Source organism: Saccopteryx bilineata, chromosome 3 (assembly GCF_036850765.1).
Source record: "Saccopteryx bilineata isolate mSacBil1 chromosome 3, mSacBil1_pri_phased_curated, whole genome shotgun sequence".
In the NCBI taxonomy this organism is placed as follows: domain Eukaryota; kingdom Metazoa; phylum Chordata; class Mammalia; order Chiroptera; family Emballonuridae; genus Saccopteryx; species Saccopteryx bilineata.
The window spans coordinates 216,978,857-217,123,035 of record NC_089492.1 but is presented as its reverse complement, the minus strand read 5'-3'; the positions used below and the strand labels follow the sequence as shown (position 1 = coordinate 217,123,035).

Here is a 144,179-nt window from a genome sequence, read left to right as displayed (position 1 = left end):
AATGAGTCTTAAAAGAGAAGAGCTAGCTCTGAAGCTTGCATCATGCTTCATATAGAGGGACAAAAAAATTCCTCTAACATATTTCTGTATAAGTTGTTCCACGGCCTAATTGGGCATGAGAGCAGGACAGGATTTATGGCTCAGAGTTCTCCTTGGCCGCAGGTGTGGAGTGGGGTTGGGTGTTAACAAGCTGATTTTTGTCTGGAACCCAGTTTCATTCAGCATCTCATGTCTAGCAGTTGGAGCGATGTCACACATTCTTGGGCAGCAGAATGTGCACGTCTCCTTGCCACAAAGATTAGCCACAGCCTGTGATGCTGGGACTTTGCTGGAAGGAATACGACAGAAGCTCCACTGCTGTGTTATTATCTGGGATCTATTATGTTTTTACATTTTTCAAAAATCTTTAAGCTAGATCTTTGACATTTAACTGCATATAAAGACATGTGCCACCTGATGAGAAGCTTTGATGTGCATTTTGAGGATTAAATAATCTAGATAGAAGGCAATGTGTTTCCAGCCAAGAAGAAAACTATGGAGAAAATTTTGCCTCCTGCAGCTAAACTCTGTTGGCAGTCAATACCTTTTAGCTTACCCTCTATATTTTATTTCATACATATTTACAGACTATTTTTCCTCATACTGCTAATTCTTTTGAGACCAAATTAAGAACAAAGATAGCAGGAACAGGCTTCATCAAATAAAAATGTAAATATGTTGCATCTCATTTGTGCTTTAAGAAATTTTACTTAAATATTTTTTTTGTGAAGTGGAATAGTCTGGCTATATCATTATGATCAGCAACAAGTCAATGTAAGCCATGGAGGGGCACTACGTTATACATTCTGGAAATATGGCCTACTTTAGAATAAGGTTTTTCTGTAACTTTCAAAAATAAAATGATAGTGATGTGGATACACAGAGTCGATGACAATTGTCATGACTTGTCTTTATTTTATGCTATATCAAATGAAGAACTATTGGCTTAGACTACTGGTATTTTACAAAGTAGTGTTGACATACTATTTTTAAGTAAATGACATACCTATTTATGTAATTTATTATACATTGGTTTTGAAGCATAGTAAGAGGAAGCTCCAGATAGTCACAGAGTAATTAGACTTTGCTTAATTTTATTTTTTCTGATTTGGTCAAAAAGTATTACATTATATCCACAGCAGTAGCCAAAGCAAAGATTCATGCTAGCTGCATCAAACATGCTAGCAATGAAATAATATACAGTAAGAAAGAAACCTTTTTGTAAGACTTTCAAAGAAAACAATTATAAAGCATAGTCAGAAATTAGCTTGCATTTCTTTAGGTGTTGAAAAAACATCACTTATACTTTTCCTAATAACTCTTATTTGTCTTTCTTTTAAAAGAATCATTTAATAAATTTCAAAATGGGGCTCTTTTTCCTGGTTATGGGCTGAAATTTTATATTTAAACTAAATGTATTTATTAGAATAGCATTTAGAGCAGGTCAGTATAATATGTCCACTGCCAGGGTTATAAACCTAATCCTCTCCCATCACCCCCACAGCTTATGTATTTATTTTTTTTGCCAAAGTTATTCTTAATAAAGGGTGGAGGAGGGGAGTAGTGAAAAACACAAGCTCTCTTCTGTCACTGGGTGTTTTACATTTTCTTTTTGTACAAACATTTGCCTAAAATACTAACTGTTCAACTCATTCATGTTTTGTCCTTAATGACTTTAGCATGAAGGGGATAGCTAGTCAACCTTCAAGAATTAAAGAGAAAGCCTAAAATACATTGATTGACTGCTATATTCAAAACCTGAATGATTCCATGGCATCTATGGCTATTGGAGGGCGTATAGTTCACACACAATGAACTCTTGCTATAAAGCAAGGAAGAAAGACTGTTGTATTGAGAAGAAAAGAAAAAGAGAGTAAAGATTGACCTCTAAGAGAAAGTGTTCCTTACTAAATACTTTCTTTTTGTGTGTGCCAGAATGACTGTCCTCTATAGCTATGCAGATGAAATCTGCTCTTGCTAATCGACAGAAAAACTTTAAATATCTCATCTCAAAGTACAAGAATAATGAAATGAGTACTTCTCATCTACAACATTATAATCAAAAGAGTTTGAAAATATTTTCCATAATAACTATGAAAGTGATTTATACAAATAAATGTCTCAAAATCTCAAAGGTTTCACCAAAGTAATTAAAGGTGTAACTTTTACATTTATTTTGCAATTCATGTCTCTGGAGGCTAATTTAGGGTACTTTTTACACAACAATATTAATTTATTTCTTTGTGTTACATCTTACATGATTTAAAGTTAACATCTACAGTGTCCTTGCTTTCAAATGTAGATTTTGCCTTTCTAACTTCTGCTAGATAGAAGAGGGTGTATAAAATGCCTTCACACTCCAACACACACTATTTTCACAGATCCATTCATTACTACGCACTCACAATTGCAACCCACAAAGACACTAACTTTTCAGTGCTATAAAGGCATCATCTATAGGTTTGCAGGGTGGCCCAGATTTGGAATAAATATCCCCTTCAGAAACCTTAAAATTCTTGAGATTATTATCTTAAATCCAAGTACACTGAATATTATTTACTTGTTTGAAATCAGTAGATAGGATTACTCACACGTCGGGCTTTTTGAATATTGAATTAAATCATATTCTAGCTATGTTAACTGGATATAAACTCAACATTAAGATATTACAAAAGGAAAACAGTGGTCAAAATAAACACAACATTCTTCTGTGTGCTAGATAACTCATTTCAGCCAACACTCTTACCGATTGCTTCCTGAGTTGCGTAGAAGTGTTCCATTCTTGCTGGACTTTTGTTGCCTTCTGGAAGCCTCCCTCTTGGCCCCCAGATTCCAAGTAACCTACTTAGCATATCCCTTTGCATGTAAAAAGGGACGTACACTGTAACCTGAGGCCAGGCCCACCTTAATTAACATTTCAAATCAGAGACTCTAAGCAGATATTTTGCAGAAGTATAAAAAGGAAAAGAAACTGGCAGGGTAGGATAAAGCCAAGCCTATGGAGGCCTAATTTACTGAGCATTATTAAACAAAGATATCCTAAAGAGACAGCAAAGAGAGAAATGGTTTCTACATAGAATAATGAGAATTAAGAAACTAAGCTCAAGTCTTTAAAATGGGAATAACTGTACCTGATTTTATTCTCCTAAATAGGTTAGATCACAGTGAGAAACTACACAAGCAACTTAGTGGGAGTGACTTATGGTGTTTTGGATACATACTCACCTCTCCTTCCCCTTAAAATCTTATCTTAATCCTTTAAGTTCTTAAGAAATTTGCCTACAGATTTTTTTTTTTTTTTTCACTACAGACAAACAAGATACTTGGAATTATTGAGTGGATTGAATCAGTGTAGACATGCTAATTGGACCAATCAGGTCCCCAAGTTTGTTTGTTTGCTTGTTTAACTTTATCCATTTTATTCTGCAATTTTATTTGTCTGGGGGTATTCTAGGATCCATTAAGCTATGTTAGTCCTTTGATGATCATTGACAAACTAAATAGGATGGAAATAGTAAGTATAATTAATTAATACAGCTTGTTATTGTGCAACCAAAACCAATCAAATGTACATTATTATTATTTTTTATTGGTGTAACATATGTTTTGGAGGCAGGTGGAATATCAATTATACATAAATAAGTATATAAAGTACTTGTCTCCGCAGAATTGGCCTACTTAATGTTTTAATCCCAGTATGGTGTGCCTACAGTCATAAACCCAGTCACCACCCAAGAGAATAGCCATGGAAATAGGTTTTAATTATTCAGTTCCTATAAAAAATTTAGGTGCCCCAAAGTATCTCCCATTCCATATTCTTATAATCATGATTCTAACAATCTATATAGGTTTTTACCCAGTGCCAAAATTATGAACATACAGTACAGTGTCTTCAGTAGTGGTTGACTTCAAAGAGAGAAGTGATACCTTTTCTGTTCACACAATTACAATGACAACACTGATGACTCATTTACCACCCTTGTTATTCTGCTGGGCTCTAATAACTCTAGAGAATCCTTGTGACAGTTGGGGCAGTTGAATGTTCCTCAGCTCAACTTCTGGAGAAATACAAACAGACAGATTTCTGTCGAAAGCAAAAGTGTGTATTTTTTCACCCTTGTGCGTGCAAGCAGTATCTTTGTATATCTAAGGACAAGATACATATTAGAACTAGAAATTCTTTTTCCCAGATTTCCAAGGTGAAAGAAGAGCAGACTCCAGGCGTGATGCATACGTGGAACACACACTTTTTTCTCGTCTAGAATCTACAGCAAACACCATCGGTGGTTCACAATCTTTTCTGCATGAGTAAGACATAGCCTCAAAATTCCATATGCCAGTCAGTATTTTCCAAATTCCAGACAGACCCATAATCTTCTCATATCTGTTTCTCCCAGTACTAAGTAAAAGTTATTTACTGAGTATTTTTCTTTTTTTGTATTTTTCCAAAGAGAGAAGAGGGGCTGGGGGAGGCAAATAGACTCCCGTATGCGCCTGACCAGGATCCATCCAGAATGCCCACCAGGTGGCGATGTTGGCCCCTCTGAGAATTTGCTCCACTGCAATCAGAGCTCAGGGCCTGAGGTGGAGGCCATGGAGCCGTCCTCAGCACTTGGGCCAACTTTGTTCCAATAAGCCTTGTCTGCCAGAGGAGAAGAAAGAGATAGAGAGGAAGGAGAGGGGGAAGGGTGGAGAAGTAGATGGGCACTTCCCCTGTGTGCCCTGGCTGGGAATAGAACCTGAGACTTCCACACATTGGGCACATGCTCTACCACTGAGCCAACTGGCCCGGGCTAAGTATTTTTTTTTCAATAGATAATGTTTTACTTAATTGTATTCTAGAAAAAATATATATTGTTCTATAATATAAAACCATTGGTTTGATATGCTAGTTAGGTTTTTCTACTATATATCAAATAAATAGTTATTAAAATATAAAATGTCAATTTATATTCTATCTAATAAATACCAAAAGTAAAATGGGAAATATTGCTCTACATAGTGATCAATTAATGGAGACAGGCATGAGAAAACTCATTTAGTTTTTTTATTCTAGAAAACATATCCATGGGGGAGGGGGGTACCTCTCACACTTAAATTTAAATCAATAAATTAATTAAATAAATATTTATTGTGTATCTCAAGATCTGAAGGAGAAACAAGCAGGAAAGGTGTCAGATCCCAGAAAGAGCTGAGATAAGCTCTAGCCATTATTGGAGGGAAGCAATGGACTAAAGGTAACCCAGCAGAGGGAATTAAGCCTCAAAACTCCATCCTCACTTTTGTTGTGATAGTATGTCAGGGTCTTCCGGTGGCAGGAGCTGACTGAAAGCCGTGACAAGAAAGCCCATTGATATAGTCCTTATGGATCAGTCTCCAGGATATAGGGCAGGTGTTGGGCAAATAAGTTTGTAAAATGTGATTTTTACACTCACTTTGTTAAAAATGGCCACTGCTCACGTGACAATGCTGCCACATGATACTGACAATTACCTTTCTGCTTGGGAAGGGGCTTGGTTATGCTAATGTGTGCTGGAGGAGGAATTGTCAAGCGGAAAAGTTTTAAAAAAGGAGGAGTTAGGAGGCCATTTTGTCAGAGGCCACATTTTTGAAGAAGAGAAAGCAAATAAGATGGCAGAGTGCTGAAGGAGAAGCCAGTTTGTGCAGAGAGAGGGAGATGGGGAACAGAGGTGACTAAGCTAATGGGGCCTTTGATTCTAGGAAAACTGGGAGAAACTCAGTGGCTTTGGGAGCCCTGAATGGAAAGGGAAGTGTTTTCCCCACTGTGTGCATTTATTCACCCTCCTGGTGCAAGGCTAGAATAAAGGCATGGCCCACCAGTTTTTGGCTCTGCAATTTCACTACCATCTAACCGAACCTGATGCTAACCTGCATGTGCTTGGCCGCTGTGATGGCAGCATTTACTGAGCTTACAGCAAGGTTTTAGGGTTCTGAGGGAATCCTAAAGGCAAATGGTAGATATCTAGCATGATTTAGCATTATTCTGGGAGCTAGAAATAGAATCTGGAATATGACATAGAGCCTATAGTTTTGTTGTTAGAGAGAGGCATAAACAAGCACCGTGCATTGAGTATGTACATTGTGCATGAAAATAAGCAACTAATCAGCCTGAGAAACTTAGGAAATCTTTCCAGGAGGTGAAATTCAAAAGAAATCATCCTCAAGACATAGGTGTTACACAGTTCAAGGGGAGAAGTAGGCATGAGATATTTTCCAAAAGAATAAAGATCACATTATGTACAGAAACTGTACAGTATTTAGTACCACTGGGAAGACTATGAAGTAAGGAGAGAGGCAGAGGTTATAAAGAAAGCTGGAGAGGAAATCAGGGAATATATAGAAGTTTAAATCTCATTCTTAGATGTATTTAACTATGAGGGTAGCGGAAAACCACTGGAATAAGATAGTGAAATTATGATATTTATGTTTTACAATATTGTCCTAGTTAAATAGAGGCATAAATGGCATCAAGAACAATTAAAAGCCCCGTGTTTTAATAAAATAAGTGGCAATAGAGTGCAGAAATGAAATTGTTCCAGTGGAGTGGATTTCCTGAGGTATTGAAGAGCTGCTAACAACAGGTTTAGATGATTTATGAAGAATGAGTAAGAATGACTCCTCACCCCTGCTAGCCCGAACCTCATCAAATCAATTAAACTTGGGAACAGATAAAAATATTCATTAAAAAAGTTAATTACATGTGGTTTCTACATATGGAATTCTTTTTCCAATTTCCTTTTCATGAGAAAATTATGGGTGTTGTCTGAGGTAGGTGGCAGGGAGAACTTATTTGAAAGTATAATAAAAAGTCAGTCTTAAATTTTTATTAAAATACTTAAAATTATTAAGAGGGGTAAACGTACCTGGAAAAGTCAAAATATTCTTATACAATACTTATATATTAATTGGTTGGATCATTCAAAAAATAATTGGTAATAATTATTGCCATGGGGCTGAATATAGAACATTTCAAGTTTATCAGAATTCTATTTTAAATAAATCACTAAATAACAAAGCAAATTAATGATTATTTTCATGTTTGGTAGTAAAAAAAAAACCAGAGGAAAATATAAGCTATACCATTTATAAATGTCTTTCCCATTCTTTTCTGCTGAATAAGACAACCTTATGAGATGTGCTTATTCTTCAAGGGGAAATGTTTCTATCTTTTAGAAGTAAACAATTTACTCTAAATATGAAGGAAGGACAAAACACTGAAACAACACTAAAAGTGATATAAAATGTACCAAAGAGTAAAGAAATTAAGATTACTTCTTTAGTATTGCTGTATATTAGTATAATACATTAAAGCAATGTTAACTTCACTTTACAAACGAGGAAGCTGATAGTCTGAGAGATTAAACAACTTGTTCAAAATTAGTTGATAATTAAATCAGCAGAACTGAGACTTTTTTATGTTTTTTTTTTTAAAGACTTTATTCCATTTTTAGAGAGGAGAGAGAGAGAAAGAAAGGGGAGGAGCAGGAAACATCAACTCCCATATGTGCCTTGTCTAGGCAAGCCCAGTTTCAAACTGGCGACCTCAGTGCAGAACTGAGACTTGAATCCAGGAAATCAGAACTTTGTAGGGCTCATTTAGAATATCATATTACTTTTCACCCTCAAGAGTATCTGAAAATAGTGTTACTAAATTTGTTTATTAACATAATTGTTTATTAATTAGGAAGTAGTTGTCAATAATGCAGGTCATGTTTAAAATTCTTCTTAAGAATTTTTAAACCTCGCCCTGGCCGGTTGGCTCAGCGGTAGAGCGTCGGCCTAGCGTGCGGAGGACCCAGGTTCGATTCCCGGCCAGGGCACACAGGAGAAGCGCCCATTTGCTTCTCCACCCCTCCGCCGCACTTTCCTCTCTGTCTCTCTCTTCCCCTCCCGCAGCCAAGGCTCCATTGGAGCAAAGATGGCCCGGGCGCTGGGGATGGCTCTGTGGCCTCTGCCTCAGGCGCTAGAGTGGCTCTGGTCGCCAACATGGCGACACCCAGGATGGGCAGAGCGTCGCCCCCTGGTGGGCAGAGCGTCGCCTCATGGTGGGCGTGCCGGGTGGATCCCGGTCGGGCGCATGCGGGAGTCTGTCTGACTGTCTCTCCCTGTTTCCAGCTTCAGAAAAATGAAAAAAAAAAAAAAAAACAAACAAACAAACAAAAAAGAATTTTTAAACCTCAAGATTCCAAGCATCTCAGTTATGTGCTATATGTTGTTTGTTATAAGAGTGAGAGAGCTTGTGTATTACATTTTTAAAGTGGCAGTTACAGCTCAGGAGTTTATAGCAATTGCCTTATAAGCCAAAGCATAAAACCAGCAATTTTGGAAACCAACAATGTGACTGTGTGGAAATCATTTTAGCTATTAAAAACATGTTATTTAGCTCTTTGTCAAATTTTTAAGGGCAGTGTATTAGTCAGGATTCACCATAGAAACAAAACAAAACTAATATATATACTGTTCACAAAAATTAGGGGATATTTTATAGCTTCATATTCATTTTGAAATATCCCCTAAATTTTATGATCAGTATATATGCAGGATTTGGAAGTACTGATAGCAAATAAACAGGATTTTAAAGAAAAATATACTAGGAAGAAAGAAACTATTTCTACTGCTTAAAAAGCTAGTGAAGCCCTAGCTTGTTGCCTCAGTGGATAGAGTGTCAGCCCAGCGTGCAGATGTCCTGGGTTTGATTCTGGTTCAGGGCATGCATGAGAAGTGATCATTTGCTTCTCCACCTTCACCCCTCTCCCTTTTCTTATTCTTCCCCTCTCATAGCCTATGACTCAGTTGATTTGAATATCAGCTCCAGAGAGGGGTTGCAGGTGGGAGTCTGTCTCTATCTCCCCTCCTCTCATTTAAACAAACAAACAAACAAATAAATAAATAAATACAAAAACAAATAAAATAAAAATTTAAAAGCTAGTGAAAAGCCCTGGGCAGGTAGCTCTCAGTTGGTTAGAGCATAGTTCCTACACACCAAGGTTGTGGGTTATATCCCTGATTAGGGCACATACAGGAGTAAACCAATGAATGCATAAATAAGTAAAACAACAAATTGATGTTTTTCCCTTCTTCTCTCAAAATCAATCAACTAAGAGATTTTTTTTTCCTTAAAAAAGCTAGTGAAAATCACACCTAATATTTAATTCAGCTATCTGATTAAAATGTTTTATTGAGCACCTACTAAATATTAGGTACTACATACTTATGCCCAGATAAGGAAATTAAAAGCTAAGTACCAGGCCCTGGCCGGTTTGCTCAGTGGTAGAGCATCGGCCTGACGTCCAGGGGTCCTGGGTTCAATTCCCGGCCAGGGCACACAGGAGAAGCGCCCATCTGCTTCTCCACCCCCATCCCCTCTCCTTCCTCTCTGTCTCTCTCTTCCCCTCCCGCAGCCAAGGCTCCATTGGAGCAAAGATGGCCCTGGCGCTGGGGATGGCTCCTTGGCCTCTGCCCGGGGCGCTAGAGTGGCTCTGGTCGCAATAGAGCGACGCCCCGGAGGGTCAGAGCATCGCCTCCTGGTAGGCAGAGCGGCGCCCCTGGTGGGCATGCCGGGTGGATCCCAGTCAGGCGCATGCGGGAGTCTGTCTGACTGTCTCTCCCCGTTTCCAGCTTTAGAAATGTATAAAATGGCAATAAAATAAAAAAAATAAAAAAAAGCTAAGTACCATGACCTAATATAGAAAGTATATTTCTGAGTCAGACCAGTACTTAATGTATAACATTTATTATTGCTAGTCTCATAATTCTTTTGATTGTGAAGGGACTCATTCTAATTAAACTCAGATCGTGGTCTATGAACAGAATCCACATATGAGTTGCACAGTGTAGGACATCTGCACCTCTACCAAGTGATCTTGAGAATCACCTACAAAGAGAATAATATTCATTCCTCCAATTTCTACCTTTCTCTAATTTTCTATGCATATGATAAATGCTTTTAAAAATCTGGCCAGGCTGTTAAATTGGGGGGGGGGGGGATTACAAAAATAATGTGCCAAGAATCAGAGTAAATAACTTTGAGTCACAACTAGGATACCTCAGTATGATACAAAAATGCAAAATATATGAGCGCTTATAATAAGAGAATGTCTTAATGAGAATTTATAAGGTGGGGGCCCTAAGGGCCTGAATATGGACCTCATTCTATCTGACCAGCATTTCTATAAAGAAAGCCTCATTTCATTAGACTATATATAAATTCTACAATATATAAAGTGATTAGGATCAAAATGAAAAGTTCATAACACTATTACCAATAAGGGAAAAAATTGTGTGTGTATATGTTTGTGCTCAGACCAAATAATTACTACAGTGCCATCTACCAGGTCTAGAGCAGGGCTGGAGGTCCTGGGAAATCCAAGCTGCATTTTCGCTCAGGATGTACAACCAGGAATTAATAAATCTCTCTCTCTCTCTCTTCATTTTTTTCTTTGTCCCTCTGAAAAGCCATGTGAGTTCCTACTATTAATGAATATAATCATGGTTGAGAACCAAAGGGAGGTAAACTGACAGTCCAGAAGGGACTGGGACTCAGCAGTGACATGAGGAGCTGGGAGAGCCGGAAGCCCGGAAGGAGATGGGGGTGTGCACCGTCCACATAGACTCTGCTAGCAAGCAGCCTTGCCCGACAGTTCTGGCAACATGAACACGAGCATCTACTTTTTATATTGCAATTATTATTGAAATAAAATTTACAAATAGAAATAAATCTACATCATTACTAGAAACAGCTACATATGTCTGGTTAAATTGATGTTGACCAAGCATAGAAGCCTAGCTGAAGATTTGAGGAATTTTTGCAAGATACAGTACATATGGGAAAATATTTCTGTGACACAATAATAAGAAATATTTGATCTTTGTCCCAGTCTCCTGACACTGAAATTCTAAAACCCTTGGAACTTCCTGAGTGATAGGTGCGAAATGAGTATCTTTTATTATTCATATTAAACTTTTTTAAAACATACTTGAGAGTATGTTAATTTGTGGCACTTCTTGGCCCCCTAGATAGTTTCACAACGGGGGGCTGGTTGACAGAAGCACCAACAATGTGATGAAAGGCTTGGAATTTTCAGCTATCTCTCCTAAACTCTGGGAGGAGGAGGGACTGGAGGTTCAGTTAATCATCAGTGACCAATGATTTAGTCAATTATGTGTATGTCATGGAACCTCTAGCAAATCATAAATGAGGGAGTTTGGAGAGTGTATGGGTTGGTAAACACACCCATGGCCAGTAAGGTGGCACAGCCACTCCTGCATTCGAGACCTTTCTAGACCTTGTTTCATATACTCTTTATCTGATTGTTAATGTGTATGCTTTATAATGAACTGGTAATAATAAGTAAGGTGTTGTCTAGGGCTCAATGAACCTTTGCTGTAAATTATCAAATATGATAGGGGTCTTGGGAACTCCTGATTAGTATCAAGTTGGACAGAAATGTGGGGGACCTGGGAAAGCCATAATTTGCGACTAGTGTCTGAAATTCAAGAGAAAGTCTTATGAATGAATTCTTATCCTCTGTAGTCTGTGCTAATGGGGTAGTTAATATCAGAATTGAATTAAACTGTAGGACACACCAAGTTGGTACCCACAGAGAATTGCTCAACCAAACATTTTTTGTCAGAAATGTTGTAATCAGAGAAATGGTAGAAAAAAATTATTTAATAAATTATGTTATATTATAAAAAATTGTTTAAAGGCCAGTCAGTCATCTAGAATGTAATAAATTTAAACCCTATATTATATTACATTATAAATTGAATTATTGTTCATAAATTCTTGAAAATATAAAATAATATTATTCTGAAAAATAATCTAGGAGATTACATATAATAATCCAGGTTTGGGGGTGTCCTGCTTCCTAAAACTGAAAATGTAGAAGCTGTAAATGAAAGAAAGGCATATTTGACTATAAAAGACTATTTTTCAAATCTTTGCATGGCAAGTGATACCAAAAATAAAAAATCAATAGGCAAAAACATACATTTAAAAAGATCATAACACAGACTAAAATAAGAGGATTGTATCTGTAATATACAAAGATGTTTACAAATTCACTAGATAGGAATAAAAATTCCTTTAATAAGTAAGCTGATGATGTCAAGAGATAATTCAGATGAGCAAATCAAAATGATCAGTAAACATATAAAGCTGCCCAAACACAGTAGTCCAAAAAAAGCAGTAAGTATTAACAAAATAGCATCATTTTACACCTAACAGAAAAAAAAAATTAAATCAGCCAACAAAGTATTATCGGTGGGTATGTGGAAAATATCTTATCATAGCCTTTAAAACAATCAAGCAACCTTTATTTGTGCATGTACTTTCTGACACAGTATCTCACTCCTAGGAATCTGTTCCTTTGAAAAAAAATTACATAAGCTTTTATGTACCTAGATATCGAGAGCATTGTGCGTCATGGAGAAAAAACATAAATACAATTGTATTTGATCTAATTATAAAGACACAGTTGAGAAATATTCTGCATTCTAGTACAACTGATCTAAACTTTTTAAAAAATTCAATGTTCTGAAAGACAAAATTAAATAGAGAAATATTCAAAATTCAAGGGGAACATAGATGTATGACAACTGAATATAAGTCAGGATACTTGATTGGATCCTAGATGTAAAACAAAGCTAAAAAGGATATAAATGGGAAAATGGAGGGCATTTGCATAAGACTTCTTTTAGATAACTGTAGTAATGCTAAATATCCTAGGTATGATCAAGGTTTTGTGGTTACATTGGAGGTCATCCTTATTCTCAGATACATACTGAAATATTTAGGTCTAAAGTATAATAATGATAACAACTCTCAAATGGTTCAGTTGAATGTTAAAAATCGGTTAATATAGGAGGTACATGGGTGTTTATTCTATTATTCTCACAACTGTTCTATGAGTTTAATATTGTCCAAAATGAAAAGAAAAAATAAAGAATTGAAACATTTATTAAGAAATTACCACCAAACAAAACAAAATCTCTTCAACAAAACAAAATGAAACCTTGAGTTGGTGTTACCCAAGTCTAAAACTGCAGTAGAAGGACACAGAGAGGTTTCTAACCCTTGGGAACCTGCAGGATTTCCCCCTGAGATCATGAAAAATGTGGAGCCATTATTCAAGAGAGAAGAGAGTGATGGTGGACACAACTCTTAGCCCTGCTTTCTGCTTCGCCTGTGAATCCTATCTGCACAAACAGTGAGATTCCTTTTTATATTCTCTATATTCTGGTAAAAAGTGAAATATACACTCTAGACTCACACAGTGTCTACTTCTAACTGCCTCTGTTTGGGTGAATTAAAATCTGACCTTGAGCCAATCAAGCCTCTCCTGGTGATATTTAAGACTAATCATAGTGACTATGCCAACCAGTGAGGAAAAAGAAAAGAAAGCAACAGCAAACAGTAAATCTTACTAGTGCTTACCCGTATTGCTATGAAAATCTTTTCAAAATAATCAAGTTAACACTCAATTTAATGACTTTGTACCCTTTGGAAAATGAGGTAATTCATTTGGAAATTCACTAGACATTCTTTGAGGAAATGGGTACTAGATATGTATATATTGATTGACACCTGGTACATCTGAGATACTGCATACCAAATTTTAGCCTGCAGAAAATTTTTACCAAGAAGTTATAAACCTCTGAAAATAGAGGTTAATAGGAAATGCTGAAACATCCTTAATGACAAGGTTGCTACGGCAACAATATAAGCTTACCACTAGCATCAAATATCTGCTGCATTTAAGGCTCCTTGTCTCTTTTGATAAGTTTTTCCTGAGTAAAATAAAAGCATCAATTGACTTGCTCGGGAAGACCCTTCTCCCTGTGTCACAGAATTGGTGACTTCTGTGTAATTAGGTGAGCTAATCAGATGAGAAGAATAAGATAGAAAAAAAACAGAGTATGCCCAAAGCACCATTTTCCAATGTAACTGGGTCACTGTAACCCAGGGCATTAGGAGTAACACTTTTAAGAAGCAAGACGAAGGCTGGGGAAAAAAATAAAACAGCTGAATTAGCATGCAAAAAGTAATCATGCATAGTCATTTTTTTTTCTTGGAAAGGGCTGAAACAATAGGCCAGACAAATTTTTATGAGATTTAAAAAAATTCATTTTTAGTCATTCTAAAACACTGGTTCACAGAGTGCGGTCCACAGTGCTCCTCTAGGTGGTCAGCAGCCTCGTCCCTTGTGTGACTGATATTTCTCATGTGAATATGTGGCCCTTCTGTGTCTAGCAACTATTAATAATGTACTTACTTTATGTAATCAAAAACAGGCATTACTTTATTGGCACCCCATCCAAAGCTCATCATTCTTCTTGTTAATTCCAGAGGGGGTTCTGGGCAATACAAACAGAATGGGCATGGACTACCCAGTCTAAAGTGTTTTTTCTTTATATTCATACCTGGTTGGAATGGGTCATTTTAGAATAATATGAACACATGGCCATGGGATTTTAACACTTTGTCTACATTTATTCATCTCAAAAGTGTTAGAAAAAGTGAAGAAATTCTCATTTTATAAGTGATGAAAATGTAAAAGTAAATATCAAATTGTTCTCTTCAGGCCCAGAATAATGGATTTGAAACACACAGCCTGAAGTCTTGAGGTTTCCTCTCCAAGGGCAGACATACTGCACTGAGTCCAATTCTTAGGCCTATCTCCCTGACTTTTAGGGACTTCTAAGCTAACACAAGTTATGAAATGATAAGCTCGAGGACAGAGTGAGGGGGGAGGGGCTCCACTGTCCTGCCACGGAACGAGCATGGGAGGCCACGACCATCAGCAGATGCCTAGGTAGAGATTGGGCGTTCATATGAAAGTAGCTTTAAGTGAAGCTTATGATCAGCTTCATGAACAAGGTTGGTAAACACAGAGAGAAGGATTATTTTTCCTGACCACTAGTAGGGTTCATGCTGGGCATACTAGACCATGTGATTAAAATTCATCTAGATTTTTGGTGGCAGACACTGCAGTAGTTCACCAGAATCTACTCTTTCATCTTTTATAATGATAATATACCTTCCAGCTTCCCTTACAGCTAACTAGGTTCCAGCACTTGCACTTGAGTGGAAATGATACATGCATTTCTAGGTCTGAGCCTAACTAAGAACACTGGTGCTTATTCCTCCTCTGACTAGCTGAGCATGAGTCAGCTTGAACCGTGAAGGTAAGGACGATATTCCAGGGGATGGTAGAGCAACAGCATGGAAGAAATCAGAGTCTCTGAATGAACACGTGGTTCAGAACTTTACCTGTAACCTGCCTACTTACCTGAGGTCTATTATGAGAAAGAGCATTACCCACTATTTTCCATAAGCAATGTTATTTTTTGGTCTTTTTTTTACAGCAGCTTAGTCCTACTTTAATATTCTTTCCAGGGGTAGAATTTCTACCATACAATAGCACTGACGCTTGCTTATTTCTATTTTTAGTGGCCATTTTAGCCACTGAATTTCAGCCTCTATAACTACAAAATGATGTCTCCAAAATCAAGTGTATATTTTTTAATGAATGTCTAGAATGATGGAATTGTGAGCATGTGTGAATGACATTAAATGGTTGGTATTTCTTACATCTTGGAGGCCAAGCATAGTCCAATGTGAGTTTGATCAATTAGGGAAATTGGCAGGAAAACCTAGAGGAAAGTAAAATAGGGCAAGGGCAACATGTGACAGTCAGGAGCCAGGAACAAAATGCAGAGATGAAAGGTAGGGTGTGTCTAGATAGGCACCAAGACAACAGAAAGTCTGCAGTAATTGCAAACCTATGAATGAATACCAGTCTGCACAATAGTGCTGTTATTTAAAAGGCTAACATATTAACAGGAGTATGACTCACCAGTCCAGGAAGCAATGTTTCCTCTGTACAGACAGTGGTAAAGACCTTATTAAAGGATGTGTCTAGTTTTGTTCTTCACACTTTAAGAGGAATGTAACAAAACTGGAGAAAGTCCACCAAAGAGTAACAAAAATGATAAAGAGCTGAGAAAATAGAATCTGAGAGGAAAGGTTAATAACTAGGGCTGTTTGGGCTAAAGGAACAAGAAGGCTAAAGGGTGACTTAATATCTGTTTAAGTATCTGCCAGGTTCTTCTAATGAACTTGCTGACTAGCAAGGTCCACACGGAACTAATGAGAGAGTAAGGGGGACATTTATACTGGAGCCTTAGATCTATATTAGATACAAAGAAACATTTAGTGGGGAGAAAAATAGTTGTACACAGAGGCAGTCTATGAAGAAATTTGGTGTAAACACTTTTTCTTTAAGATGTCTAAGATTGCACTACAGTGGAATTTACTTGATATTAGAGGCAGGAAGGTGACAAGGCTAAGCCAGCTATGGAGATAGGTCCTTTTTGCCTTCCAGAGGGATAAATGAAGAAAGGCTTACTGGGTGTCTTTTATAAAGCTGCTGCCACGGGGGGGAAAATGTTTATATCCATTAAACTCACTTCCATTTTCAACCCCAGTTTTATGTATGGGATTTGGGTGAAAAAAGAAACAGTGGAAGGTAATTTTAAAATATGATCCACAGACCTTTGGGGTATAGCCGAGACATTTTTAGAAGTCTGCAAGGTCAAAACAGTTTTTACAAAATACTAAGATGTTATTTGTCATTTCTACCGTAATAATTTTTGCACCGGTAATGTGAAAGCAATGGGGGGAGGGAAGCCATCAGTTCTCTGGCAAGAATTAAGGCAGCGGTATCAAACTATAATAGTAGGCATTGTATTCTTCACTGACAGGTACTCAATGTAAAGAAAAAAATAAAAGAAAGTTTTCAAAAATGCCAATTTTACTAAAAAATATTGATGTTAATGGTAAGAATTATTAATTTCATTAAGCCTTACCCTCTACTGTGCCTCCTTTTAATACTGTGTTTATTCTGACAAAATGGAAGTTAGCAAAGGGAAATTCTGCTGCACACTGAAGCCTGTTGGTTGCCTCCGAGGAAAGCACTGGCCGCACTGAATTGGGAGCTAAACCTGCTGCGCGTTCTCTGTGAACATCATTTTTACTTAGAACAATTGGCAGACAAACTTAGTTATTCATGCTCAGGTATTTGGCAGACCTTTTATCAAAAATTAATCAAACAAACTTGTCACTTCAAGGAAAATATACAGTATTTGTTGGCAGTGATAAAAATCTGAGTTGTCAAATCAAGAAGAAATTTAGAATTCTAATTTCAAAAATGAGAATTTGGGAACAACTTTAAATTTGGATAGCTTCCCAAGACTTAAACATTTTGCTCATGAGATGGGTGAGGGTATTCATAAGTGTGATTTTTATTGAATAAGGAAATGTGTCAACATTTAGAAACTCTACATTACTCTATGAATAAATATTTTACAAATTTCTAACGTAAAATGTTACAAAATTATGCCTGGGTAAAAGATCCATTCGAAATGCAAATTAATCCAATAATTTTAATAGAATAGTGTATGAATAGTTACAATATGGTTTCAGATTCCACTTTGCAACTAACCTTAAGAAACTAAACATTTGTCAAACTGTGGCATAATATCAAAGAAGAATATCCATAGGTGTTTATTAAATTATCCCTTGTTTTCAAACTATGTATTTGCTTGAAGCCAAGTTTTCTTTACATACTTCTAAAGAATATATTGCAGAAGATTGAATATAAAAGTGAAGATTCTTCAGCTACTCCCTTATCTTTCTGGTATTGGCACCAACTATTTACATGGCCCCTGGCGAAGTAAATATCTGACAGATAGAAAGGTAGTCATCTTACCAGGTGTGCATAAATAAAGAATGGCATGAAAGGAGAATACTAATTCATTTATCAAATACTCTATTTAGCCAGATCAAGTGGTGGCACAGTGGATGGAGCATTGATTTGAGACACTTAGGACCCAGGTTCAAAACCCTGAAGTTACCTACTGGCTTAAGCATAAGATTAGACATGACCTCATGGTCATTGGCTTGAGCCCAAAGTTTGCTGGCTTGAGCCCCAGGTCTCTGGCTTGAGCAATGGGTCATTGGCTCAGGTGGAGTACCCTGGTCAAGGTCAAAGCACCTATGAGAAGCAATCTGTGAACAACGAAAGTAATGCAACTATGAACTGAGGTTTCTCATCTTTCTCCCTTCCTATCTCTCCCCACCCTTTGTGTGGTTAAGACAAAAAGTACTTTGTTTACCTATGGTATCCAATTGGCTGTAGCCACTTTCCTTTTCTATCATGAGAGTCCCAGGAATATCACATTCCTGAGAACAAAATAGCATATCATGGAGTTTGTGAGGTTGTATAGCATTCTCAGTATGATTCACATGCCATCCACAGGCAAATTTAACAAAGCGAACCACTTTACAAATAGAGAGGGTGAAATTCTCCAGTTATCACAGATCTTGTAGGTAATATTAGGTGCTGGATAATAACTTGATGTATCTTTGTTTTAAACTTTCTGTGGATTCTGCATATTTTCTCCTCTTGCAGCTGTAGAAGTTGATTGAGTTAATATAAGTCTGGTTATCTGGACAAAGGTGAATGTAAAACATTTGAGAGACTGATTTTGGACTTCAAGCTTTACATAGAGAATATCTGATTTTAAGGGTGTTTGGTGAAAATGTCTTCCCAATTACTTTCCAACATCTGATAATAATGGATGTGATAGAACAGGTTTCCAAGGAAACAGACTCTGAAATGGAGAGTTGCATGCAGATGCTTTATTTATCGGGGAACAAAAGGGATTAGGTGAAGGAGAAAAGAATGGGCAGGGGGAGAAATTTCAAGAGTGGCCTCAGGCAATTCCATGGGAATGTCTGGCGTTGGGATGGCTCTTCAGAATTGCCTTGAATTAAGGAAAGAGGGCCAGGCCTCTGAACCTGGAGTCTATCAATAGGTTCAGGAAAGAGGTTGTAATCATTTGTAAGGACAGAAATGAACTCAGCCATGAGGGGCCAGTGGCTAACAATGTTCCTGCTATCAGATCCTGAAGGATCTGGGTGACACATGACAGCATCCATTATAATGGACATTCTCTACTCTGACATTTTGTATTTTCTTATAGGTTAAGTGGGCTAACACTGCAAACCTGGACTTACATTTTCTTAAAAGTTTTTCTATCTAATGTAATATCAGTTATTGTCTATACTAGCAACATGGAGGGAAATGAATATCATAAGATACATGGAAACAAGAGAGAATTTAGAAAAAGTCTGGACCCTGGCTGGTTGGCTCAGTAGTCAAGTGTTGGTCCCACATGTAACAGTTCCAGGTTCCATTCCTGGTCAGGGCACACAGGAGAAGTGACCATCTGCTTCTGCACCCATTCCCTTCCTCCTTCTCTATCTCTCACTCTCTCACTCTGTTTCTCTCCCACAGCCATGGCTCGAATGATTTGAGCAAGTTGATCCCTGGTGCTGAGGATGGCTCCATGACCTCGCCTCACGGTTAAAATAGCTCGGTTGCTGAGCAATGGTGCAGGGACCCCAGAGGGGCAGAGTACCACCTGGTTGGGAGTGTGCCTGGTGGATCTGGGTCCAGGGATATGTGGGAGTCTGTCTCTGACTCCCTGACTCTCACTTAATAAAAATAAAATAAAAAAGGAAAAGAAAAAATCTCCTAGAAAAAGACCTCTGAAATTGAAGCAAAGTCCAGTTTCACATGCTGATTTGAGGAAGCTAAAAGGAGAATAATTTATTTTTTGAGATAGACTAATATTCAAACTATAGCTCCCAAAATGTCTACTGATACTGTGACATCATAAAAATTCCACAATTCATATTGGCTTCTTCACCTTTTAATATTTTCTCAGAACCTGTAAGTAAGGGCTGCTTTATGGAAAACGGGCCTTGATAGTGGCAAAAAAGGAAAGGTAGAAAATTAGAACTGAAGGCACTTTAAAGTTTATCAAAGTTTAACATTATAGATAAGAGGTAGTAACAGCTATTTTCTGAGTGTGTGCATTTTTTCAATGCTGTGTTATTCAAATTACATATATCTTTGTCTTTTTCCTTACCACGTTTCTGCCAACTAGTTATTGTTATGTTCATTTTGCAGATAAAAAAAATGAAAATTCACAGAGTTCAGGCTATATTCCCAGGTCATATAGCAAGTCAATTACTAAACTGGAATCAATCCTCAGGTCTGTTTGATTTGACCCTCAAAACTGCACTTAATAGCTACTTAGACAGATAATCCTGAGGATTTTTTTGTTTTTTTGTTTGTAGTTTTCTGAAGCTGGAAACGAAGAGGCAGTCAGACAGACTCCCGCATGCACCCGACCAGGATCCACCCGGCATGTCCACCAGGTGGCGATGCTCTGCCCATCTGGGGCGTTGCTCTGTTGCAACCAGGGTCATTCTAGTGCCTGAGGCAGAGGCCATGGAGCCATCCTCAGCACCCGGGCCAACCTTGCTCCAATGGAACCTTGGCTGCAGGAGGGGAAGAGAGAGACAGAAAGAAAGGAGAGGGGGAGGGGTGGAGAAGCAAATGGGCACTTCTCCTGTGTGCCATGGCCGGGAATCGAACCCGGGACTCCTGCACGCCAGGCCAATGCTCTACCACTGAGCCAACCAGCCAGGGGGATTTTTTTTTCTTTAAAAAATTTTATTAATTAAATTTATTGGGAAGGCATTAATTAATTAAAGGATATAGCTTCTAATTTTATAATTCTATAATATATTATCTGTCTATTGCACTGTGTGCTTTTTTTTAGTAACTTTAATTTTTTTTTAATTCAAGAGTAGTGTTGATATCTTATTTATAATGCAGAAAATTAATTAGTAAGCTATTTGACTTTTCCCATCTCATGAGTTTTTTTCTTGGGTCATTTTGTGATTTTTTGGAATATATGATATAAATATTATAAATGATAGGCTTATAATTGAAATGTTCTTTTTAACTGTTTTATTTAAAATGCAGTCACAAGTAATGGTCAAATAGGTTTTTCTTAGTACATGGGTAATCTTGGTGTACTGGATATTCTTAATACCTCTTTGGGCACCAGATATTTGAAAGGACTTGGAGATAGAGCATTAAAAAAAAAAATTAGTGAATCTGATAAGATGTTTTGCTTAGTTACTTTTATTCTGCTAAATCCATTGCTCAGACTGCATGTTGCCATATTTTCTTCTTTTTGCCCATTTAAAATTGTCTTTGTTGTCATTTCAAAAATTTTTAATTGAAGTATACTATACATGCAGAAAAGGATATTATACATATATTTTTATTAAAGCATATTATACATGCAGAAAATACAGTATATTATACATACAGAAAAGTACTTATACCACACATGTACAGCTTTATCAATTTCTTGAATCTGAAAACATTCATATGTACAAGCCCTTTGTACTTTTTAAAATCAGAGGTCATATGTGTCAGTATTATTTTGTTTGGAGGGGGCAAAAGCCATAAAATGTAATTTATCTTGGCCACCTTCCCTACTTCTTCTCACCTCTGGGTAGAGGCAAATGGCTAGTAGTCTCAGGTTTCATAAGGACAAGAGTAAGGAGTTCCTTGGACAGGATAAAAGTTAAGAAGAGTAAAAATAACAACTGGATAGATTGAAGAGGAATTTGATAACCCTGGGATGCAAATATATTGTCATGAAAAAGACTTGGAAAAGGAGTGAAGAGGTATTTATTTTAATCTGTTTGAATAGCCCTAGAAAAAGTAATTTTGGACATAAATGTGATAAATATTACAGAAATGGAAGCAATAGAACATGCCAACCATTGGCTGTAAGGTGCAGAGGAGAGTAAGGAGCCAAACACGGCTCCAGAGTTGAATGCCAGGTTTTGGAGGGAATGTAGTAGAGAATTTCAAGACTGTCGATAATAGTAATTGTTTTACAAGAACAAAAAGGAGGGACCAAAAGCCATCCTTGGATTTATTTATTGGAGCAGAAAGCAAATCTTAAGGGGGGGGAGTTGGTGGCAGGAGTGTAGAAACAGTCACTGTAAACTACTCTCCCCATTCAAGGAATTTTTCAAGAAAAATCCAGGGAGTACCTAAACCAGGAAAAAAAGAAAAAAGAAAAGAAAAAAACCCTGTTATGGGGATATGTAGATAACTGATGTGATAGTCTTAAGGGAAGAGGGAAGGCTTGGCTAGGTGAAAGGCTTAACATGGGAGAGAACAGCACTTTCCTATGGGATCAGAAAGAAAAAGTTGAGCTTTTAGATGAAGAGAAAAAAAAAAGAAGAGGAAGAATCAAGCATTGGCCTTGATTTTTTTCCTAAGAAGTAGGAGATGGCATCAGATAAGAAACTAAGAGTAAGAGGAAATCTTGAACTTGACACCATAGGAAATACAAAGAACTGTAAATCACGGATGAGAACAAGTACTGTCAAGCAACAATGAGGGCCCAGCTGACTTCAGATAGCTCAGAGCTGTAGTGGAAACAGTCAACCTGGCTCTGTGACTTTATTAGGCAGCCTGGGACTGGGAGCTGAGATGGCAAATGATGGTATTTACCCATTCTTGGGGATTGGAACAGCAGCTCGGGGCAAGTGAATGTGGAAATCTAATGAAACGGCTGACCCTGGTGTCAAGGCTGGTTAGGCAAGCAAATGAGGCCAGAAGAAGGACTGATGAACTGAGACAACAGTGAGCTACCAAGGGACAGGGAGGGGAGGGGGAATAATGAGACTGAGGACAGATTTCATTAGAAGTGAAGAGATGAGAGATTTCTAATGATAGGAGTTTTTGGTCAGAGATTATTGTAGCTTTGATTCAGATCATGTTAGAAGAGAAAGGGAAGGAACAAGTATGACAATGCTAGGTCCTGAGCTTGGGGGTGGGATTGGCCTTGACCAAAGCTTGTTATTTTTATAGTTGTTTGTTTTAAAGGCAACTTTGTATAAGTCTTTGCAAATGCCATTCCGAGGACTCTATATCTGAAAGGTCTGACAATTCTTGTCTGCAATGATTTTTCAAATTAATAACCACTTTACGCCTTCAGAAACAAGGTCACTTTTATAAATAAGGATCCTCTTAAAACTCAAAGCAAACCAGAGTAACTTTCTTTTTAACAATAATGAACCTGTGGGACAGAGTAGTTTAGTAATTTACCTGAGGTCACAAAGAGACTAAAAGTCAATAAAGGGGAAATTCGGGCAAGCCATCTGACTCCAAGGTCAGGGTACCTTCAAGTTTGGTGCCCTGGGTCGTAGTTAGGTTGTGTTATCTGCCTTCCATTAATAATGCTTCAGTAGTTTCTCTAATCTTTGAGACCTGTGGACATGTGGTTATTTTAAGCTAATTTTCACAGCTGACTTAATCCTAGTTCAAAGATGAATATATGTTTAATTATAATTATAATTATACTTTCACATTTTGCAAAAATAGTTGTCAATTTGTATTAAATAAACAGAAGCAGTATCAATTTTCAGGCATGATTATTTGAGCGCATATACTTTTATCTTAACAATTACTTGAAAGCAGATAAAATAGGAATTAAAAGAAAGTATTTAGGCCCTGGCTGGTTGGCTCAGTGTTAGAGCATTGGTCTGGCATGCAGGAGTCCTGGGTTTGATTCCCGGCCAGGGCACACAGGAGAAGCACCCATCTGCTTCTCTAGCCCCCCTCCTTCCTCTCTGTCTCTCTCTTCCCCTCCTGCAGCCAAGGCTCCATTGGAGCAAAGTTGGCCCGGGCGCTGAGGATGGCTCTATGGCCTCTGCCTCAGATGCTAGAATGGCTCTGGTTGCAACAGAGCAACGCCCCAGATGGGCAGAGCATCGCCCCCTGGTGGGCATGCCGGGTGGATCCTGGTCGGGCGCATGCGGAAGTCTGTTTGCCTCCCCATTTCCAACTTCAGAAAAATACACACACACAAAAAGAAAGTATTTACATATAAGGAAAACTTGACTGATGTTAATATTACAGACACAATATTGACTCCACTGTTAGGGTTTTCTCATTTGGAGAGAGTGGCAAGAATGCATGGCAAAAATCATGTCTGCCTACCTTTTCCTGTCAAGGTTGTGGCAGATTATAGAATAGGGTGCAAATTTCCATCTGTGTTGTGATAGGATATAAACTTTATGCTTCGTCAAACTAACTGGGCTTCCTGTCTACAACATGAAGGGTAGATTGAGAAATAGTTATGTACACAAGAGGCTGATTGTCAAAAAGTCAAAACACATTGACTTTTTGTTGTGAGCTTTAAATCTTGAGAGTTTGAAGATTTCCCTAACCCATGTTTTTACAAAGAATATTGTGCTGAAACTATCCTAACTTTGGTTTGTTTGTTAGTATGATAAAGCTGTAGAAGATTATTGTTCAAGCTGGGGCATCAAGTGATTGCTAGATGTTCCAGCTATAGTATATCACACTGATGAGTAACCATTTAAAAAAAAAAAGTGACTAAAGACAGATGACTTTCCAAATGTTATCATAACCTTGACAAACAGAAAGATTCAGACTAAGAAGCAGAAAATGATGGTAAGTGAGTAATCTTTTCCAGGTCTTGGTGAGGTCTAATAAATTATCTTTAGTAACCAGAATATTAATGTTAGTTCTTTTTTTTGCCTTGTCTTACACATTCCTCTAGCTTATTAATATTTCTTTTCCTCTACTGTATAGTGAAAAATTTCTTCACTAAATGTTTTTTAAATGTTGTTTATTTTTTATTTTGTGGGCATTTCAATATTGTAGATCAAAAACAAGTCAACTTGCTTAATTAACTCTGTGAAAGACATCTTCAAGATCTTAGCATTATACTCTCACTGCTGTCCCTTAGTAGTATCTAGGACATTTATAGGAATAAGAGAAAATGTTGTAGAGAGATTAGCATAATTAAAATGTGATGGAAAACCATAAGAAACATGGAAAGTAAATATACATAATATATATATTAATGTGAAGCATGAGTTTGGGACGAATCAATAATATGTGAAGAATGAGTGGTATAAAACCTACTAAACCAAAGTAGTAGTAACTAGTCAGGTAATTAATGATAAATTTCATGGAAAATTTAATGGATCGTTTTGTTCATCAGCAGCTTGGGAAATTTTATATACTTAACAGAAAATTGTCATTACTATTTATTCACACTTGTGGAAGTAAAGAGTAGTAAATTTACTTTTCAGTAAAGTTTCAACCTCTTCTTCTTCTCTTCTTGAACTCTCCGTTTGCCTGGGTGACAAAATCTAGAGTGGACAAATTACCCCATTGGATTGGAACATATAATTTAAAAGTATATCAACTTAATTAGAATTGGTGTTACTTCTCTGGGCCTCACTTATTGATAGGGAGCATTGGACTTGTTAATCTTTGTCCTTCCAACATTAAAGCTCAATTACTTTTTTATTCCAATTGTCCTCACTTAACCCATGTGGCAAGAGAATGGAGCAACTTCTTAGAAGCAAAGATACAGGTGCTTTGGTCATTAGCCATTCAGTCAATTCAGGGCACCGGTCTAGATAAAACAAGAATTTTCATGATTTAAATTATTCCATAATCTTGTAATGGTCTTTGTAACCCTCAAAAAATCTATGTTTTACAATTTCTGGATTTATTGGTCTCATGAAAAATTAGGGGTTTATGTTAGATGATGTCCAAATCTACAATTTTTAGAATGCTTGAATCTGGAAGAGAGCTTTTTTTTAAAAAGCTGGTTTTAACCACACTCAGTTTTATAGTTTTGTTTTGTTTTTGTTGTTGTTATTCTGTCCTTTAAACAAGAGAATTATGTAAGTTAATATTTAGGTTTTTGTAACATGATAATTTCAGTCAACCATCAATTGCTTTTGATTATTTAATCATGGAATGATAACTACCAAACAACTTAATGTTTTTATTCCATTTTTCTTCTGAATAATTTGAAAACCTCTAATTAGTTTTAGAACCAAGCAAAATACCAAAATCTAAAATGAAAAATAGTTAAATTAAGAAGTCGTATTATATATCATGTTAGGGGCCCAATAAATTTCTTTTCATTTAAAACTGAAGAAAATGATTTTGAAAAGTAAATACTTAAGGAAGCAAAAAAATATGATATGTTGGTATATTTATATTCTGTTAATAATAAATCATATTGTGTGTACAACTAATCTGAATTTTCATTTAGGTAGCTATCTGCTTAGTGATGTATAAAAATATAGTTAAAGCCTGACCTGTGGTGGCGCAGTGGATAAAACGTCGACCTGGAAATGCTGAGGTTGCCGGTTCAAAACCCTGGGCTTGCCTGGTCAAGGCACATATGGGAGTTGATGCTTTCTGCTCCTCCCCCCCCTCTGTCTCTCTCTCCTCTCTCTCTCTCTCTCTCTCTCTCTCTCTCTCTCTCTCTCTCCCCCTCTCTCTCTTTTCTAAAAAAAAATGAATAAAAAAATATAGTTAAATACATTCAGAATTGTATTCTCTTTGGCATTTTTATAGGGAAACTGTCTTTTAAAAATAATTCTAATGTTTACAATAACTAAAATTAGGGACATAGTCTCCTGAAAAGTAGAATGCCAATAGTAAAGAATAATATTTTCTCAGTAGTCTGGAAAATTCTGTATTAACTTATAAATTCATGTAACATTTAATAGTGATAAAATGAGTTTGATGATTATATCATATTGAACAAAGGATAAAATTAAAATCATTTAAACAAGAGTTTTCTGTCCAAATAAGTATTATTGATAATTTAAAAATATTTGTTGATTCTTAAATATTAATAATTTAGCAAAATAATTTTAAAACGTTTGGAATTTAGTTTTTATAGATTAACTTATTTAATGTTGTAACTGAGTGTTTTAAAATGCATAGCTATTGGTTCTTCCCTTTTAGCATGTTATGACTTACTTTTTGTTCAAAAACTCAAATGATGATTAAGGATTTCAAAGACAGCTATTAGGCCCTGGCCGGTTGGCTCAACGGTAGAGCGTCAGCCTGGCGTGCGGGGGACCCGGGTTCGATTCCCGGCCAGGGCACATAGGAGAAGCGCCCATTTGCTTCTCCACCCTCCCCCCTCCTTCCTCTCTGTCTCTCTCATCCCCTCCCGCAGCAGAGGCTCCATTGGAGCAAATATGGCCCGGGCGCTGGGGATGGCTCCTTGGCCTCTGCCCCAGGAACTAGAGTGGCTCTGGTCGCCGCAGAGCGACGCCCCCTGGTGGGCAGAGTGTCGCCCCTGGTGGGCGTGCCGGGTGGATCCCGGTCGTGCACATGCAGGAGTCTGTCTGACTGTCTCTCACCGTTTCCAGCTTCAGAAAAATACAAAAAAAGAAAGAAAGAAAGAAAAAAGACAGCTATTAAATTACAATTATAATTAATTTTTGAGATTTTTTTATATAACAAGAGTCATAGGTTAGTATTATGTACTTTTTCTGATAAGTTTATCTAAACTCATTATAGATACAGATGACAGTTATTGATCTGTACACAGTGATATAGAAAAATATGAAATGATATACAAAATATGTACAGAACATATACATATATGTATATTGAACTTGAGGGGTTTTTTTAAGTTAAATTGTTGCACTTATTGTATCTGCTATTGTTGTTATTATAGCTTGCTTCACACCAAATTGTAACAATGGGCCATCGGTTTTACAGAAAGTGAAGAAAGGTCGGAAGGCTGTTTTAATTCTTCCCAAACCTGGCCAGGGGATAATTCACACATTTTCATTCTCTGAAGCAGGCGTAGTGTCTTTATTAACTTGACCAGCAGAAAGATGTCACCCTCAGTCATATGTCAGATAACCAAAATCTTCTCGAGGTTCTTCAGCTTCACTTTGGTTCCAACCCTGGTTCTGGCCTGTTGGAACATTGCTCAGAAAGTCAGAGAACTCTTGTCTTCTGATACAGACTCCAATGTGCTGGTTCAAAGCCAGAAAGATACTTTTAAATGGAACGGGTGGGGAAGTGACACAACTTGACCAATTCCAAATCTTTGTTCTGTTGCCAGCTTGATCAAAATATTGACCTCCCAAGATATTGATGCATACCCAGGCTTTCCCACTGGGGTGATAGCAGGTGCTCCTGCCGGAAGAATCCATCACAGACAGGAGCACAGGGTTAGAGGCCCTGTCTTCTCAGACCATAAAAATGGAACCATTTATATTGTTGGGCACTCGGATGATGGAATATTTTGCATCTTCTTGTCTGGAAATGAAGCCTGAAATTTGGTCCCGTGTTTATAATACTTTTCCAAGAATTCATCCCCAGGATCTTTCCACATACTGTCACAGAATCGCAGCAAGCAATGGATAAGATTCTTTCATGCCGTTGAAAATCAAGTTGTTTTTCTACAATTTCCTCTTCTTTTGGAACATCCAGAGAAAGTTGATAAGAAATTGTTGTAAAGTACCTTGATTAACTTCAGAGAAGCTAGTGTGTTCATTTGTTCACAACTTCTGTATCACAATAACAACAGCAAGACTCTGTCTACATCAACTGAATGCAAATCAATTACTTTTATTAAGCTAAGCCCTCACTAGATTGATGGACTTCTCATCACTGAATGCCCCATGGACCTCCTTTGCCTCCACTTTCTTCTCCTGCTCAGCTTCTATGATCTCTTCTTCCTTGACCCCTGTCGGCACCTCTTCTTCCTCCTCCTCCTCGGGCTTCCTGACTGAGGCTATGCTTCAGTTGCAAGTTGGCCGTGGTGAGCGGGAAGCTAGATCCGACGGCAGCTAGCACAGCGGCAGCCTCCACGGGTCAGGATCTGGCGGCGCAGGCCCTGTTGTAGAACTTGAGTTTTCAGGAATTAATCCATGTATTATGAAACTGTAAATAAATTTGAAAATATTCAGTATTCATAACTACAGTATAATTCATTTTTATAAGTGCTAAAATATTATTAGAACACTGCAAAATGTTAAAGATAGGTGAATATATTATATATATGACTAAATAATCAGTCTAGAATTATTTTTACTTAATCATTTATAGCACAACTTTTTAAATGTCAGTTTTCAGATATTTTATTTTAATGCATTTGCTGTCTCTGAATGACATTTCAACATAGATCATTGCATTGACAATAAAAACTAGTTGGGGCCATTAATTTCAATTTAGCAATCATGGTGTTGCTTCAGCTAGCAGCAAACTTCTAACAGACCAAGCATCAATGTCTTCCTACTAATCTATTAAAATGAAATGCTTCAAAAAGATATTAAATAAGGATGTGCCCTCTGGTGTATATTCAGCACTTTGTGGAATCTTATAAACTATACATAAGATCGTCAAGATTTTTACTTGGTAATATTTCATTTTTGTATGATTGCTAATCACTATGAGTATGTGCTACCACAACACCATGTAGTGGTAGATTGTTCATTTGCGTATGGTATAAAAAGCTCTAAATATGAGGAAAGCTTCCACAAATGGGACTTTTCTCATTCTTTTGTGTTCAGTTTGTGGTGCCTGGTTCCTGTGTGAAATGATTTTCAAGTTTTCAAATGAAAGCAGTAAAGAAACACAATATTTACACCCATCTAACTTGTGATTCCTTCATAGCTAGATATAATACAGATGCTAAGTCATTGGTCTGAAAGAGCTTCCACAAATCTATAATAAAATAATTAAATTAGCGAGCTGTGTTTAGATCAGAGACCCTTGGTTGCCAACCCCTAAGAACTCAGGGAATTCAGAACCACAGAAGGATCATTTGGACTCCATTTGGCAGAGACGTCAGACACTCGCTGCTCTTGGGAACATCCTTTTCCAATAACATTTATAGCTCTAGATGGAAGCGAAAAGCACCATATGTTAAGAGTTTCCTGCAAAGCTTCCTGGTAAGAAAGGAAATAAATTCAACTTGTCACATCTGCTCGTGGGCCAATCGAGTAGGATTTTATCACAGCCTTAAGTGGTTTACAAAACTGTCCTGTTATTGACTAAAGGGGCTTTACATTTCATGTTTTTTCAAACTGATGTTCATAATCTAAATCATTAAACTATTTTTCTTTGTTCGACTTGAGCAGCATGCATCATCATTTGCTTCTAAGTAAGGAGAATTATTCAAGCAATTCCACTAAGAATCACATTCCCATAGTACATTCTCCATAGCCCTCCATGGCTTAACTGCTAGAATGCCTACGGATCTCCATTCTACCTCTGTTCCAACCCATGGGTCCTTACATTTTGCATAATTTAGGTTGGGAACTGCATTTAATCAGGCTAAATTGATTATCCACCATTCTTAAAAGTCCCGCCTGGCTCTAACCATGGCAAAGACCCATAGGGTCAGAAAAGATTTTTCTGCCAGAGGCATGGGTAATCACAGGAAAGGTGTTAAAATTTGCATTGTGAGCCACAAGTTTTCCCATAAATTGATTCATCTTTTTACCCTCACAATTAAAAACAAAAGTTAGAACTATGGGCATTTCAGTTTTCTATGATAAGCAATATTCTTCTTAGTTTGCAAAAATACTGAAGATACTACATCATATGTAAACATTCCCTTTGCCTAATTAAGCATAAGTTATATTGATAGCACTTGTTCCTAACTAAAAGTAAGTTTTTGATTTACCAACTCATGGCTTTACATACATGTCTTTTGTAAAGAATGATAAAACTTATTAATAAAGTTTCTGTCAGTTTGAAAGTCAAAGATGTTCTAAGTAAAAATTATGAGCTTCAAACAAGTCTAATTATGTGAGCAATCATATAGGAAGTAAATGTAGTAGGATTTCCGAGAGCCATATGATGAAATGTTCAGCATTTATGTTTGTATACACACATCATTTCTACAGGTGTTTTGTTAAAACAAAATGTTTTGTTAAAACAAAAATTAAACAAATTAGGATAAAGGAAAATAAAGCAGAATAATATGACAGAAGAGAACAATTTAACACACAGCCTATAAATTTATGAATGCAGGCTGTGGATTCTGCTGAGTTTCCTAGTAACCAAAACTGAACAGTTTAATGATTCACATTCCTTTCCATAGGAGAAAAAGATTGTCAAAAGGATTTTTCCACCAATGAGGTCTAGAAGAAATTTCTCTGAGGATCTCCAAAGAATGCTAAATGAGAGAGTCAACTGCATCTCAATCCTTCCCAGAAAAAGCATACAAGTATTGGCATGTTTCATCGAGCTAGCTCCTGTAATATCACTCAGCGTAACTCGTATTGAAGTGCAGTTTATCCAAAACGGTTCTACCAGTGCTGTTGCATTGCACAGTTCTGGAGTGCTGTTCACATAGATGGTACTGAAGCAGCAAGCAAACACATCAACCATTAGAATAGAAGAAAGATGCTGATTTCAGCAATATGGCAATGATCAATAATATCTTTCATGGGCCCTTTTCACAATGGCTATTGAATTTCCTACTATCATCAGTCATTAGACACAAATATATATAAAATATGCATAACATGTATATTATATTTTAGTTTAGTGAGAGAAAGGGAGGCAGAGAGACTCCCACATGAGCCCTAATTGGGATCCAACAGGCAAGCCCACTAGGGGGCGATGCTCTGTCCATCTGGTGCCCTTGCTCTGTTGCAACTGGAACCATTTTTTTAGCGTCTGAGCTGGAGACCATGGAGCCATCCTCAGTGCCCGAAGCCAGCTTGCTCAAGCCAATCCATTCATGGCTGAAGAAGGGGAGGAGAAGGAGGAGGAGGAGGAGGAGGAGGAGAGAGAGAGAGGTGAGAGGGGGTGGGGTAGAGAAGCAGATGGGTGCTTTTCCTGTGTGCCCTGATCAGAATTGAACCTGGGACATCCCTACAACAATTCTACCACGGAGCCAACCAGCCAGGGCCAACTAAAATATATTTTACAAAAGAAACTCTGAGATATTAATAATCATGTACCTATGCTCACTACACTTCTATGGGTGTGTCTGAAACTGCTTTCTCATTTGTTTTCTCCTTTATTATTTAGTAATAGGACCTGCAGACTGCATTTCCCGTTTTCTTGTATAACCAGGTATGGCCTCTAATCAACAGGATGAATGCAGAAATGATATGTGCAACTTCTTATTAATCTCTTTAAATATGTTTGCCACAGGCTTTCTCTTTCCCTCTTTTCCTGCTGGCTGGGAAATGGTGATGGCAGGATTACTGTGGAAGCCAGCTGCTAAAGACAGTGGGATGTCCCACCTACCTTGCATTGCTTACCTGTGGATAGTTAAGGGAAAGAGAAATAAAACTGTCTTATTTAACACTATCTTTTGGGTGTTGTTTTTTTTTTGTTTGTTTGTTTCTGAAGCTGGAAATGGGGAGAGACAGTCAGACAGACTCCCGTATGCGCCGGACTGGGATCCATCCGGCACGCCCACCAGGGGGCGATGCTCTGCCACGACCAGAGCCACTCTAGCGCCTGAGGCAGAGGCCAAGGAGCCATCCCCAGCGCCGCGGCCATCTTTGCTCCAATGGAGCCTTGGCTGGAGGGGAAGAGAGAGAGACAGAGAGGAAGGAGGGGTGGGAGGTGGAGAAGCAAATGGGCGCTTCTCCTATGTGCCCTGGCCGGGAATCGAACCCGGGTCCCCCGCACGCCAGGCCAACGCTCTACCACTGAGCCAACCGGCCAGGGCCTCTTTTGGGTGTTTTTAAAATTAAACACTTCAGTCTAATACAACATCAATGGTAACATCATCTATGTTTCTATTTCTGTGACTTTGAACTAGAGAATTGGAAAGAAGAAAACTGCAAAAGAAGGAAGGAAGGAAGGAAGGAAGGAAGGAAGGAAGGAAGGAAGGAAGGAAGGAAGGAAGGGGAGGGAGAGAGGAGAGAGGGAGGAGGGAAAAAGGATATTGACTCTATTTTAATAGATAATCATATGGGCAAAGATTCATTGACTTAAACATGCATGAATCTGAGTATTTCACCAATAGCAATAATAGAATTTTAGGCAGAGCATTGAATTTGCTGTCAGCATTATCTGCATTCAAATCTCGATCCCAACATTTCCCTGACTTTTCAACCATAGACAAGTGACTAAAACTTCTCAGCCTTACTATCATCTTTAGTGTGAGCATGAGTATTAAAAAAAAAATAGCTATCATTTACTCTATGATGATTCCTAGTCTAAGAGCTTTCCATATGCTATTTTATTTCATCTTTTTTGAAAGCTAAGTATCAGAAACTAATACTATTCACATACTATACCTGAAGAAACTGAGGCAAATTGCCTGAAGTCAAAGCCGGTAAGTGGTGGAGCAGGCTTTTGGCACCAATATCCTTGAGCTCTCGGAGACAAAAAGTACCTTTCTAAATGAGATGATCTTTAAAGTAGTAGTGCCATGCTTGGCTATCTGTGATTCTGTGATTATGGTATTTCTTTTTTTTTCTTCTTTTTACAGAGACACAGAGAAAGTCAGAGAGAGGTGTTGATAGGGACAGACAGGAACAGAGAGAGATGAGAAGCATCAATCAATAGTTTTTCGATGCAACACCTTAGTTGTTCATTGATTGCTTTCTCATATGTGCCTTGACTGTGGGGCTATAGCAGACCGAGTAACCCTGTGCTCAAGCCAGCGACCTTGGGCTCAAGCTGGTGAGTTTTGCTCAAACCAGATGAGCCTGTGCTCAAGCTGGCAACCTCGGAGTCTCAAACCTGGGTCCTCCACATCCCAGTCCGACGCTCTATCCACTGCGCCATTGCCTGGTGAGGCTATAATTCCTTTTTATTAGCAGCTTTCTGATATAAAGAGGAGCGCTTATAAATCATAATGTTATTAGAAAATGCACAATAGCACAAAAGGCAATTAAAAGTTGCTCATACTTCCTTCACTCGTAATTGCTGCTAACATATGCATGCAGACTTCTTTTAGTATCAGATGTTCTTACTTGCTTTTATCACTTGACAACAATAACCCAAGTGCCAGCCGTTTCCTTCTTTCCTCTCCTGCCCTAAACAAAACTCACTTCTAGTTTATAATCCATGCCATGAGGAAGGGTATTTCCCTTTGCTGATTTGGTCCAAGCACTCCTTTGGAGCCACATTCTGACCGTACTTCTCCAAAATTCTTCATTGGTTTGCCCCTCACTTTTTTTTTTCTGGTTTCTGTTGGAGCCCCGGGACACAGTTTTCCTCCAGAATGTTGCTCCAACTTCCCAAACCAGTGGCTAGATTTATGTAAGGCAGACTGTACCTTCCCATCCTTTACTTTGTATTTATTTAGTCTACATCAACTCAATTCAAGCCTGTACATTTGACTTTCTAATGTGTTAAGATAACTAAAGGTAATAACAACAAAAGGAAGAAACTGTAGAAAGTGTTTAGTCATTTTACTCTCCTATAATTTAAAGAAAAAGTTAGTGCCTTCCTTGGATTCCTAGGCATTCTCCAGTTTCTGATCTTATTTCCTAAACTACAGCCTGTGCCAATCTGTGAATGTGCAAAAAATAAAAAATAAATAATAATGGGGGTATGATGTCAGTACATTCTCTGGAGAATGTTATACAGATTAAATTAATCAATATGGTCAACACAATACCTCACATAAGGAGGATGTGATATAAATGCTGTTACTAATGTTACTATTGTAGAAGCAGGAACTAATCTTAGTTTCCTATCTGTACAAAATCATCTCTCTAACACTGGAGAAACTACTTTTTATTATTTGGCAGAACAGTATTAGATACTTTTGTTTATATATATCTTGCCTTTCAAAGTTGGACTGGGCAACCTCCTGGGAATAAGAAACATGGCACTATCTAGCCATGTACCTGTTAAGAATACTCAAGTTGGAGAAAGTTAAGCTAAATCTTGCAGAACTCTAGATTGAAATGATAACTTCTGAGACAGTGTGGGCAGGGCTCCAAGCTAGTTTTCTTCTTTTCACTTGAGTGAACATTTTCCACATCTCTAAATATTCTTGTAAAATTTGATTTTGATTATAGATATGATCAAGAAGACTCTTGACCAGAATCTTCTTACTTTCATGAAGAAATTGGATTTTCAATAAGCTTTAGAAGGAAGCATTGTCTCACAAAATGATCCACTTCTATTGCTCAATGCACTTCATATGAGCTGAGAGTAGATAATTCTTTAAATAAACTGGAGACCTAACTTAGAGTGCAATTATACTTGAGGTAGAATAATTGTATGTGTAAACACTAAGGTAACTGGTCATTTCAATTCAACAATATAGCAAAAATATCTTGAGGACCTGCTGTGTGCTAAGCCTTTTGTAACTGAACATACAAATATTAAACAGACTTCATTCCTGCTCTTAGGCTGTACCTGGAGGATTGCAAAGAAAAGACTCAAATCAGGGGGATAATGAGTTTTACGAGGGTATCAACCAAGTCATTCTGGTTAAACTTTATCACCAATTTAGATGTTACTGAACATAAGAAAAGCTGAAGGAAAAGTTCAGATTGTCTTGAGACAGTCTGTTCCATTTAGCACGTGCTGAAAAATAAGAGGAGCAAACAGATTGGTTAACATGGAATGATCTAGAGCTAAGTGATGAATCATTTTAAGGGAGCAGTGAAATTCACAGAACCTGGGAAATAAAACAGGTGAAGAAAAAGTAGGTCCTTTAAGCTTGATTATAGACCCTTTCTCAAAGTAAAAAAATACTTAAACTGTTTTTAATGAGAAAAATTCTATGAGTGATTCATCAACCAGACACGTCAGTGACATCGTGAATATATAGCAGCACCATCCACTGTATTATTTTTGGATGTGTGCAAACAAACATGAACCTATTTCTATGCTCCAAGGTTATGCATACTTTCTATAAGAAAGTTCTACATTACTTAAATTCTTCCAGAAAACACTAATAAAATTTAATAAAAATAAAAATGTTTACATTATCAATGAAATCTCACCCTGGTCCAGTGGAAAACTCTAGTTCAAAGAAGCAGCAGTTTGCATTAGTTTCCTGTTACTTTAGTATTTGTGTGTGAATTAGTTTCTGCCCCTCTCTCCTGTATTTCATTGGTTCATCTTAATATCATTTCTAGGGAAAAAAAAAACACAACAGTTTAAGTGAAACCTGGGGGTCTTTCAGAAGACAGAAAGTATAACCATCAAATACAAAGCTTGCCAGTAGGCATGAATGGGTTATCAAGTTGACTTTTTTTTTTCCAGTTGTGAAGATGTTAGAGCTGAAGCAAAAGAGGCAGAAATATTTCTAATTATTTTATGTTTGCAAAAAACATTTCATCCATGACTATGTGTACATATAAACAAAATACTTAGCTACCTATGTTTACGTATTTGTCTGTAGGTATATGATACTTCCCCCAACCCCTGGATGCTTTTTGCCTCAAAAATGGCAGTTACATATGTTCCTTTCAATACCTTAATAAAACCAACAGTGTGGATTCTAAAATCAACAGTATTCCAAAATGACAAAAAAAAGATGTCTAGATATATACATAATGTCATCACATTTAGAGAGACAATAGTTAATATTTATTAGATTACATATGTATGCTAAGATGTTTATGACATACCAGGTACTATTTAACTGCTTTGTATATATTAACCTACTCAATCCTCCTAATAACTCTTTGAGTGGGTCATATCAGTGTCACTATTTCATAGGTGCAAAAAACTTAGACATAAAGAATGGGAGTTACCACAAAAGGCTAAGCTATTAAGTCCCCAGATTTCTCCCTCACACTATCTATTCTTAATACTGTGTTAAGATATGTTCTTACATCTGACCAGTATAAGATTGATATAATGCTGATCTGGGGGTGGGAGAGGTTCTTGGAAAGGAAATAGCTTTACATTGGCCAAGCTGGTGTTCCACTACCCACTCTTTGTCATTCCTTTTTAGATCCTAGCTTCACATCACAGTCTTTGTACAGGAGACCTCCCTACCTTGGCCTTGTCCTGCCACACCTCCTCTGCTGGTATAAGAAGGATACCCGGAGTGATTGCCTGACTGTAAGAACAGAAAGATTACTTTAAAAAAAAAAAATTCAAAGCTGAGCTAAACAATAACGTATTTTCCACTATACCGCCTTTCTCTCAGTGCCTCCCGAGGGGGAAGGATCCCTCGCAGGCTGGCTGTCGGCACTGCGTTTCCCCTTTGAACTGTTTGGAATGTCAGGCCCATTAAGAAATAATGTGTTCACTCAAGAAACACAATCAACATAATTGAACATTGTCCACAGGTAAGAGTGTATTAATTTTTTTTCTCTTTCTTGCAGAAATGTGGATGGAAATCACATTCATTCTGCTACAGAATAAAAAGAAATTAGTTTAAATCTATCACAAAATAAACACTTCAGAAATACAAAGTTGCAAAATCATATCATGAGAGCAAGCAGGAGATTCACATCCCGCGGTTTATCACTGATCATTTATCTAATTATTCTTTTCCTGCTTTATAGTAATATAAAAGAAGAAACATGCAGGTCAAACCTTACTGAAATGAGTATCATTATCCCAAAACACGTGTTTAACTGGAAGAGAAAAAAAATTGTAAGTGGTATTAGTATTTCAGAACTTCAGATTCAATGACAGTAAATCAAAAGTGTGTAATTTTTTTTAAACTCTATGGTAAATGGATTTTAATTAAACATTAACCAGGTGTCCATGGGGCTACACAAGTTGGCTATGGTGGTTAAATAGAAGTATGACTTATGGATACCTTGAGCGCTGATGACACACACCTAATCACTATGGGATCCATTATGTGACCAGTACCTTCAATCTTAGTTTATTTAACTTTACATCAGCACTATGCCTAATTGAAGGCACATGAATTTGAAAGAACTTGTTCAAGTCTCTATAGCTGTGAAATTGCAGCCTGGCACACCTGTACCCTTTGTCGGTCTCAGTTTCTTCAGCAGTTAAATGAGTATAAAAATCTGATCTTTCATCGATCTGTGAAGATTAAATGAAAAATAAAGGAAAGACCTGGAATATAATAAATGCTGAACAAATGTTCATTATTATTTCTAAGTTTTCTAAATTTCTTATTTTTATCTAACTTTGATGGAAAGGAAATTAAAATGAATGCAATAATGCATACTCATCTGTATATAAGAAGAAAGGTGTTCTCTTAATACCCAGAGTATTTTGGTAGCTTATTTCAAGAGTGTACGACGACACTGAAGCGCAGAGGGTGCATATGCTTCAGCATTGTTGTCACTTGGACGAGTCCTACTGTCATCAATAAGGGGATGCTCACCAGGTTTAATCAGAGCATAAAAACCTGAGCTTAAATGATTTGCCTTATTCCATTCATTCTTTGTAAAAATAGCTTTCTCTTTGGCTAGTTTGCCATCATCCACTAATGGGTGGATGATTAAGCTAAGGTGCTTTGGTGATAGTTGTTCTGCATGTATATAAATGGTTGATTCTTACTATTGCAACAGCCTTTTTGCAATCAAATATTTCCAGGGCAGTAGGATGGGTATAACTCATAATAAAGAAAAAGTTACAATAAATATATATATTTTAAAAACTGCATGTGCACATGAATACACACAAGAGGCCATTTTCTTCACTAGGGAGCTATGCCACTGGCAGGAATGTTGAGGCTTCTTGTTATTTAGGAAGGGAGGGAGATCAAGCCTTGGACTACAGGTAACATTTCAGTAGATGGATATGGGAGGGGAAAGCATGAAATTAATTTCTGGGGACGTGCACAGAGGCAACATATAGTGTCGATGGATATAAATATATCCAAATTCATTTTACCTATCATGCTTTTATCTTACTTAAAAACACTATTAAAGACACTTGATTATTACAGCAGAAAAACTATCTTCAACATGTAATAATAGAATCTCTTAAGGTCAAGAAAATCCATTTAGTAAACGATTGATGAGTGGCTTGAAAACATTAAGATAGCTTCTTATACATGTTCAATATATTCAAAGAGAGGGATGTATTCACTGGGACAACTAATTGTTCTTATTTAAAAAATAATAGTCTTCACTTTCTTAATTGCAAGACCATTTTGATGATCACTTCTATTAAGCAACCACTGAACTCCTGGGCGAGCCTCTCAGGAGTTCTTGACCATGAGGAATTCCTTGAGCAGTGGGAAAAACATGGGCCTAAAGTGGTCAACTGCCTGTGGAAACATTTACGAAAGCATTCAGCATTCCCTAAGGGTCTGAAAGCAAATGGATATTTCACTGCTACAATGAAAAGAAACATTTCAATTTGGATGTGTTTGCTTGTGAAACAAATGTTTACAACAGAAACCTCCATTTGGGTTGTTAGAACACGGTCAAACAAAGTATGTATTTACTGAAGAATCAAGCACGCTCCTCATTGGAAGCATTGCCTCTTTGGGGACAGGCTATATCAGCAGGATAATGTGCTGGATAACAAAAAGGAAACGGAGCTACACAGTTTTAAAGTAATAGGCGATATATTTAACACTCGCTCTCCCAAAATGATTTTCCCATGAAGTGTGTATTGGTTAGGATAAAAATACAGAGAAACCCAGAATATGGGGATTTAAATAAAATAAAAGTTCATTTTCATGAACTTTTCTCTTGTAACTATTTAGGTGTAGGAAGTCCAGACCATGGTGTCAGGCACGAGGTCCCTCAGCTTTGACTTCAGAACCCATAATATTTAATTTCTAGAGTGTGGTCCTTGACGGCTGCTCAGGCAGCTCTGCCTTCAGGCCAGTTGAAAGAGGAGGAGAGTTGAGGGAGGATTTACTTCTTCCCTTTAGAGCAGTGGTTTGCAACTGAAGGTGAATTTGGCCCTCCCGCAGGAACAATGTTAGCTTGTCACAACATGGGGGCGGGGAGGGGGAGGAGGGTGGCACTTGGGGCATCTAGTGGACATCTAAACATCCTACTATGAACAGAACAGCCCTCCTATTCCTGATAAAGATGAATTATCAGGCCTAGTATGTCAGTATTGCTAAATTTAGAAGTCCTGCAACAAACTGAAAGCTTCTTATTGGCACACATTTACAGGATATGGAAGCTATCCAAGGACTACTTCCACCGCACTTCAGCTGTGTTTCCAGAGAATCACCTGGCATGAAAGAGCACCATCGTTGGCAGAGACCACCACGGGTCCCCGGTGTCTGTCCTCTTCTTCTTGTGTGTTAACAGAATTTAAACCTGGCCAGGCTAAAATATTTTAAGATTGCTTCCAATTGTGACAACCAACAATGCATCCAGCCACTGGCAAATACCCCCTTGGGAAATTCTATTAAGAAATATTTCTCAGCTGGATGTCTTTGGACAAGTTAATTGAACCTTTGGAATTTCAGTTTCCTCAAAAGTAATAATATGCACGATACTTGTTTCTCAAAGTTATTGTGGTAGGCAGAATTTTAAGACATCCTTCAAGATTGATGCCCCTGGTGTACACACACCTCATCCCAGATAGTCAATCAAACACTAATCTATCTACGGCTGTAAAGGGATTTTAAAGATGTAATTAAAGACCCAAATCAGTTGACTAAGTAAAGGAAATTGTGCTCCCTGGTCCTAATCTAATCATATGAGCCTGTAAATACAATGAGATTTTTCCTGGCTGGAGAGTCATTTGAAGTATGAGAGGGATTCAATGCAAAGGAGAGTCTCCAATGGTGACTTTGAATATGAAAAGTGCCCATATCCTGAGGAACATGGGCACCTCTTGGAGAGAAGAGGAACTCCAGCTGACAGCCAGTAAGGAAATGGAGAACTTAGTCCTGTAGCAGTGAATTCTGCCAGTCATCTGATCTGGGAAGGGAACCTTGATCTCCAAGTGAGAACACAGCCCATCTGACACATTTATTTTAGACTTGTGTTGGGCAAATGAGTTTGTCAAATTTGTGTTATTTGATTTTGCTCACTTTTATTGTTAAAAATGGTGCTGGGCAGCGCTAGGTATGTGATCTGCTAATTACCTTCCTGCTTGGGAAGGGCCATTGTTATGCTAATGTGGGCTGGAAGAGAAGTTTTGGTGCCCGAAAGTTTTAAAAGAAGAGAAAGAGAAGAAGAAGAAGTAAGCCATATTTGCAGAGAGAGAGAGCAGAGAGAAGGAGATGGGGAACAGAAGTGAGGGCTTTTATGAGCTCCACTGAGACTGGTAGGGCCTTTAATTCTAGGAAAAACCAGAGAAGATTCCTGGTTGTGGAACTGGAGAATGTGTCAATAGCTTTATGACCTCTGAGTGAAAGGGAAGTGCTTTTCCCTATGTGTTTGCTCATCGCCTGATATCAGACTTGAATAAAGGAATGGCCCACCATTTTTTTGGCTCCACTGTTTTTTTACCATCTTCCAGAATTTACTGAGAACCTGCATGAGAATGGCCATGACAGCCACGACTACTGCCCATACCTTGAAAGACTCAAGCAGAGAAGCCAGTCACTCCATGCCTGGACTTCTGACCTACAGAACTCAGAGCAACAGAGTCAGTGTTGTTCTAAGCTCTTAAGGTTGTGGTAATTTGTTATACAGCAATAGAAATCTAATAGAGTTATTACAAAGACTAATTGTGGTAACAGCAGTTATTTTTCAGTGAATGTTACTATGTTTCAGAAAACTAGTTTCGGCCCTGGCCTGTTGGCTCAGTGGTAGAGCGTCGGCCTGGCGTGCAGGGGTCCCAGGTTCGATTCCCGGCCAGGGCACACAGGAGAAGCGCCCATCTGCTTCTCCACCCCTCCCCCTCTCCTTCCTCTCTGTCTCTCTCTTCCCCTCCCGCAGCGAGGCTCCATTGGAGCAAAGATGGCCCGGGTGCTGGGAATGGCTCCTTGGCCTCTGCCCCAGGCGCTGGAGTGGCTCTGGTCGCAACAGAGCGACACCCCGGAGGGGCAGAGCATCGCCCCCGGAGGGGCAGAACATCGTCCCCTGGTGGGCAGAGCGTCGCCCCTGGTGGGCGTGCTGGGTGGATCCCGGTCGGGCGCATGCGGGAGTCTGTCTGACTGTCTCTCCCCGTTTCCAGCTTCAGAAAAATACAAAAAATACAAAAAAAAAAAAAAAAAAAAAGAAAACTAGTTTCACATTTAAATTTTTTTTATTGCCTGACTGGTGGTGGCACAGTGGATAAAGTGTCTACCTGGAATGCTGAGGTACTGGGTTCAAAATTCAAGGTCACTGGCTTGGGCATGGGCTCATCTGGCTTGAGGGTGGGCTCACAAGTTTAAGTGTGGGATCACTGGCTTGAGTGCGGGATCATAGACATGACCCATGGTCACTGGCTCGAGCAAAGAGTCATTGGCTGAGCTGCAGCCCCTCCTCTGCCCCGCCCGGGGTCAAGGCATGTATAAAAAGCAACCAATGAACAACTAAAGTACTGAAACTACAAGTTGATGTTTCTTGTCTCTTTTCCTTCTTGTATGTCTCTCTTGCTAAAAAATATATGTATTTATATTTTTCAATAACTTACAAAGTAGGCATTATTTCCCCACTTTACAGATGCACAACTAAGTCCTAGCAAACTCATAAAATTTGCTTAATATCTCATAGCAAAAACCAGTTAAACTGGAATTCCAATCACACCTCTATGTCTTTTCTTCATTGTCTTACTTTGTTAAATATAAAGGTAGAGAAAAAGGCATCCTAATTTCACGCATTTTGCTATGTATCCACCATGACTGACTCATTGGTTAGTGAACTTTCTGAGAGACAGTAGACATACAATCATCACTGTGCAAGTGCACAATGCTGAGCTTTCATTTTAGATTCCAGATAATGGCTAACCCAAGGCAAGTCTTACTTTCCAGCTTCACGGCAACTTTCCTTCCTTATTTACTTGGCTGACAGCTTTTTCCTTTTATGCTGTATGTAGACAGCAGAGAAGTCTTTTGAAACCCACCTATTCCTTGTCTTTTTTTTTTCAAAGACTCTTTGAAAGTTTCCTGGACTTGCTATATATCAAGGAAAAAAATACTAGAAACCACCTATCTAAATGTTTACCTAAAATAATAGTAAGTTTGATAACTGTCATTTATAAGCATTTAACATGTGCCAGGCGCAGAGCTAAGTGCAGGGTGTTACATAATCCTCACAGAACCCTGTGATGTAACATTATTAACTATCCTAGTTTTATGGAAGAAGAAATGGTCTCAAATATGTTCAGCACCATGCACAAGGAAACTTGTAAGTTGGTAGCAGAGACAAAATCAAATCCACGTTCTGTTACACTCAGTATTCCTCATTCCACAGTATATATTTGTTCTTAATCATGAAATCTCACAAGGGTTCTCCAAATCTGTCCTTGAAATAAATGACTTTCTTAAGGTGTTTCCAGATGAGTCTAGAACCTTAAAACATGGTACCTGCTATTTACCAAATATGGAATTTGTTTTTATATACTATCAACATACTAACCTTCTATTTATGTACTTCATTATTCAACAGGATTCATCTTGAGTACTACTGCTGGTTTACTCTATGCCATGAGTGAGCCTTATGGTTGATATGTGTCTGCTGGTGATGACTTTTGTTGCTTTACCCATGTTCTTTCATCCAAATCCTTAAAGGCTAAGGCACTTCAATACAGCTGGTACAGATTAGGTATATTGTAAGGCAGAACGCTGAAAACAGATTTCCACATGCCATCTGTAAGGGCTAGGCAGATGTGCCCATACACATCTGGAGAGCCGCTGTAAAATAAGAGCCTACCATTTGGTAAAGGTAACAGATGGCCTGGTTAGCAAATGTGAACAGAGTTAAGTGTAAGACTAGGAAGAAGACAACCACCATCACAACAAATACATAGAGCACCTGACACATTAAAACCCATTACAAAATGAGAAAACTGTGGAAAATGGTGACATAGCAGGATAAGACTTTTTAAAAATGTGAAGTAAAGAGATAGCTTAAACAATGCCCTGTTTGTCTCAGTAATTAAAAACTGTCAGAATTGTGCTTAGTTAAATCTGGTTAATTTGCTACACATGGTAGTGGAATTGGTGCTCCACAGTCAACATTTGGTGTGGTATGTCCTGGGGGCACTTTCGTCATTATTATTGAGTAAATGACATTAACAGAAGAGATGGGCAGGCCTGTCTTTACTCATTTCAGGGAATCCCACTGCCTTTTAAGGGATCCTGCCAACCTCAGCTTTTCTTCAATTAAAAAGAAAAGTGCTGAAGGTAGATTTAAGAAGAATTGGGTCAATACGTTGGTACAGATTCCTTTTTTAAAAGTATGGCTATCATGTGGTTAAGTTCCGTTTGGTGCTCTATAATAGATTCTCTCAACACCTTTGATTCTTCCAAGAAGTTTTCAACAAATGATTGATAGTAGGATCTGCCCCTATAAAAGAGACAGATTTCAGAGCTGGGATACAGAGCCATTCAGTGGCAGGATAAATGTATCAATAGAAGGAAAGCAGAAAAGTCCATACCACAGTGGAAACTTGGTTTTGCTCTAAGTCATTGGCATAGAACTCTTCTGCTGTGTCTTGACATTCTATTTAGTCTTAAAGCAAGAACTTCACAGTCATTTCTTTTTTTCAGGTTGAGTTGACATTGAGGAAGCAAGCTGCTCTAGTTGGAGTCAAACCAGACAACCTGCCCATTTTGCTAATTGGATTTTGGGAACTGTGTTGAGACAGTCTGAACTGGAAGTTTATTCATCTCTGCTCAGATGCCAAATCCATTGGCCTAGATGTATACAGAACCTAATAAAATAAATTAGCAAAATGACTATGTCGTGAACATTTCCAAAATGTATATCTTGTGGTTACACAGTTGGGGACTCTTTTATTTCTAACTGATCAATTAAACTTGTCTAGCTACATGAATTGTTCTAATTACTGAGTTTTCCCAGAATTAAATACTCTTAAGTTAAATCAACAAACAGTTAGCAAACGGGAGCTACTTTTTCTGCTTCTCTCCCTAAAAGCCCTCCCTAGAATTAACAGTTAGGTGCTAATTGCAAATGATTAAGTGCTCACCAGTCTTGGAGTCCTTTCTTTAATATTAATGAGATAGATTAGCATGGAACATGTCTTCTATTAATATTATAAATGGAAGCCTGCATGGATCACTGAGTGCTGTTTTGTATTATAAGGAGCATTTAATTTCAAGGAATAAAAACTTACACTCCTAAAATGCATCTCACTTTCAGTGTGGAAAATAAAGTTACTGAGGGAAATGTTTAAATATCATTAATTTAGAGAAACTATGTAGCAGTTTAGCAATAACCACCGTAACAAACTTTTACGTAAGACTTCTTTCAGTAGTCTCTGTGAGTGGGCATAGTGCATTAAACCAGAGTGGAGTTTAAGTTATTCCATAATGTATAGATACATGCAGAAATATCCACCATTCTATAGTACTAAAAGAAATTACTTGGCAGTTTAGAACTGAATTTCCTTGCAAGACCACCACTTTCTTATTTTAAAAAATGCTAATTGAAAAAAATGCTAATTGATTTTCTTTGCCTGTTTACAAACAACAAACTCACTGCTTTTTCTTTCTTTGAAAAACAGACATAAGTAATGATCACTTTTTCCTTCTAATTTTTCCTAAGGTATTTATGAAAGACTAAAGCTTATACTTCATACATTGCTGTTTTAGAATCTGCCATAACAAGTTGAATCAACATTGTGTGTATTTTTTATAGTACTGTACTTGTTGTTAAACCTAATCCGGAGGGACCCGAAACATTGAAGACAGGAACAAGGTCCGTTGTTTACACATCAAAGCCTCATTGTCTAGCGTGCGCTGGCCCTTTGTTCTACTTAATTTTTATAGTTTTGTAAGTGGAAAGTACAGAAGCAAAAATTGCAGTTAGGAGCCCCTTACCACTATTGGTTATAGTCATATGTCCTTTAACATGATAGGACCACGTTCAATTTGCAAGCCATACTTCCTTTTGGGGAAAACAAAATTTACAAGCCAACGCAATGGTAGAAAGATGTCTCTTTACATATTAAAAGGCATTCCTTGGGACTACATCAGACTAAGAAGTTTTTGCTCAGCAAGGGAAACTGATAACAAAATAAACAGAAAGCCAACTAAATGGGAAATGATATTTTCAAACAACAGCTCAGATAAGGGCCTAATATCCAAAATATACAAAGAACTCATAAAACTCAACAACAAACAAACAAACAATCCAATAAAAAAATGGGAAGAGGATATGAATAGACACTTCTCCCAGGAAGAAATACAAATGGCCAACAGATATATGAAAAGATGCTCATCTTCTTTAGCTATTAGAGAAATGCAAATCAAAACGGCAATGAGATACCACCTCACACCTGTTCGATTAGCTGTTATTAGCAAGTCAGGTAATAGCAAATGTTGGAGAGGCTGTGGAGAAAAAGGAACCCTCATACACTGTTGGTGGGAATGTAAAGTAGTACAACCATTATGGAAGAAAGTATGGTGGTTCCTCAAAAAACTGAAAATAGAACTACCTTATGACCCAGCAATCCCTCTACTGGGTATATATCCCCAAAACTCAGAAACATTGATACGTAAAGACACATGCAGCCCCATGTTTATTGCAGCATTGTTCACAGTGGCCAGGACATGGAAACAACCAAAAAGCCCATCAATAGATGACTGGATAAAGAAGATGTGGCACATATACACTATGGAATACTACTCAGCCATAAGAAATGATGACATCGGAACATTTACAGCAAAATGGTGGGATCTTGATAACATGATACGAAGCGAAATAAGTAAATCAGAAAAAAACAGGAGCTGTATTATTCCATACGTAGGTGGGACATAATAGTGAAACTAAGAGACATTGATAAGAGTGTGGTGGTTACGGGGGGGAGGGGGGAATGGGAGAGGGATAAGGGGTGGGAGGGGCACAAAGAAAACAAGATAGAAGGTGACAGAGGACAATCTGACTTTGGGTGGTGGGTATGCAACATAATTGAACGACAAGATAACCTGGACTTGTTATCTTTGAATATATGTATCCTGATTTATTGATGTCACCCCATTAAAAAAATAAAATTATAAAATAAAAAAAAAAAAAAAAAAAAGGCATTCCTATATTATCTAGTGTTCATCTGCTATCTCTCTGTCCAGAGTCACACATGTTAACCACATGCATTTACATAGGAGAGGTAGTTTCAGTGGGGACAAATGCCCGCAAATGGCTCATTGCTATGAGAAAAGGTTTATTTTGGCTTTTCTCTCCCTGCACCTGGCTAGCCATTCATCCTTTTCCCCACAGGTGTGGTGGAATGTCTGAGGATTCATGTCTTCCTCCCCTTTGCATTTACAATGCAATGCCAAGGGCCATCCTGACTGTGCCAATCACACAGTACAGAGACTATTCTCACAATTTCTCTGCACACCTTAACCCAAATCAACAAAATGTTTCTCAAGCCTCCCAAACTATTAATATTAATTCTGTAGATTTTGGTACTTTACAATACCTGTGGGTGAAGTGGCTCAGTGGCTCCTCACTTGTTAAATAGCACTTATCAAAATGAACAATTTTTAACTAATAAGCTTTATGAAATAAAATGGAATGATACCCATCCTACAATGTTGATCTAGCTCGTTATGGTAGATTCTAAAACAGCAATATATGAAGTATAAGCTTTTATAACACCAAAACACAAAACATTTCTTTTATTTTTTTATTTTTTTATTAATTTTACTAGGGTGACATCAATAAATCAGGGTACATATGTTCAAAGAAAACATGTCCAGGTTATCTTGTCTATCAATTATGTTGCGTACCCATCACCCATAGTCAGATTGTCCTCCGTCACTTTCTATCTAGTTTTCTTTGTGCCCCTTCCCCTCCCCCTTCTCCTCTCCACCCCACTCCTGTCAATGTCTCTTAGTTTCATTTTTATGTCCCACCTACGTATGGAATAATGCAGTTCTTGGTTTTTTTCTAATTTACTTATTTCACTCCGTATAATGTTATCAAGATCCCACCATTTTGTAGTAAATGATCTGATGTCATCATTTCTTATGGCCAAGTAGTATTCCATAGTGTATATGTGCCACATCTTCTTTATCCAGTCTTCTATTGAAAGGTTTTTTGGTTGTTTCCATGTCTTGGCCACTGTGAACAATGCTGCAATGAACATGGGGCTGCATGTGTCTTTATGTATCAATGTTTCTGAGTTTTGGGGGTATATACTCAGTAGAGGGATTGCTGGGTCATAAGGTAGGTGAAGGCAAAAATGAATGAATGGGACTACATCAGACTAAGAAGTTTTTGCTCAGCAAGAGAAACTGACAACAAAATAAACAGACAGCTAAATGGGAAATATTTTCTAACAACAGCTCAGATAAGGGCCTAATATCCAAAATATACAAAGAACTCATAAAACTCAACAAACAAATAATCCAATAAAAGAATGGGAAGAGGACATGAACAGACACTTCTCCTGGGAAGAAATACAAATGGCCAACAGATATATGAAAAGATGCTCATCTTCATTAGTTATTAGAGAAATGCAAATCAAAACTGCAATTAGATACCACCTCACACCTGTTAGATTAGCTATTATTAACAAAACAGATAATAGCAAATGTTGGAGAGGCTGTGGAGAAAAAGGAACCCTCATTCACTGTTGGTAGAAATGTAAAGTAGTACAACCATTATGGAAGAAATTATGGTGGTTCCTCAAAAAACTGAAAATAAAACATTTCTTTTATAAAGTGGTAAAATCTGAAAAATTATCATTTCAGCTCTTTTGTAAGTTGCAAGAATTCTCAAATAAAACAAAAAGAAGCTTATGCATTTAAACCAAATCAGAGCCTGTTTTAATGCAATGTGTACCACAGTTTGGTTAAGGACTTGACACTCTGAATCCAACTTTTAGTTTGCCCTTACTTGTTGAACTTAAAACTATGTATGTAACTCATTTACCATTTACCCTATATAAACATGTTTATAACCAAATAATACCATGCAGTGACTACTTATATACTTATAGTAACAGAGCTGATACTTGTGTTTATGATTTTTATGTTAAAAGTGATGATGAGTAATATAGGATTTCTCAAATCATAGAAAAAATAAAAATAGCCAATACCTTACATTTGATCTTACATATATTTGGTTTAATCCAGAATATACATTATGTATCGGCCACATATATTTTTTTATAAATATGTTCAGGTATTGTGATTTTTTAAAATTATCTCAAATTTTATCTATATAATGTCATAATGTAAGGTAGTTGTGATACATTATCTAGCAAAAAAATTATACTTGAAATATCTGGTTTCTAAGATATTGACAAATTCTTATTAAGTTCTTATAAATTCTGAAATATAATATTTGCAAAATAAATTCATGAAAATTGTGATAGGCAGAATTCTAAGGGAGATGCTCCCTGATATACACACTCTCTATAATTTTCTCCCCTTCCATGTGAGCATGACTAGTGAGTATGGTACAATACCACTCTCAGAATTACATAATTTATCATTTGAATTGGAAGTATATCAAGAAGATTTTCTTGGGTAGGTCTGATCTAATCAGATGAGCCTTTTATCAATAGATGAAGTGCTGAGAGAGTCTCTTCTGCCATCTCAAAAGAAAGCTAACAGCCATGTTGTGAAGGGGACCACAAGGCAAGAATTTAAGGGCAGTCTCTAGGAAGTGAGAATGGAAGTGAAACTTGATTTAAAATTTTTAATTTTTATATTTTTAAGACTTTATTTATTCATTTTAGAGGAAGAAGAGAGGGAGAGAAAGGGAAGCAGGAAACATCAACTCCCATATGTGGCTTGACCAGGCAAGCCCAGGGTTTGAACCAGTGACCTCAGTGTTCCAGGTCAACGCTTTATCCATTGCACCACCACAAGTCAGTCCTGAACTCAGTTTTAAGGGCATCAGCAGACAGGTAGCAAAGAAACCCAGAGCCTTAGTCATAAAACCACAGAAAATGAATTTTACCAACAACCTGTGAGTTTGGAAGAGGGTCCCAAGCCTTAGATGACATTATAGCCTGGGTAACACCTTGAATTTAAACTGTGAAACACTCAGCACAAGACCCAGTTACCCTGCCTGGACCTGCTAACTCACAGAAACTATTAAATAATAACTGTGCAGTTTTGTTGTGCCACTGAAGTTATGCTAATTTTTAGCAGGAAAAAAAAAAACCCCGAAAAAATACCAAAATGAATCTGGTTTGCTTTATGCAGCATAAATATAACTGAGAACAGCCACACTTCTCATTTAATGAAATCTGGCTGCACACTTATAATAGCCCAGAAAACATGGTATCATTCATGGCAAATGAAAAAATAATGAAGCCTCAAGTAATATTGCTAATTAAATAGGAACACAAGAGTTTCATAATTTTGGTTCCTTCTGTCCTTCAGATAGATGCTATCATCATTGACAATGACACTGCCAATCATTCTTGGATGACTCTGCAAGAAATTTTCTAAGCATATCTCAGCATTCTCTTCACTGCTCACGGGTTTCAGACTCACAAGAGAAGCTGTATTTTCTCCAGATTGCGGAAATTGCAGTGTTCCATAGAGTATTGGGGAAATGTTGGATTAACTGTCTTCTGTGAATGCTTAGGCTCTTCTGACAATGGATTCTGTTCTCAAAACCCTGGACAAGGAATAATAATTCACAAACTATTTCTTGTGTGTCACCTCCTGAGTGTCAACATCAGAAAACACTGAATGTGTTTCAGACAAAAATTCTGAACATCAGTGATATTTCTCCTTGCTTCCCCTGGTTTAGAGGTGTTCTGCTTGGCAAAATACTCAACCATATGTATATCTGCATTTAAAAAGTTCTTGGGGGTTCAGAGCTGAGAATCATTTCATGTACTGTAAAGTCACTGGGTCCATAGCATGGTGAGCCAGTATTTGGAGGGAATGGCTAAGGAATGTCTGCCACTTTCTTTTCTTTATTTTTCCTTCTTTGTCTCTGAATTCAGAATATCCAAGTTTAGGCCAAAATAAAATGTGTGATGAAGCAAGAATTACTCAATATAAAATCTTTGCTGTGCACACTAATAATGCAACAGCTATTGCAGTGCAACAGTGAAAACTTAGCCACAATACCTACACCCACACTCAATTTCAGAGACACAGAGGCTCCTGTTTAAGAATTCTTACAGTTGATATAATTTCTTCTCTTCTAAACTGTCATATTATCTTGAAGAGTCAAGAGCTACAGCAGAAGCTGTGTGATAAACCATTTCCAATCAATCTCCCTAGTGAAGTACCTTTATGCTATTTCAGACAATACCCAGAAGAATATGCTTTTGTGACATAGGTTAGTTACAAGGCTGGGGCAACATTAAGACCTTAATGAATCTGGATTTTTCTTTCTCTGCTGAGAAGACAATAGTCATAGCCAGAGGTTCTTATCATTATAAAAGTTTATTATATACTTACTTATAACTTCTGTATTTTCTATCATATATTTAAATCTGAAAGGTAAAAATGGTATATTAAGTTGAGTATTGATCTAAAAAGGTCCCTAGAATAAATGGCCAGAATTTAAGGATCAGATCCAAGTCTTCTTGGCAACTTACACTTTCTAAATGCCAGTGGCCTCATTATAATAAATAAATAAATAAGAATAAAAGGATGCTTGCAGTATGGTGTTTATCTCATGAAATGATTGTAAGACTCGAATGATGCATACTGTGCCTGCTGATTTCTGTTTTCTTTCTGATCCAGTCTCTGCTCTTTATTTACTTCTCTGTATTGCAGAAAACTGCAAATTACATGCTCCCTTGCTTTCTGACTTTTGCATAGTTTAAGCCAATAGGAAGCAATTAAAAAAAATAGTATGCAAAAACCTGACTATTTCTCCTCCTCTCTTTCTTCTTTAGGTAGCATGTCTCCCCGGTATCTTCCTAGGTACCAACCTGCACCAGTCAGCCATTTCCTCAATGGTCCCAACTGTGGTAGGACAGTTTCCACAAAGTTTGCATTTCTACCAGAAGGACCCTCTTCTGGGCTCTGGTAATATTGTCTCGTCCTGTTGTCTCTGTTGCCCTTGAAGTAGCAGCATTTAGATTTTGCCCAGCTTTTAGTTGCTTTGCCATCTCTTACATGGCTTTTCCATTGTCCTATCAGCTACACACTCATTTCACTGTATTAAATTATCTTCATTGTGAAAGACTAAGAGAAGTTTCGGTTTCTTGGCTGGACCTGAACTAACGTCTATGGGAAAACACTTTAAAGATGATAAATATTCTGTAATGTAGAGTATTGGTACTGTAGTCACTTGAATGATTAAGTCATGTATTTCAAAGTTGATATATTTAATTAATCTGCCATTTTGGCACTCTCTCATGATTACTTCCTTTTCTGGACATAGATAATCAATAATCGATGCTATAAAATATCTCTGAAATTATATGTATAAAAATAGAGTATTTGGTTTCTGTCTTATACACAGAGATAGGCAAAATATGTTGTGAGTACATGAAATTTGAAACAATTTTTTTTTAGATTTTTTAAAAAATTATTCATTTTAGAGAGAGGAGACACAGCGAGAGAAAACAGGGAGGAGCAGAAAGCATCAACTCCCATATGTGCCTTGACCAGGCAAGCCTGGGGTTTAGAACCAGCGCCCTCAGCATTACAGGTTGATGCTTTGCCCACTGCGCCACCGCAGGTCAGGCTAGTTTGTTCTTGTATCATTAATTATCTATTAATTATTGTATTATTTTTTGTATTATTTATATGAATAACTATGAACCTACTTTTGCTCATCCCTGTATGCTCTTATTAATAGAAAACATACACTTAGAGTTGGAATATTTGAGAATGTATTTGGGTATCTTAATTCAAATTTATTTCAGAGTAAAGCAGTAGGAATAGAGACAATTTCTTTTTAACCACCTATCCTGTTTCATCTCCTGCTTTATGTTAAAGAATGTATCAATTCTCAGGGAGAGATTAGTACAAGCAAGTAAAGTGAAACATTAGGAAGAAATACTAAGGTGGCTTATGTTGCCCAGAAACAAACTTTTATGACTTATTTTTGCATAGATCGACATGTATCCTTCACTTACCTACTATGAAAGTTCAGAAGTTAGTTGCTTGTCGTGGGCGTGAATATTAACATATTTATTTGGATAAAAAAAATGAAGATCTTTTTTGTGTTAGAAATTAAATCTGAATTGGCTGATTGGTTTGAAAATGAATACTGCCTCTAATTCATTCAAATAAGGTTGTGTAATGGGCATTATCTATAAATTGAATGAACTAAATCTGCAACTCCAAGCTTTTGATGAAATTGTATTTAAAACAGTAATGACATAAAAGCATTTTTAAAGTTTCACTAACTTTATATATATCAAATCAAAGAAGTTGCCTCTAAGTGAAAGAGGAACAGGTCTAATTAAGTTTTTTGATAAGTGTTAGTAAACCTTTTCCTGAAACAAAAAAAATAAACAATTCTAATGACTAGAGAATATGAATGTATTAAATCATTTGTTACTTTCAAGAAAATTGAAGAAAGACCTAATTGGGTTACTAGCTGGTAAATCATTAAAAATGATGATTTTTTGATATGTACTTTAGAAAATGTTTTTAAAAATTGAGGAGTGTTGACATGGCAAAACTTCATTCACATGTCCTTATTTATAAGAACAAATTTTTTCAGCAGATACATTTTTAAAGCAAACAAACAAAAAATAGAAATAAAATTGTTACTGATTCCACTAACATTTACCAATAAATGCTATTCTTTTATAACACAAACTATTAAAAATGATTATCTCTTTCATTAAGAAATAATTTCTAATAAAGTTTACTTTTTATACTTAAAAGCTATTAATACATGGCTTTGGTCAACTGTATAATATTAGCTCAAAGGGATTGTGTTATATTAAGTCAAAGTTAGAGTTAAAGAAAATTTAATAAAAATAAAAATTTTAATTTACATTTATAGTTTTGAGACAGGAAAGACAAGCATAAAACATGTTACATTAAAACATAGTCTGTATGGTCATTGAAATAAAAATACGAATCCAAGAAGTAAAAGAAATAATATAAAATTTCTGACTTAGAGGAAAGTTTGTTTTTGTAAATTAAAAAAATTAATGTTTATTTTATTGAACTTAGAGAGAGAGAGAGAGAGAGACAGAGACAAGAACTTTGATCTGTCCTTGTATGTGCCCTGACCAGGGATTGAACCAACAACCTCTATACTTCAGGACAATTGTCTAACCAACTGAGCCATCTGTCCAGTGCTGCTTTTATAGCTTTTAAAATGGATTTGTTTGGTGTCAGAGTGCTATGATATTTCGGTATTTTGGGATACTTTGCACAAAATGGCCTTCTTTATTTAATAAATGTTAATTCTTACAACATACTATGTTGTATTTTGTGCAACCAATTAAACATGATGAATATCTTTTAGCTGGTATATAAGCAAAAATTTTTTGAAGACCTATCCACACTGTGTTTCTTCTCTGAGCTATGATTGTACTCATTCTGTTTATGTGTTTCTGAGCACATCAAAGTATCTCATCCTACATCAACTGATTTTTCCTTCTTCCTCAGTGCTGTCTCCATCTGGATGAGCTATTGTGTTCAAGAGTGTGTTGCCTCATTGCATAATGTGGCTTCAATATACCTTTAATAGGTAAGTTATCTAAAAACAAATAATAAACTCATATATAGAAATATCTCCTGAGTTCTCACTATCTTTCTAGCTTCAGAGTGCCTTATTTTTGGCCATTTCCCCCCTTTTGCTGCTGACTTAAATTTTCATAGCCCTCATATCCCCCTTTAAAATCTCTTAATCTTTCCTCATTCAAAGCATTTGAATTTAGGTTTAGTATTGGATGATTACCGAGTGAGTCATTTGGATTATGAAAAATAACCCTAGATTAATTTCTTTTATTTCTCCATTACATTGTTTCAAGCCTGCTTCAATTCTCCCCCAACCCTCTTTTTTAAAATGAAGGTATTATTCTGGCACACTTCCCAATTGATGGAGATCTCCAGAAAAGAGTGTTAAATTAAAAATATCAGTTACTGGCTTACCTCTTAATGAAGCAGCTGGCTTAAGAAGCTTTAGATTTAAATTATCTGCCCCGGCACTATTATGCTGTCTTAGTGAGGCAGTGCACCGACTTCCCTGGAAGTAATTGGCTAAAACTGAAAGTCTGAGGCACTTCCATTAACAGATTGATTAGAGACATTATTGGTGCTGGAAGGGGCAGTTAGTTATTTTACGCAAATTCAGGTTCAGTGCTTTGAACAGTACTAAGATTGAAATTTATAAGATGAGTATTAAATTAATTTACACTGGAGCTTTTATTAGTGATCACAGAATCAGTGGCCAACCTGATTAGATGGATGGTCTCATTATGATCCTCGGTAGATCAAAGATGGTTCTATTACATGACAGAATTTCCATGGTGCCCATTTATTCTTCTGCTATCAGTAGTACTAGTACCATCATGTCTTTCATTTTTTTTTAGAGTGATTTCTTATTTATATGCAGAAATTGTTGTAGGTCAATATAGTATCATTCTATTGTTCTTATGGCTTAGGGAACAGAAGCAGATCATTCCATCTACTTATGTATCATCACTAGTAGATCCAGAAGTCTGGACATTTCTGGAAAAAAAAAAGTATACTATAAACCAATATACTAACTAACATACATGTTTTAGTTTGACTCTTTTTTTAAATTTTTTTTAATTTATTCATTTTAGATAGGAGAGAGAGTGAGAGAGAGAGAGAGACAGAGAAAGAGAAGGGGGGAGGAGCAGGAAGCATCAACTCCCATATGTGCCAAGTGCAGGGTTTCGAACTGGCGATCTCAGCGTTCCAGGTCGACGCTTTATCCACTGCGCCACCACAGGTCAGGCGAGTTTGACTCTTAAAACATTAAATTTATCAATCTTTAAGTTTCTTTCCCTGAAAAAAAAAAAGTGAAGGTTAGATTAGTTAATCCCCATATTTCCTTCCCATTTTAATAGTTTATATTGTCAAATTCTTATTTAGTGCTAGAAATAATGTGTACCTAGAGCTAGAAAATGAGGACTACAAAATAATCATGTGTATGTTATTTGAAAAGGAATTTATAGTTAATGTTATAATATTTTACTGATATATATTGACAACAATATATTACTTGTGGTCATCATACTATGTAGGTGTAGCGCAGAGTGCATTCCTAGCAGCTGTGGCTGATGCAATGTTGTGAGAATACTCCAGCTCCCAGAACCCTCCTAGGCACACCCAGGAAGGAAGCTCACCTGCTATAAGGAAGTGACTTAGCACCAACCACGCATCTCCCTGATCTTTTTAGCCACTGGCTATGAAGGACACGCTGTAACACCCTATAGGCTGAACCCATGTATATAAGCTAGTTTACTTTCTAAATAAAAGTGGATCTGTGTCACTGAACCTGGTCCCCGGAGTCAAGTCTTTGTGTCTCTGTCGTCCTCACCCCCAGCAGGACTTGTCCACAACTGGTGCCCAACGTGGGGCAGGGACCCAACCGGCATCCAAGGGATGGGTGAGTGACCCTCTGCAATGGGAAACCTTCTTCTCCACCCTTGAGCCCTGCAGGCTTGAGCCCTGCACACCCTATTGCAGAGTAGGTGAGTTAAAGTTTGTGAAAAGGGTCTCTGTACTTCCTGGAAGATTCTCTCTGATCAATCCCTGGATTGAGGACACGCCTCTCTGGGACCCGGATACTTAGGACCGAGCTTTACGGCGCGTCCATTCGGCTGGAGTACATGGGGGACAAACCTTCCCTCTCGGCCTCATTTCTGCCCTGCTGGCAATACATACCTGCTTGACTGGTGCTCCTGCTGGGGACCCTCTGCCGGTCCCTAAGGTCCTACAGGCTACTCCTCTTTCAGAGGAACCCTACCTCCCTATTTGCCCCCCTCCACTGAGGAGAAAAGTAGTTTAGCCTCCAAGTTTGTGGCTGAGTACACAGAAATGAAACCAACCGAATTGCTAACTGCGCCATCAGCTCTGCCTCCAGAAAAAGTGGAAGTCGCTACTTCCACACTCCCTGCCGGGGCTCAGTGCCCCACCCCAGCCTCTCAGATGCCATTTTCTCCAACACGTGTCCCTGCTGCAGACCCATGGGCCAGCCTATATGCCCCCATCTGTCTTTTTTCTTTCTGTCTGTCTATCTTATCTATTGTTCTGTATCTCTCACTCTCTCTCTCCCCCACCCCTCTTTCTGAAATGATGCTGGAAGGACCCAGCCACAGCACAGTGATGAGGATCACACCCTCTTCTAATGCCAGGGAGAGGTTATGCTTGAGTTTTTCAGCCATTGTGGATCCCAGGAACACCCCAACCTGCTTGGCAGGGTTTCTTGAGCACCCACTAAGTGCTTCAGTTTTCACTCGTCCAAAGCCACAGCCCTGGCCTTCTCCACACAGACTACGCCTGAGGGGAAGAGGTCCTCAGCACTCCAGAAGAAAACCTCCCGACTGGTGTGCACACCCCATCACCTGGGGGAATGTGGAGGTTTTGGTGGGGCGGGCCCAGAGAATTGCCCCTGACAGGCCCCCAGGCCCTGGTGCTCTGTTCTTGCTTATGTGTGCTGTAGTAACCGCTGATCCCAGATACAGGCGGCGGCAGCCTGAGGCTTGAGCCTGGCAGTGCAAGCTGGTGTTTTCAGTTCATCTTTGGAGGATGAGGAGAATTGGGCCAGAATTGCGATTCACAGACTCCAGAAGGTAAACGGCGGCAGCTGCGGCGGGAGGATGAACGGAAGCCAGGCTTGCATCGCCGAGTGGCCCCTGGAACAGCAGGGAGTACCTGCTAAGCCGCTGTTGGGTTCGCTGACATTTTGGGATATAGGGGTGAATGCCATCAAGCTCTCTGGAGCAGAAATGGAAGTGCTGACTGCCATTGCCACATGCTCCTCTTTGGGACAGTGTAAGCCTGCCAGGATGGCTGACGCTCCATGTGCGTGGACTGATTTCCTGGACTACGACCCGAGTGAGCACTGGCTCCTTTGTTGGATGGACTTACAAATTTTGGACAATGTGAAATACCCTCATGGGGGTGGGGGGCGGCTTTTCTGGAGGCCCTTCCCCTGCCCCAGGAAGCTTTTTTCATGGCTAGAAAGTAGGCCAAGGACATTTTTTGCTTTTGGCAAAGTGCTCAAAGACTGGTGAAATGTACCTTTGTAATTGTTGAAATTGTATGATTTGTCATGTTATAATTTGTGTATTGTGCCTTGCAACCATATGCAGTACACAGCCCACAGCAAGCCATTTGTTCCGTGTTTGGATGCTGGGACCTTTGTGGGAAGGGGGCGTGCATGAACCTACATCCATTTTTTACAATCAAACTGGAACTGTGTTTAACAACACCTAGAAGGTCTCTGTAACACAATGGGAGGGAAATGACATCCCGACCCCTAGGAGAAATCCCCTGTTTAAGACCCCATTCTTTGTCCTAACTAGTCAAATATTTTTTTTTTTTTTTAGTTTTTTTTTTTTTTTTTTATATAAATAAATTTTTATTTTAATGGGGTGACATCAATAAATCAGGGTACATACATTCAAAGAAAACATTTCCAGGTTATCTTGTCATTTAGTTATGTTGCATACCCATCACCCAAAGAGAGATCGTCCTCTGCCACCCTCCATCTAGTTCTCTCTAACTAGTCAAATATTACAGAAGCTTGCCTCATTGTCTAATCCAGCTAATCTATTAGCATATAGTATAATAGGTATTATAGTTGTTTTAGTTCTACTAGTGTTCCATTGCATAATGCATAGCATTCAGAAGATACAACAGCATGCTGTCATTCATCAAGTCCAATTGGCCTTAATTAAAAGAGAAGGGGTAGATGTGGGTGGAGCACAGAGTGCATTCCTGGCAACTGTGGCTGATGCAATGCTGTGAGAATACTCCAGCTCCCAGAACCCTCCTGGGCATACCCAGGAAGGAAGCTCGCCTGCTATAAGGAAGTGACTTAGCGCCAACCATGCAGCTCCCTGATCTTTTCAGCCATTGGATATGAAAGACCTGCTGTAACATCCTATAGGCTGAACCCATGTATATAAGCTAGTTTACTTCCTGAATAAAGTGGATATGCATCACTGAACTTGGTCCCTGGAGTCAGGTCTTTGTGTCTTCGTTGTCCTCACCCCCAGCAGGACTTGTTCACAATACTAGACAAAGAGATAGCTCTATTTTACAGTCTTCATAAAACTAAACAAAATTTCAAGTCTCAGAAAGTCTAAATGACTCATTTAAAGTTATAGGCTACACATTAAAGTATTTACTAGTCAGTTCACACTGATACTAAGTTTTCCACTACTTTTTTAAAAGCTTGGTTCACTACATTAAAAATGTAATTCTTATTTTTAAAGATCTTAGGATTTGTTTGGAGGAGCAAGACTGACATACACAAAAATGAGAGAATAATGGAGTACTCAAACTAATAAAACACTAAAAATGCCATAGGCTAGTTTTTACACAAGAAAACTACTTTATTTTTCAACTTTTATAAAGTAAATTTGCAGTTATATCATTTCTTGACACACATAAAACAATAAAATAGATATCATTATTGTTATTGTTTTACTATTTTATAAAGAGGAAACTGAAGTACAGAGAGAGACCACAAAAGGGGTTTCTTCTAGGTCACACTAAGTGTGCACTTGGCCAGAGTGAAACAGAGAGTTTTAATACAGGAGAATAAACGAATTGGCCAGGTAGGCCATTACCTTGTGAATGGCATTACCAATGGCAACCTCATGTCCTTAATGATAAATAAGATGCCTCAAATAGATAAATACCACAAAACCACAGAGCTCCTGAGCATGAAATCTTGTCAGAAATACTTTCTTTGTAGTGTTTCTCCTCACTTCTTAGGACTTCCAATTAGTTTATCTGAAAGTCTAGAGCAGGTGTAAATTGGAAGCCATAATCTATTAGGTTACAACATGAGGTCCCTTAAAATTATAATAGAAAAAGATCATGTGGTCCTATAAATTTCATCCTTAATGTTGTTAAAGTGAAATTTTAGTGTATCAAAGATATATGTAATTATTAAAGCTAAATTTGTAAAAAGGAAACCTATATCCTAATTATAGAGCCAAGGGTCTTTAGAACTAAAAGAGACTTTAGAGATAAATCACCTAATCTGATCTTTTTATTTTTATAGAAATAGATTGAGGCCCTGGCTGGTTAGCTCAGTGGTAGAGCATCAGCCTGGTGTACAGGAGTCCTGGGTTTGATTCCCAGCCAGGGCACACAGGAGAGGCACCCATCTGCTTCTCCGCCCCTCCCTCTCTCCTTCCTCTCTGTCTCTCTCTTCCCCTCCCGCAGCCAAGGCTCCATTGGAGCAAAGTTGGCCCTGGTACTGAGGATGGCTCTATGGCCTCTGCTTCAGGTGCTAGAATGGCTCTGGTTGCAACAGAGCAACGGCCCAGATGGGCAGAGCATCGCCCCCTGGTGGGCATGCCGGGTGGATCCCAGTCGGGCACATGAAAGAGTCTGTCTGACTGCCTCCCCGTTTCCAACTTCAGAAAAATACAGCCCCCCCCAAAAGGAAATAGATTGAATCCCAGAGAGTCTGTGTTAAGTCCAGGTTCACACAGATGGTTCACAGCAAATTTAAGACACCAACAATGATCTTTAAAATTCAAAAGCTTTAAACTCAGTTCAGCAAAACTATTAGTTTCTACAGGTGACAAAGTTCTGTGCTCTGTGCTGTGGTGATGGAATGTCACCTTGCCTTCCTGTGTGTTTAAGCATAGAGCAGTTTGGGTCTCGATTTCTTTGGAAGTGTAAAGGTGACTTAGCCACATACACTGAGGATCATGGAGAGAAAGGCTGAATTTCAAAAATATTTTAGGAATAAATTATTAAAATGAAAAAATAAGTAAAAGGAAGGGTTACATATTGCTTTTTCTGATATTTTTCAAAAACCACAGTATTTCTGATCAGAGATAGTATAGATTTTAGATATACTGTTCATTAATTATACAATTATTTATTGAGTACCTACTCTGTTTAGCATTGTTTTAGAAGTTGGATTTACAGCATTGAACAAAACTACAACTTAGCTTTAATGAAAGGTTCTTGGAAGACAGTAATGAATTTGGGAAAATGAGGGAGTGGAGAAGATTTAGAGAAAAGATAAAAAAACAAAATAAGAAGACAGCACCATCTAAGTACATATCATCCCAATTTGATTTTTCTGCCATTCCTTTAATAATGGCATAAAATTTATTGAGCATTTACCATGTTCCAGTTCATTATAAGTGCTTTACATTTATTACTTGATTAAATCCTCATAGTCATTCAACTGGCCCAATGAAGTAGATAATTTTATTAACTCAATTTTGCAGATGAGGAAAGAGGTACAGGGAGATGAAGTGACTTGCCCTGTCAGAAAGTCTTCACAAATGCTGAAACCAGAACTCAAACTTAGGCAACTTGAATCCAGAACCCATGTTTTCCATGGCAAGTCTCAAAGCACCTACTTGAGTCTAAGGTTATTTGTAAATAACACTGTAGGACTACAATAGTTATTATCACTGAATTTGGAAAAGCTCTTAAATTCTCAAACACAAAGCAAGAGCAGTTAGCTAGATAATCTCTAAGGTCCCTGAAAACTCTAACATATTTTGACCTTGTGATTTCATTTAAGTCAAGTCAAATCTACAAGATCGAGAGCTGCTGACTACTAAAGAGTATTATATAGGGAATGTACAATATCCTATGCTGAAGCTATCTCTGCTCATACTCTAAACACTGTCATGAAGTCTGAAATTGCTCTGGTTGATTTGCTTCTTCGAGTCAAGGCATTTCCTATCTAAAGTATTCAAATTAATTATCAAGATATTAAGTCAACTGGCTCTTAAAGAGTCTGATTGTGAGTGCATTCAAGGGGAACAGAGACAAAGAAAGATCCAGATTTAGCAAGCCATAGTTAAGTAAATGGTCTAGCTAGCCATATCACTGGTAACCTGGGAACAGGGTATAATGCCTTTAAAGGAGTGGTAGTTGTCAGACACTATTTTTGCCTTGATGATTTTGCCTCCACATATGCACAGCTTCCTCACTCACTTGATTTTCTTTTCTTCTTCCTCCTCCTATCCCCAATTCCAATGGAGAGCAGAAGGCAAGCAATCAATGTACTAAACAAGCAATCCATAAGTGGGGAAGACTAGGCTGGACACAATAGAAATTAAGAGACTAATTCACAGGAGAATCTATGTTCATAAGATTATTAAAAAAGAGATATAACCCTTACCTTCAATCAATGTTGAAGCAGTGGAAAGAAAGAATTACAGGGGTGATTTAAGCTAAAAGTAAGGACAAACGAAGCAAACACTGCAGTGTGCACTTCCCCTCCTGTTAGGAATCTGATCAGGTCATTAAGTGGCTACACCTTTCCCTAAGGTATAGTCATCATCAACACCTTTGCTTACCTCAGTCAGCCTGGTGCCCCTGCTGCTAAGAATATTAATGATGTTGTGAACTTATTTAGTATAAGGGTGGCTTAATGTGCATTATTACATTATCCATCAGTTGTATGTTGCCCTTAGCAACTGGCATAAAGTTATCTCTAGTCGACTGCTAATTTTATATTTGTCTTTGTTGGGTCAGCTTTGCTGATTTCTTTGCTTCATATTACTTTCAGGGTTATAACTCATGGCAGTGCTACAGGAGTCATCACCTTGTAACTGTAACACCAAGCACTAATTGCAATAAAACAATGACCTTTGGGTGCTTAGGTCATTACAGAGGTCTTTTGTGCCCTTTTCTTTCTCCTTGAGGTGTTATTTTGGTAATATGGTCTAGTGTAGATAAAGAGCACAAATCAACCCTGTGTAAAATTCTTTATTCAGAAAATCCTGCACATGGATGCTAATATATTATTCTGAGTTCTTTCTCTCTTTACGAGTGGAAAACAGTTTTGGGAGATGGCATCTGAAACAGGATAGAAAACTATATCATATTTTTCCTGGCTGACTTAGAAAATAAAATAAAATAGCTTGCAGACCCAATTAACACATAAAATGATAGAAATTTTGCAGTCTGATCATCTTGAAAAAAATGTTATTTCTCTTCTCTTGGGTTGAAATTTGTGATTTACTCATAAAGCTTACAGTATATAGTTATATTTTAGCTTTATTTTTAAATATTTTTAAAAATTTATTTATTTAGTGAATTGTTTGATGACATTTGCAGCTGAATGGATAGATAGGGATGAAACTGTAAAATCTATGTAAGATAAAATCATCTCAATTTCACAATTTAACTTCTCTGCATCTTTTTCCATCTGTAAAATGAGATTAGATAGCTGATCTCCTGGGTCCTGCTTGGACTTAATATGAATGAGTGACATTTTTTCCTTTTCTCCTTCTCACTGATATGCCTTGGTGAAATGTTCTATACTTCATCACATAAGAAAAACTAGTTTTGGCATAAAACAATGTGAGCCACTTAATGATGATAATATTATAAGATTAAAAATAATACATGCTTATAAAGATTTTACAGATAGCTCGGCTTTGATAATAATTCTAATGTGGAACACTAACTACTTTTTTTTTTACTGGCATTATATTTTTTGTTATTTTAATTTTCTATCTGTACAATATGTTCGCCACCAAAGGACTAGTTTCCTTCCCTTACCACATTTGACCCCGTTTACCCATTTTTGCCTTCCTCCCACCACTCTTCTCCTCTGACAATCACCAATCTGTTATCCGTATCTATGAGTTCATTTTGTTTCACTTATTATTTTTTTACTTACTTTGTTTTACAGTCCACATGTGAGTAAAATCATGATTTTTGTCTTTTCTGTTTGACTTATTTCACTTAGCATAATCCCTTTAAGATGCATGTTCTTGCAAATGGCAATTATTTCATTTTTTTTATAGTAAGTAGTACTGCATTGTGTGCAATCTTCATCAATTCTTCAGCTGAAAGACATAGGTGATTTTCATATTTTGACTATGATTGCAAGTATCCAAGACATACATATATTTTTTCAAATTTGTGTTTTCATATTTTTTTGGTAAATACCTAGAAGCGGAATAGCCGAATCATATGGTACTTCTATTTTTAACTTTTTTGAGGAATCTCCAACTTGTTTTTCATGGTGGTTGCACCAATTTACAGTCCCACCAACAATGTAAGTGTTTCTCTTTTCTGCACTGCCTCTCCAACATTTATTTATTTCTTTTCTCTTCCTTTCTTTTTCTTTTCTTTTCTTTCCTTTTCTCTTCTTTGTTAATAGCCATTCCAACAGGTATGGGTAATATCTCATTCTAGTTTGGATTTGCATTTTTCTAATAATTTGTGATGTTGAACATTTTTCAAGTGCCTTTTGGCTATCTATATGTCTTCATTGGAAAAATGTCTTCAGATCCTCTGCTCATTTTTGTTGTTGTTGTTTATTTATTTATTTATTTTTTTGTATTTTTCTGAAGCTGGAAAGGGGGAGGCAGTCAGACAGACTTCCGCATGCGCCGGACTGGGATCCACTCGGCACGCCCACCAGGGGGTGATGCTCTGCCCATCTGGGGCGTCGCTCTGTTGCGATCAGAGCCACTCTAGTGCTTGGGGCAGAGGCCAAGGAGCCATCCTCAGTGGCCAGGCCATCTTTTGCTCCAATGGAGCCTCTGCTGTGGGAGGGGAAGAGAGAGACAGAGAGGAAGGAGAGGGGGAGGGGTGGAGAAGCAGATGGGCGCTTCTCCTGTGTGCCCTGGCCAGGCATCGAACCTGGGACTTCTGCACACCAGGCCGATGCTCTACCACTGAGCCAAATGGCCAGGGCCATCTGCTCATTTTTTAATAGTGTTGTTTTCTTCTTGTTGTTTTTGAGTTGTATGAATTGTTTATATATTTTGGATATTAACCCCTATAAGAAATATCATTTGCAAATAATCTTTTCTCACTTAGGTAATTATTTTTTCATTTTGTTGATGACTTCCGTTGCTGTAAAGAAACTTTTAACTTTGATGTATCCAATTTGCTTTTTTTTGTTTTCTTTCTTTGCTGTTGAAGTCAAATCCACAAAAACATTCCTAAGAACAATGCCCAGGAGCTGAGTGTCTATGTTTCTTCTCTGTATGTTATGACTTCAGGTCTTAACTAAGGTCTTTAATCCATTTTGAGTTCATTTTTGTGTATGCTGTCAGATATCACAATGTATAGTCTAGTATCATTCTTTTGCATGTGGCTGTATAGTTTTTACAACATCATCACTTATTGAATAGATTGTTCTTTCCTTATTTTATGTTCCTGACTCCTTTGTTATAAAATATGATATAAATGTATGTGTGGGTTTATTCCTGGGCTCTCAATTCTGTTCCATTGGTTTCTGTGTCTATATTTCTGTTATTAACATACTACCTTGATTATTATAGCTTTATAATATACTTTGAAACCAGGGGGTTGATATTTCCAGCTTTGTGCCCCACCCTGCCCTAAAGTTTACTTTGGTTATTTGCTATCTTTTAGGTTCCATACAAATTTTAGAATTTTTTTTGCTCTATTTCTGTGACAAATGCCATTAGGATTTTGATAGGGATTATATTGAATCTGTAGATTGTGTTGGGTAATGTGTACATATTATCAATATCAATTCTTCCAATCCATGAGCACAGACTATATTTCTATTTCTTTGTTTCTTCTTTGACATTATTTTTTTCTTTAATGACTTTAGACAAAAATTAAATTAGATTTTTTTTACTAGGTAGGCTACTTTCTGACTAAATAGAATATTCTGCCAAAAAATTTCTGGCACATGTGTGCTGAATAGTTCATCTTAAGTGGCAATTAGACATCTTTATTTATTATCTCTGACCATTAATATACTTTATAAGCATGCAGTAGAAATTTCTGTAATTAAGTTAAACAACATCTAACTCCATTTTTGGCTTAAACTAGTCAGTTTACTATTATACATTAAATATATATTTTGGCATAATAAGTTTTACAAAAACTCCTTAAAGAATTTATGTTCCTTGACTCTCATCTGCATTCCTTGACCCCTATAGTAAAGCCTTAAGACAAGTTTTAGTTGCTTTATAAATCTTATTTTGCATGTTTCTGCATAGATTTGCATGTTAAATTAAAGGGACTTTAATTCCAAGGTTTGTGATGCAGAATTCAATTAATAATTTCAGGCAAATTATTCCAATTATATTCAAAACCAGTATTCAAAGCTGACATTTGAGATTCAACTTGAGTATCTTCATAGCTTTTGTCTCTTGCCATTTTAGTCTTGAATAAAAATCTAAAAATAATGTGAAGAAAATTCTATGACCTAATAGAACTTAGAATCAAAACTCCCTGTGTAGAGAATTCCACAGATAATCAGCCCAAGTCTTTACAATGGTCTATAAGAACCTATATGTAATCTGTTCTCAACTTTTACCTTGTTAATTTCTACTGTGAACTGAATTATGTCCCCTGACCCTGACCTAATTTATATGTTGAAGCTCTAACCATTAATGTGACTGTATTTGGAGATAGGGCTTTAGGAGGTAATTAGGGTAAAATGAGGTCATAAGGGTGGGGTCCTAGGATTGGTGACTTTATAAAAAGAAGAGAGAGAGAGACTTCTTTTTCTATCTAAGCATGCATGAAGCAAGGAAAGATTATGTGAGCACACAGTGAGAAGTTAACTGTTTCTGAGTCAAGGAGAGAGCTTTCATTACAAACCATCTCTGCTGGACCTTAGTTTGGGACTTCTGCCTTCCAGAACTATAAGAAAATACATTTCTGTTGTTTAAGCCATCCTATCTGGGGTCTTTTCTTTTTTTATGGCAGCCCAAGGAGAACCAAGAAATCTTATCTTCCTATCTCATACTTGTTCACTCCAATCTAGAAGGATGTGCTCTCTACTTTTCCCTTGCATGCTATGTATATTTCTGTCTTAAAGATGTAGTGCTAGCTATTTCTTCTGACAAGAATTCTTTTCTGTTGGTATTCAGCATGGTCAATTTGATTAGAATCTCCCAAACTTTGACCATATGTCACTTTCTCAATGAGGCCTTCCAAAATTCACCTATTTATTACTACAACCTGCAATCACCACAGCCTCAGTCACCCTAAACCCCTTTACACTGTTTCACATTTTACCTTTTAATTTCTATACCATCACCTTCTATTAAGTATTTATTTATATCTGTTATTTATTGTCTGTCCTTTTCTGTTTTGCTCTCTGCTGTATTTCAACCTGCACACAATAAATGCTTAATAAACTTTTGGTCAATGAATAAACACATGTTTACAAGGAAACATATTTCTTGGTAATGTTTCTCACAGCCTTTATGGCACTTAAATCTAGCACTATGAATTACATTCATTCACTTTTTATTTATTCATTCATCTCCACAGCAATATTTCCTAAACACTGTTAGGCGCTGCTGAGAATTAGGAATAGAAGGTGAAAAAGACAGATACAGTTTATGTTCTCACATAATTTAGAGCTGTATAAGATCATAAAGATCATCCTGTCTAATGGTTTTTTTAAAGTTAAATTTCAGAAGAAGAGCCTTTCATCAAACAAATTCATATGAGATTTAAGATAAAACATAAATAAACACTGCCTAAATTAAAGACAAAGAAGGTAGTAAGAAATATAATGTTTGGTTTGGAAATCATTGATAATTCTTATCATTTTAAAGCTTAAATTCATGGAGGACATGAATAAGTTGAATGACTGTTGGTTCCTGTAAAGGAAATCAAAAACATATTTGGCTTTCAGGTGTCTGAGTTTTAAGGTCATGATCTCTTTGCTCTATTATGCTAAATTTGCACACTATCTCAGGCACTGACTTTATAAGCTATTTTAAGTCATCTAGAAATTTAAAGAAATTATTTTTTAATGCAATTTATTATTAAAGTCTTCAATCACAACTATCATGTGTAGAGTTCTGTCAACTCATGCATGTAAACCTGGTGTTTCCTGTAATAATCACAAACTGAATGCAGAATTTATAATTTTATATTTTTATTGTATTTTTCTTTCTAATTTTCTAGAATCCTGAACAACAGGGTTTGCTTGTCCCCATAGTACATTCTTATAATGTGACAAATTTACTGCTAAATCCAGGGAGGAAGGGCAGCAATGACCTTGACCATCTTCTCAGTTCTGGCAGCAAGGACTAAAAATAATCTCTGTCCTTTGTAAAAATTTAGTTCTAAAGCAACTTGTTTTTAAGAGTATCTCAAAAGTTCTCTTATATCTTATGACATTTTACTATTCAAAGTATAAACTTTATGTGAATTAAAAGATAACCTGTGTTCACTTGTTTAACTTCTATATTTATAAAATTCAAGAAATAACAATTTATTTACTTTAATAACAGTATTACTTATAATTCTCTATTATATTATATTTTATTATAAGTACATACCATAAATTATGGAAAACATTACTCAAAAATAGCTTTGGTGCAGAAAAAATTATTTATATTTATTGGATTTGATTTTACCTCTATATCACCTCTGCCTGTTGGCTGAATAGTTTTTACTAAGACAGTCCTGGTGATAGAGACCTCAATATCACCGAAAAAATTTATTTGATATTTAGACTGTTCTGGTGGTCAGAAAATTCCTCCTTATATTATTCCAAAATTTACCTCGCTGTAATTACCCAAGACTGACAGATTGAAGAGTGATTTTTTTCACCTTTGAGTCTCTACTTTCTACACTAAACATTTCTCAGATCTTTTGATTTTAGTTTTTGTAAGCTACCCTTTCCCATTTTAGAATATTTAATATCTTAATCACTCCTCTTTGAATTAGATATTTTAGGATTTATTGGTTTCTCTTAAAATGTGATGCCTAAAAGACTCGTACATTTTTTAATTTAACTTCTTGCCTTCATCATAACCTGCTTCTGATTCATACTGACCTTCTTTGAACTTTCTAACTCCTGTTCTCCTTTTATATAATTTTGTCTTTTATTGAGTAACTCCTTCTTTGATAAGAGAATTTTTAAAATTCTTTTATTTTTTCAAGACACTTAAGGAGTTTTAATTTAAAATATAAGTTTCCTGACTAATCAACTTTATTGTTACCAGAACCAAATGAGTAGTTCTGGTAACCAATATATACATCAAGCTAAAAAATTAATTACAGAAATCTGATTCCTCTGGTAGCTTCCTGATTAAGTGTTGGGCCAACAGGAATAAACTATTCATAAAAAGGGCTAGATTCTCTAAGAGTTTCTTTCATTTTTCTTTCTTTTTTTCTCAGCTCTCCAGAAATCTAGTAATTTTTTTCTTCCAGAGGACTTAGGCAATCAGATGACAATTTTCAGAAAAATACCAGCTTCACCCAGTTCTCCTTAAAATATCAACTTTCTCTAGAATATCAGCCTCTGCACATACTTTTGTCTGTTCCTGAACAGCATTTCTTGAGTTAAGACCTTTTCATGAATGTGTCAATGCTCTGCTCAGCTGTTAACATTTATAAGAAGTCTTCTTTGAACCCACCAATCATAAACCCCAAATCAGTTTAATGGTATTTACCCTGTACACCAATCTCTCATGGAACATGTGATAGTACTGCATAGTAATTTCTGGTGTGCTTGTCTACAACTGATACTGGGTATTTACCTCTTTGAAGAGATAGCACTCATTTATTTAATTTAACATCTATACAATGCCAGATTAAAGGCATTCAATGATTATCTGTTATATTGATGGAAGAGTAAACTAATGAATGAGTGACATTTTATTATTCTTTATTATAAATGTGTCATAAATATGACATTATATAAAAATATATAATACAGTAAAAAACGTATTTAAACAAATTTCCATTTAGCCATCACATAGCTAAAGAAACAACAATATGACTAGTCATGAGAACTTTTCAATTACATTCTCTTTTCCAAGAAAATTTGTTCTCTCTTCTGCATATTATTTTAATCACTCTCTTGTTTTTTCTTTTATTTTTATTGACTATGATTTAAACACTAAATAATATAGGGATTAGTTTAGTCTGGGTTGAAATATATATAAGTAGAACATTATTATGTGTATTCTTCTGTGACTTATTTGGTTCATAATTAAAAAAAAACTGTACATTGATACATGTAGCTAAAATTAAGCTTATACTAATATATAATATTCCATTTTATTAATATTAAAAATATGTATCTATTTTACTTCTGCTTGACACTTTAACTATTTCTATGATTTTTACTATATTAAACAAAGCTACTATGAATTTAAAAAAAATTGCCATGATTCATACAAGAATTTCTATTGCATATAGCAAAGTATACATTCTGTGTAGAGAATTTATAAATAGCCAACTTTAGTAGGTGATGTCAAACTGTTTTCAAATGGTTGTACAATTATACACACCTCCTGGACAAGTGAGAATTTGTGTTAATCCACATTCTAACCTATATTAGTGTTGTCCAGCTTTCAATTTTTCCCCATTCTCATTTATGTAAAAAGATATCAGGATGGTTTTAATTTGGATTTTCCTGATTACTAACCAGGTGGAACATACTTTTGTAAGATTAAGAATGTTTTGTTTATCCTTCTGTGAAATGCTTATTCATTATTTTGTCCAATTTTTTACTGGACTGTTTGTCTTTTTCTTCTAGATATTAATTTTCTGTATACTATATGTATCATAAATGTTTCTGCAAGTAGTCTTTTAATATTTTTATAGTTTTCTATTCACATTTAAGTCTTTAATCTACCTAGAATTGATTTTTGTACATCCATGAGTTATGATCCAATTTCATTTTTTATGTGCAACCAATTATCTCAGGATAAATTATTAAAAATATATTTTAAAATGGTATTTTCCAATGTGATCTATAAGGTTTACATTGTCATAAATCAAGTTTTCATATATGCACAGGTCTGTTCTGAGCTCTCTCTCTCTCCTGTTCCATTTGAACATTTGTTTAGAAATTTGTCACTACATTGTCTTATTATCTTAGTTTTATGATAAATCTCAATATCTATATTTCTTCTTTATATCTTCATTCTATCTTCTTTGCTCTTTTTTCCCTCAGAATTATCTAAACTATTCTTGATCATGTCTCAGTCTTCCAGGCAAATTTTAGATTCAGTTCATTAAATTCTGTACAAATTTATGTTGGAGTTCTGGTTGGAATTGCATTGAACTTCAGGAAAGCTTATATTTTTATAATATGGAGTCTTCCAATCATAAACATTGACTATATTTCAATTTAATTAGATATTTAAAATGTATTTTAATAATATCTTATACTTACAGTAAAAGTTTGCATTGGCCCTGGTCAGTTGGCTCAGTGGTAGAGTGAAGACCCAGAGTGTGGATGTCCTGGGTTGAATTTCTGGTCATGGCACACAGGAGAAGTGACCATCTGCTTCTCGACCCCTCCCTCACCCTCCCTCTCTCTTTCTCCTCATCCTGCAAGCAAGATGGTCTCCTACACTGAGAATGGCTCCATGGCCTCTGCCTCAGGTGCTAAAAATAGCTGGTTGCTATAACAGAGCAATGGCCCAGATGGGCAGAGCATGCCCTTAGGGCACTTGTAGAGTGGATCCCAGTCATATGCATGCAAGAATCTCTTACTCTTCCTCCACTCCTCTCAATAATTAAAAAAATTTGCATTATGTTGGATTTATTGTTTAGCACTTTAAGATTTTCATGTTATTTAAAGAGGATGTTTAATATTTGAACTATATTACCTTAAATATTGTTGCTGTTGGATATGATTTAATACATTTCTATATTAACTTTGGATTGAGCAACCTTGTCAAATTTTCTTATTAATTCTAATAATTGATATGTAGATTCTTATAGAATTTCTATGTTGACTATATTATCTACAAATATATCTTCCTTTATAATATGTACATATTTTATTTTTTCATATTGTATTGTGCTTTTTAAGACTCTTAACTAAGAAATAAACTAGATATAAAATATGTACCATTTTTTCTATACATATCTATCCATGTGAATACAATACATGCACATATACATTATATATAATTAATATATATCCTCTATTATATATAGTTAGATATGTACATATACATTACATATATACATACATACTTACATAAACATATGTACTTTAAATATCCAATTATGATTGTTTCATTCAGAAGCATTTAGAATATCTGCCATATTACTGAAAACATGTTAACTTATATTTCTAAAATAACATATTTATAGATCATAATCTAAAAGGTCAATAGTTGGTAGCTGAGTAACATCAACTAGTTGACCATAATTGAAGAAAATAGTTGAATTGATATTAGGACTTGCTCATTATTTTACAGCCAAGCAAGATAACTATTTCCAAAATTTAACCTTACCAAGTATTTTATTTCATAATACTCAATAACGATAATTATTTAAATTTGCATAGAAGTATCTGCATATGCCACCTTGATACCCTTGCTTATTCTTTGTAACAATTAGGTCAGCTCTGCCTTCATCTCACATATAAGACAGTCATTAAATGACTCACCAAGGCCAGGGAGAAGGAGAGGGATAAACCTGGGCCAGCCATCCAGGTGCTTGAAGTGCAGGGCATTTCTCATTTCAACAATGCTTGCACTCCGAAAAAAAGAAATTTCTAACTTCTGTGTTTACAACTAACTTATTTTTTTGTATAAGCAATTAATTGTTATATATAATAGTCCTCTCATCAAATTATAAGAAAATATAACTCCACTATAAGTTATAATTGCAAAGTGAACTTGTGAAGTGTGAAATGTTTAAAGCACAGCACCTAATTCAAATGCTTCAATTGCCAACTCATCAACTTCTTTTAACCCCATATGCAATATTGAGCTACCTTTTATTTCCCTGTACCCTGTGTAGCTTCAAAGAGGGCAGTTTGATCACCAGTCTATTAGATACATATGCACATCAAAAATAGACAAGAATTTCAGAAAAGAAAAAAACATATCCTTATGATTCAAGAGCAAAGGTCACTCACTCAAAGACAATATACTGTACATGTGTTATTTATATGCCACCATTTTTTACTGCCCTTCAATGAAAAACATCTTGTTACCATAGCAACTGCCATATTGCATACTATCTTTGAGGCTACTACATCATTGCAATAGACACACAGAAAGACACTCATATCCTTAAGTTATTTCCAAGTCTGTCATTTTAGAAAGTTTAAAGAAAAATAACAAATATGTGTTAGCCCTCTTTCCTTCTGCTTTATAACCACTTGATTTTGCTTGAACTTATTTTTTCATTAATTTTTAACTAATAAAGAGAATATTGGCACTTATAGTTCATTGTGTGTTAGAGGGAGAAACAGCCAACTAAGACATTTAATAGAAAATGAATTATGATCTGGCAGTTATGGCTGTATCACATCTATTTGTTTTTACATTGAAAAGTTCATATCCTGTCACAGCAGTGACATCTCACTGAGCCATGATGTGCTGTGAACCATATGTGTTTTCATTCTTTAATACAGAGTGGAGACATGCGTCATATCTTCTACTTAATCCTCATCTTGCAATAATTGTCATCAAGTCCCATTGATAGCTTGACCTGAAAAAGTATAATAGAAATGTGTCGTCTATAAAATTCTATTTTAGTCAAATAAACCATATTTAGAGCTAGCAGTGAAAAATTCTATTAATAAAATTAATTTTAATCGAGTGTTTCTGATATGCCAATACTTTAGCCATTATCTATTATAACCTTCCATTGATTTAATAAAATTGACAGTATTATGCTATGTTCTTGTTGGTGAAACTGAGGTTTACAAGTTTAAATAATTACCCCAAGCAAATGGCAAATGTGTATCATTCTAGCCCCAAAATAAAATCTACTTTTGTGCTATGTTTAGTTCTCGCTAGATAGGCTGGTAAAACTTTTTAAAAAGTAAAAAGAAACTCTTTTATTTGTCTTGTGTTTTAATAACAATTTCTTGTTTTTAAAAGATCTGAAATTTTTTAGAAGGAAAACCCTGTTATTTCATGACAATGAAATGCCCAAATCAAGTACTTATAGTATAAACCAGGGGTCCTCAAACTTTTTACACAGGGGGACAGTTCACTGTCCCTCAGACCATTGGAGGGCCAGACTATAAAAAAAACTATGAACAAATTGCTATGCACACTGCACATATCTTATTTTAAAGTAAAAAAACAAAACAGGAACAAATACAATATTTAAAATAAAGAACAAGTAAATTTAAATCAACAAACTGACCAATATTTCAATGGGAACTATGCTACTCTCACTGACCACAAATGAAAGAGGTGTCCTTCCAGAAGTGCGGCGGGGGCCGGATAAATGGCCTCAGGGGGCCGCACGTGGCCCGCGGGCCGTAGTTTGGGGACCCCTGGTATAAACTATACTCCAATAGATAACATCTCTCATTTTGTTCCACATGCTCCTCTGTCATTTTAAGACTGTTTTCTGTAATTCTTTATGAAGTTAATTTAAAAACTATAATGATCATGATAATAGACTCATGCTGCCTAATACAATTTTAGGTGGTCTTGGATTTTATTTTAATACCATATTTGCCATTACCACTCAAACAACAAAGTTTCTGACATGAAGATGAGTAGAGTTTATAGTCAAATCAACAAAATGGAACCCAAGGATTCGCTTTATTACCTCACCAGTGCTCAAGAGACACCAACTCTGAGATGTATTTTGGTTTGGAACATCCTATAAAACAAATCCATCTCTAACAGTGGAACATCTGTTTGCATATGCTATCTTCTATAAATTGCAATTGTAAAACATTAATAACACTTAATTACAAATACAGATATAGGGGAGTCAGGAAATGAGACAGTTGAAATTCACCAGGTCATATCCACAGCGGATAAGCTCCCTCTGATTACAAATAGACAATTAAAACTTTTGAGCTGAAAATGATGTGAAGCACAAAAATAGTGCTTCATGTATTTCAAATTCTTTTTTGTTTATGTACTTATGTGACCCTAACAATCCACTGATTAAATTATTTTAATTTCATATTCAAAACCTAAGTTGATAAGAGACATTGATAAGAGTGTGGTGGTTATGGGGGGGAGGGGGGAATGGGAGAGGGATAGGGGGTGGGGAGGGGCACAAAGAAAACAAGATAGAAGGTGACAGAAGACAATCTGACTTTGGGTGGTGGGTATGCAACATAATTGAATGACAAGATAACCTGGACTTGTTATCTTTGAATATATGTATCCTGATTTATTGATGTCACCCCATTAAAAAAATAAAATTATAAAAAAAAAACAACAAAAACCTAAGTTGAACCCAAATCGTGGTCTAGCCTAAGTTAAAATGTATAAATCACCTAACAATAGCCCTGGCCAGATAGCTCAGCTGGTTAGACCATCGTGCTGAAGCACAGAACTTGCCAGTGCAAACCCTGGTAAGGGCACAAACAGGGACGATCAATGTTCCTGTCTCTCATTCTCTTCCTTCCTCTCTCAAAAATCAATAATAAATATTTTTAAAATTACCTAATAATAAAAAATATTTTAAAAACGATTGCAATATTTTGAGTACTTACTTGGTATAAGATACTATTATACTATGCCTGTCACATAAATTATCCCTTTTTGTTATAATAATTTTGCTAACTAAAACAGGCACAGAAGGCATGGTAGATTTGCTCACAGTCATCTAGCCAAGTAAGATATCTAGTTGGAATTAGAATCAAGTATTAGAAATTCCAGTGAACCTTCTTTCTCTATTTTTAATTGTTTTATATAGAAAATCAACTTTAACTGGGTGACATTGGTCAACTATACACATAGATTTAGAAAAAAAATCTCCAGATCATTTTGACATTCGATTATGTTGTACACCCATCACCCAAAGTCAAATCGTCCTCTGTCACCCTTCATTTGGGTTTCTTTATGTCCCTCCCCTCCCTTCACCCCTTCTCACTTCTCCCTTCCCCTCCACCTGGTAACCACTGCACTCTATGTCCATGAGTCTAAATTTTTTGTCCCACCTATGTATGGAATCATACAGTTCTTAGTTTTTCTGATTTACTTATTTCACTCAGTATAATGTTATCTAGGTCCATCCATTTTGTTGTAAATAATCCAATGTCATCATTTCTTATGGCTAATATTCCATAGTGTATATGTGCCACATCTTCTTTATCCAGTCCTCTATTGAAGGGATTTTTGGTTGTTTCCATGTCTTGGCCACTGTGAACAATGCTGCAATGAACATGGGGCTGCATGTGTCTTTGCGTACCAATGATTTTGAGTTTTGGGGTATATACCCAGTAGAGGGATTGCTGGGTCATATGGTAGTTTTATTCTTAATTTTCTGAGTAACCACCATACTTTCTTCCATAATGGTTGTATATTCCCACCAACAGTGAATGAGGTGAACCTTCTCATTTTGATAATAAACTATTTTTTAAAGGATACAATCTGGCCTAAATTTGTTTTCTTTTTTAAAAGTTTTATGCTTTTAAAATTAAAATTTTAATTTATAAATATCTGTTTAAGCAAATTTTAAATACTTTTATAAATCAGTTAAACAATAATAACTGAAAATGTTTATTATCAAAATGTTAATCTTTCAGGAATTATTAAGTAACTCACAGATATTAGAAATTTTGTTTTGATCACATCTTGAAGAAAATATTTAATCTCTTCTATACTTAGAGAATAAACTGGTATAATGATTTTAATGATCTAAGTTAAAATAAAATAAATTTACTTTTTAGCAGCCATCTATTCCAGAAGAATACATATGTACTTTTGGTATGAATTATTGAAACTATTGTTTCTACATTGCTTTGCAAACATAAACAACCAAAATTTCACTTTAAAGACTAGCTATGAAACTTCTAAATAAAGTAGTTCAGCATAAATAATTAGACTAAATTATTTGTTATTATTATTATTATTATTATTATTTTGCTAGAGAAAGACAGGAAGGGAGAGAAATGAAAAGCATCAACTAATAGTTGTGGCACTTTAGATGTTCATTGATTGCTTTTCATATGTGCCTTGACCAGATGGCTCCAGCTGAGCCAGTGACTCCTTGCTCAAGTCAACAACCTTGAGCTCAAGCAATTGACCTTGGGCTTCAAGCCAATGACCTTTGGGTGCAAGCCTGAGATCATGGGGTCATGTCGATGATCCCATGTTCACTCTGGTTACCCGGCACTCAAGCTGATGAGCCTGCACTCAAACTGGATGATCCCACAGTCAAGCCAGCAACCTCGAGGTTTCAAACCTGGGTTCTTAGGATCCCACGTTCATGCTCTATTCACTGTGCCACCACTGCTCAGGCTGATTAGGATGGCTGTAAGTCATTTGTGTTTGCCAAGACATTTGCAAATGTATAGTCAGAACCAGTCTGATTTCCTTGAACACCTGCGCAAGGTAGTGGAACTAGGCCTTTATTCTTCCAATAGTATTAGTTTATCTTTGGAAGGTGTTCTTAGGCAGCTGCCACATAAAGATATATATATCTTAACACAATGTTCCATCTAAGTGTAGGTCATGCTTGAGTTTATTTTTATCCGAGTGAGCAATTGATGTAAATAGTTACTTGGTATACTGGCACATTTATGAAACATTTTTATTATTAAATTTTAGCATATATGCAAAAACTGCCACACAGTGTGCTTGATGTCATGCATGTTTATATACTTTACCCCCAAAAAACTTTCTGCATAGTTCATCTTTAGTTTGTTACTGCACAACAATACTTGGGTAAATACCCAGAATTTGTGACCATAAATAGAGGAAAATGCTAAGATATCTGTAAATAGAAGATAATTATATATATATATATATATATATATATATATATAAAGTTTAATAATAAGAATGTATCATTTGAGAGGTTAATGTGTGTTAACATCTTCGAAGACTATAATTAAGCAAAAGTTTCCTTTCATTCTTTATGAAAACCTCTGTTAATTGTTCTGGGAAGTCATTGATTGCCTGTTATTAGTCAAAACATAAAAGGCTAGACAGATGGCTTAATGTCACAAAGTTATTGGCTCATAAAACTAGATTTTTATTGCTAAATTTCAGATGGAAAAAGGAAAAGCTGTGAATAATATATAAAAAACAAAACCACGTATATTAGATCAGACTATTCTCCAATATTAAAAATATGGCATTGAAAGTTTTGAGTGAAAGATTTGTAAGGATAGGGGAATCAGATGTGAATATGTCTGAATAAATCTAATCCCAGTTGTAGAGTGAGACACAGATGCTTGTTGTTCACAGCTTTGAGTACCCCACCAACCTAACCCACTGCCCATGTTAAATGATGTACGGGAATATTTTGAGCACTGAACTATTCTGGAAAATGTTTTCTAAGCTTATTACAGGGAAATAATCAGAATAATATAAACAAGTCTTTAGGTTTAAAAAGCCCTTTATTTTATACAAATTTTTGAATATTTTCAAGAAGTAATAAATAGTTGTTAAATTTATATTATTGTATATTCACTTCTGTATATGTATTTCCAAAATGTAAAAAAAAGTTATAAAAACATCTTTATATTACTGTGATTATTTTCCTGTTAATAAGCTTTGCAAAGCACTTTCCATAATAATCCAATATTCAAAATATTTCTATATATCCTTTAACATTGTGAATTGACTTAAAATGCCAACAGGTCATGCACAACAAAGCAATAACAACAAAAAAAAAACCCACTTCCCCCCTTTAAATCATCTTGCATTTATCTTCTTGCCATATATGTTGAGTTATTTGAGGTGGAAGGAGAGCACATTGGATTGGTTATTTCCCAGTCTTTCTTGATGAATTGTTCTTGCATTTGCTTAAAGAAGAATAAAATAAAAAAGTAACAGCAAGAAAGAGAATGTCATTGTATGTATTTGCTTTTAAAATTCTAAATTTTTCATATCTGTGGTTTGCAAAGAAACTGATAAAGTAAATGCATTTTTCTTTTCTTTCTTTTTCTTGGGGGGGGTTACTATACTTTAAGAAATTTTGGTCGGTCTCCTGAAATTTTTCAATAAAGTTAAATTTCTTATGTTTGGTGTAGTATGTTCCAACACAATTTTCTCGGAATCTGAGGATGATTGTTTTCTTTCTCTCACTCTCTTTTTAAAGACCATTCTTCTTAGCTTTCATTTGAAAATATTTGATGTCATCTTTCTTTTTTTTCCTAATGATGGAACTTAATACAACTTTTAACCATTGATCTTTTCCCCTTGACTTCCTCTTAAGTTATCTCACAGTTGAACATGTGAGTCAGACACAAGTATACAGGAAGTAGAATGAATGCATGGAAGAAAGTTGCTTTCCTGGTAAGGAACAGGCATGTGAAAGCTTTCAGAACTTCCTTTCCAACCCTTATGCTTTTTGATGATTGGAATAGCATAGGTAGTGGAAACAGATGCTGTCAGATCTACATTTTTTGGCTCAGGATAAAATGAGCAAAGGCTAAAGAGAGTCATGTTGTTTTGCAAACTGACATACACACTTCATCTTTCCCAAATTTATTTGGGTAAAAGAGCAAATTACCAGGCTTGACGGTGGTATGGATGCCACTATCCTGTTAGTTAGAGGAACATAGAGAATCAAGAATAGAAAACCAGCTAGATTGTCAGTTTACAACTAGCAGAGTCAGCCATCTCTACTATGTCCTACAGCTACTTTTAAAATTCTCTTTCTGTGAATTTTAAATCTGCATTCAGAACACATTTCTAAAACCAAAAAGCCTTTGGTTGCTATTGCTGCCCCTTGTGTAATGAAAGAGATTTCTGAGAACCAGCACAGGTGGTAGGAAAATCCAAGTTTCATTCTGAGTTCTGTCCTTGATTATTTTTGTGTCCTTGAATGAATCATTTTTAACTTCTTAGTCTTAGTTTCTCCACTTGCATAACCAGTATATTATTGTACTATGACTCATTCTGCTTATCTCATATAAGTGTGAACTGAATGCTGTGTATTACTTTGCAATGGAGAATACCTAATTAATTAAGGTTCCTCTGTGGCTGATAAGCCTTCTCATTAAATATGTGATAGACATGATTGGCTGTTAGCTGTCAAATGTTGTATCAGTAACTGGGTAATGATAGCAATGAAAAGTTATTTAGTTTTGAAGGATTATTTCCAAACAAGCCCAGCAAAGATCTTTAGACTTCCAGATATGATCTGTTGAAAGATGCTGAAAGAATAGAGACAATGTCCCTCAGGTACAAGCTGTGACATCACTCCTTCCCATGGCCTTGGTTCACCAAGACGCAAACATCAGAATCAGGAGAGTTAAGACTTTTTTTTTTTTAATTTATAAGCCTTGTTTCAGCTCTTTGGCTCAACCTACTATAGCACCTCATGAGTTAATAAGGTTTCTATTTTGTTTGTTAGTTTATTTTGTTCATCATATTTCATAGAAGAGTAAAATTATATGTTTTTTTTCTGCTTGCTTTTCTCTGACTGGCTTATTTCACTTAGCTTGATGTATTATAGAATTGTACACCTGAAACCTATATAATTGTATTAACCAATTTCACCCCAATAAATACAATACAAAATAGTTAACAATAATTGAACAATAGTATTTAGACTAGGGTTAATTGGCTGGCTCCTCATGGGATAAAATAAGCTAAAAGGGGCATGTTATTAGTAAGAAGATTTGTTTCTGTCATTCTTTTGCTTGGTTTTGTTATGAGATGTGAGCACAAATGCTCAAAAAAATCTGACTATTTCCACAGCTTTACTGTGACCTTAGTGGCTTACCACCTGCCATTTCAGTTTTGGGTCTGCATTCCTAGCTTGGAAATAGAGTGCAAGCAGTGGGAGAGACACATCAGGAGCAGAATCAAGATAGCAAGAATACCTGTGTTTTATTTGAACAAAAAACAAAATGAGAAAAGCAATAACAGAGAGAAGAGCTTTAGTTAGATGAGTTTAGGGAACATATTTGCAAAAGAATTCCTTAGAATATTTAATCAAATGAAAAACTGTCAATCTCCATGAAAACATTATTATATTTAATTTTCTGCTAAGATTTGAAGTTGCATAAAATTTGAAGGAAGAAACACCGGATTGGAATATGAAAACACAACCCCGCATCCTCACTATCCTGTTGCATTGCTCCAGAAGACAATATTCTTGTGATATCCCAAACGAATAGCCTTTGTTAAACTGAGTGCAGTATTTATGGTGTTTAGGGATTCTACTATAATACAAGACTGATATTCATATCTTTGCTTTTTAACTTTTTGTTTTTCCTTGAAATGCCCTTTGAAATGTCTTTTATTGAATTAAGAGCAAGAAACAGTCTATTGCTAAATTACACAGATCATCAAGATCTAAGATAAAAGAAGCTTTGCTGTTAGACAAAGTCATCATAGAAACAAATATATTGTTAATCATCAGTAGTTTTCAAATCAATTTATTACACTTCCTTGAAATACATTTTTGTAAAATGTAGTGTCCCAATGAAGCCAGTTAGGTGGAAGTCTTCCATTGTAGCTTTTAGTGAAAATTAGTCTCCAAGAAAAGTATTTGAGCTAATTTTTCCTTTCTTATAATTTGCATTTAAAAATTTATTGTATTTTATAATTATTACTCCTGAGTAAGCTTAAGCAACTCACTAATAAAACTAATGGTATACCACAAGATGCAATTAAAACTGTTTAAGTAATAGGATGACCATTAAAGCTTCCTTTGGAGGAAGAACAAGTGCCCAGCAGTGAGGGTGATTGTTGAGTGCATGAAAAATTCAATTTGGCTAATTAATGACCTGGTTTTGACAGGCAGTTACTTAGGTTATAAGAGTCCTGTAGTTTCTATATCATTCTTAAAAAAACAACAACAGTGTAATAGAAGAACTACTAAAAGAAGGTTTATTCAGATGGCAAATTACAAGGACATCATTGTTCCTCTGAGCCTGTGCTAGCTGAGGCTTCTTCCGTCTGTGTGCTCAAGGCAGTGGGCCCTGCCTGCCAACCTCTTACCGCTCCCATTTTCTGTTTAGACAGCCAGCCATGTGACAGTAAATGCCATCTTTATTGAATCAAAAACCTGAGTGCTTTATCCAAAATACATAAGATTAATTAAAGTTCTGAGATTTGAAGACAAAAAAACAAAAGGTCAAATTGGGAGAGTTGGGAGAAACCTACCTCTACAGGCAAACTCTCATTGTTCTTGGCATGAAGGTTGCTGAGGGCATGTGAAGGGGACTTCTGGGAAACTATAATGAAAATCAACAGTGACAACTCTGGCAACAACCACAACAAAACTCTTTAAATGTCCTTTCTAGTTTCTGTGAATCTTCCATTGCTTCTTAGCTCACTCCTTCAAACAGTCTGAAGTCCAGTGCTAAAAATACTCTTTGTCAGGGAACCTGATCTTTTATTTAATTGGTAGCATGGGGGCAGAAGAACAGGAGCGTTCCTCCTTTCTGCTTAATTTGGCCACCTATTAAGGTGATGGCTGTGAATGTCCAGGCTGGAAGGAGGAAGCCGAGGTGTGTGAGAGCATGATGACTGTACACCACCCGGAAGCTCCTCATGCTGTTAGAACACAGCAGAGCAGCCTTGTGCCACTGAGCCTACTGTGGAATCAACAGGAAATGGCCTCGCAGCACCAGAAAAAATGTAAATCTTTGCATAGTATTATTAAGCAAGAAAATCTGAAGCAGATAACATGATGTAATATTATTTATTTGTTTAGTGTCACTAGCCAATGAGTTTTATATGTTATTATCAGTGTGGAAAACCATGTGAAGATTCTTTGGGTGGTGGTCACACAGAATTTTTCTAAGTTATTAATGAGATATCTTCATACATAATGATTTCCACTTTTTAGGAAAATAATTTCTTAATAGAGCACACACATTCCAATTGAAATGTATACCACATCATTGCTACTTCATCTAATAGGAAATTGATGCCTTTCTCGAAAATCATCAAACAATACAAAAAATATCTTTTGAGCATTTATTTGCACCACTCTCCATTTGCATTTAAAAACTGTCTTTAATCCAGCAGCCCTGGAGCTGGTTAGGGACCACTGCTTTTGCACTTACCTAGCACTGTAGAGATAGAATAAAATCCTTTGAAGTCTACTTGGTTTCCCCCACAGAGCTTCATATATTTGGACACACATTTGATGTGTGAAACACAAGCATTGTATTAAGAGGAAAAGCTGCTTTTTTTTCCTTTTGTACAGAATTTGTTCAAACTTGTCTCTACACATCTGTATGTATTGTAGATGAATACAGCTTCTTTCATGAAATCCCATAAGGTGTTTCTGCGATGAGCAACACTCATTTAACAAGTGCACTCTGCCATGCAGGTGGGACCTGCCAGAAGCAACAGCATGCCTGAAACGGAAATGTTGTTTAATGAATATTTATTGATTATGAATATTCATTAAATTAACATCTTTATGGCCGGCCTCAGGCTTTGTAACTTGTGTGGCAGTAAAGTGGTTAAGTTTCTGAAGTAGTCTTGAAGCCCTTTGAGGCTCAGATAAGTATAAAATTACCAAGATTGTATAAGTTCTTTTCTGGAACGAAAACAACTCTTGAAATATTCAGAAGTGGTTCTATTTGGGATCAAAGCCTTTGGTTTTTGGATCATGGTAAGAAGTGACCTGACACTTGATCTCAGATTTTTTTGTACAATCTCCCCAGCAGAATGCTTTTGTCATTGACTCACAGTATTTTTCATTTTCTCAGTCCTCATGCTTACTCTGCAAAGCCTAGGTATCATCCTGTTTGGCATAGATTACTGTACCAGCTTACTTCTCCAGGCCTATCTGAAAGCAGGCTTGCTATCCTCCAACCAATTTAGAAGAGCATGATCTCTTAAAAAGACCCTTTTGATTGTGTAACCTCCCTGCCTGAAATGTCAGAGATTTAGCATTGCCTTCGCTCTCAAATTTAGGGTCTGCACAGAAGATCTAGACCTGTCTTTTTTTAGCATTAATTCTCACCAGTTCCAGCTCTGAATTTTAGGTGCCAGACATTGTGAAAAGTCACTCATGCTAACTCTGTAAGCCTTGCGACATGCTTTACTTTTGGCTTAGGAACCGGTTCCCCTTACTCTAACTCTTTAATCTGATTTAACTCCTACTTATCTTTTGGATATTGCTGTATGCCTCATTTCCCTTGGAAACACTTTCCGGATCTTTAAAGACTGGTGTAGATGTTTGTTCTCTGTGCTCTCATAATCTCCAGGTTTACTCCTATTTTAGAAATCACCACACTGCACTGAAATTCCTCTTCAGTCTTCTCCATAGATTTTATTGTCTCCTTGCAAGTTACAATCGCATCATGTCCACCAAGAAAACCCCAGCACCCAAGTCACTGCCTAAACACATAATCTGTGTCGTCTTGTGTATGTGTATATTTTCTAAAATGAATTCAATCAACATGCTTGATTTTGTCAGAAGCCTTACTTAAAGGGCTTGCCCTACCCAGCATTATGCTAAACTGTTCAGATTAGCGGCAGGAAGCATTGGTAAAAACGTAATTTTACATCTAAATTTAGGTCTGTGGAAAATCTTGCTCAAAAATAGAAACACAGCTCTGTTCTATAGTATGTAAAACACGAGTTATCAACAACAACAAAACATCTAAATTAGCTATAGCAAAAGAAATATGTTTTTCAAAAGAATAGAGGTAGATTATGAAAAATACTGGAAGGCATATGTTGACCCTCAGTCTGGAAGAAATTTGGATCTGTAAAGTAAAATTGGAACCATAAACCAGAAAGGACCGTCTGCATCTCATATTTGCCTCTCTTTGCATTTCTGTTGCAGACTTCTCCCTCTGCTTCTGAGACCACATGGCAGATGCCTGAGTTAACATCACTCCATTCAAACACACAAGCTCAGACTAAATTCTAATTTCTTCTGCTCAATTTCTATGGAAAATATAGTGCTCTACCTCAGGGACAAATATATAAACAAGATTACCAAGGGCTTATTTCAGAAGGAGAATAGATCATTGAGAGAGTTCCTTGTGAGTTGAGAAATTAATCCAAGGATGTAATTTCTAAGAATAATGCTGCCCAATTTAGTAACATAGAAACCACCTACAACCATTTCCTGCAAAACTAGTATTGTGAATGCAAAGCATTTTTTCCTTGTTTGGTTCCACTTGGAAAATTCTTTACTTGAATTCTAATCACATCTCATTTGTAATCATGAAACTACAGAAAATATCATTAGCTTTTTCTACTAGTAGTGAGGCTATCTTAGGTATAATGTTTGGACCCAAGCAATTCCTATCTGCTTCTCTCACTAGAGCTACAGACGTGTCCATTCAGATCTGTCTTAGTAATATTGAGGCTTAGAGCCTAGGGACTTTTTTCCACTAGATGTAACTGTCTCTTGACATCATTGTAATCCTATTTGACTGGTTCTCTTGTTGTATTAGACATTTTATCTAGGGTTGATTTCTCAGCTATTTTGTTCCTTCACTTTTATCCAATATGTTTAAATGTGGACAATTTTTCTAATCACAGAAGCAAAGAAATTACTCTAAATCTATTAGTTGCCACATTTCAAACCTTTGCTCTCTGTGTCCTGTTTGCTGTGTTACAATTTCAACTATAGCTGCAGAAAATCTGTAATCGAAATTTTTTTTAATAAATTTTTATTAATAGTAATGGGATGACATTAATAAATCAGGGTACATATATTCAAAGAAAACATGTCTAGATTATTTTGTCATTAAATTATGTTGCATACCCCTCGCCCAAAGTCAGATTGTCCTCCACCACCCTCGATCTAGTTCTCTGTGCCCCTCCCCCTCCCCCTAACTCTCTCTCTCCCTCCCTCCTATGTCCTCCCTCCCCCCACCCCTGGTAACCACCACACTCTTGTCCATGTCTCTTAGTCTCGTTTTTATATTCCACCAATGTATGGAATCATGTAGTTCTTGTTTTTTTCTGATTTACTTATTTCACTCCGTATAATGTTATCAAGATCCCACCATTTTGCTGTAAATGATCCGATGTCATCATTTCTTATGGCTAAGTAGTATTCCATAGTGTATATGTGCCACATCTTCTTTATCCAATCTTCTATTGAAGGGCTTTTTGGTTGTTTCCATGTCTTGGTCACTGTGAACAGTGCTGCAATGAACATGGGGCTACATGTGTCTTTACGTATCAACGTTTCTGAGGTTTTGGGGTATATACCCAGTAGAGGGATTGCTGGGTCATAAGGTAGTTCTATTTTCAGTTTTTTGAGGAACCACTATACTTTCCTCCATAATGATTGTACTACTTTACAGTCCTACCAACAGTGAATGAGGGTTCCTTTTTCTCCACAGCCTCTCCAACATTTGCTATTACCCGTCTTGTTGATAATAGCTAATCTAACAGGAGTGAGGTGGTATCTCATTGTAGTTTTGATTTGCATTTCTCTAATAGCTAAAGAAGCTGAGCATCTTTTCATATATCTGTTGGCCATTTGTATCTCTTCCTGGGAGAAGTGTCTGTTCATGACCTCTTCCCATTTTTTATTAGATTGTTTGTTTGTTTGTTGTTGAGTTTTATGAGTTCTTTGTAAATTTTGGATATTAGGCCCTTATCTGAGCTGTTGTTTGAAAATATCATTTCCCATTTAGTTGGCTGTCTGTTTATTTTGATATCAGTTTCTCTTGCTGAGCAAAAACTTTTTATTCTGATGTAGTCCCATTCATTTATCTTTGCCTTCACTTCTCTTGTCATTGGAGTCAAGTTCATAAAATGTTCTTTAAAACCCAGGTCCATGATTTTAGTACCTATGTCTTCTTCTATGTACTTTATTGTTTCAGGTCTTATATTTAGGTCTTTGATCCATTTTGAATTAATTTTAGTACATGGGGACAGGCTGTAGTCGAATTTAATTCTTTTTCATGTGGCTTTCCAGTTTTCCCAGCACCATTTGTTGAAGAGGCTTTCTCTTCTCCATTGTGTGTTGTCCCCTTTATCAAAGATTATTTGACCATATATATGTGGTTTTATTTCTGGGCTTTCTATTCTGTTCCATTGGTCTGAGTGTCTGTTTTTCTGCAATACCATGCTGTTTTGATTATCGTGGCCCTATAATATAGTTTAAAGTCAGGTATTGTAATGCCCCCAGCTTCATTCTTTTTCCTTAGGATTGTTTTGGCTATTCGGGGTTTTTTATGCTTCCATATAAATCTGATGATTTTTTGTTCCATTTCTTTAAAAAATCTCTTCGGAATTTTGATGGGAATTGCATTAAATTTGTATATTGCTTTGGGTAATATGGCCATTTTGATTATATTTATTCTTCCTATCCAAGAACAAGGAATATTTTTCCATCTCATTGTATCTTTTTCGATTTCCCTTAACAATGCTTTGTAATTTTCATTATATAGGTCCTTTACATTCTTTGTTATGTTTATTCCTAGGTATTTTATTTTTTTTGTTGCAATCGTGAAGGGGATTATTTTTTTGAGTTTGTTTTCTAATATTTCATTGTTGGCATATAGAAAGGCTATGGACTTTTGTATGTTAATTTTGTATCCTGCGACCTTACTGTATTGGTTTATTGTTTCTAATAATCTTTTTGTGGAGTTCTTTGGGTTTTTGATGTATAGGATCATATCATCAGCAAAAAGTGATACCTTTACTTGTTCTTTTCTGATATGGATGCCTTTTATTTCTTTGTCTTGTCTGATTGCTCTGGCCAGAACTTCTAGCACCATGTTAAGTAAGAGTGGAGAGAGTGGACAACCCTGTCTTGTTCCTGATTTAAGGTAGAAAGTCCTCAGTTTTATGCCGTTTAATAGGATGTTGGCTGATGGTTTATCATATATGGCCTTTATCATGTTGAGATATTTTCCTTCTATACCCATTTTGTTGAGAGTCTTAAACATAAAATTGTGTTGTATTTTATCAAAAGCCTTTTCTGCATCTATTGATAAGATCATGTGGTTTTTGTTCTTTGTTTTGTTGATATGGTGTATTACATTAACCGTTTTGTGTATGTTGAACCATCCTTGAGATTCTGGGATGAATCCCACTTGATCATGATGTATTTTTTTTTAATATGTTGTTGTATTCTGTTTGCCAGTATTTTGTTTAGTATTTTAGCATCTGTATTCATTAGAGATATTGGTCTGTAGTTTTCTTTCTTTGTGCCATCCTTGCCAGGTTTTGGTATGAGGGTTATGTTGGCCTCATAAAATGTGTTTGGAAGTATTGCTTCTTCTTCAATTTTTTGGAAGACTTTGAGTAGAATAGGAACCAAGTCTTCTTTGAATGCTTGATAGAATTCACTAGTATAACCGTCTGGGCCTGGACTTTTATTTTTGGGGAGGTTTTTAATAGTTTTTTCTATTTCCTCCCTGCTGATTGGTCTGTTTAGGCTTTCTGCTTCTTCATGACTCAGTCTAGGAAGGTTGTATTGTTTTAGGAATTTATCCATTTCTTCTAGATTGTTGTATTTGGTGGCATATAATTTTTCATAGTATTCTACAATAATTCTTTGTATATCTATGATATCTGTGGTGATCTCTCCTCTTTCATTTTGGATTTTATTTATTTGAGTCCTGTGCCTTTTTTCCTTGGTGAGTCTTGCCAAGGGTTTGTCAATTTTGTTGATCTTTTCAAAGAACCAGCTCCTTGTTTTATTGATTTTTTCTATAGTTTTTCTGTTCTCTATTTCATTTATTTCTGCTCTGATTTTTATTATCTCCTTTCTTCGGCTGGTTTTGGGTTGTCTTTGTTCTTCTTTTTCTAGTTCCTTAAGGTGTGAAGTTAAGTGGTTTACTTCGGCTCTCTCTTGCTTGTTCATATAGGCCTGAAGTGATATGAACTTTCCTCTTATTACTGCTTTTGCTGCATCCCAGAGATTCTGATATGTCATATTTTCATTTTCATTTGTCTGTATATATCTTTTGATCTCTGCGCTTATTTCTTCTTAGACCCATTCATTTTTTAGAAGTATGTTGTTTAGTTTCCACATTTTTGTGGGTTTTCCCCCCTCTTTTTTGCAGTTGAATTCTAGTTTCAAGGCTTTATGATCAGAAAATATGCTTGGTACAATTTCAATTTTTCTAAATTTGCTGATATTGCCTTTGTGGCCCAACATATGGTCAATTCTTGAGAATGTTCCATGTACACTAGAGAAAAATGTATACTCTGTCGTTTTGGGATGAAGTGTCCTGTAGATGTCTATCATATCCAGGTGTTCTAGTATTTCGTTTAAGGCCACTATATCTTTATTGATTTTCTGTTTGGATGACCGATCTAGAGCCGTCAGAGGTGTATTGAGATCTACAAGTATGATTGTATTTTTTGTTTGTTTGTTTGTTTGTTTTTTGTATTTTTCTGAAGCTGGAAACGGGGAGAGACAGTCAGACAGACTCCCGCATGCGCCCGACCAGGATTCACCCAGCACGCCCACCAGAGGCGATGCTCTGCCGTGACCAGAGCCACTCCAGCGCCTGGGGCAGAGGCCAAGGGGCCATCCCCAGCGCCCGGGCCATCTTTGCTCCAATGGAGCCCCGGCTGCAGGAGGGGAAGAGAGAGACAGAGAGGAAGGAGAGGGGGAGGGGTGGAGAAGCAAATGGGCGCTTCTCCTATGTGCCCTGGCCGGGAATCGAACCCAGGTCCCCCGCACGCCAGGTTGACGCTCTACCACTGAGCCAACCGGCCAGGGCTGTTAGTTTTTGTTTTAAGGTCAATAAGTAGCTGTCTTATATATTTTGGTGCTCCTTGGTTTGGTGCATATATATTAAGGATTGTTATGTCTTCTTGATTCAACTTCCCCTTAATCATTATGAAATGACCATTTTTGTCTCTGAGTACTTTTTTTGTCTTGTAGTCAGCATTATTAGATATGAGTATTGCTACATCTGCTTTTTTTGGGGTGTTGTTTGCTTGGAGTATTGTTTTCCAGCCTTTCACTTTGAATTTGTTTTTATCCTTGTTGCTTAGATGTGTTTCTTGTAGGCAGCATATAGTTGGATTTTCTTTTTTAATCCATTCTGCTACTCTGTGTCTTTTTATTGGTAAGTTTAATCCATTTACATTTAGTGTAATTATTGACACTTGTGGGTTCCCTACTGCCATTTTATAAATTACTTTCTGTTAGTTTTGTATCTTGTTTGATTCTTCTCTTTTGTTTTTCTATCATTTGTTTTTGTTTGTTTGTGTTCCATACTTCTTTCCTCTGTTGCTACCTTTTTTAAGTCAAGTGTTTTTGTGGTGGTTTTTTCAAGGGTGGTTACCATTAATTAATGAAAAGGGTACCTGCCATATTCATTGTAGTACCCTATCTTATGAGTATTTCTGCACTTCATCGTCCTTTGCTACTGTTAATCTCCATCCTCTCCCCCCTTTTTTTCCTTTGTTGTCACAGTTTAAGTTTGGTTTTATTGTGTTCTTGGTGGAGCTGTTACTTGTGGTGTTGTTTTCTTTTGTTCTTTGAATCTGGTTGGAAAACCCCCTTTAGGATTTCCTGGAGTGGGGGCTTTCTGCTGATAAATTCTCTCATCTTTTCTGTATTTGTGAATGTTTTTATATCTCCTTCGTACTTGAAGGATAGCTTTGATGGGTATAGTATTCTTGGCTGAAAGTTCCTTTCTTTCAGGGCTTTAAATATTGGGGTTCACTCTCTTCTAGCTTGTAGAGTTTTTGCTGAGAAATCTGATGATAATCTAATAGGCCTTCCTTTATATGTTGTACTCTTCTTTTCCCTGGCTGCCTTGAGAATTTTTTCTTTGTCATTGGTTTGTGTCATCTTTATTATGATGTGCCTTGGAGTGGGTTTGTTGGGGTTAAGAAAACTCGGTGTTCTGTTTGCTTCTTGAATTTGAGGCTTTAGTTCTTTCCACAGGCTTGGGAAGTTCTCGTCTATTATTTGTTTGAGTATATTCTCCATTCCATTTTCTTTCTCTTCTCCCTCTGATATACCTATTATTCTTATGTTATTCTTTCTGATGGAGTCAGACAATTCCTGTAGGGCTTTCTCGTTTTTTAATATTTTTGAGTCTCTTTCTTCTTCTCTCTGTTGTGCCTCAAGTTGTTTGTCTTCTATTTCACTAATCCTATCTTCAATCTGGGCTGTTCTGTTAGCTAAGCTTGTTACCTCGTTTTTCAGCTCGTGAATTGAGTTTTTCATTTCTGTTTGATTAGTTTTTATAGTTTCAATTTCCTTGGTAATATATTCTTTGTGTTCATTGAGTTGTTTTCTGATCTCCCTAAATTGCCTTTCTGTGTTTTCTTGTATATCTCTGAGTATTTTTAAGATTTCTATTTTAAATTCTCTGTCATTTAGCTCCAAGGCTTCCAATATATTAAGTCTTTTCTCCATAGATTTTTCTACATCTATTTGTGGTACTTCTCTTTCTTTTGTATCCATAATATTCTATTTCCTCTTTCTTATTGGCATCTGAGGGTGGTCTTGTTGATAGCACACAGGCGCACTCCCTCCGTGGCTTGAATGAACGTCCCTGCGGTAGCTTCCTCCACACCCTCGTCTCTCAGATTCAAGTGATAACAGTCCTTTTGCTTTCAGTTTGTGTGGAACTCCGGAATGCTCCGAGGATAAATTTTTCTGTTTCTAGTTGATAAATTTGTTGTGATTTTGGGGAGATCTGTTGGATGTGCTGCTCACGGCGCCATTTCCGTGACGTCCTATTTTTTCTGTAATCGAAATTTTGGAGGGAAACAATTGATACTTTTTTAAAAATAAGAAATATGTCATATTCAGCCTTGGTTTTCTTCCTGTGACTGAGCTTTGAGTTCACTAAGATCCCCATGATTGCTCTTCCTACACAGGGCTCATCTATTAGCTTGGAGGCCTGGTTATGAGCTACAGTGGCACTTCCTGTTAATCTACCTGGAATGGGATACTCCACTGTGTTCACCATCTTCTGTCTTTTTTCATGACTCCTTTACTTCCCCACCTCCCTGCACGGGACAAATAAGGCCTCTGTGAATAGACTTTCTGTTTTAGCTTCAAGAGAATCAAATCATTCCAGTGTTACTGAACCAAACTGCAAATGTAAGAACTTCCTTACTCTGATGTTACTGCATCAGAAACACCAGAACTTATTCCTGTCTGAAAACTTCTACCTCAGGCTCTTCTGGGCAAGGCTGACCTGATTTTCAGTTGTTTATACTTTCCCTGTGGAGATGAACTTCACTACTTAACGTTTGACAAATCTCTACAACACAGGGCTCCAGCCACAGCATTTTCTCTAATCAGAATGATGTCATAAACTACTTCCAAAGTGGCATTTCCTATTTGGGATGGTCTGCTTTCTGTGATTCTGCTAAGATTGGGCACCCTCCTGGATCAGAGCCTTTCATAAGTGACTAAGACTGTAGGACTATATGTACTGAAGGACTTTCATGAGAAAAAGGAAGTAGACATTCCTTGATGAATCTAGAGTTTAGAACTAGGACCAATGAGTAGATGTTATTTAGAGGCAGGTTAAAATTCATAAGGAAAAACTGAATAATAAATTAGGTGTGTCTAGCAGAAGAACAGACTTGGCTCCCTTTCATTGTGATGGATCAAGATGAATGAACGTTATTTAGAGGGAAAGTGGGGATTACCAAATTCATAACCTGACTGAGGTAGAACACTTTGAAAGCTTTGTAGTTTCTGGATTTTAATGATTTTATATTAAGTTGTTTCTATTTCCCTGTCTTCCTCCTTTTCTCCTTTTTCTGTTTCCTCCTTCCCTCCCTCCTATCTTCCTTTCTTTCTTTTCTTACCTTTTTTTAAAAATGAATTTAATTACTTGAAATTAAATTATACTCAGAAGTAGTCCAGTTGCCTTCAAGATTAGCAGCGAGAGTTAGGGTTGAATCTCTTTATTTCCCTCTTTGCTTTTTCAAGAAGTCAAAATAAACTTAGAAAAAAAAGGATGCTTCTTTTTTCAGAACAGAGATTTCACTTCCAAGATTTTTACTTAGTTTTAATATGTATAGCCAGTGGAAGAAAGCACATCAGTTTTTGAACTCCAGGGCTGTCAAGCATCTTTCACAACCCCAGTGCTGAGGTTTGACGTCAGTTTTCACCACCTCATCACAGCTGAAAACATGAACAATTACCTTTAAGATCGTTCATGGCCTAAGAAACATTTACCCACAATTGTGGCTGTGCTTTTTCCTCATGGAAATTCAGATCAGTAAATGATTTTCAAGCTTCCCACTAAGTGCTAGCACAAAACCTGCTTACTGAAGAGTTACTATTTTAGAAGTTGGCTTTCCACCAAATTAGTGGAAATTCAAAAAATACTCACATTCTGTCAATGTGTTTTGCTTTTCACTGCTCAGCTTCTACTCACAGTTCAGGTCACTTAAATCAGATCAGAGCGCTTATTGTGACATCCCAAGGGTGACATGCTAGTCCCTGAGCATTTGAAAGTTGATCTTTCTGTACCAAGACACCTGGGTAATTTATCCGAGAGAAATCTATGACCTTAGGGGTAATCATTTATTTGTAGAATAGCAGAGCAGTGGTGATCAAGCACTGTTAAACAAAGATCATTTGGTATTTATTTATCTTTGTGTTTTTCTCCCTGAAAGAGAGTAAATACAGTTTGTTTGCCAAACACACTCTGTTGATCTGTAGAACCAAAGAGCTCTGCAAAAACAGTCCCTTTGTTGTGCACTTTGCCAACATGGGGTACGTGGAACAGAGATATGGCCATCTATTGTTTACATTCTATTATTTCTAGCCCCAAATTAAAATACATCTAATAACTATTTCACCAATACTTTAAAAAACCATTTTATGAAATTAATAATTGCTTTGTATTTACTGTGACATATCAATCTTCTCTTTGGGGAAAACAAACAAACAAACAAACAGCTTATGATCTATATTTGCAAATTTCAACATAATATCTCTATTGGAAATCTTACAAGCATCTCATCCTTATCATATCTAAAACTGAGCTCATGATCTCCTCAAATTGGCCACTTTTCTAAACTTATCCATTCAAATAAATGGCAGTTGTTTTCCTTGTTACGTATTTTCTGAATAAGCATGAACTTCTATGCACAACATTTAATATAATGTATAAATATTTATATTTATGTGGTTATTCTTTAGTTCTAGTTTAGGTTATAAACTCTGTGAGGTTGCTAGCCTGGAACACAGTAGGCTCCCAATGAAAGTTTTCTAAATAAATAGTATAAATAAGAAGTCATTTATAATTTATTAACTATTAATTAATAGTCATTATCTATGACTCATCCAACTTGTTAAACTAATTTAACAAAAATGCAGTTATCTCTAACACATCCTTAATAGACACATCAACTCATCCTAGGATATTATAGCTCTTCTTTTAAAAAAAAGATTAGCAGCTAGAGGAATTCCAATAATTTTCATTTGTTCTGTCCAAATAAAATAGACAATAATCTCAAGTGTTATGTGGTAATTCTTAAAGTTACAAGACTTATCCATTCTAATTCTGATCAGAATTCTGGCTTCAAATCAATGAGAAAACAACAGATGACATATTCACCTTCCTCTCTGATCACATGAATCTGGTTAGAGAGGTTCCACCAGACCAATGAAATAATAATAGCAAAATTAAAAATAGCAACTAATATTTATTAAATACTTACTGTGATGTATTATACTAAATTATTTGGATTTTATTTTGGATTTTCATACCAGCATTCTGTAGTAGCAGTGATATGGATCACATGAGCCTCGTTTCACATAGGAAGAAATTGAGGTCCTAGATTGAAGCAGTTGTTATAGAGTCGCAGGGTTAATAAGTAGTAGAGCCTTAATTTAAACCTAGAGAATCTTCCTACCAAATTAGTTCATGCTAGTGTCCTGCCTTTCAATTGGTGGAATATTATTCATCCACATGTGTTTGCACATTGTGAACTAAAACTACCTTGCCATTCCTGGTGAACTCTTGCTACTTCCTATGATGTTTTTCTGCTTCACAACTAAGACTTCATTTGATATGACCTACACAGGACTTGCCCTGATAGCTGGAAAGAAAGAATTTGCTATTGAAAGCAGAAAATATTTGGGAGAGGAAGAATTGTAGTATAGGAAAGAAAGAAAAAGAGAACAAGGGAAAGAAAAATAATATCTTTTCTGGACGTCAGAGAAATGGCACTGTGTGGGGGGCTTCTGACACCTTTCCCTGAAATTTCAAAAAATTCAACAACTACAGACAGAAAAACAATACCAGGAGCATCTGAAATACACATACATCAAACAAAGGTACAATTGGGCAAAAGGTGGCTGAAAAACCACTCTGAAGTAAATAGGACGGAAAACGGAGTATTCCGCCTTCATCACTGACCCGAGAAAACTTTTTTTCACTTGGAACTGAGAAGGAGGGAGGGCTGGGGCAGAAACATTCAAGCTGAGGAGAGAGTGTGCCTGCAGCTCAACCTACACAGAGCTAACACCAGCAGCAAACCCCGGCAGAGGTGGGCGAGTGGCTTGAGAGTGGAGTGTGCTTTGTTTACCTCTGGTCTCCAGATCAGCGAGATTGGGCAGTGTACAAGTGGTTCCTCCTGGCTTCTGGGGCATGGGCACTGCGTTCCTGGCCAGAGGGCTGGGTCAGAGACAGTTGGCATTGGCCTTCTGCATGAGCTATAGACAGAGTCTCCATGTGATCCCTGCTCCCCGATCAACAGTGTGCATGTGTGGAGTTCATGAAAGCTGGCTTCCTTACACCCAGACCTCTCTGGGTGGGGCACCTTCGCCAGCCATATAGGCTAAAAAAGTAAATTCTTCAGGAAGAAAACTATGGAAGTGCTGGGGGAAGGGTGTGCAGGCAGCTTGCAGACAGTCTCTGAAGAGCAGAATTGCAGATTGCTGAAAGGAGTCTAACCCGCAGCCTGCTCACTGCCCAGCTGGATTACGCTGGCAGCGGCCCTGCCTGACAAGGTCTTCTTTCCCAGATCTACAAATTAAGAGAACCTAGAGGAGGAAATTGATAGTTCTTAGGGCCTCTCGTTCAGCAGGCAGTGGTTTGGGCAACTTCCTGCCATCCAATACAGGGTAAAAAACACATCCCTATGGAACAGACCTCAGAGAACACTGCAGAAGTTAGTCGGGCTGGGCTGTAGGTTTCCCAACAAGGGAGAAGCTTGTGAAGAGCAGACCTGCAGAGCACTAAGGCAAATTTAACTAGATATACCTGGGGAACTTTAGAAAGGAGTCTGACCAGAAGTCAACTTGCCACCCCTGCCTGCTTAAGCTGGTGGCTCTGGTCGGCAGAGCTTTTATATCCAGGACTGTGCTTTAAAAGGACATGGAAAAGGGACTCGGCAGCTTTTAAGAACTCCTGTTCTGCAGGCAGTGACTGGGGCATCTTCCTGCCAGCTGATACAGGTTACAAAGTGCAAAAAGCCAGGGAGAGTAGTCCCACGAAGCGCTGAGGCATACTAGACATACCTGGAGGCTCATAGAAAGACACCTGAGGTGCAATCAGCTCCCAACCCTGCCTGATTACGCTGGCAGCTCTGGTTAGAAAAACCTTACCCAGAACCCTGCATTGAGTGGGAATAGAAGGGGTTTTTGACAGCTCTTAGAGCCTCTTGCTCTCCAGGCAGTTGCAGTGGCAACCTCACAGCTGGGTCCCCAGGCTGCTGGTTCAGGAAGGAGAGACTGAAGAGAGGCTCCAGGAAAATGGACTGTCCCATTGTTGAAGCCTGCAAATGCTAACAAGCCCTGCCTACCAACAGGACTGAGGCCTAGTTTATGTCATCACCATAAAACACATCAACTGCAAATCTCTACCTAAGAGTGCCCCAGGGGCAGAACCTGGGGTACAGTGCCACTAGCCAAAAAGAGAAAGAAGAAAAAGGAAGAAGGTAACCTCTCAAAACCACAAAAAAATCCACAGTCTTTATAACTTTTTCCATTTTTTTCTATTTATTTCTGTACCTTTTATTCTTCCACCTTGGTCCTTTTATCCTCTTTCCATTTTATCCTTTTTTTTCATTTTGAACTTCATTACCCATAGTTGTTACATTTTTCAGTTTTTCCTTTTCTTTTTTTTTGTCCCTCTTTTTTGGTTTCTTCTTTTCTCTTTCACTTTTCCTTTCATTTGAAATTCACTCACAAAAAAGTTATTTTATTTTGGATTCCAATTTTTTCTTTGTAGCATTTTGTGTGCTTTTTACTTCACTGTTTATCTCACTAACATTCCCCCCCCCATCTCCAGCTCTCCATTCTATGTAGTTTTTGTTCCACTTAATACAATAGAATTTGCATCTTTCACTGTATTGTTTCTTTTTCTTTTTTCTTCTTTTCTCTTTCACTATACCTCTCAGTTGACCATAATTTACAAACAAACTATTTTATTCTTGATCCAAATTTTTTTCTTATAGCATTTTGTGGGTTTTTACCTTGTTTTTTTTACCTCTTTGTCACTTCTCCCCAACTTAGGCCCCTCATTTTATTAGTTTTTGTTCCATTTAGCACAATATAGTTTTCAGTTTTTCTCTGTATTTTCTCAAAAGATTTTTTTTACTTTTATTACTTTTTTTATTTTATATCTTTATCAACTCTTATTAGTGTTATTAACAATACCACTCTCAAAAGCCATTAAAGAAAAAAATGGAATATCATGGATACAAAAGACAGAGATGTAGCTCAGATAGATGAGGGAAAAAAATCTATAGAAAAAATTTCAATTAGCCTGCGAACCTCGGAGTTAAATGACAGAGAATTTAAAGTTGAAATCCTAAAAATACTCAGGGGTATACAAGAAAGCACAGAAAGGCAATTTAGGTAGCTCAAAGAACAATTCAACAAAGAGAAAAAATACATCACCAAGGAAATTGAAACTATGAAAAAGAATCAAACAGAGATGAAAAACTCAATTCATGAACTGAAAAATGAGATAACAAGCTTAGTTAATAGAACAGGCCAGATAGAGGAGAGATTTAGTGACATAAAAGACAGGCAACTAGAGGCACTACTGAGAGAAGAGGAGAGAGACTCACAAATTAAAAAAAAAGAGAGCCTGACCTGTGGTGGCGCAGTGGATAAAGTGTCAACCTAGAAACACTGAGGTTGCCGGTTCAAAACCCTGGGCTTGCCTGGTCAAGGCACATATGGGAGTTGATGCTTCCTGCTCCTCCCCCTTCTCTCTCTCTCTCTCTCTATCTATCTCCCCCCTCCTCTCTAAAATGAATAAATTAAAAAAAAGAGAGAAAGCCATACAGAAATTGTCTGACTCCATCAAAAAGAGCAATATAAGAATAATGGGTATATCAGAAGGAGAAGAGAGAGAAAATGGAATGGAGTACATATTCAAAGAAATAATAGACAAGAACTTTCCAAGCCTGTGAAAAGAACTAAAGCCTTGAATTCAAGAAGCAAACAGAACACCGAGTTATCTTAACCCTAACATAGGATAGGAACATCATAATAAAATTGGCACAAGGAACATCATAATAAAATTGGCACAAACCAATGACAAAGAAAAAATTCTCAAGGCAGCCAGGGAAAAGAAGAATACAACATATAAAGGAAGGCCCATTAGATTATCATCAGATTTCTCAGCAGAAACTCTACAAGTAAAAGAGAGTGGACCCCAATATTTAAAGTTCTGAAAGAGAGGAACTTCCAGCCAAGAATACTATACCCATTGAAGCTATCCTTCAAATATGAAGGAGAAATAAAAACATTCACAGATACAGAAAAGATGAGGGAATTTATCACCAGCAAAACCCCACTTCAGGAAATACCAAAGAGAGATTTCCGACCAGATGCAAAGAACAAAACAAAACAAAACCACAAGTAAAAGCTCCATCAAGAACACAATAAAATCAAATTTAATCTGTGATAACAAAAACAAAAAGGGGAGAGGACAAAGATTAACAATAGCAAAGGAGGATGGAATGCAGAAGCACTAATAAGATAGTGTACTACAATGAACATGATAGGTACCCTTTTCATTACTTAATGGTAACCACCCCTGAAAAAAGCACCATACGAGCACATGGCTTGAAAAAAGAAGCAACAGAGGAAAGAAGTATGAGTTACAACCAAACAAATCAAATGATAGAAAAACAAAAGAGAAGAATCAAACAGATACAAAACTGTTGGAAAGTGATATAAAATGGCTATAGGAAACCCTCAAGTGTCAATAATACACTACATGTAAATAGATTGAACTTACCAATAAAAAGGCACAGAGTAGCCTGAATTCATTCACAGAATGAATTAAAAAAGAAAATCCAACTGTATGCTGCCTACAAGAAACACATCTAAGCTACAAGGATAAAAACAAATTCAAAGTGAAAGGCTGGAAAACAATACTCCAAACAAATAACATCTGAAAAAAAGCAGGTGTAGCAATACTCATATCTAACAATGCTGACTATAAGACAGCAAAGGTAATCAGAGACAAAAATGGTCATTTCATAATGATAAGGGGACATTGAATCAAGAAGACATAACACTTCTTAATATATATGCACCAAACCAAGGAGCACCAAAATATATAAGACAGCTACTGCTGACCTAAAACAAAAACCAACAAAAATATAATCATACTTGGAGACCTCAATACAGTGCTGACAGCTCTAGATCATTCATGCAAACAGAAAATCAATACCAAAATATTGCCGTAAACAAAACACTAGAAAAATTGGATATAAAAGACATCTACAGAACATCTCATCCAAAGTGCCAGAGTATACCTTTCTCTAGTGTAGATGGAACATTCTCAAGAATTGACCATATGTTGGGCCACAAAAATAATATCAACAAATTCAGAAAGATTGATATACCAAGCATATTCTCTGACCATAAAGCCTTGAGACTTGAATTCAACTGCTAAAAAGAGGTTAAAAACCCACGAAAATGTGAAAACTAATCAACATACTTTTTAAAAATGAGTGAGTCAAAGGAGAAAAAAAGCAGAGATCAAAAGTTACATACAGCCCTGGCCAGTTGGCTCAGAGGTAGAGCGTCGGCCTAGCATGCGGAGGACCCGGGTTCAATTCCTGGCCAGGGCACACAGGAGAAGCGCCCATTTGCTTCTCCACCCCTCTGCCGTGCTTTCCTCTCTGTCTCTCTCTTCCCCTCCCGCAGCCAAGCCTCCATTGGAGCAAAGATGGCCCGGGTGCTGGGGATGGCTCTGTGGCCTCTGCCTCAGGTGCTAGAGTGGCTCTGGTCGCAACATGGCGATTCCCAGGATGGGCAGAGCATCACCCCCTGGTGGGCAAAGCGTCGCCCCTGGTGGGCATGCTGGGTGGATCACGGTCGGGCGCATGCAGGAGTCTGTCTGACTGTCTCTCCCTGTTTCCAGCTTCAGAAAAATGAAAAAAAAAAAAGTTACATACAGACAAACAAAAATAACAATACGACATATCAGAATCTCTGGGATGCAGCAAAAGCAGCAATAAGAGGGAAGTTCATATTACTACAGGCCTATATGAACAAACAAGAGAGAGCCCAAGTAAACCGCTTAACTTCACATCTTAAAAAACTAGAAAAAGAAGAACAAAGGCAACCCAAAAACCAGCAGAAGAAAGGAAATAATAAAAATCAGAGCAGAAATAAATAAAATATTTATTCTACTCTTTGAAATATTTATTTCAAAGCTGGTTCTATGAAAAGATCAACATAATGACAAATCCTTGGCAAGGCTCACTAAGGAAAAAAGAGAAAAAACTCAAATAAACAAAATCCAAAATGAAAGAGGAGAAATCACCACAGACATCATAGATATACAAAGAATTATTGTAGAATACTATGAAAAACTATATGCCACCAAATTTAACAATCTAGAAGAAATGGATAAATTCCTAGAACAATACAACCTTCCTAGACTGAATCATAATAAAGTAGAAAGTCTAAACATACCCATAAGCAGGGAAGAAATAGAAACAAATATCAAAAACCTCTCCCAAAATAAAAGTCCTGGGCCAGACGGCTATACTAGTGAATTCTATCAAACATTCAAGGAAGACTTGGTTCCTATTCTACTCAAAGTCTTCCAAAAAATTGAAGAAGAAGTAATACTTCCAAACACATTTTATGAGGTCAACATAACCCTCATACCAAAACATGGCAAGGAGAACACCAAAAAAGAAAACTACAGACCAATATTTCTAATGAATACAGATGCTAAGATACTAAACAAAATACTAGCAAATCAAGTACAACAACACATTAAAAAAATAATACATCATGATTAAGTGGGATTCATCCCAGAATCACAAGGATGGTTCAACATATGTAAAACGGTTAACGTAATACACCATATCAACAAAACAAAGGACAAAAATCATGTGATCCTATCAATAAATGCAGAAAAGGCATTCGATAAAATATAACACAACTTTATGTTTAAAACACTCAAGAAAATGGTCATAGAAGGAAAATATCTCAACATAATAAAGGCCATCTATGATAAACCATCAGCTAAGATCATATTAAATGGCATAAAACTGAGGACTTTTCTCCTAAAATCAGGAACAAGGCAAGGTTGTCCACTCTCTCCACTCTTATTTAACATAGTGCTGGAAGTTCTAGCCAGAGAAATCAGACAAGAAAAAGAAATAAAAGGCATTCATATTGGAAAAGAAGAAGTAATGGTTTCACTTTTTGCAATGATTTGATTCTATACATAGAAAATCCCAAAGACTCCACAAAAAGACTGCTAGAAACAATAAACCAATTCAGTAAGGTCTCAGAATACAAAATTAATATACAAGTCCATTGCCATCCTATATGCCAACAATGAAACATCAGAAAACTAACTCAAAAAAAATAATCCCCTTCATGGTTGCAACTAAAAAAATAAAATACCTAGGAATAAACATAACAAAGAATGTAGAGGACCTATATAATGAAAACTACAAAGCATTGTTAAGGGAAATTGAAAAAGATACAATGAAATGGAAAAATATTCCTTATTCCTAGATAGGAAGAATAAATATAGTCAAAATGACTATATTACTCAAAGCAATATACAAACTTAATGCAATTCCCATCAAAATTCCAATGTCATTTTTTAAAGAAATGGAACAAAAAAATCATCAGATTTATATGGAACTTTAAAAACCCCAAATAGCCAAAGCAATCCTAAGGAAAAAGAATGAAGCTGGAGGCATTACAATACCTGACTTCAAATTATATTATAGAGCCACGACAATCAAAACAGCACTGTATTGTCAGAAAAATAGACACTCAGACCAATGGAACAGAATAGAAAGCCCAGAAATAAAACCACATATATATGGTCAAATAATTTTTGATAAAGGGGCCAACAACACACAATGGAGAAAAGAAAGCTTCTTCAACAAATGGTGCTGGGAAAACTGAAAAGCCACATGCAAAAGAATAAAACTGAACTACAATTTGTCCCCTTGTACTAAAATTAATTTAAAATGGATCAAAGACCTAAATATAAGACCAGAAACAATAAATTACATAGAAGAAAACATAGGTACTAAACTCGTGGACCTTGTTTATAAAGAACACTTCATGAATTTGACTCCAAAGGCAAGGGAAGTGAAGGCAAAGATACATGAATGGGACTACATCAGACTAAGTAGCTTTTGCACAGCAAGAGAAACTGACAACAAAACAAACAGACAGCCAACTACATGGGAGATGATATTTTCAAACAACAGCTCAGATAAAGGCCTAATATCCAAAATATACAAAGAACTCATAAAACTCAACAACAAACAAACAAACAAACAGTCCAATACAAAAATGGGAAGAAGACATGAACAGACACTTCTCCCAGGAAGAAATACAAATGGCCAACAGATATATGAAAAGATGTTCATCTTCATTAGCTATTAGAGAAATGCAAATCAAAACTGCAATGAGATACCACCTCATACCTGTTAGATTAGCTATTATCAACAAGACGGGTAATAGCAAATTTTGGAGAGGCTGTGGAGAAAAAGGAACCCTCATTCATTGTTGGTGGAAATGTAAAGCAGTACAACCATTATGGAAGAAAGTATGGTGATTCCTCAAAAAACTGAAAATAGAACTACCCTATGACCCAGCAATCCCTCTATTGGGTATATACCACCAAAACTCAGAAACATTGATACGTAAAGACACCTGCAGCCCCATGTTCATTGCAGCATTGTTCACAGTGGCCAAGACATGAAAACAACCAAAAAGCCCTTCGATAGATGACTGGATAAAGATGTGGTACATATATACTATGGAATACTACTCAGCCATAAGAAATGATGACATCGGATCATGTACAACAACATTGATGGACCTTGATAACATTGTACTGAGTGAAATAAGTAAATCAGAAAAAACTAAGAATTATGATTCCATACATAGGTGGGACATAAAAATGAAACTTAGAGACATGGACAAGAGTGTGGTGGTTATCACGGGGTGGGGGTGGGAGGAGGAGGAGAGGAAGGGGGTGGCGAGAGGGGAGGGACATGAAAAAAAACAGATAAAAAGTGATGGAGGACAATTTGACTTTGGGTGATGAGTATGCAACATAATCGAATGTCAAAATAACCTGGAGATGTTTTCTCTGAACATATGTACCCTGATTTATCAATGTCACCCCATTAAAATTATTTTTAAAAAACTGCAAAAGAATATTTTCTGAGAAAAACTGGTATAAATGTAAATTTGAAAACAATTATTTTTCATATGTTTTTTACTTTCAGTGTCTCAAAAGGAAGGTAAATAGTTTCATTTATCTGTATGTGAAAGAAACCTTGATGGTATGAAAGAAAGACAAAATGGAGCTGAAGACATTAGTAAGGAATTTGAAATTAGTTATTTTGGGGATAAGTTTAGACAAGAAGGGAAGGGAGGCAAGGTCTAGTAGACAATGGAATCATGGAAAAAATCAAGTCCTGAAGAAAAATACATTTCGGAAGTTTGGACTTGTGTAAGAGGCTATTTCATCTTTTTAGGTTACCAATTACTTTAGTAGAAAAATTACTAGCCACTAAGAATTCCAATGCAAAATCATAAGACAAATATTTTTGTATTATAGTTCCATTATGTCATTGTTTTTTCATTTATACATTTATGAAAATCCATTGTAAAAAATGAGAAAAAACGTGCAAATTAAGTTAAAAATGCAAACATCATATGTAACACAATGTTCTTACTCTTTTTTATGTATATAAATACCTTTGGAATATATATCCTGTGTCTGTCTAGTCAATATTTTTAACTGAATAATGTATTTTAAAATGTTTTCAATGTCAAGAAATTCATAAACAAGAAATTGAATGGTTGCACTGTACCATATCTTAAAATAGTCTCCTAATGTTGACCATTTAAATTATTTAAAATTTTTACCATTATAAGCAATACTGTGATCAAGTACATAAGTCTTACGTACATTGCCCATTATTCTCTCATAACAGATTCCTAGAAATGGGATTACTAGTTCAAAAGTTAGAACACTTTTAGACTGTATATATGGTATTGCTAAATTGCTTTCAGAAAATCTGTGTTAATTTTTTTTCTTCTCAAGTCACTTATGAATACTCATATCACCACACTCCTGCAATCAATTTTATCATTATAATTTTTTTTAATTTTTTTTTTTCATTTTTCTGAAGCTGGAAACAGGGAGAGACAGTCAGACAGACTCCCGCATGCGCCCGACCGGGATCCACCCGGCACGCCCACCATGGGGTGACGCTCTGCCCACCAGGGGGCGATGCTCTGCCCATCCTGGGGGTCGCCATGTTGCGACCAGAGCCACTCTAGCACGTGAGGCAGAGGCCACAGAGCCATCCCCAGCGCCCGGGCCATCTTTGCTCCAATGGAGCCTTGGCTGCGGGAGGGGAAGAGAGAGACAGAGAGGAAAGCGCGGTGGAGGGGTGGAGAAGCAAATGGGCGCTTCTCCTGTGTGCCCTGGCTGGGAATCGAACCCAGGTCCTCCGCACGCTAGGCCGACGCTCTACCGCTGAGCCAACCGGCCAGGGCCTCATTATAATTTTTTAAAGTTACAAAGTAACTACTTTTTGTTTTAATATACATAAAGTTGACTTATAGAAGTTAACGCTATTTTTATGTTTATTGATCATCTATACTTCTTTGACTTGTCCATGTTCTTAGTATTTTCATAAGAATATTTAAATTTTTCATTGATTGCAAAGGGTTACTTACCCATTAAGAATATACATTCTGCCTGACCAGGTAGTGGTGCAGTGGCTAGAGCGTCAGACTGGTGGTGGTGCAGTGGCTAGAACGTCAGACTGAGACATAGAGGACCCAGGTTCGAAACCCTGTGGTCCCCGGCTTGAGTGAGGATTCACCAGCTTGAGTGTGGGTCACTGGCTTGAATGTGGGATCATAGACATGACCCCATGGTTGCTGGCTTAAGCCCAAAGGTCACTGGCTTGAAGCCCAAGGTCACTGGCTTGAGCCCAAGGTTGCTTGCTGGCTCAAGCAAGGGGTCACTCGCTCTGTTGTAGCCCTCTGGTCAAGGCACATATGAGAAAGCAATCAATGAACAACTAAGGAGACTAAAGAGCTGCAGTGAAGAATTGATGCTTCTCATCTCTCTCCCTCCCTTTCTGTCTGTCTCTATCTGTCCCTCTCTATTTGTCACACACACACAAAAGAATATGCATTCTTTGTCATGTTTGCTGAAACTGTGTATTTTTTCTGTTGCCATTTGTTTCTAATTACATACATATACACATATATACATTTGTCTCTTCAAAAAATGAAAAAAGCTTTAGAGAATCACATTTACTGACCTTATTTCTGTGGTTCTTTGCTTTTGTGCTTACAATCTCAGTTAAATATCCATTTATGTCTTTTAATTTTACATTTTATTTGTAATTTTCTTTTAAAAATTATAGTTCTATTAAATTAATTTTTGTGGTTTTCAAAATAAAACAGTATCATTATGATAGCTTCTCCTCCATTTCCTTCCCATCTACCAGACCTAAGTGCAACTTCTTTTTTAGCTCTCTTTTTCAACTGATAGCTGCTTATTGGTTTACTAATTTTATGTATTATCTATTAACTATCTAATAAAAAATGAATGTTTATCTTTGAATAAAATTTTAGCTTTTATGACCTCATCTGTCTAATATATTCCATTGCAATTTTTAGTAGAATAATAAAGAATAATTACATTGTGATGTTGTGGGTATTGGTCTACGCCAAGACAAGTCATGTATATGAGTGCATTTCCTTTGCTTGATGTTTTTTTCCAAGAGTTTCTAAGGATTTTATTTACTTATGTTATATCTTTCTTATGTTGAATTCTGTGTATTCCCTTCATGCCCATAGGATCAGGACATCATTTTTCTCTAAATCACTCTCTTACAAATTAACTCTTCCAATCCAAAACATTTGTTTCTGGGCTTCTTGCAAAGCTATCATCTTGGCCTTCTTTTAATGACTTTCTGAGATGAGTGGTCTTTCTTCTTGAGCCACTCTTTGTTATGCTATTATTAGTTTCTTATTGCTACTGTAACAAATTCCTATAAAATTAGAAGTTTGAAATAACATAATTTATTCTTTTATAGTTTTGATGGGTCAGCAGGACTGCTTTCCTCCCAGAGGCTGTAGAGATGATCTGTTCCCTTGCCTTCTCCAGCTTTCAGCGCCCTCCTCTTTCATCTTCAAATGTAGCAGCACAGAATCTTCAAAACTCTTCCTCTCCCTTGCCTCCCTCCTGCAAAATTGTGATTACATTTGGTCCACCTTAGTAATCTTCCCATCCCAAGATTCTTAACTTAATCACAACTGCCAAATCCCTCTTCCCAGGCCATATAAGTAACAAATTTAGAGGTTCCTGGAATTGAGGCATAGACATTTTTGAAAGAGGGGAGTTATTTGTATGAGAGTTATGTTTTATTTTATGTTTACTTCCATTTTTTAGATATATATTAAAAAGTTCTTAAACAAATGTGCATAGACTATAAATTTTAATTCTGTATCTGAAAATGTCCATATCTGTAATTTTTGTACTGAGATGTGATATAGTTCAAAGAATCGTCTTTCATTTCATGTTTATTTGGTTTGAATTCTTACACTTCTTTTTTTTTAATTTATTTATTAAATTTAATGCAGTGACATTGATAAATCAGGGTACATATGTTGAGATAAAACATCTCTAGATTATTTTGACATTTGATTGTGCTGTATACCCCTCCCTCAAAGTTAAATTGTCTTCTGTCACCTTCTATCTGGTTTTCTTTGTGCCCCTCCCCTCTCCCAACCCCTCTCTCCTTCTTTACCCCATCCCCCGTCCCCCCACCTCCCACCCTCCATCCCTGTTGCCATCACATTCTTGTTCATGTCTCTGAGTCTCATTTTTATGTCCCTTCTATATATGGATTCATGTAGTTCTTAGTTTTTTTTCTGATTTATTTATTTCACTCCATATAATGTTATCAAGGTCCATCCATGTTATTGTAAAGGATACGATGTCATCATTTCTTATGGCTGAGTAGTACTCCATAGTATATATGTACCAAAGCTTTTTAATCCACTCGTCCTCTGACGGACACTTGGGTTGTTTCCAAATCTTTGCTCTTGTGAACAATGCTGCCACAAACATGGGGGTGCATTTCTCCTTTTGGAGCCTTTCTATGGTGTCCTTGGGGTATATTCCTAAAAGTGGGATAGCTGGGTCAAAAGGCAGTTCGATTTTTAGTTTTTTGAGGAATCTCCATACTGTTTTCCACAGTGGCTGCAACAGTCTGCATTCCCACCAGCAGTGCAGGAGGGTTCCCTTTTCTCCACATCCTCGCCAGCACATATTCTGTGTTGTTTTGTTGATGAGCGCCATTCTGACTGGTGTGAGGTGATATCTCATTGTGGTTTTAATTTTCATTTCTCTAATGATTAGTGATGTTGAGCATTTTTTTCATATGCCTGTTGGCCATCTGTATGTCCTCTTTGGAGAAGTGTCTATTCATCTCTTTTGCCCATTTTTGGATTGGATTGTTTGTCTTCCTGGTGTTGAGATTTACGAGTTCTTTATAAATTTTGGTTATTAATCCCTTATCAGACGTATTGTCAAATATGTTCTCCCATTGTGTAGTTTGTCTTTTTATTCTGTTCTTGTTGTCTTTAGCTGTGCAAAAGCTTTTTAGTTTGATATAGTCCCATTTGTTTATCCTGTCTTTTATTTCACTTCCCCATGGAGATAAATCAGCAAATATATTGCTCCGAGAGATGTCCGAGAGCTTACTGCCTATGTTTTCTTCTAAGATGCTTATGGTTTCACGGCCTACATTTAAGCCTTTTATCCATTTTGAGTTTATTTTTGTGAGTGGTGTAAGCTGGTGATCTAGTTTCATTTTTTTGCAGGTAGCTGTCCAATTTTCCCAACACCATTTGTTAAAGAGGCTATCTTTACTCCATTGTATTTCCTTGCCTCCTTTGTCAAATATCAGTTGTCCATAGAACTGTGGGTTTATTTCTGGGTTCTCTGTTCTGTTCCATTGATCTATATGCCTGTTCTTATGCCAGTACCAGGCTGTTTTGAGTACAATGGCCTTGTAGTATAACTTGATATCAGGAAGTGTGATACCTCCCACTTTATTCTTCTTTTTTAAGATTGCTGAGGCTATTCGTGTTCTCTTTTGGTTCCATATAAATTTTTGGAATATGTGTTCTATATCTTTGAAGTATGTCATTGGTATTTTAATTGGTATTGCATTGAATTTATAGATTGCTTTGGGTAATATAGACATTTTAATGATGTTTATTCTTCCTAACCATGAGCACGGTATATGCTTCCACTTGTTTGTATCTTCCTTGATTTCTTTTATCAATGCTTTGTAATTTTCCAAGTACAAGTCTTTAGTCTCCTTGGTTAAGTTTATTCCTAGGTACTTTATTTTTTTGGTTGTAATTGTGAAGGGGATTGTTTCCTTAATTTCTCTTTCTGACTGTTCATTGTTGGTGTATAAAAATGCCTCTGATTTCTGAGTATTGATTTTATATCCTGCCACTTTGCTGAATTCATTTATCAGGTCCAGTAGCTTTTTGACTGGGACTTTAGGGTTTTCTATATACAATATCATATCATCTGCAAATAATGATAGTTTTACTTCTTCTTTTCCCACTTGAATTCCTTTTATTTCTACTTCTTGTCTGATTGCTGTGCCTAGGACTTCCAGGACCATGTTAAATAAGAGTGGTGAAAGGGGGCGCCCCTGCCTTGTTCCTGATCTTAAGGGTATTGCTTTTAACTTTTGCCCATTGAGTATGATGTTGGCTGTGGGTTTCTCATAGATAGCTTTTATCATGTTGAGGTATGTTCCCTGTATTCCCACTTTGCTGAGAGTTTTGATCATGAATGGGTGCTGGATTTTATCAAATGCTTTTTCTGCATCTATTGAAATTATCATATGGTTTTTCTCCTTCTTTTTGTTTATGTGATGAATCACATTGATTGATTTACGAATATTGTACCATCCTTGCCTCCCCAGAATAAATCCCACTTGATCATGGTGTATGATTTTTTCCATATATTGTTGGATCTGGTTTGCTAATATTTTGTTGAAGATTTTAGCATCTATATTCATCAGAGATATTGGCCTATAATTTTCTTTCTTTGTGTTGTCTTTACCTGGTTTTGAATCAGAATTATGCTCGCCTCATAAAAGGAGCTTAGAAGTCTTCCTTCCTCTTGAATTTTTTGAAACAGTTTGAGAAGGATAGGTGTTAGTTCTTCTTTGAATATTTGGTAGATGAATTCTTACACTTTTACTTACTACTTCTGTGCTTTTGAGCAAGTAAATAAAGCTTTCTTTCCTTCAGTTTCTTTATCTGTAAAATGGGTATTAATATCTACTCATAGAATTGTTAAAGATTAAATGAATCATTCAAATATTTCCTATGACAATAAATACTAGTTATTAGCAAATTAAAAATTGTTAAGTTGGCTAGACTGAACATTATTGGTTTTCATAATTTTAAATTTATTCTTTTACAGTTTTCGGATCTACTATTTCTATTGAGAACTCCATTGCCATTCTGATTCATGTTGTTGATATGTTCTGCCACATGAAAGGTTTAAAATCTTGTCTTTGTACTTAGTGTTATGAAGCTTTAAAATGCCTGGTTATAAGGGGATCATTTTAAAAATTAATTTAGTAAAATATTACTCAATATAAGTTTTGAGTTTCTTATCAATGCTCAGAAGTTCTTTTGTTTCTTCTTTTTCTCTGCTTTATAAACTTTCTAGATTCTTATTTCTCCGTTAGTCCTTCGGTATTAATCCTCTACGGCTCTTTTCTGTCAGATTTTTCAGCAGCAATGTTCTTTCTAAGATTTAAAAAAAATCAACTTAATTTTTTTCAGAGAATATTTTAATGTTAATATCTTCTTAGTATTCCATGATTGTTGTTTTTCTTTTTTTCATTGAATTTTTAGGGTTTTTAATTTGGGTTCTCTGAGAAGCAGATATCAGGGTAGAAACAGAAATACATGAGATTTGTTGGAGAAACGCTTGTGAAAGAGAACGTGGAGGAAGCCATGTTAGGCAGGGGTATCACACCTTCACATTGTGAGGTAGATCCGAACACTGTGATGGAGAGGGTGAAGAATAGAGGGCAGGGGAAGCAGTCTTAGATGGCTGTGTAGTTCTAATAGAGCTTTGGCCATACTAATGGGGAGTTCTTGAGCAAAAGATACACTTTATTTTTTTAACTTTAGTTTTTAATTTTGTGTTGACATGGTTTTAAAAAAGGTACACTTTAAAAGGAGTCCTGAGCCTGACCAGGTGGTGGCGCAGTGGATAGAGCATCGGACTGGGATGCGGAAGGACCCAGGTTCGAGACCCCGAGGTCGCCAGCTTGAGCGCGGGCTCATCTGGCTTAAGCAAAGAGCTCACCAGCTTAGACCCAAGGTTGCTGGCTCCAGCAGGGGGTTACTCGGTCTGCTGAAGGCCCGCGGTCAAGGCACATGTCAGAAAGCAATCAATGAACAACTAAGAAGTCGCAACGCCCAACGAGAAACTGATGATTGATGCTTCTCATCTCTCTCCTTTCCTGTCTGTCTGTCCCTGTCTATCTCTGCCTCTGTAAAAAAAAATAAAAAAATAAAAAAATAAAAAAATAAAAGGAGTCCTGAATCTCATAGGATAGGATATACATTGAACCCTCCATTCCCCCCTGCCCTCCCCCTGACTGTACTCAGTCATTAAGTGGAAGCAGCCTGTGGATGGTGTGTCATTAGTGCAAACATGACGAATCCACAAAGTAGCAGCTGAGATCAATCAATTACGCTTCTTGAAATAGGAGGTCTGAGCAGTGCCTTTTCATTGTCACCATTGCCCTTTCTATGTGTCTCTCACACTTATAGGATGGAAAGCAGTTCCTCCATGGTTTCTATAAGACTTTCATCTTGAGAAGAAACAGAAGATGGGAATTAGTGGGATAAACTGCAGCCTCCATTGTACGGGTAGTCTCAGGGCTACAATTGATACTCAAACCTGTCCTCTCCCACTATCCATTCTAAATTGTCTTCACTTGGCCTTGGCCGGTTGGCTCAGCGGTAGAACATCAGCCTGGCGTGTAGGAGTCCCGGGTTCGATTCCTGGCCAGGGCACACAGGAGAAGTGCCTATCTGCTTCTCCACCCCTCCCCCTCTCCTTCCTCTCTGTCTCTCTCTTCCCCTCCCGCAGCCAAGGCTCCATTGGAGCAAAGATGGCCCAGATGCTGGGGATGTCTCTGTGGCCTCTGCCTCAGGCACTAGAATGGCTCTGGATACAACGCCCTAGAGGGGCAGAACATCGCCCCCTGGTGGGCATGCCGGGTGGATCCCGGTCGGGCGCATGCTGGAGTCTGACTGCCTCCCCGTTTCCAGCTTTGGAAAAATGAAAAAAAAAAAATTGTCTTTACTCTCATTTATCATTTTAAGATGGCAGCTCATTTCATGGGGTGACCCAGACCTTTAATTCTGTTGAGTCTGAGTTCTAGATTGCTGTTGTAGTTTGTGCTGCTATAACAAATTACCATAGACTGAGTGGCTTAAACAACAAACATTTGTTTCTCGTACTTATAGAAGCTGAAAGTCAGAGATTAGGGTGTTAGCATGGTTAGGTTCTAGTGAGAGTCCTCTTCCAGGCTGCAGATAATTAACTTCACCTTGTATCTTCTACACATGGTGGAAAGAAATCTAGATCTTCAGTGTCTTTTATAAGCACACTTAATCCATTCATGAGGACTCCACCCTCATGATCTAATGACTTCCCAAATAACCCACATCCTAACACTGTCACATTGGGGATTAGATTTCATGTTTATGGTTTTATATGTATTGTTTACCTTTTATTATGGGCTAAGAAGCCTCTTTAATGTCATTTTTTTTCCTGAAGTTGGAAATGGGGAGGCAGTGAGATAGACTCCCGCTTGCACCTGACCAGGATCCACCGGCATGCCCACCAGGGGGCCATGCTCTGCCTATCTGGGGTGTCGCTCTGCTGCAACCAGAGCCATTCTAGCACCTGAGGCAGAGGCCACAGAGCCATCCTCAGCACCCGGGCCATCTTTGCTCCAATGGAGCCTTGGCTGCGGGAGGGGAAGAGAGAGACAGAGAGGAAGGAAAGGGGGAGGGATGGAGAAGCAGATGGGTGCTTCTCCTGTGTGCCCTGGCCAGAATCAAACCCAGGACTCTCGCACGCCAGGCTGATGCTCTACCACTGAGCCAACCGGCCAGGGCCAACTAATGTCATTTTGATGTCCTGTTCAACACAGTAGTAATTTAAGCAAGCATTCTGTTGATACTCTTCTTTCAAAATTCTCAAAGTGAGTGTTGTATGTGTATGTGCATGTGTGTGTTGGGTGTGTATATATACTTTTGAAAATCATTTGTTATATTTATGTTGTTTCAAAAATATGACCTGAGAATTTACTCTCTGTGGCTTTTTGTGTTATTTTAAATTTTAGTAGCTTAATACAGAGAATTTGAATTTCTAAGTAAAATAATATGAAGGATTTTCAATTTATTTATCTATTTATAAGTGAGAGGAGGGGAGATATTGAGACAGTCTCCCACATGAGCCCCAACCGGAATCCACCCAGCATCCCCTGCCTGGGGTTAATGTTCTAATCAACTGAGCTATCCTCAGCACCTGGAGGCTGAGCCGATGCTTGAACAAACAGAACTACTGGCTTCAGGGGAGGAAGAAAGAGAGAATGGGGAGAGGGACAGGGAGAAAAGCAGATGGTTACTTCTTTTGTGTGCCCTAATTGGAAATAAAACCTAGAACATACCTATGCCGGGCCAATGCTCTATCCACTGAGCAAACTAGCCAGGGCTGAAAAAAATGTTCAATTATGAAAATTTGTACTAGACTCCTTAGCAGTTTCAACTGCTTGTTTCAACATATTTCAGTCCACACTGATTATTATAACTTAAACAAAACTAAAACAAATGAGTTAAAGATTAAAACTACATTTTAACATGTTTATATGTGAAAAATAACATTACATTTATAGATATTATAATATCATCTTACCGTTTAAACTGTTTTTTGGGGCCATTCAAGTTTGTGTGTGTGACTTTGTGTGTATGTGGGTGGCGTTTATCTATTTGAAATCTAATTCTAAGTGGGTTTTTTTCCTTAAGGAAATAACCTTTTATCTAAATTATTGTAATAATTATTTTCCAGTTTGACATTATATTTTTAATTGACATTTTAGAGTTTTCAACAATCGAGTAATTGGAACATATATGCCATCAAATATCAAATCAATCTGAGTTTATAATTTTAAAATACTTTCTCTATTCTAATAAAGAAATAGAAATACATTTAGGACTTTTACTTCTCTCACTTTCTCCCTCCCTCTCTCCCTCCTTCTTTTACTTTCTTCCTTCCTTCTTTCCTTCTTCCTGTCTCCATCACTTTCAGATCGCTCAGTAAAGTAAGAGTGCTTCAAATATGCCAAACATGCCAGAGACCACTATCTTTTATACAATATAAGAGTTTGTGGAATGTATTGGAAAAATAAAGCATGTTGAAAATGCTACACTATCCCCAGAGGTTTGACCAAGATTGTATAGCCCAAAAGGAGTCATTAAGGCTTCTTATTCATAGATGTTTAATGTTACTGTTTGCATGGATGGTGGAGCAGACATTTAACATAACAATAATGATATTCTGAGAAGGTTATATGCTAGTAAGGAAAAGCCATGCCTAAAAATCATTGGCATCTTTTGATTTCTTTTCCTAATGTAAATGATAGAGCATAGTATTTCATCATTGAACAAAACAAGGCTATTTTGGTCAGAGATCTCTTCATTATTCACTCATTTGGTAAATATTTTGTCTTTACAATATGGTCAGTATATCTAATCTGTATCGGTGTTACAAAAATTAGTATAACATATTTTGCTTTTAAGGAGTGGCTGGTTAGAGCGGACACTGTGTACATAGATAAATTATAACACAACCAAGTAATTATTAAGAGAGTCACAAACAATTTATTATGAGATAACAAAGGAAGAAATAACTAAATCAGCTGCAGGGATTAAGGTCGATTTCAAAGAGAAGGCAATGTTTCAAATGGATCTTAAAAAGCGAGTCATGGAAGCAGATTATTTATTGGCCACTGACAGATCTCCTGGTGGATTTTGAAGTGAACAATTTCCATGAGGAGTGAATGTAAAATCCACTCTGTGAGCATGTTAGTTAATGCACTGAGAGTAAATGGAAGGTAAAGACACAGAAAAGGTTACAACCAAGTACTGTTTCAGAAACTTTATTTGGCCTGACTGGTGGTGGCTCAGTAGATAAAATGTAGATCTGGAACGCTGAGGTTACCAGTTTGAAACACCAGGCTTGTCCAATCAAGGCACCTGCGAGAAGCAACTACAAGTTGAAGCTTTCCTCCCCCACCCATTTGTTCTCTTTCTCTTTTCCCTAAAAATCAATAAATAAAATCTTTAAAAGTATAAATTTTGTTCTTTTCTGTAACGAAGAAGAAGGACGATAGCCACATGTCTCAAAGCCCCTCTCATATTCATGAGCAAAGTCTGCATTGCTTGCTGTTCTTCTCATGGCCACATTCACAGTAGAGTTGTTAACAGAATAAAAGTTTTGTTAGGCAACCTCCATGGTTTGGACAAGAAGCAGACAAGTAACACTACACTCTGCTATTTTTCTCAAAAATATGGAAAACATTGAGAACTTGTAAGAGTCATATTCAAATCCAACTTCTGTAGTTAAGCCCTACTATGTGTCAAAAGCTTTCCTGCATTCTTCCCTCATATATTTTATATCAACTAACACAGACTCTTGAATTTTCACCAAAAAAATCTCTCCAACATAAAATTTTTTTTCTGTGGCATACCAAATGCTTAGACATATACAATAGACTAAAATGTATGATACTTAAGACAATTTAACTTCCAGACATTTTGTTCTAAAGCTGTTGTAGCAAGCATTTTGTTCAGAAATAGCTGAATTTTGCTATTCCTGTTAAAAAGTCTGTTTTCCTAAGCAAAGTTAAGACTAAGAAATCTGTCTCTTTTCTCTCTCTCTCTCTCTCTCTCTCTCTCTCTCTCTCTCACACACACACACACACACACACACACACCTTTCAACCAAAGATCATTTAGCTTCAAAATAAATGATAGAAATTTTCAGAGCAGGGAACACATATTCTTTCAATACCTACTTGTGAGGACCTTCTCGGAAGTTGTGTAGGATTGGTTTGTTGGCCAAATGCAGCTCAGAAGGTGAAGAAATAGCAAGTGGAAAGCCTTCACTAGCTCCTCAAAGCTGAAATCACTTTATATCAAGTTTAAATTAAAGTAAAGGAGAATGGTGCAATATATTTTCCTCTGCTTCATTTCTTTTACATTGCCTTCTCCTGGGCAATTTGTTATGTAGAAGGGTGATGTGTTTATACATTTTGGAACTAAGCAGTCATAAAACTGTATAGGCACAGCTTGAAACCACCATCCACAAATTAGAAAGTTCCCCTAGATTTGCTCATTTTATAAACACTTTATGGAAAAAAAAGAGAAAGAAAATCAAACAAAACCCCAGGAAGGTGGTTTAGGTGCCCCCTCCCACTCTCCTCCCAATATAACTCCCAAATAGTTTATTTGATAATTATACAGCACTGAAATATGATGCAAAGTTATGTAAATACCATTTTCATCATACAATGAAAAATCTTAAAAACTGCCTTCAGCAGTATCAGCTGGAATTCAATATACTCTATGTATTTTTGAAACGAAAATCCAAATATACTTTATTCTTCATATTAAAAATAAAAGACTAATTGAAAATGGCATCTGTAAACAAATTTTTTGTTTTGTTTCTAAAATAGTTTTCTTGCTGTGAACTAAAGACTTTAGAAGTCGTTAGTTGTCAGAAGTAAAATTATCCTTCCCCAAACCTCTCTGATGCTATTCTGTACTTTCTAAACAATCATCTTGCTACTTGACCCATGTAATTTCAGAAAATATACTGAGCATTGGTAGATTGGACACAGATTCTAATGCTCTGTTTTTGATGTACTCCCAGATTAAGATAGAAAGTCATTTGCATCAAAAAATGTAAAATAAACAAAGCATAAGGCACTGCATGTTGAAAATGTAACTCCTTCAACAAAACAATGAATAACTTATTTACTTGCAACAGCAGTTATTTCCTCAAGATTGCTGCCTCACAGATGTAGGCACTGAAATAATATTAAATACAACAGTATTAAGTGCTATTTTTGTTTTAGATCAGAAGGAATTTAAAAAATGTGAAAACTTGAAATAAATATACAAGTAAAAGAGATACATATTCAAGTGCTGTTATTACAGGCTATGTTGAACAAGTTTAAAGACCCAATATTCAGCTAGGGCACATGCTTCATATAAGAGATATTTCACATTTTGCATATTGCCAAATTTTGTCATCTAGCCCATCTATCAACAAATGACAAACTGAATTATGGTAATAGGAGGGAATGATTGTGAATGCTGGTAAAAAAAAATAAATGATGGTAAATAAGATTGATTTTAATATGCTACTCTCTTGAGATCTAAATAAGCTCCAAAATTAGACTATGTGCTCAGCACATTGTAGCTATTTAATAAATATCTGTTGAATGAATGGATAAAGTTTATTTATTGCAAAAAAATGCCTAAATGCTCTCCAAGGAAAGAACAGTACTGCCTAGTACAGCTGACCTCAAGTTTCCTTTCATAGGAAATTGAGCATACTTTTAACAGAAACTGAATGTTCTCTAGAAGTTTGGGGTATAGGTAGATTGATAACCACCTTTGATGCTCAGCAGGGAACTCATAAATAGTTAAGCATATGCAAATTACTTGAGAGAAGTTGGTCTTCATTTGTGGTTTTAGGTCAGACTAATGATTTTCTCTTTCAAACACAACCAAATGGATGTGTCAAAAGAGGTAAAATTCTTAATGGGAGTGGACATAAATAGTTTCTAACCTGCTGCTAAGGTTACAAATGTCACTGGTAGTTGTCATTATAATAGAGCAGAGGGTCCTTCATTATTTCAAATGTATTTCTATATCCACAGGTAGTCAGATAAGTGACCATTACCACATGTACCAAAAGGACAAACAGATGGTGTTCAGATCATTCATTTTTTGTGTGTCTTAACAGTATTCAAGCATTTTGGAAGTCATTCAGAGTCATGTGTTTTTTATCAACTTATGTTGAAACATTTACATACATTGAACCCTTGCCCTTTCACTCCTGGCTTTGTTTCCTCCATCTCCCCTTTCTTATATCCCAAGTGTGCAAGTGTAAAAGTGAACAATAGACCTTGTCCCAGGGTGACTGGGAAATCTTCTACTGAGATTCCAAGTGAGCATTTTCTATTCATCTTCTGGTCTTCCAGGAACCGCTGGGCATGATCAATAGCCCAATCAGAATCACATGAAAAGATCCCTTCCCTCCTACTTGACTTTGCCAAATCCAACAGTTTTGCCACAGGGTTTGAAGTGAGGGTGATGGGCACACTGACAGAACACAACCAGATCACGCTGGTGCAGCTGATGCGGAACATCCCCGCAGTGGTCTTCCAGCAGTTTCAAACAGATTGTACCCACAATCCAAATAGGCAAAGGATAGAGCCAAGGAAACAAACTGGCGGAGCAGAGCTCAGTTAGGGCCGTTTTGTTGTTGCCTGATCATATAGAGAAAGTCAGTGGGCTGTATAGATAAATTCATTATAGATGGTTTCTTCCCAGTCTGTTGCAATTACCTTATTACAGTCCACCGTAGAGCAAGTAGTACACTTATTTGGCTCAGCCAAAACCAGCTGATACAACCTGTGATTTGGAATCTTTCCAGATATTGCTGAGAATTATAAGTTTGACAGCTAGGCCATGATAGCTCTGACAGTGAGGAATATCAGATTTTTTTAGGATTGATAAAGCATTTTTATCTGCAACTCTCTCCCCTTCAACCCTCAAGAGCACACATCCAAATAAAGTTGTTCAGAGTGCCCTAAATTGACCTGTTACACAAAATGTCATTAAACCATAAGTGTTTTTTTTATCTGAATGGAGTGTCTTCCTTTTTTTCCTAACCACATTTTTATCTCAATCTATGCCCTACTTTATTCTTCCTGTTAATTAGATAGCTTGACTAAAAATTTTGTAGATTTAGCATCTGTCTATGAGTTCAGTTATCCCCTGCTAAATTCGATGTCAACATTCAACCACATCATAGTCCATTCCCACTTGGCCTTACCAAGCCAAGAAAGGGCTATTTGGATCAGCTTTAGAGATAAACTGGTTCATTTAATATTTATGTCCTAGAGAAATTAAGCTACATGAATGACATGATCAATAGGCACTGAGCTATTATTTCAATATATGACAAAATTTAGCAGAAATCAAAAACAAACAAACAAGCAAACAATCTTTATACAGAAGTTTACTTAAATCAGTAATCTGGGATGTTTGAACTAATGCACCATATGAAAAGCATTAAAGAAGCCCACAGCTATGACTAAATCAACGTATGTGAAATATCCTCACACAGTTTTTTGTTGCCACAGGATTTTGTTTCAGATTTTCCAAATTTTTGTAGTAATGAGCATTTTTTGATGTTGCATCTCTGCTTATGTGAAAGTATATTACTGTGTCATTTAAAATGAGTACCCTAAAGCTTGGTTGAATCATCGGTGCATTTCCGGCTTCAAACCTCCCTGGTTAAAAGTCTGTATTTATTCATTACCAAGTTACTGAGGCTTAGAAATACACTTTTCAATGTAAAGTTCTTAGACACTCAAATTTTGTTAGTCTTAACTGAAAGTTTTCTCCTGTGATGTGATATAGATAAGAACTTTACTTACACAAATTTCTCATGTGAACAGTTCTGTAGTGTTGCTTCAGAGAAAGGGTACTGAGATTTACATAATAAATGCATTTTTGTTTTCTTTTGTTTAAAGTGTTATATTATTATAGAGTACAGCAACTTTGAACTAATAGTAGTTTGAAGTCTCCCTCCTCATCAACAAACATACTCCCTGACTTTCCTACTTTCTTTAAAAGGACTCAATAAGAAAAGAATGGCCTGAAACAACAAGAATCTATTTAACTGGATAATGATCTTTCTTGTTTTGTCTAAGACCACCCTCTCCCACCAGATACTTCCCTAAAATGTGATTTAGAGCTCTCAGTTGTGGAGAAGCTGCTGATTCAGATTTTACTAGGACTGACAGTGGGAGTGTTAATAATAGATCTTATTGCACCTGTCGAAATTATTGGAAGGTGTACAGACCTGCTATTTGGGTTGAAAAAGGCACTTAGTCCAAATATTTTACTGATTCTTCATTCATTCATTTATTTAATAATATTTATTAAGCACTATGTGCCAGTCATACTACCAATTGCTAGAGTTAAATAGTAAAACAAGAGTGACATAGCCCATTCCTTCAAATTATACATGTCTTTTTTCTATTTTAACTTCTTATTTGGTTATCACATATGGATCCATTCAGGTTCTATCTGTGGCTTCATTATCAATCTCAGTGATTGCCTTGCCCATTATTCTACCTTTGTTCTATTTTTCTTTAAAACACGCACTTTTATCCAAAAAAGACAAGCAAAAGAATTGAAATCTAAACAAACAAAAAATTATAATCCTCAAATCCCAAATTTAACCATTCATTTTTCCCAAATGAGTTAATGTTCTTTCTCTCAGTCATATGATTTCCTAAAATACTGCCAATTATATTGTACATTGAAAGTACAAGTTTTATTTAGGAAGTATCCAACTATTTTTAAATTTCATTCCACACAGTAGTAATTATTATAGTGCTTGTTACTACGTATTAAACTCACTGAGACCAACACAATTAACCATGAATTTTTAAGAAATATCTTTTTTAAGTAGTTAGTTAAAAGTTATTTAACATTACTCAAGAGGATCTGATGAATGTAAATAAAACACTAAAATGATAATAAATAAATATATTAATAATTTAAAGGTAGATCCTGAAAGATCATTATTTGAACATAATATAAATATTTACCTAGAAAATTTATTAATCAACTGACAAGTTAAAAGGAATAGTTAAGTCATTAAAGTGGTTCAATGATTGGTTAATGTAAAAATTTAATATTGTAAAAAGTTTTTGATAATGTAAAAATTAATAGCTTTCTTATGTACTACCAATAAAAAGAGCAAAAAGATAGTAGAAAAATGTAATAGAAAAACTTACTGCACCATTAAAATGAAGCTATATATAACTTTATAAAACTTAAGATTATAAAAGAATATTTATAGAAATATAAAATAAAACAATCAATATTTTTTTTGTTGGGGAGATTCAATATTATAAAAATTCCTATTTTTTCAAATTAATTTATAATTTTAACTCAATAGAAAGCTATATGATATTATATGAGATAATTCTAAACATTTTTCCTGTATCATTTCAAAGAATAAACATTCAAGGATAGCAAGAAATTTTGACAATAATATAGAAAGTTGTGTCACAAATATTAAAACAGAGACCGAAATGAATTGGCAAAGGGCATTAATTACAGCAATGTGGCAAAACTGAAAAAATTAGGAGGAATCCAAATACCCGTTAATAAGGGACAAGCTAAACAGATTTATACCTCCATAAAAGATAATGTAATAAAACCATGATAAAGAATATACTCTTTATGTTCTAATATTGAAAGATGACTTAAATGAACGACATGTAATGAATGAAGCCAGGTAAAGCCAAAAAACATCCTAGCTGAATCCTTTCTGAATTCCTGATCAACAGAACTTTGAGAATAAGAAATCAAGGGGTTTTAAGCCAACAAGTTTTGGAATGGTTTGTTATAATGTAGCTCTGGAAACCCAAAACAGCCACCAGGACAGAATGAGAACAATCTGCTTATTGAGTATATAAATGGAGTGATGAGATTAGCCTGACTATACTGTGGAGGAAAAAAATAGGATATATAGTGTGAGGCAAAACATTAGAATCTGGAAAACCAGGCAAAAAACACTCTGTTTTTTTGAGAAGAGAGACAGTTGTTATATAGCTAAATCTCAATATCACCATTTTAGAGAAAGAAAGAGGGAATTATATTCCCCCATCTGGCTGTCTCTGCTACAGATCCTTTCTTCCAAGAGAGAGAGGAAAAAGAATTTCATTGAGAGAGTTAGTCTCAGCAAGGACAGTGAAGACTTCTGTGCTGCGTCTGCCAGAGGATCAGAAAGCTCTCACATCAAGCAGTCAGACCAGATGACCTCTGGGAGTCTTTCTACTTCTTTATTTCTCTAGAAAGAAGAGCTTTCTTTTCCTAAATTATTTCTCAGTTGGCCTAGCCAGAGCCCTCGACATCTTGCTAACTGTCTGTGGATGCTTTCAGTTTGTCAATGGCCTTTTAAAGAGAGACATCTGGAACTAGGCACCATATATGCCTGATATGTGGAGTGCATAGGGTGGAGGGCACCGTCACTCAAATAATTCCAGCCCTTTTGCATGCCAGGTTCCCAAAAATGTCTAAACAATGAGGGATAACATTAACAAAACTAACAGAATATTAATTAAATTGTTAAATATTAATAGCAATAGGGAATACAGAGGCTAACAAAATAGTGTATTTGAGATACACTTCAAAAATGGCTTTATTATAAAATTGGTTATCCTGCATATATTAGTTTGTTGGTAATCATTCTATTTTTCTGTCGTAGTGTTCAAACAGCATTCTTCCTAGCAACTTTATCTTTTCACTTGCATCAGATTATCTCACTCCTTGCACAATAAAGTAACTTTATGCATAGCCCTAAATTTTTCAGCACTCCTCTGAGAAATGATTTCAAGTTAGTCAGGGTCTCTTCTAGTTTTCTCCTCCACCTTCAATTTTATCTAAATTCTGTCCCATGTCCTACAGCTTGCTCTGCAATCACTCCCCTGCTACCTCAGTTTTGCCCTTTGCACTGACATACTCGACTACACTTACAAATGCATTTTCTAATTCACTCAGGAAATCTGTTTTATCAGATATCCATGTTTTTATCTTTCTTTCTCCTGGACTGAAATCTTTCCCTTGGTTTACAAGTATGCATCTTAGACCTGATTAAACAGTTCTTCAAAATACTAGATATTTGATATCTGGGCTTAGAAATTTATACTTTAAAAACATTTAAAATACTTCTTTTGTTTGCTAAACAAAAATAAATAAATAAATAAACAAAACCATGCCTGGAACTGTGTTCATGTTGGTGAGAGCACTCAGGTGAATGGGCTGCCTTCTGTAGAATATGCAAATAGAACATTAATTAAGTAAACTTTCTATCTGGAATAAGAGAAATGAGATTTTTGAGCACTTTAATTTCACAGAATACTATTTTAATAGAGTTATTACTAATTATTTACTTAGTATCTGAGCTCAAGCAGTCATTGAAAAGTACCACTATAAATACTTTAAAAATAAATAAATAGAAGAAAAGAAGAACGACCTGCTAGTCCCACCTCTACAACAGGATAAGTTAACAAAGCAGTGTGGAATCAACTCATTTTATATGTAAGTTTCCTCAAGCCCACAACACAAGTTTGCTAGCATCAAACCACATTTGAGAAGAAAAGAAGCCTCTTATTCATCAGCTGGTGCAAGCTTCATTAGAAATAGCAATTTTCAGCCTGACCAGGCAGTGGCGAAGTGGATAGAGCATTGGACGGAGATGCAGAGGACCTAGGATGGAAACTCTGAGGTTGCTGGCTTGCCATGTGCTCATCCAGCCTGAGGGCTTGAGCCTGGGCTCACCAGCTTGAGCGCAGGGTCACTGGCTTGAGTGTGGTATCATAGATATGACCCCATGGTTGCTGGCTTGAGCCCACAGATCGCAAGCTTGAGCAAGGGGTCATTTGCTCTGCTGGAGCCCCCCTCAAGGCACATATGAGAGAGCAATAAATGAACAACTAAAGAGCTGCAACAAAGAATTGATGCTTCTCATCTCTCTCCCTTCCTGTCTGTCTGTCCCTATCTGTCCCTCTCTCTATCCCTCTCTCATTCTCTCTTTCTGTCTCTGTCGCAAAAAAAAAAGAAATATCAATTTTCAGACTTTTTTCCAATATCCCTATGATGTAAAACTCATAGTTAGTATGCAGCTGGTTAAGGCAATATTATCAAAGTGAATCTGAGAGTCTAATTTAATTATTATTATCACTACCAAAATATTTTGCACTTATTTGCATAAAGAATGGCATTACTATACAAAATCACTTAAATGTGCTCTTTCTTCCACCTATAAGAATGTATTGTATTTATAAAAACAATGACATAAATGGACATTTGAAACTTGCTTTTAATTAATACATAATTTAAATAAATTAGTTAAAATTTTGAACAAGTGAAGGGCTATTAACTTAATTATTTTCCTAGCATGAGTAATTCATAAAAACTCTGGACTGGAAGATAGGATTATTGATAGAAATTGTGGAAAGAAGTAGATAATATGTGTTACAAAGGATAACTTACTGGAAAATGTCTAAAATAATTAAAATAACATGATTCTTGAGAAGTTATGAACACAAGAAATCACATTCTTTGGATATATGTGGTAAAAAATTTAGAACCACTGCAATAAAGAAGTTTCAAATACTGTTTTTACAAATGTAATCTTTTGAACTAAATAGCTAAATTGCAACTGAATCCAATATTCTGTATAAAATAGAATCTATTATGTATTTAATTGCATATGGACATGAGAGGAGATAACAGCTTGAAAGTCATTAAAATATTGAATACAAAATATTGCAAATAAGTAAGTGGAAGAAAGAGAAACTCCTTTCCACCATTGTATTGTATTAGCTGCCATTTACTTGGTGTGGCTTAATGAAGAGGATAGCCCTGTACTTAATTATACTGATTTATTTGCATTTATTTTAAAGTTCTCTTTCCATCCTTAATTTTGCATGTATAATAATCAGTGTTATGTCTAGATAAGAATTAGGAGTCAGAACATGGAAAGCTGACTATTCTGCAATCTAGCTTGTTAGGCTTTTTGAGGATTTACTGCTTAAGCACAAAACAACTATTCAGCAAAATGCAGAAAGAATGTAAATAACATATAAGGACTTGCACTCATATACGATTGATATAAAAAGAATGGTACAACAGCAGATTTGAAATGTGCTTTTTGCCAAAGTCAGCATGATATTATTAATTTTTTTATAGATAGTCCCTTACCATTTCTGATTTCTTTAAATTTTCTTCATTATGTGGGTGTGTGCACGTGCATATACACACACAAACACCAAGCTGCTTGCTGTACTAGTATGCTAGAAAAACACCTTGGATCCTGAACTTGAATATAATGAGAGAGAGAACAATGGGGATGATGAGATTTACAACATGAGGACTATCCAACATGGACCTGTGATGAACAGGACAGATCATAAGGAGCTTATAGCACCAGGTGTCTGATCCTGATGGAAGCAAGCCAGTAATATCTGGAACTTTGAATTAAACTCTAAACCAGGCATTGCCAACAGTTTTTACCCCTGGACCAGATTAAAAAGAAAACTTTTTACATGGGTCAGACAAAATATTAAAATTAAAAAAGTTAAATACAAAAATGATTCGTTTAAGTAAACAAAATTTTATTACGTAATTTGTTTAAGAATAAATGTAAGTAATTTAGTACAACAAATTAACAAAAAAACTAATGTGACGTGTTGAGGCGCTTTACATCGCCTATTATTTTTTTAATATCTGGCTTTGTACTTGTAGTAGCTTTTTTTTTTTTTTTTTGACAGAGACAGAGAAAGAGTCAGAGAGAGGGATAGACAAGACAGACAGACAGGAATGGAGAGGGATGAGAAGCATCAATTTTTCGTTGTGGCACTTTGTTTTTAGTTGTTAATTGATTGCTTTCTCATATGTGCTTTGACTGTGGGGCTACAGCAGACCGAGTTACCCCTTGCTCAAGCCAGGGACGTTAGGTCCAAGCTGGTGAGCTTTGCTCAAACCACATGAGCTCACGCTCAAGCTGGTGACATTGGGGTCTTGAACCTGGCTTCTCCGAATCCCAGTCCGACGTTCTATCCACTGTGCCACTGACTGGTCAGACTATAGTAGCTATTCTTAACACAGCCTCCAAATGCAAATCATTCCATCTAGATCTTGTTGTACTTTTATTTAGATTCATTAAAGAAAAAGTTTGTTCACAAATATAAATTGAGCTGAAGATTACTAAATATTCCTTGGCAAGTTTTTTAAAATTTCCATATTTTTCATTATTCAATTGCTTATAAAAATTGCGCAGTCAAGTACAAAAGTTGTAAATCTTTATAATGAAATTTTTTTAAAAAAATAAAGAAGTATCGCAAATCCATTTGACCAATTATTGGAAGTTAACCTTAGATTAGTCACATGCAGAATTCTTTTCCACATATCACTATCTTCTTAAATATCTCGATTTCCAATATCAAAGACGCTTCCGCTTCTGAGTAGATGAGATTTTAACTTTCATTGTTGTACAATGGTTAGATATCGTGTTTATGTATAACGATTTAAAAGTACCACTTATTTCATTTCTACAGTGCGTTGTGTGGAGAATATTAAAAATTTAATCGTGGACTGCATAAACTCATTCCATGGGCCGAATCCGGCCTGTGGGCTGTATGTTGTCCATGCCTGCTCTAAACCATAGTTCTCATGAAAATAACCTTCACCAGAAAGTAGAAATTCCGTGGTCTTCAATATCTTTCTTTTTTTACTGATTTACTCTGTAACTCTGAGTAAATCACTCAACTAGATTTCTGGCCTGTCTCTCTCACAGGGTTTTGACTCCCATTTGTCATTACTCCCTACATCCACTAACTCACTTTGTGTTGTCAGTTGTTCTGACATTTTATATTCAGTGAGGGTAGGGCCTCCACATTATATACAAAGTGGCAGTAATAATAGGCAATTAAATGATAAAATGAAGAAAAGTGAGACAAAGATGCCTTAATTCACATTAAAAATTATTCAGATGTAGGCCCTGGCCAGTTGGCTCAGCGGTAGAGCTTCGGCCTGGCTTGCGGGGGACCTGGGTTTGATTCCCGGCCAGGGCACATAGGAGAGGCGCCCATTTGCTTCTCCACCCCCTCTTCCTCTCTGTCTCTCTCTTCTCCTCCCATAGTCAAGGCTCCATTGGAGCAGAGATGGCCTGGGCGCTGGGGATGGCTCCTTAGCCTCTGTCCCAGGCGCTAGAGTGGCTCTGGTCTCAGCAGAGCGACGCCCCAGAGGGGCAGAGCATCGTCCCCTGGTGGGCAGAGCTTCGCCCCTGGTGGGCGTGCCGGGTGGATCCCGGTTGGGCACATGCGGGAGTCTGTCTGACTGTCTCTCCCTGTTTCCAGCTTCAGAAAAATACAAAAAAAAAAAAAAAATTCAGATGTATAAGCCAACAGAAAAAGCTTTAATTAATTATAACCACAGAAACATTTAATCACACATATATCGGGTTTAGTTTGGAAGGTGAGTTACGTCTTTCCAAATAAATCAGAATATGACTTTGTTCATTCATTCATTCATTCAACCATCTACCATATTTTTTGCTCTATAAGATGCAAATTTCCTCCCAAAAGTGGAGAGGAAAATTCCTGTGTGTCTTATGGAGCGAAAAATACGGTATTTTATTAAATATTTTAACACATCATTTGGTTCAGAATATTTTTTTTCTTATTTTCCTCCTTAAAACCTTAGTTGTGTCTTATGGAGCAAAATATACAGTAATTTATTTAGTATTCTCTATGTGCTAACTAACCTCTGTTTATTCTTGGGAATATTCAGGAATGGAACAAGAATTTTTTACTTCACAGTTATTATTTTCAAGAGAAGGGAAAGAGAAAATAAATATAAAACATAGTAAATTATTTAGTGTGTTCATAGTTAATAAGGGCTGTAGACAAAAAAAGAAAAAGGTGAATTCAGGTGATCAAGATTACCAGAATTTGGGAAAGAGGATTAAACTGCCATATTAAATGTTGAGATTTTAGTAGCATTATTAAAAAGGTGACATTTGAGCAGAAATTCAAAGAAACTTAGGGAATTAGCCATCTAAATATAAAGAGAAAATATTCTAAACAGAGAACATAGAGCAATTTCCTTAAGGTAAGAAGTATATTCATCATGTTTAAAGAAAAGAATGGAGACCTTACAGCTGTACAGGGTTGAGAGGGACAATATTAGAAGATGAATTTATAGAAATAACTGGATTCAGGGGTAAGGTCTATTTAATATATTTAAGATTTTTTTTTTTTTTTTTTTTAGTATGTATGAAAATGGAGTCATTGAGTAGAGGAAGATATGATTTATCTGAAATATGAACATCATCACTCTGGCTGCTGTGTTAAGAATAGATTGTCAGAAGACAAAAGTGGAAACCAATAAGGAGAGTATTACAGTAATTCAAGTGATAAATGGTGATAGACTATCCACACTGGATGGTAGCTGTGCGGAAGAGGAGAAGTGATGAGATTCTGGATCTATATTAGGATTTACTGATAGGATGGATGCAGAGTATGAAAAAAGGAGAAGAGTCAAGGATAATTTACTTATTTTTTATTTCCTTCAGCAAAATAATGGTTGGAGTTTCCATCAATTGATATGTGAAAGGTTGTGTGCAACTGGAGTACCCTTGTTTATTTTAGAGCATATTGATTTTGAGATGTTTATTAGACATTCAAGTGGATAATTAAATAGAAAGATAGAAATATTGTATTTTGGATAGTGGTCTGGGCTACAGATAAAATTTTGTGAGTAGTTGCCAAATGGGTTATATATAAGTCCATGTGATTGAGATCTACAAAGATATGAATGGAGAAAGTAAGAAGATTCAGGACAAGACTCTGGGATCCTCTAAAGTTAAGGGATTGGTGAGAAGAAGAGAATCCAATAAGCAGACTGAGAAAGAAAAAGCAGTGAAGATGAACAAATGACAAGAAAATGGGTGGTATAGAATGTGAATGAGAAAAATATACAAGGAAGTGATGTGCTGCTGGGAGAGGCCATTGGATTTACCAATGTGATCAGCATAAACATAGTGAGGGTAGTTCTGATGGACTGGTGGAGGCAAAAACTCAATTTGAGTGGGTTTAAAAGAGAGTGGGAAGCCCTGGCTGGTTGACTCAGTGGTAAAGTGTCAGCCTGGCATGTGGAAATCCCAGGTTCGATTCTCAGTCAGGGCACAAAAGAGAAGCCACCATCTGCTTCTCCACCCTCCCCTTCCCTATTTCTCTATCTCTTGTCCCATCCCTCAGCCATGGCTTGGTTTGAGCAAAGTTGGCCCCTGGTGCTGAAGATAACTCCATGGCCTCACTACAGACACTAAAATAGCAGAGTATCACCTGTTAGGGAGCTTGCCAAGTGGACCTTGGTTGGGATACATGCAGAAGTCTGTCTCTGCCTCCTGCCTCTCGCTGAATTAAAAAAATAAAATAAAATAAATTTTAAATAAAAGAAAATGGGAGAGAGAATTAAAACTACCAAGAATAGATAATGCTTTCAGAGTTTTTCAATAAATACAATGAAACAATAGACAGATAAGTGACAGATTGATAATTTCTTTAGAAATTTAGACATATCTGTATGTGTGTATACTGATTTCAGTTACTCAGAAAAAAAAGAGGAAGATATCAGTGTAGGAGAAAAAGTGAAGAATTGTTGGAGTGATACTTTCAAGGAATTCCTGTATTGATGTCCTTAAACAAGAGGAAATGGGATTTATGCAAAAGTGGAGGAATTCAATTCAAATAGAGATAAGATGAAAACACATTGCTTATTCTCTAAAGCAATTTGTACTCCATTTACTCCCATGAATATTATGGAGTGGTCAAACACCTCCTGAGAAAATATAATGTGTCTCTATATAATATGGGATATGATTTCTATTATGGTTGTGAGGATAGTGTTGAAAAATATTGTACAGTCAGAAAGAAGCAAACTGTTGACCAGATTAGGTTCCCAATCTCCAGAAAACCTTTGCCAACAATAGGAAAATGGGCATTAAAACAAACTCTATATACTTTAAACTATTTATATTTTTATACTAATTTCTTATCCTTAACAGCACTGAATGGAAACAGGTCTTAAAACTAATTTATCATGCTTTAAATCCATGAATTCCATTTCATATTCTCTACCAACTAATTGAGTTTGGGCTGTCAAAAGGGCCTCTAATTAAACTATTAACATCTAGAAAGAACATCTTTTTAAGAGTGAGGATCAGTTCTTGAATATAGACTTCAGAATAGTTTCACTGTATGAGGCTTTTTATTAAATATTACATTGTGAAAAGACATTTCCCTAGCATTTAATGTTTTTTCAGTTCTTTTGTTCTTGTATTCTGTGCTTCTAGTCTGTTTTGACTGTAATCCATTTATGAAAATATGGCCAATTTAATTTTCTTAAATTAGTAGTGCTTTGTTCATGTCCCTATTTGTCTGCTTAAAAATCTTTTGTAATTCACCATTTTCGGGAGAATTAAAGCCAAATTGCCTATGTTCTGTAGCCTTGTCTCCATTGTCACTATCCTTTAGTACCAGTATATCTTATTACAGTAGCCTGAAAATGATACCTATCCTTACCATACCATATATCACTGTATATATATATTTTTTACATTTACCACTTCATCAGTTATTTACAGCTGTATTTATACTGTCTAACTGACTGCTGGTCAGATAGGATTGGGCCTTAGTAGAGACAACTGGAAAATTATCTCTGCTCACATTTCTTCATTCAGTAGAGTAGCCTAAACATCTCGTAATAAAGGAAAAGAAGGTAACAACATGCAAATACCTTTTCAAGCCACTGGTTGGATCCAGTTTGATACTGCCTTGCTGACCAAAGCAAACCATATGGCAAGTCAGTAAGGCAGGCAGTAGAAGAAGGGCATGGCTTTAGGGAGGTGTAGTAGATTGGGGTCATTAATACAATCAATCAGTTGACTACAAAGACCTAAATTCTTGGCCCTGGCCGGTTGGCTCAGTGGTAGAGCATTGGCTTGGTATGCAGGAGTCCCGGCATCGATTCCCGGCCAGGGCACACAGGAGAAACGCCCATCTGCTTCTCCACCCCTCCCCCTCTTTTTCCTCTCTGTCTCTCTCTTCCCCTCCCGCAGCCAAGGCTCCATTGGAGCAAAGTTGGCCTGGATTCTGAGGATGGCTCTATGGCCTCTGCCTCAGGTGCTAGAATGGCTCTGGTTGCAACAGAGCGATGCCCCAGATGGGCAGAGCATCACACCCTGGTGGGCATGCCAGTGGATCCCTGTCAGGCGCATGCAGGAGTCTATCTGACTGCCTCTCTGTTTCCAGCTTCAGAAAAACACAACAAAACAAAACAAAACGACCTAAATTCTTCTTCTGTGCTAATACGATATCTGGATCAAGATTTATCTCACACAGATACCTTCTCCCAAATTGTCGAAACATCACTTTCTTTGCCTCATCGCTTTAGCCTAGTTCATTCCCATTTATCTATGATCTTATCTTAAATATCAATTAGGGCAGGAAAATTTTTTTGACCTTCTGGAGTATGTAAGCATTCTTTGTCATTATCTCTCAGAGAACCATGTTTCTGTCATAGTGTACTTGAATTGGGTTGAATTCACTGGAGAACAAATTTTATTTCATTTTTTTTTGTTGCATGAGGTTTTAGAACTGTTTCTATATATATCTGCATCACTGATTCCAAATCTGAAATCCATTTTTTGGTGCATGATCCAGTTTTTATGCAATTTTAATTTTTTTTGTTACAGTTAATGGCATGCATTGGTTTTTAAATTGGAGTTAAAAGATTGAACATAGCCACAAGGCAATTAATGGTTTACAAACATCACTTTTACATAATTGTAGTTGTTTTTAAATGTAAAAAATTATTATCTGATTAAAACACCCTCTTATTTTGTTTTAAGATTGAATCATGGCTTCTTCGAATAGGCGTAAATGTAAGAATAGTCCTGATACCTTCTGTTATATATGTGGCTGTTATACACTTCAATGTCAAAGGCGCAATATTTCATCATTTGTGACACATGCATATATTTCCTATTTTAAAGTTCCTCTTGGGGATCAAGACAAAAATTGGGCTCCTCATATTGTGTGTCATAATTGTGAGGAAATGCTTCATGACTGGACAAAAGGAAAACGCAAAGAATGCCTTTTGGTATTCCCATGGTTTGGTGTGAACCTAAGGACCACAGTAGTAACTGTTATTTCTGTCTGATCCATACAAAGGACTTTGGCAAGAAAAGACAGCATATGATCGCATATCCTAATATTCCTTCAGCAATACGACCTATCCCACATTCTGAGACACTCCTGGTTCCAATTTTCAATGGTTTTATTTCTTCTAAGGATGAAGAAAGCAAACATGGTGATCAAGTGTATTTTGATAAGATGCATGAGAAAATGGTTGTAGAATCTGAAGAGTCTTCTTTTAATGACAAGCAGTCATTAACCCCTCAGCAGTTTAGCCAACCCGAATTGAATGACTTAATAAGAGATTTGGGTTATCAAAGAAAGCAGCTGAGTTATTAGCCTCCAGACTTCAAGAAAAGAATGTACTTCACCGGTCAGCTAAAGTATCCCATTTCAGGAAGCATGAACAAATTTTTGTGGACTTTTTTTCCAAAGACAAATACTTTGTTTACAGTCATGATATCAGTAGTCTTCTCAGCCAGCTAGGTGTTACCAATTACAGTCCAACAGAATGGCGGCTATTTCTTGACAGCTCTAAACAGAGTCTGAATTGTGTTCTTCTACACAATGGTAATGTTTATGCAGTGGTTCCAATTGGTTATTCAACTCATCTGCAAGAAGATTATAATGATATAAAAATTGTCCTTGACTTTCTGAAGTATGAGGAGCATAATTGGATCATTTGGATCTTAAAATGGTAAATTTCCTTGCTAGGACAACAGAGGTTTCACAAAGTATCCTTGCTTTCTGTGTTTATTGGACAGTCAAGCTCGGGAGAAACACTGGACATAGAAGGAGTAGCCAAAACGTGAAGCTCTGGAAGTAGGGATGCAAAATATTGTGAACGAACCTGTAGTTAATTGAGACAGGATAATTTTTCTCCCACTTCACATCAAACTTGCCTTAATGAAGCAGTTTGTTTAGGCTTTGAATATAGAAAGTGAATGCTTTCAACATATTATTTCTGCTTTTCCTGCCTTGTATTTCGAGAAGATAAAAGTAGGTGTATTCAATGGACCTCAAATTTGAACCCTCATACGTGATGAAGAATTTTCCAGGAAGATGAGTAAAGAGGAGAAAGCAGCATGGCAGTCTCTTGTGGCAGTTACAAAGAACTTCCTTGTTAACAAAAAAGCAGAAAACTATGAACTTCTGGTTCAAAGGATGCTGTTGGCTTTCTGTGACATTGGATGTAACATGAGCATTAAGATTCACTTCCTGAACAGTCACTTTGATAAGTTTCCCGAAAATCTTGGAACTGTTAGTGATGAGCAGACTACTGCTGGATCATCAAACAAGATTATCCTCAACAAGTACACAAACACAGGAGCTACAAACGCAAATTTTTGCCTGAATAGAATTTAAATAAGTTTTGCGCAAATTTTATGATTAAAATAAGTGTTGTAATATGTTCTGTTTCAAAATTGTAGACATATTCTGATGCAATTATATCTTTTAGTGTATTTACTGTATTATATAAATTATTATATTTTCACAAAGACGATGCCCAAGAAGACATTCTACTTCATTATGTTAAATTAAATATTGAAAATTTTACAATAAGATGAAAACCTAAAATCTTGAATTGCAGAAAGACTGTAGCTTACAGAAAAAAATTAATGTCAGATTTGAGATCAGCACACTCAAATTAGGTAAGAACAAGTGTTTTTGTGGATGCAACAATAATTTTGTTCCTCAGTATAATGTAATTATTCAATCATCTTCTGGGTCCCCACTTAACTAATACCTTTCTAAAAACATGAACTTTGACATCTCTTGTGCAACACCTAATATTCAGTATTGTGCATGGGACATAATAAATATTTGATAAATATTTCTTGAATGACATTACTTATGCTGATTGAATTTTCTAATTATTTTTTGTTTTACTTCAAACAATACTATCCATTTTGTAAGAGTTAAGACATTTTTAAAATTTTATTTATTGATTGATTTTAGAGAAAGAAAAGAAGTACATGAGAGAGAAACATTGATTTATTATTCCATTTATTTATGCATTCATAGGTTGGTTCTTGTATGTTCCCTGATCAGGGATTGAACCCACAACCTTGGCTTATTGGGATGATGCTCTAACCAACTGAACTCCCAGTCAGGTCTCAACATTTTTAAAAATGCCTAACTCTTGTTTTTTATTCCATGGACTTAATGCAATGACTATTCTTTTTTGTTTATTCTCTTAAGACTTTCAGATAGTCTTGGCTCCTAAATTCTAGGTCTCTAAGCAGTGATCCTTTATTAACTAGCACAAATGAAGTAAAACATAAGATATTAATTGTCATCCCTCAGGCCACACCCTCCTCACTCTACTGTAGTCTTTGAGAAGAGAGCAATAATGTGCAAATTGATGTTGTGAATTTTCCAAAGACATATCTGCTTCAGTCAATAGAACATTAGATTTGGCATTTGGAAATGTGAGGTAAATGAACTGTGGGTCCTTGCATGAGTCATTTACCTCTTTAGGCCTCAGTCTTATATCTATAATATTTAGAGACAATGTAAAGTCAAATGAAGTCTAATATTCTTTGTAACTCTAAAAAAATTTCCAAGGGTTACTTTGCTATGTACAAATAGCATTTCTTCTGTGTTCTTCCTTAAATAGTTTCATATTTCTCTGATTGAACTACCTCTCTATGTTGGTTAAATGCCTGATTCCTGTATTAGACTGTGATTTCTTTAGAGCATAAGAACCATGTCTTCTTGCTGACACTTGGCACAATTAGGTATTGAATTTTTTTTTATTACCTCAATTTTCATTTGTGCTTGTACTTTTAAGGCACATATTTTCAGAGAACTCCCTTGTGTGGAGGTTATTGCCTTAGGTATAAGTTAGACACATTGGATGGCAAGAGAAGTGAAGGCAAAGATAAATGAATGGGACTACATCAGAATAAAAAGTTTTTGCTCAGCAAGAGAAACTGATATAAAAATAAACAGACAGCCAACTAAATGGGAAATGATATTTTCAAACAACAGCTCAGATAAGGGCCTGATATCCAAAATTTACAAAGAACTCATAAAACTCAACAACAAACAAACAAACAATCCAATAAAAAAATGGGAAGAAGACATGAACAGACACTTCTCCCAGGAAGAGATACAAATGGCCAACAGATATATGAAAAGATGCTCAGCTTCATTAGTTATTAGAGAAATGCAAATCAAAACTACAATGAGATACCACCTCACTCCTGTTAGATTAGCTATTATCAACAAGACGGGTAATAGCAAATGTTGGAGAGGCTGTGGAGAAAAAGGAACCCTCATTCACTGTTGGTGGGACTGTAAAGTAGTACAACCATTATGGAGGAAAGTATGGTGGTTCCTCAAAAAACTGCAAATAGAACTACCTTATGACCCAGCAATCCCTCTACTGGGTATATACCCCAAAACCTCAGAAACATTGATACGTAAAGACACATGTAGCCCCATGTTCATTGCAGCACTGTTCACAGTGGCCAAGACATGGAAACAACCAAAAAGCCCTTCAATAGAAGACTGGATAAAGAAGATGTGGCACATATACACTATGGAATACTACTCAGCCATAAGAAATGATGACATCAGATCATTTACAGCAAAATGGTGGGATCTTGATAACATTATAAGGAGTGAAATAAGTAAATCAGAAAAAAACAAGAACTACATGATTCCATACATTGGTGGAACATAAAAATGAGACTAAGAGACATGGACAAGAGTGTGGTGGTTACCAGGGGTGGGGGGAGGGAGGACATGGGAGGGAGGGAGGGAGAGAGTTAGGGGGAGGGGGAGGGGCACAGAGAACTAGATAGAGGGTGACGGAGGACAATCTGACTTTGGGCGAGGGGTATACAACATAATTTAATGACAAAATAACCTAGACATGTTTCTTTGAATATATGTACCCAGATTTATTAATGTCATCCCATTACCATTAATAAAAATTAAAAAAAAAAAAAAGTTAGACACATTGGAGATTCCAACTGGGAGCTGTTAGCACTATTCATTAGTCCTTTCTTGAGTATGATAAAGTTATACTGAATAGGTGTCCTGACATGCTAATTTGAGAAACAAATGCAAATCTAAAACGCAAAAATATAGAGAGCATTTTGTATTTACAATCTTGCCTTTTGGAATCACAGGTTGGAGGGGATGGCCTTAAAATCAAGTTTCATATTATTTAACATATACTGGGTTGACATGGAAATGTTCATTTCTGTTCGTGGGAGTTCCCATTATTGAAGTCATCCACCGATAACTACATTGAAGTAATGTCAAAGAATCCCAAGAGTGTGGCAGTGAAAAAAGTTTATTATGGAAAAACTAATGGACCATTTTCTGTAGCTGCTCCTGCTGATGCTACTACAATGGGTAACATACAGCAAGCAAAATATTCTTCTCATATGTTAAACCACACAGTTTTACCCCAGGGGAATAGAATGGGCTTCATCTCTGTCAAATATGTTTGATTGCTTTGGGGTCCTTTCTCTCCTTTTCTGTTTTTACTATCAGTGTTTTTATTTTAATAAAAGTATTATATAGAATTAAAAAAACAAATTCAATTGTATCTCTTTTTCGTTAATAACTTTGTTAGAAATCGACTTAAATGACTTTCCTGTGACCACTCTCTTGTTATAATCCAGAGATCACTACAGTTTTGCCTTCAGGGTGTCAGGCTAATGAATCCAATGCTTCAGTGCTCGTGCTAGTAAAGATGACCCTGTCCTTGTATTGTAAGCTGAGTATGCACTATGTTTTAACTTGTTAAAAAAAAAAAAAGGTGTTTGTTTGGTCATGGCCAATCTCTGCTTTTTGCTATATTCATGGGAAGTTATGTGGGTTTGCAAAAGTTTATGGTTTTTAATGTGTTTTCCATTAGCTTTACATGTATTTTCAGAAAATAATTTCTTCAGGATACCATTTTAGCCTTAATTATTGCAAGATAATAAAGAGTTAAGAAATCTGAAATCTTTCAGACCCTGAAAATATAAACCCAATGAGCATTATTATTCTAAACATTGGGTAGCTCCTTGCCGATGTGCAGGGGGCAATGCATCATGATGGAGAACACTGCCATTTGTAACCCTGCAGAGTGTGAATTGGAGCAGCAATTCTCTGCTGAAGCTATATCCCTTCCTTTCTATGCCTGCTTCATGGACTGTTCCAGATTCTTAAAGAGCAATCAGTGAGTCCACTCTAACCTATTAGATTAGGGAGCTCGGGTCCTTTTTTATAAAACAAAAATTACTTTTTTAAAATCTTTGTTTTCTTAGGAGAAAAGAAAGACTTGATCATTCCTATTTCCAATTTACTTCTTCTGACAACTCTAACTCCAGTGGTTGCCCCTGCAGGGCTAGCAGCTGATTAGACTAATACAGCACATAAAATCCATAAAATTTATTGCTGATTAACTTTTAACCCAGTCTCCATTGGAGAACTTTGACAATTGTTCCAAAAGTGTAAGAACTTAAATGTTGTTTTAGAATATCATTAAAAATCAAGGTTGATGTGTGTGTTATTGGTAACTTGCTATTTACAATTTTAATCTGTGAAAGTTATTTTTCTCTCAAGTTCAGCCAACACAGAATGAAGGAATCATTTGCTTTTGCAGTGTTAATTATGTATTTTTTTTCTGCAGTTCTTTCATGATTTCTTCTGGGTTCAATTCCATAGAATTTGTACCTAGCTTGTGTTTCTTTGTCTTAATTCTGCTTTCCGTCTCCATGGAACACAGTATTTGACAGAACTGCCCAGGAAAAAAAAATCTTACTATCAGATTTTCCACTTGAGCTAAAAATTAAGTCAAGTTTAAACTGAAAATTTCTTAATCAAAGTTGTCAGCTTACATATGGTCATTAGGTTTTATGTAGGCAAGTGTATCTATATGAAATATAAAGAGGAAGTTTAGGGTTCAGTTACATACCTGGAAAACTTTTTGGATCACAGATAATTCTCAATTATTTGATGGAAATAATAATAATAATGATAATAATAATACAAAGAACCATTACTACCTTTTACTGAGTGCTAATTATAGCACCATTGTGCTAAGTGTTTTAATTTAAAGTGGGATTTGAGACTACAGTTATTTACATTTTACGTTAATTCACAGACAGAAAATCCCAGGTAATATAGCCTTTAAGTTGTTTAAAGTGGAAGTTAATACCAGACCAATCTCCCTTAAAGATCTGTAGTCTTAATCATTTAGCAATTCTACTTCTCATTTAGATCACTGTGATGTTTTTATCTAATAAAAAATAACGCTGTAATTCAAAAAGCTTCTAAACTCATAACTTTGTATAATTCTGTAATGGATTTCCTCTGAGGGCTTCTCTGAATGTAGTCTCTGCCAGGAGGGAGGATCAAACTGAATTGGTTGTATACATGACAAGTACGTTTGGCCAGACACTATATATCTCCATGTTGTCTTACTTTGAAATAACGCTTCAGGATTCTCCCTGAATAGAAGTCAATTGGTTAAATCTTAGAATCCATCCTCATAAACTGTTTTCTGCACTTCAAACCCATGGTAAATACATACCTAAGTGACCCATCCTCTGTAGGTTGACCGGCTAGGAAAACCATGTGCCTTTAGCTGTGCCTTCCTGGAATCCTGAGCCCAGGGAAAGAACACAGGGCTCAGGCTGGTGCCATTACATTAGTAAATTATGCAACATCTCAGTCCTGACACAAACTTTATAAGGATAAAGTCTTTCCCTAAATTCAAGTATCTTCTTCAAACCTCAAAATTCAGTTCCTTCTACCCACCTAAACAAGCTATATCCGCTAAGTAGCAACTGAGTCATTTTCAGAGTGAATGAAAACTGTCAGCCCTCAAATACGTTGTCATTTATTTTTAAGCAATAATTCTGAAACGTATCATCCCCTAGTGAACTCTAGCCCAGTCATGGTTTATAAGAGTTACAGCTCAGGTAAGGTGTAAATGAAGGAGTTTGCAAAATGATCGTGGAATAATGGGGAAAAAATTAGAATGTCTCATTATATTTATTTTACCTCAACAGTGAAAGCTTTTATTTTGGGGTATATTTCATAAAATAAATAATATGTAAATATAGTGGTACATTTATATAATTATACATAAATAAAAATATAAGTACTGGGAATTTTCACTCAAAAATTTTTGAGGACTAGTGGTCTATAATACTATTAAGCTAAAGGAATTGTAAGTGGAAAGTATGTGTTCACTCATTCTGATACTACAAATCCACTTGTATTGATTATTGATTATCCAAAATTACATACATTTTATATTGTAAAGTGGAAGCTAAATGTCTTGATTATACACACTAGTTTTCAATCAATAAGTAAAAGCAAAAACTCTAAAAGAGGCCTCTAAGCTCTCTTTTGGGACAATGAAAATGGTTTATTTAAATGCTGTTAATCATGAAGGACAAGGTTAGGGAGTGGAAGAGGCATGTTACATCTCAGAATAGAATTTCCCAGCAAGCGCTCCTGAGTGTTCCTAGTTATGCTGCAGGAAGAGAAGGATTTGTTAAACAGGTTTCTTTACAAGAAGATTTCTTGGAGCTATTAATAGAGGCTCATAATATGCACTGTGAATCTCTAGTGGCAGAAAATATTGTGCAAACTTTGTTGACCCAAGTATCGTGTCTTTGAGAAGCACTTTACAGAATTGGGCCGTCATTGAATGCACTTGGAAAATGTTGGCTAAAAGTGTTCTTTTCTCTGACATTTTTTCCTAGAACCCAATCTTCCACCTCTTAAATTAGTGTCCATTCTAGTTCAAGTTTATTCCACTTTAATGTAGGTCTTACCAACAGTCAGCATATTTTTTTTCTTTTGTAATTCATTCCTCTTATATTTAATAAATATATACTGAGTACATTTCACTTCTCCAGTACTGTGACAGGTGAGAAGAGAAAATTGTAAACCTGCATGGTCTTTGTCCTAATATAATTCAATCCATTAAAGAGAATTATTATACATATAATTATTTATCATTGTTATAAATAAAGAATTGTTAACAGGTATTGCACGGACACTGGGCTTAATTCTATGAGTTAGAGAAACAGTCATGAAGAAGTGATATTTTTGCTGAGATGTGGAGGAAGAGTTTTAAGTGGACATGTGAAGAGCAAGAGAGTTCCTGGTAGAGGAGAAAAGTATTCATATGCTCTGACATGGTAGAGATTTGGTTTTAGTCACTGGCCTTAGACAGAAGGCCAATGTGGCTGGAACAGAGTGGGTGAGGAAGACTGCAATGTGAAATGAGGTGGAAAAGTCGATAGGAACTGGATTATACAAGGCCTGGGAGGCTACAGCAAGGCTTTGGAGTTTTCATCAGGAGCAACTGAAAATTATGAAAAGGTTTTAAGTAGGGAGTGACAAAATCCAAGTTGTCTTTGAAGTGATCACTCTGGATGTTGTGTGGATAATAAATTGTAAGGAGTCAAAAAAGAGTCATTTCTATAACCTTCTAGGCAAACCACAAAAGGAGAGATATTTTCCCCTCGCAGAAGCATTTAAGCATCTATTACAGTGCTTTGTATATGCTAGAAGCCCTTAAGTAGTTTTTGAATAAAGGAATTTAAGTATATATTCAATTAAGACCTTATTTCAGAAATTCAGGCAAACAGTGTTAGTATGCTGGATTTTAAGTTGACAGTGGAGAATCCTGGACACATGACAGAGATGGTTGGTTTTCGATGAAATGGGACTTTGTGTTATTGGATGGTGAAGAGCCCTGGTTGGGAGAAGTCTATTCTAAACACAATTTTTGTGATTAATGATTGGCTTGATATTTTGCTACTTTTTGAAATATGTTTGACTTTGGTTGATGAGTATACAACATAATCAACAGTTCAAATGCTATAGAAATGTTTACCTGAAACCTATGTATTCTTATTGATCAATGTCACTCTGTTAAATTTAATTTTCTAAATAATAAAAAATAAGAAAATAAATACGTGCATATCATGGTAAAACAATTTTTTGTTGAAATATTAGCTATTAGCCAGACATTGATTATACATACTTTGGAGTCATAAGGGATTCCTTGCAGCTCAAATGCATCTCAAATCATAGGCAGCTATTTACTTATATAAATTTAAATAACAGTACTTAGTGATTTACCAACTACTGATTATTAAAAGTGTTTAGTCACTTTTTTATTCTAGTTCATTTGAACATTAAATGTGTCAAAATTCAGACATCCATTAACCAAATTTTAAGTATTTTATTAATTACTTTAAGTCAATATGTTTTTATATTTTTATCTTTGTCTCATTTTTGTTTCAATTTTATTAGGTATAATTGATAATGAAAAATTGCAGGTGTTTAGGTTGTATAACGTGATTTTTAGAAAGATGTATAGTGTGATGATTTAATATGTGTACATGTTGTGAAATGATTACCACAGTCAAGTTAGTTACCACATACATCACCTCCCATAGTTACCTTTTAGTGTGTGAGTGGTGAGAACACTGTCTATGAGTTTGACTTTTTTAGATTTCATATATAATTGAGATTATAGAGAATTCGTCTCTCTGTGTCTGGCTTATCTCACTTAGTGTAATGCCCATAATGTCCATCTCCTCCAGGTACATTCATATTGTTGCAAATGGCAGGAGTTTCTTCTTTTTTCTTTGGCTGAATAATATGTCATTACATAATCATTATTGGTGGCATCTATCACTTTATGAAATGTATGTCTTAAATAATAAGACTTGAAATTTGAAATTACTTCATGAATCATGGGCTGCAGAATGGATGTTGTGCTAGCCGGTATGAAAACAACATTAAACTCATTGTACATCGCCATCATATACTACAATATGTATATGTGTGTATGTGTGTGTGTGTAATTCTATAAACACATCTAAATTATATATGTATATAGATTCATATATGTAAATTATATATATATATAAAACACACATTTTCTTTAGATTTTATGTCAATGGACACTTAGTTTGTTTCCTTACATCTTGACTGTTGTGAAGAATGCTGCAATGAACACAGGCGTGCAGATATATCTTCCAGATACTGATCTTATTTTCTTTACCCAGAAGTGAAATTGCTAGATATAGTTTTAATTTTTCGAGCAACCTGCATACTGTTTTCTCTATAGGCTGCCCTGATTAACATTCACACCGACAGTGTTCAGGCTTTTTTTTGCTCCATATCCTTGTCAACACTTGCTGTCTCTTGTCTTTTATTTAAATGCCATAGGTGATGTTTCATTGTGGTTCTTACCTGCATTTCCCTGATAATTAATGATGTGTGGGTTTATTTTAATCTCTCTATTATGTTGTTTGGTCTATGTATCTATTTTTATGTTGGTACCTTGTTGTTTTGACAACTATAGTTTTATAATATGGTTTGAAATAAAAAGTGTGATGTTTTAATATTTTTCTTTCTCAAGATACTGTGGTTATTCGGGGCCTTTTGTGTTTTGTTGTTGTTGTTTTTATAAGTTTTAGGGTTTTTTTATTTTTGTGGAAAACGCCACTGAAATCTTATCAGGATTCCAGTGAATTTATGGTTGGCTTTGCATAATATGGACACTTAAACAATATTAATTTTGCCAATTCATAAATATGAGCTATCTTTCTATTTATTTTTGTCTTCCTCAGTTTCCCTCATTAGTGTCTTATAGTTTTCAGTGTATAGACTTTTCACCCCTTAAATTTATTCCCAAGTTGTTTTACTGTTTTTGATGCTATTGTAAATAGGATTTTTTTTTATTTTTTGGATAGTTTATTATTAGTATATCAAAATGCAAGAACTTTGTATATTGATTTTGCATTCTGTAACTTTACTAAAATTATTTATTCTTTCTAACAAGTTCTTTTGTGTAGTTTTTAAGATTTTTCTATATAAGATTATGTCATCTGAAAACAGACAATTTATGATTTTTTAACCCATTGGGATAAATCTATGTAATTCTGAAGAAACATCTAAATACTATTTATAATACAAATTTTTATAGTCTATACACTTTAGGCAAACAATAAATGCCATTTTAAATGATGTTTCATTTAAAAGGATGCCTGTTATGGGTTGAATTGTGTACCCTCAAAATTCATATCTTAAAATCCTAAACTCCAGTACCTACAAATGTGGTTTTATTTGGAAATAGAGGCTTTAAAGAGATAATCAAACTATGGTGAGGCCATTACAACAGGCCCTTATCAAAGATGACATGTGTCCTTATAAAGAGAGACATTTAGAAATAGACACATACATAGGGAGAAGACCCCGTTAACATAAAGAAGGAGATCTCCAAGGCAAGAAGAAAAGCCTGGGATAGATCCTTCTTTAGAAGAAACTAACCCTGCTATTTAATGCTTTGATTCCTTTGTCTGGCCTTCAGAACATTGAACATAAATTTCAGTCTGCAGTATTTTGTTACAGCAGCTCTAGCAAATGAATGCAGTATTTATAATAGCAACAACTTCCTGAAGACTTTAACTATTAACTCTTGTTTGTGTTTCCTCTTCTAGTTTAATCTGCCAAACCTAACAACACATACTAATTGCTACTAAGTACAGTGATAGTTCTGGTCATTGACACTGACATACAAATTGCATTTCAATGGCATTTTAGTGGGAAAAGTGTGGAAAACTAGAATAGCAATCACAATTTTAGCCAATAGTTGTTTACCACTTTATTATTGTTAGAAATACAACAAAAAGTAAAATGAGTAGTTTTACGTTGAGAAGTAGGTTGTCTCTTTGTGTGGTTGTTCAAAATAAATATTATTGGCAAGGTCATTTGAGCATTAGTTTGAGAGAGTGAAAATCTTATACAAATTCTCAGCATTTTCCTTTTTTTTCTTTAATTTTATTTAGAATATTAATTTTAACAGTGACATTGATCAATAAAAGTACATACGTTTCCGGTAAACATTTCTATAGCATTTGATCTGTTGATTTTGTTGTATACCCATCACCCAAAGTCAAATCATCTTCCATCACCTTAAAATTGTCCCTCTTTATATCCTCCCCGCCTCCACTTTCCCTTTTCCCTGGTGACTACTTCACTTTTATCTATGTGTATAAGTCTCACTTTTGTATTCCACCTTTGTATGAAATCATACAGTTCTTAGCTTTTTCTTTTTTTTCCGATTCTTAGCTTTTTCTGATTCACTTATTTCACTCAGTATAATGTTCTCAAGGTCCATTCATATTGTTGCAAATGCTACTATGTTATCATTTCTTATGGCTGAATAGTATTCCATTGTATATATGTACCACATCTTCTTTATCCAATAATCTATTGAGGGATACTTTAGTTGTTTCCATGTCTTGGCCACTGTGAAAAAGCTGCAATGAACATGGGGGTGCATGCATGTTTACATACCAATGTTTTTGAGTTTGGGGGGTATATACCCAGTAGAGGGAATGCCGGGTCATATGGTAGTTCTATTCTTATTTTTTGGAGGAACCACCATACTTTCTTCCATAATGGTTGTACTACTTTACATTCCCACCAGCAGTGAATGAGTTCCTTTTTCTCCACAGCCTCTCCAACACTTGTTATTCACTGACTTTCTTCTAAGTCTCGGTTCCTGTTCTAGGAACTGAGTGCTATGTGGCCTCTAAATGCCCTGCAGTCTGTGGTGTTATTTTTTTTTCTTCTGTGTAAAAGATACAGCTGTGAAATAATGGATGGAGCAGGCAGGCTGGCACCAAAGTCAATCCAGGCAGAGAAGAATGGTGAGCTGTTTTTGAGTTAGGTGGCCGTAGATGTTGCTTCTACAATAAAAGTTCCACTTCTGGACAACCCCCCTCCCCCCACTGCCATCCTGGTAACACTCACTGGGGTCAAAGCAGTTTATTTAGTAGGAGGACAGGAGGTGTAAGACCCCACTCACTCGTGGGCATCTATGTGGTTGGCGGGCAGGCAGGGGGCAAGGCT

At 36.4% G+C, this 144,179-nt stretch overlaps 1 protein-coding gene across 1 annotated transcript; it reads right to left on the bottom strand.

The window, feature by feature from the left end:
• Nucleotides 1-27,502: 27,502 nt before the first annotated feature.
• ERICH6 (glutamate rich 6) lies at nucleotides 27,503-117,635 on the bottom strand. Its single transcript, XM_066266530.1, is given in 7 exon segments — nucleotides 27,503-27,561; nucleotides 27,564-27,841; nucleotides 27,843-28,125; nucleotides 28,128-28,199; nucleotides 28,202-28,344; nucleotides 37,723-37,784; nucleotides 117,300-117,635. Coding segments are annotated over 7 exon segments (1,233 nt in total).
• Between the last annotated feature and the right edge of the window lie 26,544 nt (nucleotides 117,636-144,179).